The sequence below is a fragment of the Benincasa hispida genome, chromosome 7 (assembly GCF_027475165.1).
Source record: "Benincasa hispida cultivar pf3 chromosome 7, pf3_genome.v1.1, whole genome shotgun sequence".
NCBI lineage: Eukaryota > Viridiplantae > Streptophyta > Magnoliopsida > Cucurbitales > Cucurbitaceae > Benincasa > Benincasa hispida.
Window position 1 is genome coordinate 55263660 of NC_143484.1, and position 144179 is coordinate 55407838.

The 144179-nt window shown below is 36.2% G+C and overlaps 8 protein-coding genes, 1 long non-coding RNA gene, 2 other non-coding genes and 2 pseudogenes across 16 annotated transcripts; 8 read left to right on the top strand and 5 right to left on the bottom strand.

Moving 5' to 3' along the window:
* Nucleotides 1–18850: 18850 nt before the first annotated feature.
* Nucleotides 18851–25042, bottom strand: LOC120081244 (putative pentatricopeptide repeat-containing protein At5g40405; annotated as a pseudogene).
* Nucleotides 25043–31130: 6088 nt separating this feature from the next.
* ATHB54 (Homeobox-leucine zipper protein family) lies at nt 31131–33067 on the top strand. Its single transcript, XM_039036804.2, has 2 exons — nt 31131–31864; nt 32590–33067. Exons 1-2 carry the CDS (start codon nt 31487–31489, stop codon nt 32974–32976), a joined length of 765 nt encoding a protein of 254 aa, XP_038892732.1. The 5' UTR covers nt 31131–31486; the 3' UTR covers nt 32977–33067.
* A 3290-nt stretch (nt 33068–36357) lies between these two features.
* LOC120082205 (small multi-drug export protein) lies at nt 36358–38621 on the bottom strand. Its single transcript, XM_039037481.2, has 2 exons — nt 37606–38621; nt 36358–37020 (listed from the first exon to the last, which is right to left on the bottom strand). The coding sequence occupies exons 1-2, from the start codon at nt 38136–38138 to the stop codon at nt 36612–36614; spliced, it is 942 nt and encodes a 313-aa protein (XP_038893409.1). The 5' UTR covers nt 38139–38621; the 3' UTR covers nt 36358–36611.
* Nucleotides 38622–41696: 3075 nt separating this feature from the next.
* LOC120081767 (pathogenesis-related thaumatin-like protein 3.5) lies at nt 41697–45387 on the top strand. Its single transcript, XM_039036923.2, has 3 exons — nt 41697–42329; nt 43437–43710; nt 44888–45387. The coding sequence occupies exons 1-3, from the start codon at nt 41852–41854 to the stop codon at nt 45048–45050; spliced, it is 915 nt and encodes a 304-aa protein (XP_038892851.1). The 5' UTR covers nt 41697–41851; the 3' UTR covers nt 45051–45387.
* Nucleotides 45388–47470: 2083 nt separating this feature from the next.
* Nucleotides 47471–49636, top strand: LOC120080776 (uncharacterized). The gene is made up of 3 exons (XR_016530811.1): nt 47471–48060; nt 48175–48239; nt 49155–49636. It is a non-coding gene; the product is annotated as an uncharacterized LOC120080776 (long non-coding RNA).
* Nucleotides 49637–67399: 17763 nt separating this feature from the next.
* Nucleotides 67400–68138, bottom strand: LOC150035260 (uncharacterized; annotated as a pseudogene).
* A 3557-nt stretch (nt 68139–71695) lies between these two features.
* On the top strand, nt 71696–73132 carry LOC120081339 (homeobox leucine zipper protein). Its single transcript, XM_039036096.2, has 2 exons — nt 71696–72318; nt 72640–73132. Exons 1-2 carry the CDS (start codon nt 71974–71976, stop codon nt 72877–72879), a joined length of 585 nt encoding a protein of 194 aa, XP_038892024.1. The 5' UTR covers nt 71696–71973; the 3' UTR covers nt 72880–73132.
* Nucleotides 73133–90263: 17131 nt separating this feature from the next.
* On the top strand, nt 90264–90370 carry LOC120082324 (small nucleolar RNA R71). Its single transcript, XR_005483154.1, has one exon. It is a non-coding gene; the product is annotated as a small nucleolar RNA R71 (small nucleolar RNA).
* A 3638-nt stretch (nt 90371–94008) lies between these two features.
* On the top strand, nt 94009–96885 carry LOC120081337 (Regulator of chromosome condensation (RCC1) family protein). Of its 6 annotated transcripts, none has more exons than XM_039036093.2 (8): nt 94009–94438; nt 94767–94919; nt 95013–95171; nt 95508–95672; nt 95876–96007; nt 96137–96223; nt 96334–96432; nt 96512–96885. In XM_039036093.2, the coding sequence occupies exons 1-8, from the start codon at nt 94258–94260 to the stop codon at nt 96709–96711; spliced, it is 1176 nt and encodes a 391-aa protein (XP_038892021.1). In that variant the 5' UTR covers nt 94009–94257; the 3' UTR covers nt 96712–96885. The 6 variants fall into 6 exon arrangements, with proteins under 6 accessions (XP_038892021.1, XP_090171589.1, XP_090171588.1 ...); XM_090315463.1 differs by having other exon boundaries at nt 94023–94438; nt 96329–96432; XM_090315462.1 differs by having other exon boundaries at nt 94055–94466.
* LOC120081336 (5'-AMP-activated protein kinase-like protein) lies at nt 96824–101167 on the bottom strand. The gene is made up of 8 exons (XM_039036091.2): nt 100155–101167; nt 99524–99644; nt 99026–99221; nt 98735–98946; nt 98341–98486; nt 98121–98268; nt 97260–97328; nt 96824–97185 (listed from the first exon to the last, which is right to left on the bottom strand). Exons 1-8 carry the CDS (start codon nt 100727–100729, stop codon nt 97090–97092), a joined length of 1563 nt encoding a protein of 520 aa, XP_038892019.2. The 5' UTR covers nt 100730–101167; the 3' UTR covers nt 96824–97089.
* Nucleotides 101168–103867: 2700 nt separating this feature from the next.
* Nucleotides 103868–106543, bottom strand: LOC120081172 (Tetratricopeptide repeat (TPR)-like superfamily protein). Its single transcript, XM_039035857.2, has one exon. The coding sequence runs from the start codon at nt 105747–105749 to the stop codon at nt 103902–103904; it is 1848 nt and encodes a 615-aa protein (XP_038891785.1). The 5' UTR covers nt 105750–106543; the 3' UTR covers nt 103868–103901.
* Nucleotides 106544–119635: 13092 nt separating this feature from the next.
* On the top strand, nt 119636–121605 carry LOC150035261 (uncharacterized). Its single transcript, XM_090315290.1, has 4 exons — nt 119636–119825; nt 120194–120517; nt 120567–120859; nt 121249–121605. The coding sequence occupies exons 1-4, from the start codon at nt 119636–119638 to the stop codon at nt 121603–121605; spliced, it is 1164 nt and encodes a 387-aa protein (XP_090171416.1).
* Nucleotides 121606–127574: 5969 nt separating this feature from the next.
* Nucleotides 127575–127647, top strand: TRNAF-GAA (transfer RNA phenylalanine (anticodon GAA)). The gene has a single exon. It is a non-coding gene; the product is annotated as a tRNA-Phe (tRNA).
* Nucleotides 127648–144179: the final 16532 nt, after the last annotated feature.

Genomic DNA, 144179 nt, shown 5'->3' on the forward strand with positions numbered 1-144179 from the left:
ATTGTGATGCCTTGCCACAATGTAGGGCTACAATGCAGCAGATGGAGACCAGCATCCCAATGCTTTCGTTCAGCGCAGTGGCGTTGGTCACCATCTATTGCAGCGCAGCCTTACGTTGTGGCAAGGTGTCACAGCGATGATTTGGCGGTTTTCTAGATCGTATGGATCTCGCAGTTGGGTAATCGTGCCGCTGTTCCTTGAATTTTTTTTTTAACTAAACTTAATGTAATTTAATTTTTTAATCAAATTAATATAAGTTAATTATACTAATTTAAGTGTTTTATAGTATGCCATTTTTGGTCTGTTATTGCTATTATATAGTTTTAATGTGCATGAGATGTATGTTTATTAGTATGTCATTTTTGGTCTATTATTGCTATTATATAGTTTTAATGTGCATGAGATGTATGTTTAATTATATTATTTATATGTTGCATATTGTATGTCATATAGAAGTCCCACCATAGATCAAGCATTATCATGCGTGATATTTACATATAATTGTTATATTTAAAGTTCAAGTTATTTCATAAAGTATGTACATACATGATGTATATTATATAGTATACATGGTTATAATACAAATATTATGTTATATAGTTTAATGTATGATTAAAGTATGTATACTATATAATTTTATTTTCATTAATATTTATATAAGTGTTATATTATAGTTGTTAATGAAAATAAATGATGCATGAAGTATGACATTACATAGTTTAAATATTATTATTATATTAGTAATGTCATTATATGCATGTTATAGGCTATATTTCTTTGATATAAAAGTTATATAACATAGAAATTAAAATCTATGATAAAGAGTTGCATGCAAACATATGGTTTTAATTAATGTTTTCTTTCAAAGAGTTTAAAAATTTGAAATTAAAACTTTATGATAAAATACTTCTAATAAGATTAGAAATAGGTTAATTTTTTATTTGTTTTAATACAACAATTGTAACATGTACAAAGTGGGTCGTATTCGTAGTGTCATCAAGATAAAGTACCCAGCCTTATCCATCTACAATAGACCATTTGGGTTATCATTTAAACATGATCCACCTGTATGTCTCTACATACATGTTTAAGATACAGTTGATAACCTTGGATATTAGTTTATTGGTTTGTGAGTTTAATGCTACTAAATGTCTGATGGAACGAACACAAATGCAGTAAAAGGAAAAATGGATCAAAACTACTCTAATTAGGTTAATTTCAAAGAATAAGCATGCAATTAAATTAAGAATAAAGGGAAAGAAGATATACAACTTCTATAGTCTCAAGTCTTCTCTAAATCATCTCCAATCTCCTCATGAACGGTTCATATACCACCACAAGAGTCTTCCTGACTATTCTCCGACCTTAGAATAGGATGGTGGGATCTGATGAGTGACTAATTTGGAGATGAAAAGGTTAAGGATTTATGAGAGAAAAATAGATTGAGATTTTCAAAAAATCTCATAAAAGTCCAGTTGGCCAAGAGAGCTAAAATTCATAAAACTCTTCTTTTTATAGGTCATATCATGTAGCACATGCAACTTTGAGTTTAATGAGAATTTGACACTAAAAAATTCATTAACTCAACGTGGGATTAGTGGAGCAAGTGTCTTCAATTGAAAACAACATTTAGCAATGTAAATGTTGGAATTTCCCACTCAAAATTGTTGGATCTGTCCACTAACTTGGTCAAAAGTCAAAGTTTGACTCTCAAAGTCCAAAGTTAACAATTTTGACTTTTTGACTTTCAAAGTCAAAAGTCAACATTTTTACTTTCATTGCATGTCTGACCTAGTCAACAATTTTGACTTTTGTTGCAATTTTGACCTAGTAAACTATTTTGACTTTTATTGCAATTTTAATCAATTCCATTTAATTTCAAAAATTAATTCTAATAATTATTTTTAAAATAAATTAATATTAGATAATTAACTAAACAATTTCATTAATTAAATGTAATATTAAATCCAACACTAATCCCAATTAATATGAATCCCTATTCATAATCTTGATATTTAAATCTTATTTAAATATCGTCTATTTTCTCTCTTTTTTTATGTTTAATTCACAATTAGATATTAGGTTAAATATATCGTATATATTTAATGCTTTATTCCAAAAACCAAATTCGAACACTTCAAATTCGTTTGTCATACTATTCTAAGGTTTAGATCGATATGAGCTAGTAGGGGGACCTCATGGACCTACAGATCATGGGTTCCAACGATCCGAGATTAACCGGCTAAACTCTTTAACCCAATTAACCAACATTCGTTAACTACCAGGTCATTTCACTAAAGCCTAGTAGTTGTAGTCCCTTCACTGTAGATATATTTATATCAACTCGATATAGCCATAATTAGTAAGTCAACCTTTCACAGGTTTTTCGTAATAACGGTTGGGTCAAAAGTTGTTTTACCCTCGATATTACATCTTGCTCCTTAAGTCCTATTGATCCTTTAATGAACAATTGGTTTGTGATCCAATAACTAAACTGAATCCCTCTTGGGCCAATGAGAGGGTGGAGCACCTTGTTCAAGACCTGAAGTGAGCACTTATGGGAACAACCTCTCTACTATTGTAAGACCCTAACACTAAATCTAAAGTGGAGGTTAAATATAGAGAAGAAAAATCCTAAGTAGGGATAGTGGGGAAAAAGGAGAAAAACATCAAAAATTATCTAAAAGGTGACTAGAAATCCAAACACCTATGAAGGGCTTGAAACATGTTGGACGCAAGAAGGCATGAAGGATGGAAGCAAGAAGACTTGAAAAAAATGGCTAAGGGTTAAATACAACCAACACAAAGACATACATGAGCCATGCAGACACGGGCAACAAGCATGCATCGAGTGAGCATGCTAGATGCGCAGGCCATGCGTCGAGGACAAGCGTACAAGCCATGCGCCAAGCGCGCAGCCCATGCGTCGATGGTGTATGCCGAGCGCGCAGCCCATGCATTGATGGTGTATACCAAGCGTGCAGCTATGCGTCGATAGTGTATGCCAAGCGCCTGGCCTATGCATCGAACGGGCAAGCAGGCAAGCCATCCTATGCGTCGAAGCACTATCGAGTCTTTCGAGCAGCCATGCGTTGATGTGCTATGCCAAGCGCACGCCTATGCGGCGAGACATGCCTACGCGGCCGAGAGTGTCTATGCGGCCATGCGTCGATGGTCAGCACCATGCGTCCACGCTTAGTAGGCCGAGCAAGCACACCTAGCAAGCCATGCGTCGAGGGTGAACGACCACCCTATGCGTTGGTGATGACCAACTCATGCGTTGGCTAAGTGGGACTTTGATGAAGGAAGGGTGAATTGCTATGCATTAAGGATAAAAGGTATGGCTAATTAATAGAAAACTTCAAGGGAGAATGCCAAGAGTATACGAGTATAAGTCTTAAACAATTTAAGTAGAGAAATATGTGAAGTATTTAAGTAATTTAAGTGGCAAAAGGAGGATCACATAAAATTCTAGTAGGAGGTGACTAAAGGAGATTTCATACAATTGAAATCTTATCACCCCAAGTAGGAGGTGGGTGAAGAAGATTTCATGCAAAAAAGGAGATTTTGGCTGGCAAGCTGAAATGAGAACAACTCAAGGCTAGGCAAAGGCTAGGCTGGGTAGACTAAGTGTTGGTAACTCCAAAGTGAGACAAATGAAAGTTGTGTTGTCAACATGGGGTGAGTTTGAAATGGCTTTAAATAGAGGGGTTGGGAAAGGGGAATTCATTCATACCATCACTTAAATCGTGTGTTGAGAGCATATTTAGACAGTTACGTTTGAGTTATTAGGCTGCCAAGTTGATTGGAGATTAAAAGAAGCAAGGTTGCGTTGGTGAGGCATTGAGTCAGCCGGACGCACAGCCAGCCCACACCCTGCGCACACACAGCGCTGCGTTCTTCCGTCCGCGCGCACCTCGTTCGACGAATCCCGCGCGCCAGTCCAGCGCAGCAGCCTCCCCCGTGCGGTGCATCACGACTAATGCACGCCTAGACGCAACGGTCCCCTGTGTGACACAGCACGCCCACCCTGCCTATTGCTCAACGCCCATCTGCCTACCACGGTCCAAATAACCTCTAAAGAGGCTAATTTTGGTATTTTGGCTAAATTGGAGTAGGGTAAGCTGGTGTTTTCATTATATAATAGTATTTTGGCTAGTTTGACATTATTTATTGATATAACAAATATTAATAGAGGAATTTCCATTGATATGGAGGAATTCTCAAAGAGGTATTCTCAAAGTGATTTTTAGTGGAAAAACTTGCGTACGGTGAGTGTTTACTTAGTTTTATGTGTTAATATATGGATAAATGCATATGTAAGTGCCAAATGCATGCTTATGATGATTATGTTGTTTCCATGATATTGTTTATGAAATTGCTATGAAAACTGAGATTATACCCAGATTACATAAGTTAACATGCTTAATAAAAGGCGCTTGGCAGGAAAATATAGTCGGCCTCGGTCGTCGAAAAATAATAGCCAGTGACGACCGGCGGGAAATATAGTCAAGTACATAAGCATGACTAGCAGGAAAATAATTGTCGATGTGCACATTGGCGGGAGAAGTGGGTTATAGGAAAGTTTCCATAAAAAGTTGTATGTGATTGATAATGTGTCCATGATATGAGCGTGCCACGTATAGCATGGAACTGGAGGTTGATAATTGAATGAATGTACACATGATCATGTATAAATAATACTGGAATTGTGATTATGTGATTGATTTCCCAAAAATATGTTTTGTAAAGTGATTATTATTCTAAAAGAACCACTCATTGGGCTTAGTACCTCACACTCTTCCAAATGTTTTCGTATATCCACCCCCCCCCCCCAACAGGTAGCAAAGCGGAGCGTTCAGGAAGGAGTCTACTAATTACCAACACACCAGGACTTGGTAAATTCTCAGGGCATGGCTCGGAACATGTAATAAAGAATATAGGAAATTGAACTATGTGTATGAAAGTTAGATAGAGTAAACATGTTGAAATCTTTAATAGATAAGGGGGGAAACATTAAATTGAAATATTGTCTTAGAATACTACTGGTGTACCCTCACGCTCCCTTCCAGGTCTTGGGGGCTAAGGCTAGGGAGGAGGTGTGACAACTATCCTTAAAAGCAGGTAGGAGTGAATTACATCTTGCACCCTGTGTCCCCAGTTATCTACCTTATCTTACCCTTGAAATGAGAGGCTTATTGAGTTAACACTATCGAGACAACCCTCACCTATGCAAATCTAAGGATAATTCCGAAAAAATAGAAGTTTATAGTTAGCTTAGTTTAAGGTCAAGTTACCTAGATCATCACTTTGAAATAGTCAGCCTTAGACACTAAACAACGTTATAAAGTAAGACTGACTTATTTTTTTAGTTCAGTCTTATACAAACTCTTTGCACATGATGCCCGTACTCGCATGTCTCCACATGAACGATTCAGGATCACATTATTTTACTAAATACAAAGTGGGCCGCATCCTATAGTGTCTCCAGGATAAGGTGCCCAGCCTTATCCGTATTATATAGACCATTTTGGCTATCTACTCGAACTTGGTCCACTTTTATGTCACTACATAAATTCCAAGTATTCATAAAATAGCCATAGATCTTAGTTTATTGGATCTATGTTCTTTCTAAAACGAAATGAGCAATTCATACATTCAATAACAACTTTATTGAATAAGCCTTAATAACATTTTTATTGATAACAAAATAAGTTTATAGTTTATAAACCATGAGTTTTAGGATATAAAACCCAACAATGTCAAATAAAACATCTCATATTTTATTAAATAAATAATTTTTTTATATTATAGGACCCTATGAGATTTAGAACATCAACCCCAACAGTTTCGTAAACATTTTGGAGGAAATAACGTTAAAAAATGTAGTCCCCATTGCATATCCTCAGTGGAGCCAAGCATTGTTGGAACGGTACCAGCACGCAACGGAAGCGACGAGTATCGATAAGCACTCTAATTGAATAATTTTGGCAGAAATGAAAGCATGCTCAAGCAGAATTTAATGGGTTTCAAGACATACCTTTGAAGACCCATTGAAATCTTGATTTCCAGCTGCTAATTCCTCCAAATCTTTATGCAGAACACCACAAGATCTTCTCTACTATTCTGAGTTGTGTGACTCAAAATAAGTTGGAATCAAAGGGAACTTGGAGAATACTCACTGCAATAACCCAATGAAGAACACCTTCTTCTACCTGAATTTTCAGCTAAAATTCTATCGATTGCAATCCTTTAACTTCACCCCAATCTCTTCAATATATTGGAGACTATCATGCAAAGAGATTTGTTGCATGGGATGTAGCTCATGCTTGGAGTAAATGAAGCTTGAAGATGGTGGGTTCTTTGTGAGCTAGTTGAAGATGAAGTTGGAAAAATCCAATTTTTTCATTTGTGTATTTTTCTATTTCCAAAATCAAATTTTGAGTTTAAAATCATATTTCATTTCTAAAATCAAAATTTATTAATATTACAAATTAATTTCATAAATTAATTTTTTAATAAAATTAATAAAATTAATAAATAATTATTTAAACAATTTAAATAATTCTAATTAATTTAATATCTAAGATTAAATTAATTTTACACAAATCCATCTTCATATATTTAAATTATATTTAAATATATATTCTTCAATTCCGTTTTGACTTTAATTTAAATATTTCAAATTAACTTATCACACTACTCTAGAGCAATCCATTTCCGAGCTAGTAGGGAAACCTTGTGGACCTACAGATCATGGGCTCCAGATTATGACCTACAAAACTGAGTTGCTTCCGGGCCAGTGAGAGGGTTTGGTCCCTTGTTCACGACCCAGAATCAGCACTTAAGGGAATAACCTCTCTACTATCCCTAAAAGCGGGTAGAAGTGAATTCTATCTTGCACCCTATGTCCCCAACTATCTATCCAGTCTTACCCCTGAAATGAGAGGTTTATTGAGCCGGCGCTGTTGAGCCAACCCTCACCTATGCAAATATAAGGATAATTCCAAATAAACAGGAGTTCATAGTTAGCCTAGGATTAAGGTCAAGTTACCTAGGTCATCACTTTGAAATAGTCAGTCTTAAACAGTAAACAACGTTATAAAGTAAGAGTGACTAATTTCGTGGTCCGACCTTGTACAAACCCTTTTGCACAAGGACACCCCCACTTCTCATGTCCCAACATGAACGAATTAGGATCACTTCGTTTGTAGCACTTTACACTTCCTCGTAACAACTACAGAGCAGGCCGCATGCAATAGTGTTACTAGAATCAGGTACCTATCTTATTCATATACTATAGACCATTTTGACTATTTACTCGAACCTGGTCCATCTTTATGTCTCCATATAAAGTTCAAGTACTCATCCAATAGTCAAGGGACTTTCAGGTTTATTGGATTTCTATCAAGCAAAACATCTATTCAATAACACCTTATTGAACTTTCATAATAAATTCCATTGTTTATTTATCACGAGTTTTAGGACATAAAACCCAACAAGCATCAGTGTAATTTTAAATGATTAGGATTATGTTTAACAAAGTACTTAAAAATGTACCAAGTTGAACAAGGCCATATTTCTCCTGCTACTGCACAATTTCATCCAAATTGTACCTAATGCTCGAAGTTGAGATCTCATCTCATCTCTATTAATTAGGCTTAGTACAACGAATATCCTGTACTAATCATTATGATCAGATCATAATGTCACAATACGCTTGCCTAAATGACTCAAACTTTAGCCTAATTTCTTTTAAAAATTTCAACGAAAATAAGACTTAAGTTTCATTAGAATAAAATACATTTATTCATAAACACTCATCAATCATATTAATGACTTATTTACGAAGTCAGACTTATCCTTTCAACCACAAGACCACCTGGGTCATAATAAGAAAGTCTAACAATGGTTAAGTAACCTTATCTAATAAGGTGTTAATGACACACTTGCATGAGAAACAAGACTTTTAACAGGTAAAAATAATTTAACTCTAACTCTTAAAAAATTACCTATAAGTGTCATTTAAAAGCCAAAGACATGTATCCCTTTAGGAGAATAGAATCTTTATTTATTTCTGGATTCATTAATCCTTATACTCTCTCAGTTTAGCAAGCAGATGTGTTATCCTCTAACACAGAAAAATATATTTTTGTTCAAAGTTGAACATATTTTCAAAACAACTTTTGAAAACATGTCTTATTACTAAATTTATTCATACCCTATGAAATATTTAGTAAAAAAGTTTGTTGAAATTGAATTTCTCTTATGATGATAAAAGTGTCGTTTTCAGCATAAATAAACATTTTAATGTCTCCCACTACTTTAATTGAGATGAGCTTTCCGTTGTCAACTAGTAGAACTATTCCACTTAATGAAGTATGCGCCAAGATTTACAATCTAATTGTAATGAATAAAAATTCTAATAGTGAATCATTATTCAACTATTAAGGTGTGAATATGTATTCTCCATCAAGAACTTAGTAAACAAATTTACTTATTCTTATTTTTCTTTCATATGAGGTATTTCTAAAATTCCTCATCAAGTGGCATTCCAAACTAATTTGGAAATATTTCCCTCATTAGCTCTAATCATTATGATTTTCTTGGACTCCGAAAATACTTAACTTTAGAGGTCATATAGCTTCTCATTTCTCCAACATACAACATGTTTCATCATGATTTTATCTTGTAATCCAAACGCATCACCTATTATCTAGACAATAAAAGTAAGCTATTACTACAAAGAATTATTCATGAACACTTCATGAATCGGTGAAAAGCATCTAAAAAGTGCTTTTATTACTTTCAAATTTTGAATTACTATTGCTAGTTTTTGTTTGGTTTGATATGGTTTATTGAGTTATTTAGGAAGTCAAGCATCAGGAGCATTTGTGTGAAAATGAGCAAAAACCCGAGGCAAAACTCCAATTTTGAGCAATTACAGGTTGACTATGGAATTAGGAAGAAATCAAGGACCCAAGATCAAGAAAAGATGCAAGTTTGGAAAGCAATACGGAGGAGCTAGCGTTGGCTGAGCGTTGCAACACTGCTCCTTGACGTTGTAGACCTTAGAGAAATTTGGAACAAGGCAGCGTTGTAACGCTACGACTTTTACGCGCAGTTGGCATGACGCCAGCATTGCAACGCTACGAGCATATTATAAATAATAGTGTTGCGCCGCAAGAAAAAAGGGAAAAAGAGGCAGAGCCGATTTTAAGCGATTTTAGTCCATACAAGAGCCGAATTATAATAGTTCCGATCATTTTTTGTGGAAGACTCGAGATTTCGGTTAAGAGTTGATCCAAGATCATCTTTGGGTTGTTCGTGAGAGGAATATTGATTGTGATTGTGCTATTTTGTTGAAGAACAACGCGAGATTTGTGGCGAGAGTCAAGGAGATCGTGATTGGGATTCAGACCTATTGAAGAGAGATCATTCTTCTACGTTAAATTACTTTTTGTTTTAATGATTGAATATTTGTGGAATTTTGTTATCGGAATCATGTGTGGCTAAACTCTATTATTCTAGGGTGTTTGTGGATTTTAGGGAATGTTACTTTGAATACAGAATTTACAGTTGATTGATTTTGCATGGATTCCTAAATTATTTGTGTTTAATACTTTTAATTAACTGGACATTCATTGAATGAACCTAAGTTAATTAGATGTCGAGAGAGAGAGTTTAATTCGATGGACTCAATAGTTTAGATTGTTATTCGAAATTCCATGAGAATGAATTTAGAATAATAAGGGGTGCGGTTGAAGGATCTTAATGCTGTAACTATTCAAGCGATAGAAAAGATTCAGGTTGATGGGTAGTTATTAAGAGGGTTTGAGCTCGAGAGAGGATTTCCTGATTTTAGAACTTCTAGCCTCAATCTATTAATTTCAATCAATTTCATGTCATATTCACTATATTCCTTAAATGAAACAACACCTTGGAATCATTTTGCTCTGAATTTGTTCTTGCATGTGTGATTGAGTTTTCATTAGTCATAGTTATAGATAAAATTCATCTTTTGGGTTGCCTTTATAAAATTAGCAAAGAATTGTTATAGCTACATTTAGGAAAATTTCGCTCATGCGGTCCCTGAGGACGATACCCTATTTGAGATTTATTACTTCGATTGCGGACGCTTGTGCATCGCATCAATCAGCAACAAATCCTTTTTTAGAAAATTTTCCAAATAAAAGACAAAATTACACAGCCAAGATGGTTGATGACATTTCGAAGTAACATATTTATGAAATCCTTTGACTTATATCAGTAATCAAAAATAAAACTTTTGAGATGTAACGACATGTTAATTGACTATATGCAAACTATTATCTATTCTAATTCAGCATAGAAATTAAAATATGAACCCAAGAAATTTAATATGAATCTCATTTATTAATTCAAAATTTCTATTGCTATGATACTCTAGTAAGTTAGAATAAAAGCCACCGTAGGGTAGTCAGGTACTCCTTCACTGAATTGAGACATTCTCAACCAAATATTATATTAGAATAACTTTTATTCTAATAATATTTAGTTACCATAGTCTGGTAAAAAAATTATTAACTCGCTTAACAATTTCTCGTAAGTGTAATCCTTCATTTTAGACTTCAGGGTTCCGCCTCAATGAGCCAACCATAGAGAAAATCCGAATGCAGCAAAAACTAAAGCAATCCTATCCATTTCTGGAGTTTGAGTAAAATCTCATGCAAACACCATCCGTAGGGAGACACGAGTAATGGTGTCTCGAGGTCGAGTATGAAAGTTTACTGCAAACCAATGAAGAAGATCGTGGGATGTGTTGACACACTTCCATCTCCCACCTACTATAAACACTCTCTCCATTCACCTTGATATTGATCTATGCAAACACCATCTGTCAGGGGAGACAAGCAAAGGTATCTCGAAGCCGAGCATAGACCTTACGGTATGAACTATTTAGGGAGAAACAAGAAGAGGAAATTGAAGAATCATATACATCATTTTCCTCTCACTGAGTGTTTTACAAATGAGGGTTCATTACTTAGGTAAATTAGGCTAACAAATTTATCTAAGTGAATTGTTAACTTGACCCAATATAACTCTTATATTGGATAGTTTAACAATATATGATTCTTATTTATCAAACACTTTAATAAAACTAATAATTTATTGCATGCTTATAACATTATTTTCTAATTTATCTTTCAGGTTGGTTCCCAAGTAGGGATTTTCCATTTCTATCAGCTTAAATACCCCAGAACTTTCCTTAGACAAAAGTCCCTTATAGACAATTATATTATAAATTTAATCTTTTATTTAATCTAAATTTATCCTATTAAATGGAAATTAAAAGATTAAATCTATTTCTAATCGTATTAGAAATATTATTAACATGGGTCTAAATGAAATTAATTTTAAATCATTTAAAATTAATTTATCCTATGTTTGCATACAACTCTTTAGTATAGATTTTAATTCTAATTTCATTAAACTTATAACATTTATAAAGAATTAATGAAATTATTAAAACCTAAACATGCATCTAATGATATACTTTAAAAGAAAATTTTAACAATTATAATTTTACTAAAGTAGTGTTATGCTCCATGCATCTTCATTTTCATTACATTATACATAAGATTTATATAATAAAGTAATGAAAAAAGTTTAACAATCATCCATCATCCGAAACTATATATTATAACACTTATAATATAAAATAATGCATGGATATGTTATAAATGCATGCAATCATATAATAAAACAATTATATTAAATATGATGCATAGGCATATTTAATTAAAACATGCAAGTATATAATATAACATTTATATTAGAATGATGCATGAAATAATATTTATCCTATAGTGAGAATTTTATACTATATGGCATATACTATGCAATACAATAAATAATCATACATCACATGTATAATAAAAATATAAAAGCAACATTTGATCAAAATTGGCATCCTAAACATTAATTAGATTAATATAACACTTATATTAATTTAATTAATGTAAAAATAAATTATTAATTATTAATAATTAATAATTAAAAACGAAAAAATTGCTTTGAAACCGCTGGGGAGGCTTAAGAACCCATGACCTGAAGGATTCTTGACCATATGGAGCATCACAACGCTTTGTTACCAGAGTTGCGATGCTGGCTTTTATGTTGTCGTAGCATTGGGCCACACTATGACGTTATAAGGTAGAAAGTCTACTCTGTTTCGCCCGTTCATCCAATTTGCTCCGTTCTTGCTCCAAAAATCTCCAAATCGAAGCCAAAACCACATTATGAACAACATGGACAATTATAGACTCGATTACAAGAATTTAAATGCCCAAAACACTGGGAAAAATACCTTTAAAGCAGTAAATTCTAGACCAATTTCGAAAAATCTAATGTGCAAAACCGAAAACATACATTCACAATGCAGACCATACACCCACCAATAATCTTGAAATAAGGTTCAAAAATGAAATTTAAAGACTCAACCTAGCTCTGATACTATTGAAGGAAATTTGAATACCTTGCAGTGAAAGTAATTGGATGCCATTGTTTTTAATTTCGTTTTACAGAACAATAATAATCCAGAGACGACGGAAATGTAATAAACATATCAATTAAGCATGCTTACTACTTGAAATACCGAAAGGAGAAGGGATTAAGAAAAGCATACTTTTGAAGATCTATATCTTCATGTTTCCTCTCCAAAGTACGAACTTGTCCGATCTCCTCTTGATCTCCCACATTCAGCACCACAAACACACTATACGGGATGAACAGAACACACCACGAAGTCTTCCTTGTTATTCTCAGGGACGAGAATCATGTAAAGGTGTGAGCTTACACTCAATTTTGGCAAGGGGGAATGAGAAAAATTTAGAGAATTTTCTATCATACTTTTCTACAGAACCTAGAGAGAAGGAAAATCAAAGAGAGAGAGAACATTTTCTTTCCTCACCATCTTTTGTTATGTGAGAATGGGTCATTAAGTGAGGAGGGACTTATAGCTCCCTCCCCTTTATTTAATTAATTTTGAAAGAATTAAATTCAAATTCAAAATTTAAATTTAATATATATATATATATATATATATATATATATATTATATCTCATATAAAAACTATAGGTTATATGTCATATGAATCACATTCATATAAATAATAATTCAATCACATTTAAATAACGACCTTTCTCATCAAACTATATAGATTAAATATGAATCATTTTCACATTAGTTTTGATATATAGTTTTTATATGAATCATATTCATTAAATCATATTCAAATATTTATTTCTCTCATAAAACTAAATAAATTTAAACATATAGTTTTTATATGAATCATATTCATATAATTAATATTTGAATCATATTCAAATATTTATTTCTTTCATCAAATTATATATATAATGTATCAACATACACTATATTTTATATTGTATCTATATAAATTATTTAATTATATCTTATACAATTAATTCCCTTTAAATAATTTGAACAATTCAAATTAAATCAAAATTAATTTTATTCTCATTAGTCCTTGAGCTAACGAGGGGACCTTACAGACCTATAGATTGTAGCTCCAATGATACGAGACTAATTGATTGAACTCTTTAATCAAATTGATCAACATTCATTAATTGTCGGTCATTCCACTAAAGACCAACAGTTGCACTCTTCACACTACAGATATATTTCTATGTCCATTGGATATAACCAATCAACAGTGCGTTGAACCATCACTAATTGCTCGTAAATACAGCTGGGTCAAATTATCGTTTTATCCCTGTAGTTACATCTAACTTCTTAAGTACCATTGATCCCTCTAATGAACAATTAGTCATAGTCCAATTATGACTTAACCCCTTTCGAGCCATGAGAGGATGAGGTGTCTCATTGTTCAAGTTTCGAAACCAACCCTTAAGGGAGCTATTTTTCTTCATACTCTAACATTAGGAAATGATTGAATTCATTCCTGTGTAGTGGTGTTCCCAGCTCCCCAATTCGACAAATCCCCAAAATGATAGACATAATGAGTTGGCAAAACTGGCCACTCTCACCCATACAGATCAAAGGACTGCCCTCATAGGTAGAAGTTCACAACTCACTCAGGATTAAGGTCAAGTCACCCATGGTCATCCTAGTGAAAAGTGAGTCCCTTCTAGTAACAGTGTTATAAAGAGAGACTCAACATTTCGTAGTCCGATCTTATACAAACACTTTATATAAGACACCCCCGCTCACATGTCTCCATATGAATGATTAGGATCATATCATTTGTAACATTTTATAACAATTAAAACATTTACAAAATAGGTCGTATCAGTAGTGTTACTAGGATAAGGCACCCAACCTTATCCATATACTATATACCATTTAGGTTATCACTTAAACATGATTCATCTGTATGTTTCCACATATATGTTTAAGTTACATCAGATAACCTTGGATTTTAGTTTAATGGATTATTGCATAAGTTACATGAAACTAATCAACCATTGATTGAACTAATATATATTACAAGGCTTAGGGCATACATCCCAACACCATAGACTTTCAAGTCTTTGATGCAATTCAAGGGCCAGAAGGGAGAGGCAAATGTTGCCACTGAAGGAACTCTTATCAAATAGCACATCTGAGCGGAAGCAAGATCGTTCCAAACTCATTGTGACAGAATTACCACATTCACAATCAAACATATTAGTTATGCATTTAACAACAAATTACAACATGCTTTGAACTTTAAATAACAAAGAGAATAAGATACATACCAGTTGAAAGACTTTTCTTCGCATTAAAATCTCGCTCTTGTCAAAGGACTGCACCTCCCACTGTCGGTGTGCAAGCCAAACCAATCATCCACTAAATCTCGTTGTCGTCTACCCACGAACGAACTCCTCACGAACAAGGCAACAATGGAGGACACAACCACTCGGAAACCTCGGTATTCTTGGAGTGAGAATCTAGGAGGTGTGGGCTTTGTTGGATTTGGTACAGAGAAGGAGGAAGGTACGACCGTTTACCACAACCAAGCAAGTGAAAGATATCGGAAGTCTATCGTATAGACAGATGCTTGATCGTTTAGGTAAAGGTACACGATCGTGTAGTAAACTGGGACTGATCATATTGATGATGTATAGTAAAACGCTCGAGTGCACGATCACTTAGAAAAAGCTAGACGATCGTTTAGGTAATTCTATGCGACCGTTTAGGAAATGTGTGTGCGTGTCCATGATTGTTTAGTAAACTTTGAGCTGTCGTGTATGCTCTCAGTTTGCTAGGAGATAGGTAGTGTACTCAATCGGTGAGCGAGTTTATGATATCTTGCAAAATGAAAACTATTTTCATTTTATCCTTCAGTTACAAAAACTTAATGCAACCTTCTACTATCTCATTCGATTATGGAGAAAAAACCGCCAACAATTATCCCATAATTGTTAAATTAAAAAATAAATATAATCATATTATATTTATAACCTATGGTTTAATATCACATCATATGCAACATATGAACCATAGTTCTTTTTCTCCTTCACTAGATATAAATCATATTTATATCCGTTTCCTCCAATTAATGTATCTCATACATCATGTCAACCATATCATATATAATTGATCAGTTCAATCATATCATATATAATCGAACTCCCTCTTGTCATTTTGAACACTTCAAACTGACCCAAAAACTGATTCTCAACTTGAATCCATTGAGCTATCAAGGGGACCTTATGGACCTATGGCTCGAAGCTCCAATGGTACGTGAATAGCAGATTAAACTTTTTAGCCACGAAATCTGCCATCCGTTAACTACTAGGCATTCCACTAAAGACCAACAACTACACTCTTCTCACCACAGATATATTTCTAGTCCATCGAATATAACCAATCAACAGTACGTAACCCTTCACAGATGCTCGTAAGTATAGTTGGGTCAATTTATCATTTTGCCCCTATAGTTACATCTAACTCCTGAAGTACCATTAATCCCTCTAATGAACAATACAACATAGTCCTACTATGTGTAGATTTGAGTCGGCGATCTAGCTATTCGCACCTGTGCAAATCAAAGGACTGTCCTCAAAGGCAGAAGTTCCCAACTCACTCAGGATTAAGGTCATGTTACCTATGGTCATCCTAGTGAAGTGAAGTATCTATCATGAACGGCGTTATATAACGAGACTGTAACCTTTCGTGGTTCGGTCTTATACAAACTCCTTTGTATAGAACACCCCGCTCACATGTCTCCACATGAATTATCAGAATCAGACCATCTGTAGTAAGTCACAACACTTGTAACTATTCTAAAAATAGGTCGCATCCGTAGCATTACCAGGACAAGATATCCCTCCTATATCCATATACTACAGACTATTTTGGTTATCACTTAAGACATGATCCACCTGTATGTCTCTATATACATGCTTAAGTTACAACAACAACCAAGGATCTTAGTTTATTTGTTTGTGGTAACGTAATTAAAACATCCAATGTTCCATAGACAATAGTGAAGAAAAATATCATATATTATTACATCAGAAGCGTTTGTTCAATACTTTGTTTACAAACTACAAGACCCAACGAGAGTTTAGGGCCTCATCCTCAATAGTCACTTCTTCTAGGAAGTTCCACAGAGGTTCGACCTTTGGGACAAAGTTTGTACCTTCTTTCTCTGGCACCAAGAAGTAGTAGAAGAAGAAGGGAGGTCAGGACAATAAAGCTAATCCTACTGCAACTCATAAAGGCAAGAAGGCCAAGGTTGCCAAAGGAAATTGCTTCCACTTCAATCAAAAGGGACATTAGAAACGAAACTATTCCAAGTCTTCGATAGAGAAAAAGAAGGTCAAGCAAGGTAATATGATTTACTAGTTTTAGAAACTTGTTTAGTGGAAATGATGATTCGGCCTGGATAATTGATTCAGGGGCCACTAATCACATTTGTTCTACTTTTCAGGGAATTAGTTCCTAATAGCTGCTCGAAACTGACGAGATGACTATGCAGGTTGGAACATGGCATTTCGTCTTAGTAATGACAATAACATAAAATTACTCTTTAAAAAGTCTTTTCTTCTTTTAAAGAATGTTTATATGGTTTCTGGTTTGAAAAGAAACCTAGTTTCTGTACAAAGTCTATTATATCATCAATACACTGTTTCTTTTTATATAAATAAAGTGTTTATTTATAAAAATTGTGTTAGTATTTGTTTTGCAAGCTTAAAGAGTAATTATATGTGCTAAGGCCGTTAGCATCTAAAGCACTTCTAAATACTAAAATGTTCAAAACTACAAGAACTCAACATAAAAGACAAAAGATTTCTCTTAGAGAAAATGTTCATCTTTGGCATCTAAGATTAGGTCATATAAATCTTAATAGGATTGACAGGTTGGTTAAGAGTGCACTTCAAAGCGAGTTAAAAGAAAACTTTTTAGCTGTTTGTGAGTCATGCCTTGAAGGAAAAATGATAAACAGACCTTTTTACTGGAAAAGGATATAGAGTCAAAGAGTCCTTAGAACTTGTACATTTAGACTTATGTGGTTCTATAAATGTTAAGGAAAGAGGAGGGTTTGAATATTTCATAGATGATTATTCAAGATATAGGTATCTTTACCTAATGCAACACAAGTTTGAAACTCTTGAAAAATTCAAGGAGTATAAGGCTGAAGTTGAGAATTCATCAGGTAAAACTATTAAAACACTTTGATCAGATTGAGGTGGAGAGTTTATGGATTTAAAATTCTAGAATTATATGATAGAACATGGAATCACATCCCAACTCTCAGCGCCTGGTACACCTCAGCAAAACGGTGTATCATAAAGGAGAAATAGAACCTTGTTAGACATGGTTCAATCTATGATGAGTTATGCTTAGTTACCTGATTCGTCTTAGGGTTATGCAGTAATGACTGTAGTTCATATTTTGAACAATGTTCCATCCAAAAGCATTTTTGACACTCCTTTAGAATTATGGAGAGGTCATAAAGGTAATTTATAACATTTCAGAATTTTGGGTTGTCCAGCACACGTGCTTGAGGCAAATCCAAAGAAATTGGAACCTTGTTCAAAATTATGCCTATTTGTAGGCTATCCTAAGGAAACGAGAGGTGGTTTCTTCTATGATCCTAAAAAAATAAAGTATTTGTGTTGACAAAGAATATATTTTTTAAAGAGGACCACATCAAGGAGCATAAACCGCACAGTAAAATCGTGTTGAATGAGCTTTCCAGTAAAACTAAACTTCAACAAGAGTTGTTGAAGAGGTTAGTACATCAACAAAAGTTATTGATGTTGATTCATCTAGTTAAGCACATCCACTTCAACGATTGAGGATGCCTCAACATAGTGGGAAGGTTCTAAATCCACCTACTCGTTACAGAAGCTCTAACCATCATATCAAATGACGACATTGAGGATCCATTTACCTATAACCAGGCAATGAATGATGTGGACCGAGATGAATGGGTTAAGACCATGGATCTCGAAATAGAGTCTATGTACTTCTATTCGGTCTGAAATCTTATAAATCAACTTGATGAGGTAAAACCTATAGGTTGCAAACTATCTCACTTGTTTTCATGATTAATCCATCATTAAACAAGGTTAAGAGCAAATGATTTGCAAGCTTAATCGATCCATTTATGGATTGAAACAAGTATCTCGATCTTTGAAATATAAGATTTGATATTACGATCAAGTTTTATGGCTTTAACCAAAATGTTGATGAACATTGTGTCTACAAGAAGATCATCAATAGTTCACTAACTTTCTTCGTGTTATATCTGGATGATATCCTACTCATTGGGAATGATGTAGATCTACAAAGATGTGGACCTACATCATTGAGTCGAAATATGAACGATCTTCATTGATGAATCGAATAGGCATTGAGCAAAGCTCCCCAAGCACCCGCATGTGGCTTAAAAGGCTTGGTGGTGATGAAGTTTAGAGACTCATCTATTCACCCTTTTCGACCATAGTGCTTGAGGTGCGGTTCAATGCCATGGTCTCTTTTCATTGAGTTGAAATGTGAACGACTTTCGTCGATGAATCCAACCACACTACCACATCTAAGAACAGGAATGAATGTGATTTCATTAGGGTTAATTCCTTCTCATTTTATAAAGTAAAAACAATTTAAGACACCTCTAGCCATAACCATTTATGGCAAGTCCACCTTTGGCACTACTTCAGCTATAAACATTCTTTTCATTCATTTGCCAAAATACCACCATGGCCTTATCAACACTTTCACATTTGAAATACATATCAACAAGTATAGTACCCAGATTGACAGTCATCTGAATCTTGTTCCATTCTATATAAGCATGTGTCACAATCGTACTTTCAAAAGCTTCCCTTAACGATTGTGCGACACTTGTTTCTGCTCACAAACAAGCCAACCAATTCAAATACGAAACGTCGATGACACACCGGGTGCCTCTCGCAACCTCCATCCTCGTTTTAGGGAAAAAGATTTTAGAAAACAGGTTTGGAGAAAAAGGTTTTCGCAAGAATATTTGAATGTATGAATAGAGAAGAGAAAGATTATAGTAGGTTAGAAAGCAATGAGGAACAACAACGGCTTTATAATATACTACACTGGGTATGGGGAAGTGATGGTTAGTCTTATCCCCATATAGTGCATTCTGAACAAAAAGCCAACTGATACCCTTGCATATGCAAAAGGGCGAGCGGTCTCTTACAATAAAAGTACAAGGAAAGAAAACTAACTTAACTAATGAAATACATAACATGCGAGCGGCCTCTTACAATAAAAGTACAAGGAAAGAAAACTAACTTAACTAATGAAATACATAACATGAAAGCATGATAAAAAGGGGTTGGATTGGGCATGCGACCATGGGCAACAGGTGTTGGACAAGCATGACCATGACATTCTCCCCCACGTATTTGAAAAACAATTGGGCAGTCATCACAATTGTACACATCTTTGGCATTGGGATAAATGTGGCATATTTTGAGAATCGATCAATGATAACAAGGATCGATTCAAACTCTCCAACTTTGGGTAAGTGGGTGATGAAGTCGAGGGACACACTCTCTCACAGTCTAAAAGGCACAAGTAGGGGCTCCAGCAGACCCGCTAATTTCGCCCTTTTGACTTTATCTTATTGGCAGAGAAAGAAAGTCTTGGTAAATTGCATGACATCGTCTCGAAGGCTCGACCAATAGTAACCATGTTTTAATAGCGCATACGTTCTCTGCCAACCATTATGTCCTGCCCATGGTGTGTCGTGTTACTCTTTCATTAGCGATCTTCGTAGCTCCCGATCGGGGAATGTAGAGGTAGTTTCCCTTAGTGTATAGTAGGTCATCTTCAACCCAAAACTGGTGTGTCTTCTCTTCTTTGGCCAACTGCATAATGGCTTGAATCGATGTATCATTTTCCAAGTGTGCTTTGATAGTTTCACGCACTGTTCCACTCAACGTACTTGCTTTCAGATGCGCGAGCATACCCAGGGCCGCATGCTCACTCTTTCGGCTAAGGGCGTCAACCGCTTGATTGCTTTTCCCCAGTCTATGTTCAAACTGGAAATCAAATTCTGCCAAAGACACCTGCCATCGTGCCTGCTTTGACGATAATTTCGGCTGATTAAAAAAGTGGCAAATGGAGCTATTATCTATTTTGACCACGAATTTGGCCTCTAAGAGATACTGTCTTCAGGCCCTCAGGCAATGAACTACTGCCAACATCTCTTTCTCGGAGGCTGCATACCTTCGCTCCGCCTCATTTAGTTTTCTACTCTCATACGCGATGAGGTGTTCGTCTTGAAGAAGAACACCACCCAACGTAAAGTCAAAAGCATCTATCTCAACTTCAAAAGGTTTGGACATGTTGGAAATCCCGAGGACCGATCCTTCAATCATCACTTTCTTCAAGCCCTCGAAGGCGGCTTGACATTCAAGAGTCCAACTCCAATGATTATCTTTCTTTAACAACCCGGTCAATGGTCCTACTCTTTTGGAGAATCCTTCTACGAACCGCCTATAGTAATTGTCTTAACTCCAGGAGTCACGGACGTGGGCACCTTCCAATCTCTGATAGTAGAAACCTTACCCTCTTCCATGCCTATTCGACCACATTCAATCACGTGGCCAAGGAAATTTATGCGCTCGTGAGCAAAGAAGCACTTCTCTCTATTTACGTATAGCTGGTTCTTTCTCAATTTTTCGAAGACTAGTTGGAGATGGTATCGATGATCTTCCATTGAGGTACTGTAGACCACGATATCGTCCAGATATACTACGACAAATTTGTCGAGGTATTCATGAAACACCTGATTCATCAGTGTATAGAAAGTTACCGGAGCATTGGTGAGGCCAAACGGCATCACGAGAAATTCGAAGGCCCCATACCTCGTAACGCAGGTCGTCTTTGGTTCGTCTCCTTCAACAATTCGAACCTGATAGTACCCCAACCATAAGTCCATCGAGAAATATCTAACGCCGTGAAGCCGATCAAATAAGTTTGTGATGATGGAAAGGGGGTACTTGTTACAAACAATGAACTTGTTCAAAGCTCGATAGTCAATGCATAGCCGAAGGCTTCCATCTTTCTTCTTTTGAAACAACACTGGAGCCCCATAAGGGGCTTTTGCTGGTCTAATAAACCCTGTATCCAACAGCTCGTCTAACTGCTTTCGGAGTTCGGCTAACTCTAGTGGGACCATACGACATGCATTCTTGGCGAGCGGCTTCACCCCTAGTAGTAGCTCGATTTCATGGTCATTTCCCCTCTATAGAGGCAAAGATTTGTGCAAACTATCGGGCGTAACATCACAATCCTCTTCTAGGACACACAGGATGTCTCTGGGGACTTTCTCTTCTACAGTCTCGATTGATTCAATCGGAATGGCCTTGAACATGGGTTCATCGTGGGCAAGGCCTCTTTTCGGTTGGAGGGTTGAGATCATTCTTGCACCATTCGGCTGTTTAATACTGGTTTGAACTATGGTAGGCATAGATTCAGCAATTACTAGGCACTTGGCGAGGGGCATTGGTATAACTTTGTGTTCGAGTAAAAATTCCATCCCCAACACTATGCCAAAATCGTCCATCTTAACAATTACAAAGTCAACGAGGCCTTTCCAGTCCCATAACTTCACTGGCATTCTCTTCGCTATTATCGTAATAGGCAAGGCCGCAGAGTTCATGAATTTCATCTTCCCTGCGTCTCTTCCCAGGTTAAGTTCAGACGACGGGCCTCTGTTTCAGTCATGAAGTTGTGGGTTGCCCTAGAGTCGACCATGGTGCTCTTAGCCAATCTCTGGTTAACCTAAGCATCCACATACATGAGTTCTCTCTCCAACGGCTTCTTCATCTCTCTCATCTTCTTTTGGAGTGCATACAAGAATTTCAATGGCCCCATCCTGGGATTTTCACTCTCTATGGCCGACTTAATTTTAGCTTCGCCTTTCTCAGCCTAGTCTTTTGAGCTTATAGCCAACGTGGTTTGGAAGGCATTAAAAGAAGTTCGATTCGAACATTCGCCCGCTCTGTGTGGTCCTCTACATATGAAGCAGGAAAGTGGACAATTGTAGCTCTTATACTGTTGTGGCGGCCCTCACCAATTGTTCCCTGATCTCGGTTGGAAAGGCTTACAGTCCCCCCCTTCCCCGGTGTTCTTATCTCCTCTCCCAGGTCTGGGAGGGCTTGAACGACTATTTTTATTCACACCATTTGAAAAAGTTGGCTGCTTCCTCGCATCTTGAGAGTCTGTGCTAAGGTCATATGATCGTTCCGCTACCGCATAGGCAAAAGAGAGGTCTTGTACTCTCTGTTCATACAGCTTCGACTTTGCCCATGGTTTCAACCCTTCGACAAAACAGAAAACTTTGTCTTTCTCAGACATTTCATGTATGTCTAACATAAGTCCCGCAAATTGCTTCACATAATCTCGGATGTTGCCCGTATGTCTCAACTCTCAGAGTTTTCGTCGGGCTAAAATCTCAACATTCTCAGGAAAGAACTGCGAACGAAGTTCTTGTTTCAATTTATCCTAGGTATCTATCATACAACGCCCTTCTTGCATGCCCACAAATCGTGATCTCCACCACAGTTTTGCATCCTCATTTAGATGCATGTTCGCTAGCGAGACTTTTGACTCCTTTGTCACGGTGTTCATCGCCTTGAAATATTGCTCAAGGTCGAAGATAAAGTTCTCTATAGCCTTCGCCTCCCACACCCTACAGAAGGGTTTTGGTTCCAGAATCTTTATCCTGCTCACTTGAATTACTCCCTCAAATAGGGCCTGGTTTCCTACAGCTCAGATGGTGAGATTCACTCTCGCAGTCACATCCACAATCTCGGCTTTGAAGATGTTAAAGGCCGATAAAAAATCTTTTGATAGATCAGTTACCATCTAAATTATTGCTTTCTGGGAGTCGTCCAACTCTTCAACGTACTCCTCTATGTGGGCAACAGAGCCCGTTGAGCTATCCCCACACTCAAAACTGCCGGATCGTGTAGCTTTTGTCTGTAGGGTCTCCACCCTCATCATCTGTTCTCTGATGGGTAACCCGTCTAAGTGGCCAACTAGCGCATCAATTCTATCGACTTTCTCGGCAACTTCTTGCAATCGAGTTTCCAAGAAACGAATACTATCAGGGACTTCCCTCAAGTAGAGCATTTTTTCTTCCATCTCTACTAGCCTGTCCACATGGGACTTGTTCAAGTTCTTTGTTGCCGACATGTTTACTGAATTTTCCTCCTGTGAGCTGACTTGGCTATGATACTAACTGTCACAATCGCACTTTCGAAAGCTTCCCTTAGTGATTGTGCGGCACTTGTTTCCACTCACAAACAAGTCAGCCAATTCAAATACAGAACGCCAATGACACATCGGGTGCCTCTCGCAACCTCCATCTTTGTTTTAGGGAAAACATTTTTAGAAAATGGGTTTGGAGAAAAAGGTTTTCGCAAGCATTTTTGAATGTATGAATAGAGAAGAGAGAGATTGTAGTAGGCTAGAAAGTAATGAGCAACAACAACGGCTTTATAACATAGTAATCTAGGTATGGGGAAGTGATGGTTAGTCTTATCCTCATATAGTGCATTTTGAACAAAAAGCCAATTAGCACCCTTGCATATGCAAAAAGGCGAGCAGTCACTTACAACAAAAGTACAAGGAAAGCAAACTAACTTAACTAATGAAATACATAGCATGAAAGCATGATAAAAGGGGGTCAGATTGGGCATGCGGCCACGTGTAACAGGCCCTGGACAAGCATGACCGTGACACACGTGCCCATCTTCCTTGGTCTAGTGCACCCAAGTGAGTGCAGGATGTTAAAACCAAAACCATATACACCTCATTAACCTTGAAACCATCCATTTGCATAAGCTAACAGATTCAAAGTTTCCCTTGATTGCCCCCTTTGTGCATAACCAGCAATCATAAAATTCTATGACATAGAATCCCTCTGAGGCATTACGAACAGGTCTCGTGCAAAATTAGTATCACCGCGTTTGGCGCAAGCACTCACCATAGCCGTCAGACAGATTATATCTAGCTCCTAAACTAATTAAAACACACGATAACATGAACTCAAACAACCCATTTTAGCATACATAAAGATTAACCCACTTTGAGCATGTGGGTCAAATTCAAAACCATGGTGATAGGTGCACCATAAATAGTTGGACCCACTTCACAACCAGACAATTAGGCGCAAGTTCGAACTAGAAAATTGAAAGTGTAATTGTCTGGTAACATAACATCATTGGATTGGAGAAATTTGTTGTAAAACTGGGAGCTTTTGTGTGGGGTCAAGCTTTTGGAATAGGCTCTGATCATGGAGTTTAAGGCAAATAAGGTTGGGTCGGCACATTGGTCCAAAATTTGATTAGAATACAATAGATTGGTGGGGTATTTTAGGGCAATGGATGCAACAAATTGACTTAAAAGTTGCCCATCATTCGAAAGGTCATTAATGAGCAATTGGGTGTGGATTTGTTTGAGATCTTTGAGCATGATAAAGGAATCGATCAAAGCAATTGTTGGGTGCTTTACTACGTTCCGTAAGCTGCTCATAAGTACTAATCAAAGTAGGAATAGTCCAAATGCAGCAATCACAACCATCTGATATATCTTTTTTGACTGTGTGGAGCAAAGCGAGAACAAAACCGAAAAAACCAATGGTTTGGGAGAGAAATGCTTTGTTTTAATGGCAGGGAGCAAATCATAATTGTGCCCACCGACCAATAGGCCTTTCCTTGGCCAAATGAAAATTAGCCCTAAATTTAAAAATAATGGAATTTTATTCTTCAACATCATATAAAATTAACACTTTAAGATTTCTTACTATAAGAAAAGCGAATTAAGAAGATTAGAAGGAGCCAGAAGCGAGAAGCGAGAAGATTTAGGACCATTGAAAAGCAAATTGAGAAGGGGATAGAAAGAGCTAGAGCAAAAATCTTGACGTGTGCATTCTTGGGTAAAAACAGTAATTTCACATGATGTTGATGCAAACAAAAGACCACAATTCATTAATTTTTAAACCTTGGGCTAATTTTTATCTTTAAGGTCCATCTATATAAAAATCTCATATTTTTCCGTTTTACAAAAAGACACATTTTTTCAAACAATATATGGAGTGGGGAATCAAATATCTTACTCGAAGTTGATAATTCTAAGAAAATTTCTATCCTTATTTGTAGTACTATAAACTTTTTTCATTATACATTATGTCATTTTAGCTCAGGTTAGTTTAGGAAAAGACATGTTTGTCCCATAAAATATAGTATCTAATTATTTTTCTATCAATTTTGTGGATTTAGTTGTCAATTTCAACATTATTCAACTGATTTTTACAAATTGCTAAACTAAGAAAAATTAATGTAGTTTAAATTGTAACTGTATTGTTGTACAATGATGATGGCAATGAGATATCTAGTCTCTAGGAAGCCCTCGCCCTTTCCGGAGTTCATGTTTACTTTATACTCTAATATGAAAGTAGTCCGGCGGAACACAAACTCCGGAAAGGGCGCCGGAAAGAGCGAGGGCTTCCTAACCCTAGTTCACATCCCTTGTATGGAAGAGAAATTCAAGGGAAGAAATACATGTCAATTGTCGTTGAGCTAAATTAACTTTGGCTAAAATTATAATTGTTTAGGCCTCGTTTTTCAACTATTTTGTTTTTTGTTTTTGTTTTTGAAAATTAAACCTATGGACACTACTTCTATCTCTAAATTTTTTCATTTATTATCTACTTTTTATCAATGGTTTAAAAAACCAAGCCGAATTTTAAGAACTAAAAAAAAAAGCTTTCAAAGAGTTGTTTTTGTTTTTTGAATTTGGATAAGAATTCAACCATTGTACTTTAGAAAGATGCAAAATTATTGTAAAAATTGTGGAAGAAATAGACTTAATTTTCAAAAACAAAAACAAAAAACTAAAATCTCGTTTGATAACTATTTAGTTTTTTGTTCTTGTTTTTTTAAAATTAAGCTTATTTCATTTACATTTCTTACAACAATAGCTGAATTGTTAACCAAATTTAAAAAACAAAAAAAAAAATTGAAAGCTACTTTTTTTAGTTCTTAAAATTTGATTTGGTTTTTTAAACCATTGGTGAAAAGTAAATAATAATGGAAGAAATTTGAAGGTGGAAGTAGTGCCTATAAACTTAATTTTTAAAACAAAAATAAAAAACAAAATAGTTATAAAGCAAAATCTAAATGGTTACTAAACGAGAACTTATTTGTTAAGTTTTAATGCATTATATAATGATTTAATTTTTGTAGTTTAAAATTTCTTAGCTTCAAGAGTGAAAGGTTTGTAAGATTTAATGGGGTTTGGTTAAGCATTTTAGATTATTAAATTGCTGAGCACTAAACATGTTTTTTCTTTAAATAATAAGATAATAATATGTTCTCCATTTCAGATTATTATAATATTACTGTATAAATGGAGGAGAAGAATTCAATTTAGATTCAAACCTCCGTTATTTTAGTCAATAATCAATTATATTATATTTGGATTATCCTAATACAATTCATACTTTAGACCATAAATTTTAATTGATTTTGTCATTTTAGAAGGTTTTTTTTTCTCGAAATTAGAAAAATATACATATATTACAAAAAGTAGTTTAACAGTGAAAATTATTTGTAATATAAAAAAAATATAAAGAAATATTGATATATATTTTTAACTTGCTTCAAATTAATTTTGAAACTGAAATTTATTAGTATAACTCAATTAAACATCAGACATCTTAGAAATAGATTTCTAAACTAGAAAAATTAATCAGAATTAATTTTTTCTTTTAATACAATTTAGGTAGGAAAATTCGAACCACGAGTTTCTAGCACACTCGAATGTTTATTGAGTTATTCTCGATTTGACGATCCAAGTTGACTTAAACACTATTTTTATTCATTATTATGTATACATGATATTTTATCATACTAAAAGAGTACATATAAAGTAAAACAAAAATCAAAACAACAAATGTAAGAATAATCAACACTCCTAACAATATGAGATCTTCCTTTCCTTTATGGATTTATGGAATATTCTTTTGATTTTCTTTGTACTTTTCCTCTAATGCTATGAAAAGTTTGAAGTGGTAGCCCTATCTTACAATAACTCATTATAATGAAAGGTCTATAGTTAAGTTCTTTTTTATATTTTCTTGGTTTGTCTTTCATCAAATTAAAAATACAAATCAAATCAATTATTTATTTTTTTGAAAAAAACAAATCAAATCAAATTGAAGATAACATAACACGCTTGATAATTTATATGGCCTTCCTCTATTTAATTTCAAGTTGAAATTTTAAAATCAATAAAAATCAAGTTATTGATTTGACAAAAATCCTCTCCTACCACAATGCTTGCTTTCTTAATGCACCCTTCCTTCGTACGAACACCAAAATATTAAGGATGAAATTCATGTTTCTTTTCTCCTGAATTCTATATTATGATTTTCATATTATTTAAGGAAACACTTAATTTTTAATCAAATTTTTTTAAAAAAATTGAAAACTATGCCTCGTTTAATAATCATTTAGGCTCCGATTGGTAATTATTTTGTTTTTTATTTTTGTTTTTGAAAATTAAGCTTATGGACATTACTTCTACCTCCAAATTTTTTCATTTGTTAACTACTCTTCACCAATGTTTTAAAAACCCAAACCAAAATTTAAGAACTAAAAAAAATAACTTTCAAAATGTTTTTGTTTTTGGAATTTGACTAAGAATTCAACTACTATACTAAAGAAATATGCAAATCATTGTAAGAAACGTGAATGAAATATGCTTAATTTTCAAAAACAAAAATAAAAAACCAAATAGTTACCAAACGAGGCATTAGTTTTGACTTTTTGTTTTTGAAAATTATGTCTATAAACATTACTTCCACCTCTAAATATCTTCATTTGTTATTCCTTTTTCTCAAATGGTTTAAAAGATCAAGCCAAATTTTGAAAACTAAAACAATTGTTTTTGGAATTTGGCTATGAACTCAACTATTGTACTTAAGAAATATACAAATTATTATAAGAAATGAAGAGGAAATAAACTTCATTTTCAAAAACCAAAAATAAAAAACAAAATGGTTATCAAACGAAGCCTACGTTTTCTTAGTTTTCAAATTTTGGTCTGGTTTGTGAAAACATTAGTGGAAAGTGAATAATAAAACAAAGAAATTTATAGGTTAAAGTAGTAGTTTTAAGCTAGATTTTAAAAAACTAAACAATTTCTAAACGGGGTTTAAGAATTTGTTTGATAGGCAACTTGAAAACATAAATTTGAAATAAGAAATTGAATGAAAACAAAGTCTATTTCTTTAGACACGTGTTTGGTAGTAGATATAAAGGTTAGATTTCAATTTAAATAATTATTTTTTATACTATATTATAATCATGAGACTAGTTGCAATTACCACTAAGGTTAATACAAACTTGTTAATTAAATAATGAATATACTTTATATTAAGGTTTTTGTATAATTACTAATTACTTTGTAATATTATATAATTTATATGGTTGTTTTGAAATCTAGAAAAATGATTCAACTTATTTATAAATATAATAAAATGTTATTATCAATCTGTGCTAGGCAAATTTTTCATTGATAGAAATTGACGTTTTGGTATATTTGAAAATATTTCCGAGACTTATGTTCATTTAAAACAATTAGCCTAATTTATAATACATATTTTAATTTAACAAAAATCAGTTGAGTTTATTAAATAAAATACTATACTTAATCTTTTTAAATATAATTCTATGTTTTAAAATTTTAAATTCAAAATCGAGATATATTGAAAATATAAAAATGTTGTTTTTCATAATGTGCATTATTTAATTAGATCACAAAATTTTTTTTAAAAAATTTTCAAAAGAAAAATTCAGATGGATGAATACATAAAACATAATCTAGATTGTTTACCAAAACCGGTCCTAAATTTCTCCAACTTTTATACTACAATTTTACACTAAAAAAACTTATTATAATTTTGTATCTATTGTTGAATTAGGCTCTATAATTCTAATTTCTAACATAATTAACATACTAAACTCTATGAAGAAGAGAGAAAAAAAAAGTAGTCTTTAATAGAAGAAGCAAGTTTATACATTTTGGTGATAGTTGTTTCGCACTCAATCAAGATCGGTCAAGAAGAAAAAGCAAAAGTAATATGGAAAGTAGTTGTTTTGCTTTTCTTTTTCCTTTTCTTTTGATGTTAACATAAAGTTAGCCAATATTCCACAATCTTTAGTGATTTAAAATCAAAGGCAGTGGGATGGTATAACACAAAGTCACAGTCTTTTTTTCGCTTCCACAGTGTAAATCAAATTTTTTGCAACAAATTTCTAGACTCTTGTAAAAGAGATTGGCTCTGTTCTATAAAGCCATTGAAAAATACTTTTTTAAAAATTAGGTGGCCCTTGTGCTATATAATTTGGCTCCATCCATCAAGTTTTTAGACATCATGTAATGCAGTCCATTCTTGGGAGCAAGTAAAAGATAGCCTTTGGGCCCATTGTTTTGTGATTGCTGCTTTAACAGTTCATATATTATTAATGAACTGCCACTTAATGTCAATGGGAGGGACCAAGGCCAGCATTCATGATAAGATATCAAAATCATATGATTGAAGTGTAGGGATAGTATAAATAGCCAAAGCACTCTTAAAGAAAAAAAAATGGAGGTTAAATTACGAATTTAATCTCTAGATTTTGATAGTTAGATGGATTTCATCTTAAAATTTAAGATTTAAGATTTTCAAGTATGTTCTAGACTTTAAGTTACAATGATTTAATATTGTTGTGAGAATACAACTTATACTCTATGTCAACTTGATAAGGACAAGAATCTGGTATCTGAAAAATATAATACGATTGTAGAAATTGTAGAAATGTCTATTAAAAAAGTTTGGTCCTTGAATTTTTGAAGTTGTCTTTATTTAAATGTTAAAGAATCCATTACATGTATTTAAATTTTATTTAATAGGTTTTGAACTTTAAAGTGTTCAATATTTTAATTCCAAATTTTCGAAGTTGTCTATAATTTAAATTTTGTATCTAATGTAGTCTTAACTTATTCTACATTTTCTAAGTCTCACATATGTAATAGGTTTAAAAATGATTTTTTTTAAAAAAATACATATATAAATCTTTTAAAGTTTAGGTATCTATTATATTAGACATAATCTAAAAGTCTCATCAACGACATACTTAAAAAGAAATGGGATAAACTCGTAATTTGAAGGCTAAATTATAGAAAATTTCCCTAAACATTGACTCTTGTTTTTCAAAAATACCTTTATGCCTTAAAAGTTGCAATATTACCCAAAAATTTTTATAAATGTTTCAAAACTATACTTAAAATAGAAATTCTTTATAATTTTAGATATAAACCAAAACATGAAATGATGTGATAATGATCTAAAATAATATGGCGATCCAAATTTTCATCCTAGATCACTACCACACCGATCAGGTGTCAGTTTTTGTAAGAAGTATTTAAAAAATCCATACTACAATGATAATTTTGAATAGTTAATAGAAGTTGAAAAGATAATATTGAAACTTATATGTATATTTTTTTAGGTTACTTTTGTAATTTAACCTAATTTGAATCTTATATAATTTTTCTCGCATTCTTTTGGTGTAATTTTAACACGAGGGGCATTGTTTTCTTGTAGACAGCAAAAATTCAAATATCTCTCTCCTCTTCTCTCTGCCCGTCTATGTCTATAAGCAAGCCAACTCACCAAACTTCTGCAACTTAGCTTTTTCCTCCATCTTTGTCCTTATGTTTTTGCAACACTTGTTTATATAATTTGCATGAGTTGATGAGTGTGATCTCTCTCTCTCCATCCCTAAAACTTTCCACATTATCATACCAATCCACACACATTCCTTCATTTCAGACCTCCATTTTTCTCACTTGTTCAACCAAAAAAAAGCTAAAAGCTTGGACTTTTTAGCCTCATTTCAGAATCCCAAATGTACCCGTTTCCCAATTATGGATTCTGAAACAACCCATTTTCTACCAAAAGCTGAAGCTTCTTCTCTCCCCTGTTTTTTGGTGTCTGATTTTTGCTCTTCCATGAAAGGAGAAGGAAACCAAGGTGGAAAGAAAAGAAGGCTCACAGTGGATCAAGTTCGGTTGCTTGAGAAGAATTTTAATGATGAGATCAAGCTTGAACATGAGAGGAAAGTTCAAATTGCTGAGGAGATTGGTTTGCGGCCTCGTCAAGTTGCAGTTTGGTTTCAGAATCGAAGAGCTCGATCCAAAACCAAAAGAATTGAGAGTGATTATGAATCTTTGAGTGTTGAATATGATAAGCTTAAGAATGATTTTGACAGTCTTCTCAAGGTGAATCAAGAACTGAAAGCAGAGGTATGGACTCTGTTTATGCATTTAAAACTTCAGATCTGTTTAGATTTTATCTTCATTGTCGTTTAGTTTCAGTCCCATTCTCATTCATTATCCACTTTGTGTTTGCATTCCAAAACTTAGAGGTAGGTTTATTAGTGATTTTGAAATTTTCCAAATTTCACTTTAATGATTCAAAATCAACTTAATGTTTTATTTTACACTTTTCGCGTTTTTGATACCATCATCATTGATTTTAAACGATTAAAGGTATATTAAGAAGTGAATTTCAACATTGTCACTCCCGACAATATACGACTAAAAGTACATTAGGATGTATTTTACTCAAAGACAACTTTTATCAAAAGTCATCTCAAACTTACTTCAAAACGATTTCTACTGAGTGGATCAACTTAGAGAAAATGTGTTCCATTTTGAAAGCACTTTTATCAAAATCATCTCAAACTCACTTTAAGATGTTTTCTACTAGGTGGATCAACTTAGAGAAAATGTGTTCCATTTTAAAACCACTTTTATCAAAAGTCATCTCAAACTTACTTTAACGACGTTCTCTAAGATGTGGATCAACCCAGAGAAAATGTATCACATTATAAAACCACTTTTATCAAAAGTCATCTCAATCTCACTTTACAACGTTTTCTACTAGCGGGATCAACTCCGAAAAAATGTGTTCCACTTAAAACCATTTTTATTAAAAGTCATCTCAAACTCACATGGCTTTCTACTAGGTTGATCAACTAAGAGATAAATGGGCTGCTAGTGAGAAGAAGAAGAATTCTTTTGAACCAGTTGAAGTTGAAGCCATGGATTCATCAGTCACAGAACTTGGAAAAGCAAATACAAAGACAATGGCTGAAATTTTGTACAAGGTGCAATTAGGGTCATACAGACAGGAAGAAGGTAGCCTAAGTTCAAGCAAAAGTGATGGTTTTTATTCTGAGAGCCCCACCAGGGAAAACCAATCAAAGTCAGGCAATTTCTTGCAAGAAGAAGAAGATGAATTAGGCTACTTAGGGAAACTAGAAGATGAACTTTCTGCCAATGAGCTCATGGATTCCTTTAATATTCTTAGTAATGCAGTTGAAAATCAATCTCTCTGCTTCTGGTCTTATTGATATGAAGTATAATTCTCAGTAAAATGTTTTGGTGTACTGATGATTAGTAATAAATGAGTGCAAGTGATGAATATCACTTCATTTACTGTCATTTTGAGTGATTATTCTAAATTCTTTCCACTTCAAAACGAGCAAAAGAGATCCCTTTTGACAAAGAAATAACATAGAAAATCTTCTGCAAGTAAACAGAAGAAAAAAGTAAACATTTACACAAAGCATATCATACTGCAAAAAGCAGATGAAAAGGGAAAAAAAGTTAATACTTTGGCAAAACCCAAGATCGATAAACAGTTAAAGAACCCAACTTTCTGATTCGAATGAAATATATGAACAGGTTATATTTTCAATACAAAAATTACACATATAAGAAGTGACAAGTGACAGTATAACTAAAGAGTTTATATAGCGCACTTCACTTAATCTTCGGATTAAAATTGTAAATAATGCAAGTGTTAAAGTAAATTAGAATCTATTCCTAATTAGTATTATCCTTTATAGTATTTTTCATTGGTTTCTTTCCTTTTTGGGTTCATTGTTGATTTAAGAGTAACTTAAATACGAATACAACTTAGATTTCAAGGCATTTCAACAGATTTTTCAATGTTATTTCATGTGAAGGTATGTTAAGAATCGACAATAAAAAATAAACAGAAAATGTAAACATTAAAAATCATCGTAAAGATTTACGTGGTTTACTAACGGCGTGTTAGCTAGTCCATAGTTCAGAAGCAAATAATTTTATTAGAGAGAAATATTCATAATACAAAATAGCAATCATACACAGAATTTCAAATGCAATCATACATCCAAGACCTTACGAAATGTTTTCACTAATTAATGAGCTTAATGTATCACGTTGCAAGTGAAAATGTCAAAATTTGCAGGTAAAAAGTCTAATTTGTGAATGGCCCCAGATGTCAAAAGCTTTTGAACAAGCCAAAATGACTTTTGGGGCATCTCCCATTGCTTGTTCATGGACACTGACAGCTCCCACCTTCCATTATTGATATGTTTGAGTTTGATATTAACCTTTTTGTCTCAGCAATGAACTTCCAAAGCAGTTCCTTAATCTGATTGAAGGAGCCATCACCGTCCATGAAAGAAAAGGTTAAGGGAAAAAAAATCTCTTTTTGTGGACAATGGCAGCTCAGACTCTTATGGTCTATATTCGGTCACGTCCTTCTCTTACCGAAATTTGTTCTTAAAATTCGTGTAGAGATCATTTCAGTGACGTAACAATTGCTTGAGCCATTCATTTGGGGGGTTTTAAAAGATTGGTGTTTTTTCTGCTAAAGAAACAGGAACATATTGACTGAAAGCTTTTATTTTATTTTATTTTGTTTTGTTTAAAGAAATTGAGTTATTATTTGATTAAGAAATTGTGCACGTGCGAGTAATTGGAGACACCTGGCAAGGATGGGATTTGAAGATCTTTACTGTTGGAATGGAGGCGGTAGAATTTGGCACATGTTATTTAGTAGTTTTGTCCATCGCAATCAGTTGGTAATGATGTTGTCGAACTTTTTTATGATTTGGTTTTTAATTTGTGAATAAATGCATATAAAGATTAATTAAAATGTTTTTTTTTTAAAATAATACAAATTTGTCACGTAGCAAATTATGATTAAATAATTTGGTGAGTTGTATAAAGATAAATGCAACCTGTATTTTTCTTGCAATAGGATGGGGTTTGTGTATCAAACTGAATGTCCTGTAATTTTCTGAGAGTAATTTCAAAGAAAATACAAAAAGTTAATCTACCTAGCTGACTTTGTTTAAGAAGGTTGGTTGATGTTTAGAACATTGAAATTAGTTAGGAGGTTTTTTTAATCAAATGAAATGTTCAAGTTTGTGTGGTCTTCTCTTTTATTTTAAAAGCCTTAATTTTGTCATATTCATTTAAATTATCAGTATCAATGGTCGATTATCATTGAAGGAGTGTTATTAAATGTATTAAAGAATTCATGTGTCGATGAGAGTCCAAATAATTTATAGCAACTTGAAGGAAGAAAATAACGTATAACAACTTCAACTATATGATTAAACTATTCTACCACTGTTTTCATGATTATAGTGACTCACATTAATTCTTGAGAAAGTTTTTGCCTGTCCTAAAGACAAAAGCTAACTTCAAGAGACGGGAATTGATGCATTTGAACCTAAGGTTTTGGAGAATTTCACTAAAAATATCTAGTCCTTATCATAAAAACTTCGAGGCTTGGTGTCGAATATCTCCTAAGAAAAGGGAAATTATGAAAATACCTACCGAAAGTACCCGGTAACAAAAAATGTATGCAACATTAGAAGAGAGCAACAAGATATTTAAGAGGATTTGTGAAGAAAGCAATACCCAACTTAGAAGATTGACACTGATCAGAAAGGGCAGTGAAACCAAAAAGGAAATTCTATGGGGTCGTTTGAAGCATTGAATTGATTATTATAATCAGTAGTTATTATAATTTGAGTTATAATAGTCGGTGGGTTATAATAGTTAGTGTTTAAGATATAGACTATTTTAATTTAGGTTATGATAGTTTGTATTTTGAGTGTAGATTATTTTTACTTGGGTAGAAAATAGTAAACACTGTAACATAGAAAAAAAAATAGAGGATGAGTGACAAATAATAAATACTGTAGCAAAGAGAGTTTTAAAATAGTATTTACTATACTTAATTGTCGATTATAAATAGTTATACACACCACTATTATATTTGTTGCCCTAAACATAGAGTGGGCTATATAATAACTCACTCCACCAACTTTTAGTTGGTGTCACAAACAGCTCTATGAAATTTTAGTTTGGAGAACAAAGCACCATATCTGTACAGGCCAAAAAAAAAAAAAACCCAACCTTTATTATCTCTAAGTACAAAAACAAAAACTGGGAACAACTCAAAATAGTGGAAGATATCCTAAGGCAATGAGAATACAAACCAAATTGACACAGTATCTTTCATTTTGGAGCAGTACAAGCAATCCCATGATATGCAGCAGCAAAAAACACATGCAACAAAATGGAAGACAAGCCCAAGAATAAGATCAGAGCCACATAGTACAGACGCCAAAGAGCCAACTCGTGAGCCCATATCAACCATTGAAATATGCTTGGATTGGTGAACCCACATCAATCATTACAGAAGTAGTCAACAATCATATATTATTGCAGTTTAAGGCAAATCCATGGTGTTGGGTGGTTCAGTTTCTTGCCACTTTTGTTCCCCAACTAAAGAAATGTCTGTGCTTGTTGGCAAATCAAACCAGACCACAATATTCTAGTATGATTTTGCAATCTTTGAAGCTCAACTATATTTTGCTCCTACTGACATCTTAAGAACAAGATTCACAATTCTACACATGCAAATAACAATTATAACACCAGCATTTACACAACATTTCTCAGCTCAGTATGAAAAATGAAAGTTGTTTGCGGATGGTTTCTCTTCTGAACATGTTCACAAGACAAACTTATCTACAGTTAATCATCTCCACACGTTTAAACAGTGAGTAATCAATTGATCAGAGTTGCAACTTAAACTAACAAGTAACAAGTCTTAAGTCAAGATATTCAGACTAAGATCAGACACGACCTGGTTCATTGTCACTAGACGTAGAAATACGTAACCTTTTCTATTAATTCATTTTCTGAAAGCTTTTCTTATCAGTCGAAGAATGCTCCACATGAAAGTTGATATAATGAAAAGAATAACTCCAGTGACAATGGCCTCCTTCAGACCAAGATTCACCAACAAATTGACCAGAAGCCCTGCCACTACAACACCAAAGAAATTTGCAGAGACACCTGACCAGAATGGCATATCTAAGATGGAAGCTATTATGGCACCAGTCCAAGCTCCTGTTCCAGGGAAAGGTACGGCCACAAATAGCATTAGACCAAGCCACTGAAACTCTTCAACAGGTGCAGCTTTCTCTTTGGCCCTCTTGAATAACATATCGAGGAATTGAGAGGCAGAAGCATTCCTTCCCGCTAGGAAAGTTGCAAATTTCCTCAAATAGAGTATGATAAATGGTACAGGAACCATGTTCCTGCAGTTTGAATCCCACAATTTATTTATTTCATCTAATCAGACTTTAAGAACCACTCATGCAGAAGAGTTCGTGGTTACTAAAATTAAGATAGGAGACCAAAGAAATTCATCATTCACTAGTCCAAAAACCTTATGAACCATTTCAAAGTTCACTTCAAACATCCATCAATGTCTAAAGGACTTGGCTTATACTTCTAGATTTAGGCCTTCATTGAATCATAGGAGGATTGTGGATTGTGTCTACATGGGAACACACTGAGGTTTGAAATCTCCACATCAATGGAACTTACCATCTATTCCTCGAAAAGCATAAAGGCCCACATACAGTTTTAATACCAATAAAGCATGAGCTTGTAGTAATCTATTCTATTACTACTTGTTTATTTGAACTGAAACTTTCACCTTGTATTAAATTTAAAACATTGATGTCCATGTAAATGAAAATTACAGAAACACAAGAGGGAGTGGCAGTTGAGAAATATTGTGTTTAGTAAACCAAATGCAGATTCGTTAATCTTAAAAGATAGTATCAGATTGGGAGAACGTGTAGAATCTAAAATGAAGTTAATTTTTGAAAACTCACCCAAGTACGGATAGAACGGTTAGAGCTACAGGCTTCAGATGCAACCAGTAACCAACAGGAATGGCCCCACGGAGCTCAATTACAGGAAGCGTAGCAAGGGCAAATACTACAGCCTCAGGAGACCAGCCTGAGCTCTGCAATGCGCTGGCGATCTTTAAGCCAAAATTCGAAGCTCTGATAGAATCAGCAGCAGCTTTGGCATCCCCAGAAGCAGCAAACCAAGCAAGGGATAGAGATGCCCAAAACAGAACCAACAGCACAACTTTAACCGGCTTCTCCTCAAAAGAGGGGAGAATCTCGTCATCTTCGAGAAACCCATTTGACGAACTTCGAGTGACAGTACGAAAGATCCGAGAAGTAGAGAAAACATGTTTAAAATAATTGAAATGGCGAACATTTACACATGAACTCGACAAGTGAAGAGACTGTTTACTCTGAGTAATGGAAGGCCGATTAAGCTTGAGCGAGAAAAGGGTCTTTCTGGGCGAAAATACGGAGATTAATGGTGAAGTGAATGGTAAAGAAGTAGTCATCGGTTACCGGAAGGTGAAGAACACGAGTGGGGGTTGAATGGTTCAAGAAAATTCCTCTTCAGCTCCAGCGGGATTTAGCCGAGTCACTTCGACGGAGTGGGATTGTGGCATTGGAAATTGATTCAGAGGATGATAGTAGAATAGGGTTTAGAGGAGATTTCTCCAATGTCAATCATAGGGGTTCGAGCGGAGTTCTCGAGTCCTTACAAATTGGTATGAATCTGAAAGGGCATTGCTGATTTTAGGCAATGAAGAGTATGAATTTGGTAGAGTGAGGAGTGGGAAGAAGCGACATAAGCAACAAGAGTGGGGATTTATCGAGGTTTTGTTTGGCTTGGATAAGAAAGTTCGGAAGAGAAACAAGAACTTGATGTGATTCTTTAACAATAATCAAACTACTGACATCTTAGGTTACGGACGGTTAGTTCGGCTCACCATTACGAATTAGGTTGACTCGGTAAAAATTAAACTGAATATTTGATCCAAACTTTAAAGGTTGATGAATGACATGGTTATTTTAGCCAACTCATCCTAATGCACTTTAGTGATCACCTTCTCAAGTCAAACTTGACAACCATTTTCAATAACAACTATAACAAATACCATCTTCGATGACACACACAGTTATACTTATATAAATTGGTTTTGAAGATACTTTTGTTTTACTTTGGAGCTAAAACAGAAAACAATATCTCAAAGTGTTGTGACCTCTCGGGAAAATCGATGACTGCATCAAAGATGCACTTGCTAGTACTAGTACATCTGAGAATTCTTAATTGGCTAGTTATAAATAGACCCAGACTGTGGAACAAAGGAGCAGAACAGAATTTGATACGATGAGATAGAATGCAATAGAAACAAAGACACATGGAACGGGTTACCTACTCTTAACGGTCAAAGCGAACCCTTTCATTCTGAATTCTATCGTTTTCCAAATAGTCATATTCCTTCAAAGATACAGTTACTCTTAACTTTTCGTAAATGTTTCAGAGTAGTAGGTCATTGTCACACTCATTTTAAGTTCTATTGTTTTGTCTAAACTATAGTTACATTCTAGGTTAGAGAAATTACGAGATCAAACTATATCATTAATTCCAAATTAGTCTCTACATTTTGTGACTGTGAGATATACGAACCATATACTTGATCAGAGTTATAATCGCTTTAGTAAATTGATTTGGAAGATCCTACTTCTACTTTAGTTTAAGGCGCTATATTAAGTAATATTTGAGTGGAGTTGATATGAGCCGTCTAGCGCATCAAATTATTATTTATGTTTTATTTAATAATTTTGATGAAATTTTAGTATTTTTACTAGGAGGCTATATAAAGTATTGCCATTAGATTGTGTTGGACAGTTTTAGAATGGATGAATTTTGGTCACGTTATTTCTTTCAAGTTAGCTAAGAGAGCTCTTGAATTTTGCAATTCAATTGATCATTATATCTTGTGGAGTATTTAAATCCTGGGTCAAACATTTTTGTCTTAAGAGCTTTGATCTTGAGGTAATCCGTGTCTAACCAAATATTTAGGTTTGAAATTGATTTGATTTGGGAATTTTATTGATTGAGAATTAAGGCTCTAATCCTGAAAATGTTTCTAATACCAAGTCAATAGAGTTTTCGTATCATAAGCACAACTCTTCCATCACATAGAAAAATAGCAAATTATGATTAGCTATCCAAAACTAAATTAAAAAAAAAAAATGTATCGTTCTAAAAATACTCATATCCATTCAAAAGTTATAATATTATCCTTTTCACCAAATTTCAAAATAGAGGTTGGTTGACGAAAAAAATTAGGATCCAAAACTACAATTCCCATCTTGTTGCAGGTCACTGTCACTCCCTTTTTTCAGGTCCTATTTTTCGTCCAACCCCAACTATATTCTATATTAAAAATTAAAGAGACCAAAATATAATGCTACTGAATGATGAATAAAAACATGAAAAGGATTAAAGAGAGAATGAAAAGTTAAAGGTATAAGCTTCTTCAACCCAACCTACATCATTAAGATTTCAAAAAATCAAAATTGAAGGGACAGATTTTTGTGAATATATATAATATTATATATTGGAATCAAGCAAATCCTTACCTTAAATTAGCGGCTCTCAAAAACCAAAGAAGATTGGAGGAATAATGTTGAAACTCATTGAGAATAGAAGAAGCCTTCAATGGACCAAATATTAAAAAACAATAAACTTATGCCAAGCTTCCATTAAAACTGGTCATGGGTAGAAAGAAAGAATTAGAGGGAATATGAGTTTGACCTTGAAGACAGAAGAGAAAGAGTGAGAGGAAAGAAAAGGATATAAACAGGGAAGTCATGGAAGAGAAGAGAAGATGGATTTTCGTTGAAATAAGTTGAAAAAGGTTTTAAAAGATTCAAAAGAAAGTAATAAACTAATATACGAGAAACTATATTTTTTTACATCTGATGACACTCATTCTTTTTACTGTTCATCCAATTGTTCGACCATTGTTTAATTATAGTTTGTCTCGTCACAATTCTTCCTTTTTTAAAAAAATATTTTTAAATTTTTTTTTGTTTTGTACTTAAAATGTGGTTAAGAATGCATCCAAAGTAAATATTGCTTATATTTTCTTTCTACCTAAAGCACTTTTAGCATTGGAGCTGTGTGAATCTTTAAAATTTTATAGAAAGAAAATGAATCTTGTGACCTTTAAACTTGTCAAGCTATATAACTTTTAACTCAAGATTTGAAATTTTATTAACATTGCATCTCAAACTTAAAGATAAATATTACATTTTTAAGTTTGAACTTTAAAAAGTAGGGTAATTATTTTAAATGACAAAATTATTGAAAAATTTTCAAATACAACAAAATATTACTCTCTATCTCTAATAGATAATGACATTTTACTATATTTATAAATAAGTTGGTTCATTTTCCTATTGAAAACAAACCCTAAAAGTATTGCAAATAGTGTAAGCTTTTAATAAGTTCTTGCTCCAAATATAGTTGAACACGTTTGCTCCTATGTATTCAATAAATTATAAAACACATGCAAATATGAAATCGATCAAATTGAAAAATAAAATAATGACATTATAGTTTTTTGTTGTTATAATGAATGAATTTCGATAATTCAAAGATTGTGAAAATTGATTAATTTAACCATCATCTTTGTAATGGTAATCGATATCCTTAATCTAGATCGTTTATTGAGTTACGCCTGAATTTTCAATATTGGAAGAATTATTCGATGTTTAGTTTATGTATTGATTAGACTCTTTATCTTGATGCGAAATTTTAACTTTAGGCAAATTAATGAGTTTTTGAAGATTTTTTACACTTTTGGTCAAAATTGCAATCAAATTTTTTTTTCCAAACTTATCCAATAGCTTTTTGCTTCAAATAAAAGCTATAAAAGTCATATTATTTCTGCTATTTTTATTTTATTTTATTTTCTATTGAGTACATATATATAATTTCTTGTAGTTGGTGTCTTGTGTAATTGGCAAAAGGAAGGAATTACTTATGCGAAAGGACTTTAATACAAAACAAAATACTAAACCTCAACAACTCATCTTACGGCTGAGAATAATAATAATAAAACCTCATCCTCATAAATCATAATAATATATTTATATCCAACAACACAATTCAAATAATACTTCCATATATAACTTCCATTTTCCCTTCCCCCCCAAAAAACCAAAATATCAACACAAATCAACTAATTCCAAGATGGGGTTTTTCCACTCCTTTCTTCTAATTACCCTCCTTTTTTCTTCCTTCTATTCTTCTTACGGTTCCATCTTCACAATCACAAACAATTGCCCTCATCCCATATGGCCCGGCACGCTTTCTGGCTCGGGCACGCCCCCGCTTCCCACGACCGGGTTCAGGTTGGAGTCGGGGCAAAGCGTTAGAATTCCATCGACTCCGGGATGGTCAGGACGGATTTGGGGAAGGACAGGATGTAATTTTGATGAATCTGGGATTGGGAAATGTCAAACTGGAGATTGTGGAGGAAGGCTGGAATGTGATGGGAATGGTGCTACTCCTCCTGCTTCTTTGTTTGAGATCACTGTGGGAATTGGCGATGATAAAGATTTTTATGATGTTAGTATTGTAGATGGGTATAATTTGCCGCTTATTGTTGTGCCACGAGGTGTCTATGGGCCTTGTAATGCCACTGGCTGTGCTTCCGATCTCAATTTAGGTGTGTTGATTCAGTCTTCTTCGATAAAGATTTGGTTTTTTAAAGATTAATTTTATAAACATTACTTTATTTTGTTATATGCTTTTATTGTTAATCTTATTTAAAAAAAACAAAAAAACAAAGGCAAAATTTGAAAATTGAAAGAAAAAATTATAGGTTATTGTTTTTAGGGTTGGATTAAGAATTCAAGTTTTCTTTTAAAATAGGTGGAAATTTTTATACAGAAATTGAGAGCAAACAGATGTGAATTTCAAAAACTGTAATCATTAGGTTTGTAGTTTTGTGTGTTTTTTAAAATTAAGCCTATAAACATCAATTCCATCTATTGATTTCTATGTGTTGTTTTATATTATAGATGTATTTTTATAAAATCAAGGCCATATTTTATAAAAGACAGTTTTTAAATATTGAAAAATGAACTAAAATATCTATAAATATAACAAAATTTTATTGTTTATCTGTGATATCGCTATAAATTATTATCTGTGTCTATCGGTTATATTATAGGTTATGGTAGACACATATAGTAGTCTATCGCAGATAAACTGTTATATTTTGTTATCACTTGTTAATATTTTTAGTATTTTGTCATTTAAAATAATTTTTCTTTTAAAAACTAAAAATAAAAAAATAAAAGTAGTTTTTAAAAACCTTATTTTCTTTTTCCTCACCATTTCTTTTCATTGGTCTTCATTTTTCCTAAGATATAACAATTGAATTTTAAATACTACATATTTTAATTTTACTAGTATTTTGAAAACACTCCTAAAAGGTAGACAACAAAAGAAATGCATACACATATATAATTTTTATAAGCTTAATTTAAAAACAAAAAAAACAAAATGATTATCCAACAAATTTAGTCTATAAATTAAACTTTAACATAATTTGGGACTAATTTGATTTCTAAACCTTTTTTAAAAAAAAATGTCCAAAATTTTCTAAGCTTCCAATTAATTTATCTTAATATAATATAATGTCCTTGAATTGTAAAAATATATCTAATATAGTTCCATGAACAAGTTTCAATGACATACTAAACGTAGTATGATGAGATGATTAAAAGTTTAAAAGACAGAAACCTTGAAATTTACATATTTATAACAGGTTGTCCAAAAGAGTTGCAAGTAGTGGGGGGAGAGAGCGGCGGAGTACAAGGGGGAGTGATCGCATGCAAGAGCGCTTGCGAGGCGTTTGGGCTTGACCAATACTGCTGCAGTGGACAATTTGCAAACCCTAATACATGCCATCCATCCATTTACTCATCCATTTTCAAACATGCTTGTCCAAAGGCTTATAGTTATGCCTACGACGATGGCACTAGCACTTTCACTTGCAAAGCTTACGATTATACTATTGTTTTTTGCCCCGACGCCGATGGGTATGTGCTCTCTCTATCACCTCATTCTATTTTCAACCATATAGGGATGGGTATCCAATCTCAAATCTCAAGATTCAGACCCGTTTGGATGGAGGAAAAAAATGTTTTCAAGAAAGCCATTCTTGTAGAGACTTTTTTGATAACAACTGTTTAAAATATATTTTGGAATGTTTCAAAAGCTATTTTAAGTGCTTGTCAAATACATCAACTTTTTAAGATGACTTATTTTCAAAATTAAACACACCCTTAAAAGTAGACGATCATGTTAGTTGAGTTATTCTTATATTGGTTATCAACTTATAATTTAAAACAATTTAAACCACTTAAACTTTAATTAAAACTATTAAATTATTTTTTTAAATATCAATTTACATGGATTAAGTGTAAAACTAGGTTACTTTGAAAAGAACATTAGCAAAATGAGATAGTTTTGAAACAATTCGTAAAAGTAGAGCAAATTTCTTTGTTTTTATTGAGTTGAGTCACCACAAACGATTGAACTTTGCTTAAGAAACAAAAAATATTGATCTGCCTCAACAAACTTCAAATCTCATCCCATCAACCATCATGGATTATTTTAGTGGTAAAAAGAGATCCAGTCTCGATTCAATCTATGGTGGTCATTTATCTAAAAATTAATTTTCTAGAGTTTCCTAGATACTCAAATATTGTAGGGTTAGACAGATTGATGTACGTCTAAATTAGTTCAGACACTCATGATAAATTTTTTTTTTTTTAAATAATCTCACCCATCCGTGCCCCTCTTTCTAAAATAAAGTTTCATCTTCAAATTTCTATCCTTCTCTCTTTCATGCTTTTTTTTTTTTTTTTCTTTTTGGTGATTATTATTATTTTTTTCTTTCTAATCTGATCTAAATTTTCCTTTATATTTTTTTTTCCAACTTTTCAATTTTAATTTTCTTTTATATATTTCACTAATGGCCTAATTTTTTCTCCCATTTTGTCTCTCAAATTAGAATAATACATAGTGTAACTAAATACAATTATCAAAATTTAGGGTTTAAACTTATACAACCCTAAAATTTTAGGGGTCTAAATGAGTATTTCTCGTATCTCTTTTAAGATCCTACATTAAAAAAAAATGAAGGAAGTCCACAATCTATATAAGATACTATATAGTGTGTTTTATACTTACAAGTGATGGAATTGGATGCAGATCAAAGAAAGCAACAAACGAAACAATAAGCAGTCCTCCAGGTGTGGAAGAGCCAACAAATGGGGAATTCATACATTTGGTTTCATCATCAACCATTCTCCAACAAGCCCTACCCTTTTCATTAGCAATTGTATTATTAATCATCATCAACTTACTCTTCTGATAATTTCCAATGCCTAATCTCTCCATGCAAAGCCCTTGATTAGGGAATCATATGATATTTCAGAAAATTAAGCCCTACCAGCTTGGCCTTTGAATGGGAACACTACCGATGTCTTTCAAATCTGTATCGAACTTTAGACAGAAATTGGGGGAACAAGTTTTTAGTGAAATTGATTATGTAAAAGCTGATTAGGCTTGGGAGTCACTTTATTTGTTCTTGGAAAATGTGGAAAAGGAAAACTATGTTCGCTTCCATTCCTGTTGAATTGAATGGAATTTTTAAAGATGGAAATTATTTAACATTATTTTATTTTAATTTTTTTGGGTTTAGAATTCAATCAACTTTTTGTGGATTTTAAATTCATAATCTTTTTTTTTTTGGAATCACACTTTTGTCTACATTTACTTTCGTGTCGACAAATAATATTATATTATCTAGTGCTACAAGGACTTTGACCTTTAATGACGAAATGTTAGTAACTATTTTTATATCATTGCAAGTTTAGCGACGATTTGCCATTTTCGTCTCTAATATTGTGACAAAAGAATGATGAATCGCAATATTGTGACGATTCATCGAAATCATCGCAGATATCTTGCGTCTAAATATTAAATCATTGTAAACCACTTACGACAATCAAAGAATACGTCGCATTTTGCGAAGAAAATGGATTTCGACGCATTTCTTTGCGACGATTTGGGCCTTAGTCGCAGGCCCAATTTATTGGGTGGGAGGTTTCTGAATGTATGCTACGATTTCGTGTTTAATCACACGTTTAATTGCACTTTTTCACTCTATTTTCTCGCTTTTCGTAAATAGTGCTTCACTTTTCACTCATTCTATTTTTCATTCTGCCGTTCTTAAGAATGGGAGAAAAGTTTACCATCCATCGATACGGCTCTCAGTCGCCACTGCGCCAACTGTTCTCCTCCATTCGCCGTCATCATCGTGGACAAGTAGTGCACCAGTTGTGATCTCTCCGTCCATCTTTTTCTTTCTTTTCTCTCTCCTTAACTATTGTGTCTCTCAACCTCCCTCTCATAGGTCTTCGCAAGCGACTGGAATCCCCCACCAAGCACATTTTTCGTCAGTCGTAGGATTTTTACTGGAAGCCACCGAATTTCTGTGTCAACTTTTAGAGTAAGCATTGTTTTGCAGGCATAGAATGGCTGTGGAGGCTCATACTTACCACTACCAGAGTATGCACTCATCTCTCTTTTCCCTTTTCTATCTTTCTTATCTCTGTTTTCTGGTTTTATTAGGTTCTTATAAAAACTTTCACTGTAATCTCCTTGTGAGGAATGCTTTTGTTGCCTATTTCATGATGATGGCTATAGTTCTTTTTTATACTCTTTTGCTTTGAAGAATGGGAATTTTGGGCCCGCGTCATTGTTTAATTCTGATGAGCCTTGTAGAATTTTCTTGGATGGACAATTTTTGGAGTAAAATTCAAATAGGTTTCGTTTGTTTTTTTGGCATTTATCTACTGATATGAAACATACCATCTAGTATGTTGTTTTGTTTCCTTTTTATGTAGAGAATTTAAATTATTTTTTAGTTAAGTATTTGGAGGTATGTAAAATTGTGAATTATGTTCTTTTAGTTTAAACTTTGTTATTGAGAAATATTTGTGTTATTTAGAGTCTATTTATGCAATTGAAATTTGATTTAGAGCTTATTGTTGGATGAAAGTGTGATTTTTAGTTTATTTGTGTATCCAAAAGTATGATTATGGAGGTTATTTATGTGGTTAAAGTTTGATTTGCAGCTTATTATAGAACTGAAACTTTGTTATTGAGCCTCTTGAAATTTAATATTTGATTTTCAGTGTATTATATTCTTAAAGTGGAATTTGGAGAGTATTTGTGTGATTAATCTGTTGAAGTATGATTTAGAACTTATTGTGTGATTAGAACTTTGTTAATGATCATTTTGATTTACCTAGTTGAAGATTACATATATATATATATATATAATGTTTTACTTATGTTTAAGTAATTTAAAAATATTATTATTTTGATATTAGATAATTCAATATTGATAAATGTGACTCTACTCATGTTTGAAAGGGGAGAGTTGTTTAGTTTTTAAGTTGTGATAGTAACGAATTAATTGTTATGTTTATAGTATTGATTTGTTCGAATAGTAAAATACAATGACTCTACTCATTGTATTTCTCTAATTTATAGTTGAGAGTTGTTTAGTTCTTCTACTCTTTTTTGGAATATTAGGAAGCACTCGAGGACTCGAGATAAAGTTTGATGTGGATCTATTGTTAAGATTTATAATTAAAAATAAAAAAATTTGGACGGACGTTTGTTTCACTTAGGAAGAGGAAATAAGGATTCAAGGAATAATTTGAGGGTAACAAACCTAGTTAAGCATGTAAAGTAAATTCGATAATGAATTAGGCGTGTTCGAATAAGTCAAAGTCAAAGTCAACAAAAAGTCAACATTTTTTATATATGGTCAAGTTTAGAAATTTCAAGGTTTTAATGGTGAATTGGAGGTGTTGTGGGCTTGTAGGACTTTATTTGGGCTGGAAATAGAAGGAAAAGTGGATGGAAATTGGGTGGACTGAGAGAAAGGAAGAAAAAAAATGAAAGGAATGAAATTTGGATAAATTGGATTGTCTTCCTCAAATTTTTTGATTGGGTGCCCAAAAGGTAAAAGGAAAATCATCCAAATACGTTAAAAAACTAAAGCTGGAGGTGGCAATCAGGCAATAAGCAAGGATTTTGAGAGTTGGAGTGTTCAGCCAGTTTAAAAAGAGGAAGAAGAAGTTTTCGAATTAGGGCCTTTCTTGAGAAGGAAAATTGGGCAAAATGCAACAAATTAAAGAGGAAGTAAAGAAGAAGCTTGTAGGAGGCTTGATTTGAAGAAATTTGGCCAGAGAAGTAAGGAAAACGAAGAAAAACAATGGCGCTAGAGTAATCGCAAAAACAGAAGATGCTCGGGTTTTTAGCAAATTCGTGGAGTTAGAAGCTCATTCGAAGCTCCAAATTTAACAGTAAGTTACTTCTAAGGTTCTTCTAGAGTTCTATGGTCTTTGATTTGATTGTTATTGACTGGAATTGTTGATCTGAATCTCTAAAAGTTTTATAACTTCTCGCCGGAAAAACAGAGACGTCGTGGAAAGATTGGTCGATTCCAGGAGTTCTAGGGCAATTCGGACGTCCAAATTTTGAGGTAAGTTAATTAAGAGTATGGGTAAGAGGTTTTCATAGGCAAATCTGGAAATTTCTGAGCTGGAAGTTGAAGAAAGAGTTGACTTTCCTGGTTTGACTTCTGTCTGTCATCTATTGTCGTCATTAAAAGCTGGAAAATTAATTTTAGGTTAATTAAGGTGTTCTCAAGCATAATTAGAGATTCAATTGGTATTGTTATGATACTTTAAACATGAAATTGAAAGAATTTTAGATCCTAAGTCAATTTTAAAGTTGATTAAGGGGTTAATTTAAAGTAAACCCTAATTAGAGTTAATGAGAAAAATTAAGGAAAATTGGAATAGAATTAGTTTCTATTGAAGATTAATTTTAAGGTCTTGAGTTAATTTTAGAGAAATTGAAGGATCAAATTATAAAGTAAACTCTACCTTGGATCGAATTAAGGATTTGAGAAAAGGTTAAGTGAAATTGGTTATACTTGAAGATTAATTTTCAAATAATTGGATTATGATCATGTGGAGGATAATTAGAGGATTATCAATATAATTTCAGGATAAATGTGAGATGGAGAAACCAAAATTATGAGGAGGAGCCGGTTAACAATGAGTGGTTTACTTTCGAATGTTTTGATATAGAAACTAATTAATATTATAGTATGCTATGATTTATGAAATGTGATGACATGATCTGTTTTACTTGTCTGATATTTCAAAAATGTTTAAATCATGATTTCTAAACTCTTGATGGTTTTATATGATCTTGATTTATCAAAATTTAGTTTGGAATCGGAGTTTACATACTTGTAATTTGTATGGTTTTTATGAAAACCTCCTGATGGTGGAATCAAGGTTGTTGAATGGTTGTGGAAATGGTTTCAAACTATTGATTCTTGTACCCGAGAGATGGTTAATTTTCGTGCTACTTGAATGTGTTTCAGTAGCATTACTCAGGTGATCAGGGGACTACCGGGGTCAGATGTGGCCAGAGTATACTGGGAAGTCCAGAGGAACCTGCGTCTGTAGCGCCACCCAAACTATCAGGGGGCTACTACCGAGGTCAGATGTGGTCAGAGTTACCGAGGAGTCCAAAGTAACCTGGGTCTGTGGTGTGTATCTATGCTTAGCCTTGAGGTAGCTCTGCGTGCACGTATGACCTTGTGATTTGGTTTACACCACGGAGGACATTCTTTGTCCAGAGTAATCCACCGTCGTAAACAAGTATTTTGGTACAGAGTTGATGTGGTTTTCTGATAACGATTGAATGCTTTATAATGTGCTTATGAGAGTTGATCATGCCACTGTTTTACTAGCACGTATTTGAGATGTTGTTGAATCTTTTATACTTTATTCAATGATTTACTGAATGATTTGATAAACTTTATTGATGATTTAGAAAGTGATAGCTTATGTTTATATTAAACTACGACTTATTGGGCTTTAGCTCATGCTTTCAATGTTTTATGTTTTTCCCCACCCCCAGGTAGCGACAAAGTTCCTGATGCTTGTTGAGCCTTCAAACGCCACTAGTGTTGTTAAACATCTATTGTATTGTTTATGTATGTATTTTAGAGTATTCCAGAATAGCTAAAACTTGTGAGTTACATGTCATGGGAGGTTTTGTTCAAAATAATCCTTACCGTTGGTCTATAAATCTTTTTAAACAGTATTGTGATTAAACTAAATCAAATTCCTAAACTTTTTCAATGAACATAGATTATTTTTTAAAATGGGTTTGGAAGTCTGGGTTTGATCTTGAGTATAGGATATGTTAAGAGGTGGGACGTTAGATGTCATAGAGAGAAGTGATGTTTAACGTATTTATGCTTCGTTCTAGGTTAGAAGGGAAATCTGGAACAGGGTGTGACACTAATGAACAATAAGTCGTAGTCCAACTATGACCAAATCTCTCTCGGGTCAAGAGAGGGTGTGGCACCATTGTTCAAGTCCTGAAATCAACCCTTAAGGGAACAATTTATTTACTTATCCCAACATTAGAGAAAGAGTGAATTTCGTCTTTTGTTGCTGTGTTTCCAGTTCCCCAGTCAGAAAAATCCCCAAAATGGTAAGGTTATTGAGTCGGCGATCTGGCCACTCTCACCTATACAAATCAAAGAACCACCTTCATAAGCAGGAGTTCACAACTCACTCAGGATTTAGATCATGTCACTTATGGTCATCCTGGTGAAATGTAAGTCACTATTATTAATAGTGTTATATAATGAGACTAATCATTTCGTGGTCCAGTCTTATGCAAACTTCTTTGTATAGAATAACTCCGCTCACATGTTTCTACATGAATGATCGGAATCAGATTATTTGTAGCACTTTACAACAATTGTAACATCTAAAAAGCGGGTCATATTCGTAATGTCACCAAGATAAGGTATTCAACCTTATCCATCTACTACAGACTATTTAGGTTATTACTTAAACATGATCCACCAGTATGTCTCTACATATATGTTTAAGTTACAGAAGATAACCTTGGATATTAGTTTATTGGTTTGTGGGTTAATGTTATTAAATGTCGGATAAAATATCTCATATTTTATTAAATAAATGAAATTGTTTGTATGTTACAATTACAAACTATAGGACCCATGAGATTAAGGGCATCAACCCCATAGAGACATTTCATCAAAATTTAGATAATGCAAGTGAAATGCTCGAACTGTTGAATAACTTGAAAAGGGGGGAAATATTGAAGTTGAACATTATGGTGATGAAAACTCCATTGAATTTGAAACAAGCGAGAATATGGGAGATATAAGTAATAAGTTTCAATCAATGTTGGATGAGGTTAATGAAAAATTATCCCCTGGATGTAGTAAAATTTCTACTTAGTTTTTCGGGTGAAATTAATGCATATCAAAGTATTTAATCATTGGAGCAATAAGTCATTTGATATGTTATTAAAATTACTCCAAGAAGCTTTACCCAAGGGTATCAAAATGCCAAGATCTTATTATGAAGCAAAAAAGACATTGCGTGATTTGGGTTTAGGTTATACATGCGTACATGCTTGTAAGAATGATTGTATGCTATTTTGAAAGCAAAATGAGAAAGCAGAAATTTGTCCTTGTTGAGTTTTATATCCTAAAAACTCGAAGTTTGTAAAATGATAAACATTTTCTATAATCAATATACTTACTATTGATTTCATAAATTGTATGAAAGTCTAAATCCAATAAGCTAAGACCCATGACTATTGGATGAGTATTTGAACTTTATGTTAAGACATAAGAGTGGATCAAGTTCGAGTAAATAGTCAAAATGATCTATGGTACATGAATAAGGTTGGGTACCTTATTCTGGTAACACCATTGGATGCGGCCTACTCTGTAGTTGTTACAAAGAGTTTAAAGTGCTACATACGATGTGATCCTAATTCGTACATATTATGACATGAGGAGTGGGGGCATCCTATGCAATGAGTTTGCATAAGATCGGACCAAGAAATAAGTCACTCTTTTATAACGTTGTTCACTGTATAAGACTAACAATTTTACCTAGATGATCTAGGTAACTCGATCTTAATCCTGAGCTAACTATGAACTCCTGTTTATTCGGGATTGCCCTTAGATTTGCATAGGTGAGAGTTGGCTCAACAGTGCCGGCTCAATAAGACTTCATTTCAGGGGTAAGACTGAATAGATAGCTGGAGACATAGGGTGTAAGATGGAGTTCACGCCTACACGATTTAGGGATAGGAGTAAGGTTGTTCTCTCAAGTACTAAATCCAGGTCTTGAATAAAGGCCCCACCCTCTCATTGAGCTGAGAGAGTTTGGTTTTGTGATTAGATCACAAACCAATTGTTCATTAGAGGATCAGTAGGAACTTGAGGAATAAGACGTAATCTCAGAGGTAAAACAAATATTTGACCCAGCTGTTATTACGAACAACCTGTGAAGAGTCGACTTGCTGATTCTGGTTAAATATGTGGACATAATATATCTACAGTGAAGGGAGTGCAACTATGGGCTTTAGTGGAGTGACCCATTAGTTAACAAATGAGGATTAATCTGGTCTAATGAGTTTAGTCCATTAATCTCGGATTGTTGGAACCTATGATCTGTAGGTCCGCGAGGTCCCTACTAGCTCTTAATGGACTAGCTCTAGAATAGCGTGATAAGTTAATTTGAAACGTTCAAATTAGAATTAAGGGAATTAGTAATTATATGAGATATAATTACGTGTTTATTTTGAGAATTAAACGGAATAAGAGAATTTATATTTAAATGATTTAAATATATAAAGATGGATGCGTGTAAAAATTAAATTAGTTAAATTTTATTTAAAAATTAATTTATGAAATTAATTGTATTTTTTAGTTTTTAAAATCAAAATGGATTTTAAAAATCAAGTTTTGATTTTTGACAAAATTGAAAAATTGAAAAATTGAAAAACAAAACTCTAAAATAGAAAAATCATGTTTTCCATTATCCATATTTTTACTTGCTCACACAAAAGCCATCATCTTTGCCTTGTCTTACTCCAAGTATGAGTTGCAACTCATGTAACTCTCTCCCTTGCATATTGATTTGCAATATAATGAAGAGTTTGGAGTCAATTTCGGGCATGCAATCAAGAGAGAATTTTAGAGAAAATTCATGGTGAAGAAAGAGTTCTTCAACCAGATTGCTGCTGTGAGCTATTCTCCTTCATCCCTTGATTCAAGCTTGTTTTGAGTCCCACAACTCAATCTAGAGCACCAAGAGAATAGTGGGAAAGATCTTGAGGTGGTTTGCGACAAGATTTGGAGAAGATTGTAGCTGGAGAACAAGTTTTGAAGAAGTTCTACAAGAGGTATGTCATGAAACTCACTTGTTTTCTGCAAGAGCATGCTTTATATTTTGCCAAAATTAATGAATCAGAGTGCTTAAATGATCCTTGTTGCTTTCGCTGTTGCCGATACATTCCTACGGTCCTCAATGTAACGAACCTTGCTACAAAATAAGTAATAAGAAAGGGAAAAAGGTTCTACATAAAATTTTAAGACATTTTCTTTTGAAACCCATATTACAAAGATTATTTCATTGCAAGCATATTGCTAGTGATATGAGGTGGCATAAGGAAAAAAGATTGAACATAGATGGAGTTTTAAGACACCAGCTGACGGTGAGGCATGGAAAGATTTTGATAGACAATTCAATTGGTTTGTAGAAGATCCAAGGAATGTAAGATTAGCATTTACTACTGATGGATTCAATCCATTTGACAACATGAATACATCTTATAGTACTTGGCTAGAAATTTTAATTTAATATAACATGCCACCATGGAAATGCATGAAAGAAGAATTTTTCTTTGTGTCGTTGCTTATACCAGGCCTAAAATATCCAGAAAAAGAGATAGATGTTTATTTACCGCCACTAGTAGATGAATTGAGAGATTTATGGAGAAATGACATTGAGACCTACAATGCTTATAGTGGTCAAACATTTTGTCTTTGTGCGACTTTGATGTGCACAATAAATGATTTTCCAGCATATGACAATTTGTCAGAATGGAGTACTAAAGGGAATAAAGCATGTCCGATATGTAATCAAGACATCTCATCTGGTTCGTTGCATAATAAAATATGTTACATGGGACATCGTCGCTACTTGCCAATGAATCATTCTTGTGTAAAAACAAGCAATTTAATGGAGATTGTGTATAGTTATGTTAGGATTTGATGAGTTTATGTAGATTAGGTCCTTTCATTATGTGAGATTGAGTATTTGTGTTACTTATGTTGTTACTTGATCATTTATTGTTAGGTTTATTATCTTGTTGTGGTAGCAACTCAAAGAGTTTTGTAGTTATGTTATGATTGTAAAATATATTGTTGATTGCAAAACAGGACTGAAAGAGTTTTTGTATATGGTTCTTCCTATATTTGTTCTCTTTGCACTTTCGTTTGTTCTCTTATTTGTCTTCTTGGCTACATCTTTCCATGGTCATTCGTGATAATCATTTAACCTAATTATATTTGAAAATAGTTTGATATGTGTATATTTATATGTGCAGAACTAAACTGGAATTTGGTGGTAAATATTCACAATTTCTAGAAGAATGCATTTGGTTTTGTGTATTCTGAACTAAATCATGAACTTGTTGGTATATATTATGATTCAAACTTTGTTGAAAATTATTTATTTTATTGTGGTAGATATTAAAGATTTTATAAACATGTAGTAGTTTGATATAATGGAAGATGTTGCACATTTTTAATCCCAATTGGTATGATATCAGGGACAATTTCGTGATTTAACTAATATTGTTTCTGATGTTTGCAACCGGGATGATGTTTGAAATGAATAAAATTTTTGGAAAGATTATTAAAATTTTCAATGAAAATTATAACATCGCAAGATTAATGCGTCGAAACATAAATGTCTCATAATGCGACTAAAAGAAATATCACATGATGCGACGAAACATAAATATCGCATAATGCGACAATGACAGAAAATCGCACAATGCGGCGAATACAATAAGTCACATGATGCGACCAATGAAGGAAGTCGCATGTTACGACTATTTAACTACGTCGCATTATGCGGCGATAACGTGCGACGTTTCTCTAATCGTCGCTTATTGTGTCATTTTGCAAATAAACGACGTAAAAACCTTTCATCGACTAACATTTAGCGACAATTGGTTGCAACTAATATTTTTAGTCGCAAGTAGGTTTTTGCAACAAATTTTTTTCTTTAGAGACAAATATTTTCGTCTCTTGCTAGTTTTTTTTTTTTTTGTAATGTACCAACATTTCATGTGGGTAAAAATGCATTTTTTGCCAACAAAAGGTGGTTGTATCGGTAGAAAGGTGTTTCTGTTGCGTAGGTTGTGTGACAAGAATCCCTTTCTGCCCACCTTTTTTTCGTCGACAGAAGTTATATCGATGGACTTCTATCTATGTTTTTTGCCACACACTGCCGATGTTTTTTTGTTAAAATCTACCAATACCTTTTACGTCAGCGGAGACAAAATACGTGTAATGTAATATATACAATTATTCCTTATTTAGATGGTAAAAGAACTATAAGGAAATTGGTGTTCTACAATTATATATTAATCTGTACGCATGTGATTAAAAAAAGAAGAGATGCATAACATTTTTGGCTCTTATATAGGATAAATGCTCACATAATAAGGGAAAGGAAAATAAGAATAAGGTCGAACAATTTAAGATTACGGACCCGTTTGGATTGACTCGAGAAAAAAATGTTTTTAAAAAAAATTCATTTTTATTTAAATACTACTTTTGATAAAAAGGGATTAAAATACACTTAAAATGCTATTTTAAATAGTTGCCAAATACTTTACTTTCTTCTAAAATGATTTCTTTTTTAAATTAAATATTTAAAAATGCATTCCAAACACACCTTACAACTTATATAAGTCAAAGTTAAAATTATTTAAATAAGTGTATAAAAAAATATTTAAAAAAATAAAAAAAGATGCATAACTCTCCCATTGAAAAAAAAAATATCGCAATTTAGGGAAAATGCTCAAAGCAATAAAGGAAAGGAAAAATAAGAATAAGAATAAAAATGAACCATTATGGACTACATCTCATAAAAACCAAAAACTCATCAATGGCTAGCTTGTCAATTCTTATATCTGATTATATTTTTGGTAGTTCATCAGTTAACACATTGATAACTTTCGCTCATTTCTTTAGACATGAGAAATCCATATCACGCAAATATTGATTTGCTACTTTGTGAAGTGTCTTTGTCCTATTTTGTTGAATTGGGATTATGTTAGAGATAATGGTCGTCGTTGTTTTAATAAAACATTATTGGTGTTTTCAAGTAGCCTTTTTATACTCACATACTCTTAGAAACGTAGTAAATCCTCATAATACAAATCAAGAGACAAAAGAAGAAGATTATTTTCTTACTCACACAATTTGAAAGAAATAAGAGCTTGAATATTTCTTAACTAATATATCTACACGGCCCAATCAATAGTTCAAGTCACACAACAAAAATTGAGAAAATATTCCCTTTTAATTCTTGACTTTTTTTTATTTATAATTTTTTGCATGTTGCTTCTGACTTTTCGCGGAGGATTAGATCCAGTAACCGGGGGTCAAATTTGGTTTATTTTATGTTGCTTCCTAGCTGTTAATACGAATAACAGAAACTCTGTTATAGCCATTTCTGACCCAAAGAAATTTGATTATAATTCAATTCGTGACGTTAACCATTTGTCTAATATATTCAAATCTCTTGCTTTTCGTTTTTTCTTACTCACAAATGAGAAATCTTACTCATATTTATACTTATACAAAAGTACATCAAAAGACATTAACATTAAATACCAATACATGTGACTCTTCATCAATACATGAACATTCATCAATGTGTTTAGTAATTCATGTATTTAACTATTCCTTGAATCTCAATTATTCATGTATGTAATAATGTAATTCATATATTTTAATAAAATTCTAGATTAATTTTAACGTCCTCCCTTAATCTAGACTTGAGAAACTCCAAGTTTTCATTTAAACTTAACAAATAAGTCAAACTTCAGCACCTTTGTAAAAATATATGCCACTTGATCTTGAGTCTTGCAATGTTTCACTATCATTTCTCCATCTTTAACCAAGTCTGTGATAAAATGATACTTGATTCTAATATGCTTGCTTCTTCCATGAAAAACTGGATTCTTTGATAATGCTATGGCAGAACCATTATCGCAAAATAAAACAGTCTCACTTCTTTGAGTACACTTCAATTCCTTCAACATCCACCTAAGCCATAAAGCTTGACATCTAAATGTAGATAAAGAGATATATTCTGCTTCAGTGGTAGAGAGAGCAACAACAGGCCTGCTTTTTTGAGATCCATGAAAAAACACTTGAACTGATGCTAAAAATATAACCAGTTGTACTTTTATAATCATCCACATTACCACCCCAATCACTATCACAAAAACTATACAACATTGAATTTTTTAACAAATCACGAGCATACTTTTATTGTGAGATGCAATTTTTGCATCTTTTTTATTAACGTCAATTCCGAGAAAATAATGGATGAGACCCATATCAATCATCTCGAATTTCCTTTTCATGGAGTTCTTAAAATCATCACACAACAATTTATCATTTTCAGTAAAAAGTAAATCATCAACGTACAGTGAAACAATAAGAAATTTTTCATGTTTATCTTCTTTGACATAGAGTGTATGCTCATATGGACACCTTCAATATTCCGTCTTTAGAAAGAAACTATTGATGCGACTGTACCAAGCTCGTGGAGCTTGCTTCAATCCATACAAGGTCTTTTTCAACTTGTACACCTTTTCTTCTTCTCCTCTTTTTACATAATCCAAAGGTTGTTCAACGAATATCTCTTCCTTAAAGTATCCATTCAAAAAAGCGGATTTTGCATCAATTTGATAAACTTTCCACCCATTTTGAGTAGTCAAAGACAAAATCAATCGAATAGTCTCAATTCTTGTTACAGGAGCAAATATTTCACCATATTCCTACTTGTAGTCTTTTACAACAAGTCTTGCCTTGTATTTTTCAAATTTACCATCTAACTTCAACTTTGTTCTGTACACCAATTTCTCCAAGAGCTTGTTTGTTAGTCAGAAGCTCCATTGACTCCCATGTTTCATTTCCTTTTATTGCATCAATTTCTTGATCCATTTCCATCGTCCATTTCTCAACTTGGATCGCCTTATCAAAATTTATAGGATCAATACCATCAAATAATGCAAAATTAGCAAAATGGACATCGTCAATTTTGCTTGTAGCATTATAAACTTTTTTAATATTCCTCATCCTCCTTGGTGAGATTTCACCATCACTTGTAGAAGATGACAATAAAGATGATGCCACCACTTGAATTTCTACTTGCTTCGAGTCTTGAGCACCTCCATTATCATCCATGCTAACATGAAATGGACTTTCAACTTCACCAACGACATCCCAGTTCTAGGATTCATCTACATTGAAAATCATAACTTGACAGAGGATTATACAATCGATAAACTTTAGAATTTTCACTATAGCCTACCATAAAAAAAATTTAGATTTATTTTCCAACTGCCTCTTAGCTTAGTTGGTATATGAGAATAAGCTATACTCCCAAACACTCTTAAGTAACTAACACATGGTTTCTCACCGCACCATGCTTCGTAAGGAGTTATACCTGGAACACTCTTTGTTGGAGCTCGACCAAAATGTAACCAGTGCATCATCTCCCTAAAACTCATTTTGCATTTTTTTTTTGCTTTTAACATACTTCTCATCATCTCCATGATCGTTCTATTCTTTCTCTCTGCAACTCCATTCTATTATGGAATCATTTGAACGGTCATTTGATGACGAATTCCTGCTCCTTGAAAAAATTATAAAAAACCATATACACTCCACTATGGTCAAATCTCAAAGTTTTTATCTTATGGCCACTTTGATTCTCAGCTAAAGCTTTAAAATATTTAAAACATTCAAATCCTTCACCTTTTTCTTTCAAAAAATAAATCCACAACTTTCTACTGAAATCATCAGTAAAGGTTATGAGATATTGATTGCCTCCGTTTGATATTGTATGCATTGTCTTATGGTTGCCCCTCACCATATGGATTTTGCATAGATATGATAGTGATCCAAAATTCAAGTGACCATAACGAAAGTGCCAAAGTTTTTTTTTTAGAAAGGTATTGTAATTAAAGTGTGGGATGGGAGAATCAAACCTTTGACCTCGAGGTCAATAGTACAAGTACTATGCCAGTTGAGCTATGCTCATGTTGGCTATTATCATCAGTTTTCACTTCACTTTGGAGAGATTCATCCAAAGTAACAAATATACTTCTATTTTCTGTAATGTGGTTACTACAACCATTATCAAGATATCATGTAGGCTCTACAACATCATCTTGAGCACTACATGCAAGATAGAACACCTTCATCATTGTTTTTAAAGTAAAATAAGCTCAAGCATTCTGCCACACCCCCTCCCTAACCTTAGCCCCCCAAGACCTGGAAGGGAGCGTAAGGGTACACCAGTAGTATTCAAAGACAACATTTCAATTTAATGTTTCCCCCCTTATCTATTAAAGATTTCAACATGTTTACAATACTCTATCTAACTTTCATACACATAGTTCAATTTCCTATATTCTTTATTACATGATCCGAGCCGTGCCATGAGAATTTACCAAGTCCTGGTGTGTTGATGGTTAGTAGATTCCTTCCTGAACGCTCCGCTTTGCTACCTAGGGGGGTGGGGAGAGGAGGGAGATATAAGAAAACATTTGGAAGAGTGTGAGCTACTAAGCCCAGTGAGTGGTTCTATTAGAATAATAATCACTTTGCAAAACATATTTTTGGGAAAGCAATCACATAATCATAATTCTAGTATAATCTATGCATGATTATGTGTACATTCATTCAATTATCATCCTTCAGTTCCATGCTATACTTGGCATGTTCATATCATGGATATATTATCAACCACAACAACTTTTTATGGAAACTTTCCTATAACCCACTTCTCCCGCCAATGTGCACATCGATAATTCTTTTCCCGCTAGTCATGCTTAGGTACTTGACTATATTTCCCGCCGGTCGTCACCGACTATTATTTCCCGTCGACCGAGGTCGACTATATTTTCCCGCCAAGACCTTTTGTTAAGCATGCTAACTTATGTAATCTGGGTATAATCTCAATTTCCATAGCAATTTCACAAACAATATCATGGTAACCACATAACATTATAAGCATGCATTTGGCACTTACATATGCATTTATCCACATATCAATGCATAAAACTAAGTAAACACTCACCGTTAACAAGTTTTTCCACTAAAATCACTTTGAGAATACCTTCCTAAGAATTCCTCCATATCAATGGAAATTCCTCAATTAATATTTGTTATATCAATAAATAATGTCAAACTAGCCAAAATACTATTATATAATGAAAACATCAGCTTACCCTACTCCAATTTAGCCAAAATACCAAAATTAGCCTTTTTAGAGGTTATTTGGACCGTGGTAGGCAGCTGGCCGTTAAGAGTAGGCAGGGTGGGCGTGTTGTGCCGCACAGAAGACTGGCGCGTTTGGGCGTGCGTTGCATTAGGCGTGCGTTGGGCGTGCGTTGTGCTGAGCGTGATGCGTCGTACGAGAGAGGCAGCTACACTGGGTTGGCACGCGGGATGCATCGAGCGAGGTGCGTGTGGACGGACGGACAGACGCAGCGCTGCGTGCGCGCAGAGTGTGGGCTGGCTGTGCGTCCGACTGACTCAATGCTTCACCAACGCAACCTTTGTTTCTTTTGATCTCCAATCAACTTGGCAGCCTAATAACTCAAACGTAACTCCCTAAATATGCTCTCAACACACAATTTAAGTGATGGTATGAAAAATTCCTTCTACCTAACCCCTCTATTTATAGCCATTTCAAACTCATCCCATTGTGGCAACTCAACTCCCATTTGTCTCACTTTGGAGCATCCAATACTCAGTCTACCCGACCTAGCCTTGAGTTGTTCTCATTTTAGCTTGCCAGCCAAAATCTCCTTCTTTGCATGAAATCTCCTTCACCCACCTCCTGCTTGAGGTGATAAGACTTCAATTGCATGAAATCTCCTTTGTCTACCTCATACTAGAATTTTGTGTGATCCTCCTTTTTCCACCTAAATTACTTAAATACTTCACATATTTCTCTACTTAAATTGTTTAAGACTTATGCTCGTATACCATTAGCATCCTCTCTTGAAGTTTTCCATTAATTAGCCTTCCCTTTTATCCTTAACGCATAGCAATTCACCTTTCCTTCATCAAACTCTTACTTAGCCAATGCATGAGTTGGCCATCCCCAACGTATAGCGTGGCCGCTCACCCTCAACGCATGGTTTGCTAGGTGTGCTTGCTCGACCTACTAAGCATGGACGCATGGTGTGCTGCCTAGGTGCTTGTGCGCTTGGTCGTATAGGCATGCTCGGCCGCATAGGCACTCTCGGCCGCGTGGGCGTGTCTCACTGCATGGGCGTGCGCTTGGTATAGCGCATCGACGCATGATTGCTCGACAGACTCGGCAGCGCTTCAACGCATAGGATGGCTTGCCCACTTGCCCGTTCGACGCATAGGCAGGATGCTCGACATACACCATCGACACATGGCTGCGTGCTTGGCATACATCATCGACGCATGGCTGTGCGCTTGGCATACACCATCGACGCATGGCTACGCGCTTGACATAACCATCGACGCATGGGCTACACGCTTTAATGCACGACCTGTGCGCTTGTCCTCGACGCATGGCTACGTGCTTGGCGCATGGCCTGTGCGCTTGGCTTTAACGCATGGCCTGCACACATAGCATGTTCACTCGACGCATGCTTCCTACCCGTGTCCCCATGGCTCATGTATGCCTTTGTGTTGGTTGTATGCAACCCTTAGCCATTTTTCAAGTTTTCTTGTTTCCATCCTCCATGCCTTCTTGCATCCAACATGTTTTAAGCCCTTCATAGGTGTTTGGAATTTTGGCTACCTTTTTGGGTAATTTTAATGTTTTCCCCCCTTTGCTCCAATATTCTTTCTTAGGATTTTTCTTCTTCATTTAACTTCTCACTTTAGATTTAATGTTAGGGTCTTACATATTCAACCGAATATTCAACAGCCTTTTACATTTCTTTTTCTTTCAGTTTGTTTTTGTAATTACTTGTATCAGACAAACGTATAAATATGAAATTTTTAGAAACAACTTACAGAAGCTTACAAGAAAGCTAAAATCTGTAAAGAAAAAGTGTGACTTAGCTCTTGAATAAAAACACTTATCCTTCCCATGGATGTAGGCATCGTTTGTCGAACCACGTATATCATCGTGTAGATCTCTTCCTCTTCTTTCTCTTTATAAGATTGCATGTTCTTCTTCTTCTTCATACTCACGGCAATCACTCAAAACAATCAGAAAGAAAGAAAGGGTTAGCAAAAGATTTCTGCAAAACGATAGAGATAACGAGAGAGAGAAAGAAATTAATTGTTCTGAAAAATTCCCATCAGAAATCAAAGCTTTTCCTTCCATCAGGCAGAAGATAGTGGATCATTCCACGTGTTGCACATCAGCTGGAAGATCATGGAGAAAGGAGGACCAAGTTTCTACCAACCAATTTAATTTGGGGCAAAATAACTTGGTGGATCACGATTTAGATCAGAAAAGAGGGCCAACATTTCATCATTTGGGCTTTCATAATTCAGTATATCAAGTGTGCAGGCCCAACAAAGTGGTATCAGAGCAAAAGACTTACAAGATTGTAGTACTTGAAGATTCAAGATTTAAGTTTTTCACTCCAAGATATCAGTAGCAAGATTCAAAGTAGAGAAGTTTGATGGCAAAGGAGATTTTGGCCTATGGAAGGCCAAAATCAAAGCAATTCTCGGCCAACAGAAGGTTCACAAAGTTCTCCTTGACCCATCAACTCTCCCAACCATAGTGATAACTCAAGAAAAAAGAAGATTGGGAGCTGACAGCTTATGGTACGTTGGTCCTAAACCTTAGTGATAGTGTTTTAAGACAAGTTTTAGATCAAGAAACAGCCTATAGGATATGGACTAAACTGAAAGAATTATATGCTACCAAAGATCTTCCTAGTAAAATGTACCTTAGGGAGAAATTCTTTACATTTAAAATGGATTCATCAAAATCTTTAACTAATAATTTAGATGAGTTCAAGAAAATTGTTGTTGAATTCAAAATCATAAGAGAAAAACTTAGTGATGAGAATGAGGTCTATGTACTTCTTAATTCTTTGCCTGAACTCTATAAGGAGATAAAAAATGCTCTAAAATATGGAAGGGATAGTATAAGTACTAATACTATAATATCAGCCCTAAGAACTAGAGAGCTAAAGTTAGAAACTGAAAGGATCATCCTAGTGGTGAAGGGTTATTTGCTAAAGGAAACTTTAAACCAAATCACTCAAAGGACAGAAAACCACATAATTCAGAAGATAACAAGTCTAAACATAAATTAAAATGTAAGTATTGCAAAAAGAAATGACATTTAATCAAAGACTGTTTTATTCTAAAGAGGAAGAACCAAGAGAAAGAAAAGGACTCTAAAGGCAAACAACCCGAAGCTTCTGTTGAAAAAGGTTCTTTTATCTACTCAAATGCTTTAGCCTCAACCTTAGACAAATCCAACCATATAAATCCTCTAGGAAAACATGATTGAGTCATAGATTCTGGATGCACCTATTACATGACCTCAATGAGACCATGTTCAACACCTTTAAAGAAATTGAAGGAGAAATGGTTTATATGGGAAACAACCAAGGCTGTAGGATAGAAGGCATTGGCTCTTTTCTATGAAACTTAACGATGAAACTATTAAACTTCTTAGGAATGTGAGATATGTTCCACTTCTTAAGAGAAACCTAATCTCCATAGGTATGCTTGATGCAATTGGGTGTGAGTACAAGGGTAAAGGAGGAATCCTTGAGGTGTTAAAAGATTCTAAGGTAATACTAGTTGTGGAAAAGATAAATGACTTATTTGTGGTCAAAGGAGTTGAAATGATGATAGGGGCATATGTTGCCACCAAAAATGAGATCACAGAGGCTGATGTTTGGCATAAGAGATTGTCTCACATTAGTGTTAAAGGCTTAAAAGTCCTATCTAAATAAGGGATTCTACCTAAAGGTCTCTCAGAAAATCTAACTTTTTGTGAACACTATGTTTTTAGAAAGGTCACAAGGCAAAGTTTCACTAAAGCACAACACACCACAAAAGCTATCCTAGATTATATTCACTCTGACCTATGGGGTCCAGCTTCTACACCTAACCTAAGTGGCTCAAAGTATTTACTTTCTTTTACTGATGACTTCTCTAGAAAAAGTTGGGTTTACTTCTTTAAAACTAAAGACCAAGTGTTTGATAAGTTTAAGGAGTGGAAATTCATGATAGAGAAGGAAACTTCTAAAGAAATTAAATACTTAAGAACTGATAATGGACTAGAATTTTGTAGTGAAGAGTTTAATAAGTTTTGTAAAGAAACAAGAATAACTAGACATAGGATTGTTAGATTTACTCTTCAACAGAATGGAGTTGCTGAAAGACTTAATAGAACTATCATGGAAAGGATTAGATGTCTTCTTTCAGATGTAATCCTTAGTGAAAAGTATTGGGCTGAAGCAGCAAGCTACACTGTATTCACCTTAAATAGGTGTCCTCATTCCTCCCTAAACTTCTTAACTCCTGAAGAAAAATGGACAAAACATCCACCTAACCTAGAAAATCTAAGGGTATTTGGGTGTGTTGGCTATATTCACCAAAGTCAGAGGAAACTAAAGCCTAGGGCTGTAAAGTGTATGTTTGTTGGGTTCTCAGAAGGTGTTAACAGCTTTAAGATATGGAATCCTATTGAGAAAAGATTTGTTATAAGCAGGGATGTCACTTTTAGAGAAAAAGAGATGTTTATGCAAAAAGAAAAAACAACTTATAAAGTTTCTAAAAGTCCTAATACTGCTAGGATTGAGGTGGAGACACCTAAAGATTCTTCCACTAGTCATAACCCTCCTAATGAAACTGAAGAAAAAGAAGAGGAAAACTCAGATGAGTATACTAAGAATACTGAAGTTCTACCTGATTTAAGTCAGTATTCATTGGCTAGGGATAGACAAAGAAGAGTGATAATTCTTCTGACTAGGTATACTGAAACTAATTACATGAACCTAGTTCTAAATGCCACAATAGCACTTAATGACCAAGAACCAGCTACTTTTGAAGAGGCAGTAAACTGTCCTAAAGCTAGGTCTTGGATTCAAGCTATGTGTGAAGAAATGGAATCACTCACTGTCAATAATACTTGGACCCTAGCCCCTCTTCCTAAAGGATGCAAACCTATAGCTTCTAAGTGGATATATAAACTAAATGAAGGTTCTACCAAAGAAGAAAAGCCTTAGTACAAGGCTAGGTTAGTGGCTAAGGGGTTTACTCAAAGGGAAGGTATAGACTACTCTGAAATTTTTTCACCAGTAGTAAAACAAACCTCTATTAAACTTCTTTTATCTCTAGTTGCTTAGTACAACCTTGAACTAGATCAACTAGATGTTAAAACAGCTTTCCTTCATGGAAATCTAGAAGAGGTTATCTATATGGTTCAACCTAAAGGGTTTGAAGAAAGAGGAAAGGAAGACCTTTACTGTCTCCTAAACAAACCTATATATGGTCTTAAACAATCCTCTAGATGCTGGTACAAAAGATTTAATGATTACATAGAGAGTATTGAATTTCAAAGAAATTCATGACATTTGTTCTTATGTTAATTCAATAACCTATAAGGACAAAGTCTATCTACTACTCTATGTTGATGATATATTACTAGCTGGGAAATCTAAGGAGGATTTAAGACATGTCAAAGATCTCCTAAAGAGAGAGTTTGACATGAAGGATTCGGGTAAGTCTAAAAAGATTCTTGAGATTGAAATAAGTAGAGACAGGGCTTCCTCTATTCTAACCATTAGTCAATTAAACTACTGTGGAAAGGTTATTAACAGATTTAATATGTCTAATGCAAAACCTGTCACTATACCTATTGCTAATCATTTTAAACTTTCTTCAGAAAACTCACCAAAGGAAATAGACATAGAACATTTGACTCAAATGCAATTAATTCCATACAATCAAGCAGTAGGTAGTCTAATGTATCTAATGATATCTACTAGACCAGACCTATCCTACAACACTAGTCTTGTTAGTAGATACATGTCTAACCCTAGAAAAAGGCACGGGGAAGCAACAAAATGGATATTAAAATACTTAATTTGGTCTAAACAGTCAAAATTAACATATCAAAGTACAAAAGAAACAAATCTAGAGCTATATGGATATGTTGATTCAGATTTTGCAGGTGACCAGGACAAAAGAAGATCATTAATAGGTTATTTATTTTTATATGGTCCAAATTTATTATGTTGGAAAGCAAATTTGCAGTCAATCACAGCATTATCAACCACAGAAGCAAAATACATGGCTTTATCAGAAGCAATAAAAGAAGCATTGTGATTAAAGGAGTTGATGAAGGACTTTGGTATTAATCAAACAGTAGTAAAGATCTATTCTGATAACCAAAGTGTCATTCATCTTTCCAAAAACCATCAATACCATTCAAAGACCAAACACATAGATATTAAATATCATTTTGTAAGAGACTGAATAGAAAAAGGTGAAGTCGAAGTGTTAAAGTTTCATACCAGCAAGAATGCCACTGATATGCTTACCAAACCAGTTTCGAAGCTCAAGCTAGTGAACTATCTTGGTCAGATCGGCTTCCAGCTTCCTGAAAGAGGGTGAAGACATGTTAAATCTGGAAGGAGAAGAGCTTGCATGTTGAGCTTAAGGTAGAGATTTGAAGTAAAATAAGCTCAAGAATTCAACTGAATATTCAACAGGCTTTTACATTTCTTCTTCTTTACAGCTTGTTTTTGTAACTACTTGTATCAGACAAATGTATAAATATGCAATTTGTAGAAACAACTTACAGAAGCTTACAAGAAAGCTAAAATCTGTAAAGAAAAAGTGTGACTTAGCTCTTAAATAAAAACTCTTCTCCTTCCCGTGGATGTAGGCTTCGTTTGCCAAACCACGTATATTATCGTGTAGATCTCTTCCTCTTCTTTCTCTTTACAAGATTGCATGTTCTTCTTCTTCTTCATACTCACGACAATCACTTGAAACAATCAGAAAGAAAGAAAGGGTTAGCAAAAAATTTCTGCAAAATGATAGAGAGAACGGGAGAGAGAAAGAAATTAATTGTTCTGAAAAATTCCCATCAGAAATCAAAGCTTTTCCTTCCATCAGGCAAAAGATAGTGGATCATTCCACGTGTTGCACATCAACTGGAAGATCATAGAGAAAGGAGGACCAAGTTTCTACCAACCAATTTAATTTGGGGAAAAATAACTTGGTTGATCACGATTTGGATCATAAAAGAGGGCCAACATTTCATCATTTGGGCTTTCACAATTCAGTATATCAAGTGTGCAGGCCCAACAGTTCTCCTCTTTATGCATCATGGTGGAATTTTCATCTCCATTTTTCGGTGCCCAAAAATTTACTTGAAAAGGACCGTACTTTTTACAATTAAAATATTAAAAGTGAGAAAAATTACCTCGATCACTTCCTTGGTTTCTACCAAAACCTCTTCCTCTTTCGCTTTCTCTTCCTCAAGATGAAGAAAAGCTTTCTTGTGGATTTTCAAAGTTCACACCATTTCTTATCGTAGTTTCTTCCACCTCCTCGTCTGCCATGACAACCACATCTTCCACGAGAATCGCCTCTGAATGAAGTTTTCATCTGAAAAGCTTCCTCAAGATTGACATCAAATTGTTTTAGTTTAAGCTCAAGGGCTTAAAAAGAACCCATCAAGCTATTTACAGACAGTGTAGATAAGTCTTTTGATTCTTCAATTGCAACAACAATATGCCCAAACTTTCTTGGCATACTTCTAAGAATCTTTTCTACAACTATTTGATCATGTACTTCTTCACCATTTGTTCTCAAATTGTTAACAATTACAAGAATACAATTAAAAAATTCTTCAATAGTTTCAGTCTCTTTCATTTTAATGCAATCAAATTCAGATCTGAGAACTTGTAGTCTTACCATTTTTACCTTATAGGTGAATTGTAAAATATCTAAAGTTGTCTTCGCAGAAGTAGCAGTTGAAATTCTCTCGAAAATAAATTCAACAACAACTTGATAAATGAAGAATAAAGTCTTCTTGTCTTTCTTATGATTTTCTCTCAACCCAACAAGTTATTGATTGTGAGTGTATCCTCTTTCAACAATATCCCACAATTCTTGTGAGCCATATAACGCTTTCATTTAGATACTCCACTAACTAAAATTCTTCCAACTGAATCTAGGAAGTTGGGGTTACAACATGTTACCATTTGAATCCATTTATGATCTTAGCTTTAATACCACTTCTTGGAAATGTAGTAGACCCTCAGAATATAAATCAAGAGACAAGAGAAGAAGATTGTTCTCTTACTCACACAAATTAGAAGAAATCAGAACTTGAATATTTCTTAACTTGTTTTCTTTCTATTCTTGCTTACAGATGAGAAATCTCACATATTTATACTAGTATAAAAGTGTTGCGTTGTATGCCCTAAAACTCCCAATTTGTAAACATTAAACATATTCTATTTGTAATAAGGATGTTATTAAGGTTTATTCAGTAAAGTTATTATTGAATACGTAAATTGCACATGTTAAAGCCTAAATCCAATAAACTAGCGAACCTTTGGCTATAGCATGAATACTTGAACTTTATGTGGAGACATAAAAATTTTTCAAGTTTGAGTATATAGTCAAAATAGTTACGTATAAGGATAAGGTTGGATACCTTATCCTGAGGGCACTATGGATGTGGCCTGCCTTGTATTTGATACAAATGATGCAATCCTGAAATCGTTCATATAAAGATATGTGAGTGGGGACATCCTATGCAAAAAATATTTGCATAAGACCGGACCAAGAAATAGTCACTTTTCTTTATAACGTTGTTTACTGTTAAAACTAACTATTTTAATTTGATGACCTAGGTAACTCAATCTTAATCCTAAGCTAATCATGAACTCCTATTTATTCGGGATTATCCTTTAATCTGCATGGGTGAGAGTGACTCAACATCGCCGACTTAGTATGTCTTCCATTTTAAGGGTAAGACCGGATAGATAACTGTGGACATAATCCTGCAAAATGGAATTCGCTCCTACTTAATTCTAGAGATAATAGATAGGTTATTCTCTTAAGAGCTAACTCCGGGTCTTGAACAAGGGACCCCACCATCTCATTGTCTTGAAAGGGACTCGGTTTAGTGGCTGGACCATAAACCAATTGTTCATTAGAGGATCAATGAAACTTAAGGAACAAGATGTAATTACATGGGTAAGACGGTAATTTTAATCCAACTGTAATTACGAATAATCTTTGAAGAATTGACTTATTAATCATGGTTAGATCATATGAACAGAAATATATTGAGGAGAAGTGCATCTACTAGGCTTCAATGGAGTGCCCCAACAATTAACGAATATTGGTTAATTAGGTTAAAAAATTTATCCAGTTAATCTCAAATCATTGGAACTTATGATTTGTAGGTCCAATAGGTCCCTGCTATCTCATATCGAACTAAACCTTAGGATAGTGTGATGAGAGAATTTGAAACATTCAATTTCGGTTTAGGAGATAATCGTTAATTATATATGATATAATAAATGTCATTATATAGTTTAATTGTTGAATTAAATGAAATTGGAGAGATGAGATTATTTAAATTTGATTTAAAAATTATACACGTGAATGGGTATTCACATTTGGGATTGGTATTTTATTAATTTAATATTTGAAATTAAATTAATTTGATTAATTAAATTGTTTAATTAATTATTTAAAATTAACTATTAAAATTAATTTTAAAGAAATGAATTTTATTTAAAATTAATTTTATTTAACATTAAAATTTATTTAAATTGAGTTTTTTGAAATTCAAAAGATTAAATGAATTTTTTAAGTGAGTGGAATTATCCTACTTTTTTCACTTACTAAAACACCTCAAATTCCACTTAATGCATATAAAATTAAGTGTCAACTTGAGATTAAGTCTCTTTGCATGTAATTACACTATAAATAGAAAAAAATTGATGGAGGAAAAAGTTCATGCAAATGTGTTTTTTTGAAAGAATTTTATTCTTTCAAATTCTCATACCAAAATCTCTTCAATCCCAAAATTCCCTTCAATTTCTTCACAATTTGGATTCCATAATCTGTTCCAAGGCTAGATATATAATAGCGAGGAAGATTCTTGTGGTTGTTTACGAACCATTCGTGATTAGATAACAAAGAGAGATAACATCATTTTTGGAGTTCTACAAAGGTTGTACATTCTAACCCTAATTTGCTATGTATGACTTTGCATGCTTATTTATAAAATTAATATAATTAGAGTGCTTAAGATCTAAATCTTTTCTGCACGTTGAATGTCAACTCTAACAAAAAGTACATCAAAAGACATTAACATTAAATACTAATACATGTCACTCTTCATCAAGACATGAACATTCATCAATGTATTTAGTAATTCATGTGTCTAAGTATTCCTTGAATCTCAACTATTCATGTGTGTAATAATGTAATTCATATATTTTAATAGAAATCTAGATAAATTTTAACACATACTTTTACGATAATACCAAGGGAATATTTGGGGTGAGAAGATGAGATGAGATGAGTTGAGATATGAACTCAAAGTTGAGATATAAACGCAACTCATTATTTGGGAGACAAACTTTGTATGTCAATGGCATTTTATACCATGTCTACCAACAATGCACTCAACTCTCATAACCATCGATGTCTCGTTGCTCAACTTCGTCGACCACCTTCGACGACCAACTTCAATGACCACCTCCAACAGCCAAATCTGACAGCCAATTTCGGCAACCAATGCCTATGCCCAATTCCGACAACGTCCAACTATCATTATCGATGCCCATCTCCGGTGACCTTCGATGGCAACTACTCTACCAACTCCGATGACCATTATTTTAAATTATGACTACTACAAATTGGGCTTCGTTGACACACGAGTTTTGACATAAAATCATCAATAAAACCTTAATTTAAAGCTTAAAAATAACTATTAGTTAAAAATACATATTAAACATCAATAAATGTTTATATTTAAGCTGATGCATAAAATTGTCAATAATAACACTTTTCTTGATATAAAATTATAATTTCCGTCAAAACTTTGAATTCATAATTTTTTATTAATTCATAATATTTTATAATCATTCTTTATAGTAATTTAACATTAATAAAATCATTTTTATCATGTAATAAACCAAACAAACTTATATGTAAAAACATTTTTTAAAAAAATTGTCAGACACGTGTGTGTTTTTATTTTAAAAAGTTTTTATAACAGTGTTAAAATAAAATGACTCAACTAGAAATGTCACTTGCACAAATTGTAAATTGATTGCTTAATTTTTTTTTTAAAAAAATTTAAATGTATGATCCAAAGATAAACCTTAAACCTCATAGCCAAAAACTCCCAACAATACATGTGTGTTTAAAAAATAATAAAATAAAATGCAATATATATTTTATTAAAAAATATATGTGTAGAATTATTGAATAAAAAAATTTCCCAAAAAAAGTGTATAATCTCAACATTTAAACACCCAAAACATAGAAATACGAACTCCATAGACATATGAACTCAATTCACCATGTCAGACAACCTCCAAGAGTTGAGATCCTAATCCTAAATTTTATAAGTGTAATAATTTAGTTTCTAAACTTCAATTTATAATAATTTAATCAGCAAAACTTTTAAATCTGTAACAATTCAATATTTACTATGAAAAATCCAAATTTGATCTCTAATCCACAATTTATAGTAGACTATATATATATATTTTGGTTCAATGTAGACTAATAATTATGTATTACAATTCATGATTACAAGTTAAAGATTTAAGAATTAAATTATTACTTTGATGGAATTCCACGGACTAAATGTGTTTTTTTTGTTTTTTTGTTTTGTTTTTTTTTTCATGTAATATGTGGAAATTTTCCAATACAAAGTATAAATTATAAAATGCAAATTATTGATTGGAACGTGTAAGGGGCTAAATTGGCAGAGGCCGGAGGTGGAATTGGAGCGTAAAGCATAATCTTTTTGGCGCCGCCCATTCTCCACCGTCGCTCCACCGGGAAACCAATGGGTCGCAAGAGAGATAAACCCTACCCTTCCTCCCACCTACCTACCTCTGTCGCTAAGAGACGGCGCCCTCCGCCACCGGCACCGTCGCCTACGGAGGACGAGGATATGGACAAACCCTTGTCAAAGCCTGCGCCACCGCTTGCCCTAGTCGTCGTTGACCTACCTTCACACTGTTCGGTGCTTGACTTGAAGTCCCGATTTGAGATCTACGGATCCATCTCCCGCATCCGAATCGACCGTGATTGTGTTGGCTACATCACTTATCGCACTAAAGACTCCGCTGATGCCGCCATGGCCGCGGCCCTTGATCCCTCCTTCGCCTTCACCATTGATTCCAAAAAGGTACCTTCTTCTCTCTGCCCTTCTAACTCTTTGCGAAAAGTGAGAGTATGTGTTGAAGCTTTTACTCTGATAATTTTTGTTGAGTAGAGATATATGTACCAGATTTAGTTTAATTTCTACTGTTTGCTACCTGAATTGACAATATGGAACCATTATTTATTCTGTTTTTTGCTTCTAAACAAAGAAAATGTCAACACCCTTCTGAATTTAGGTCCTGATTTTGCGTGCAAATCTCTATAATTGTCTGGGATTGAGACTGAATTGGATTTGCTGCTGTGATATCTGTCATTCTGAATGATGAAATTGAGGATATTCCCACAGGTTCAGGTACTATGGGCGAATGATCCTCAAGTCCAATGGCGGCAAGGGATTAACGTTGGTGTTAACAAGAATAAAGAATTGTCTTCAAAGCTCTTGCGGGCAGAAGTGCCGCTGAGCAGACATGGAAGAGGCAATAAGCTCGCTTCAACCATTGTCAACCCCAGAAGAAGCAATAGTTCTTCAAGGTCGGATGTGCCTTTCAGGGGAAGGGAAGTTGTTGCTTACGATGATATTCTCTAAGTTTACAGATCAGATTGCTTCATTTGATAATTGCCTGCCCTTTTGTTTTCTCCTTTGCTTTTGGTGTGGTATAGTGTAGAGTATAGATTGAGTTTTTTAGGTGTATAACTGTTTTATGCTAGTTGCCCCTCCCCCTTAATTCTTATTGATTCAAGCTTCTTTATGATCCTAAATCCAAGTTTGTGTTAATGTATATCTATACCATTAATTAAAGGAAACTCAAGCTTCTCACCAAAGCTTAGTTGCTTACTTAGTTACTGTCTTCTTTTACTTGTGCTTTGACTTTCTCTTTCTATATGAGCTTCTTCAAGAGCATATAACGTCCTGTAAGAAGACGATGTCTATGATCAGATTGGGAGAAGTTGTAGGTATGTAGTTGACTAGCATTAAATAACAATTTTAATGGAGTGATCAAGTGCATGGTTCATATGTAGACTGTATAATTTTTATTGAACCATGTTCTTGAACATTCTTGGACTAAGCAGGAACTGTTTCTGGCTTCTTCTTGAAGATTTTGTTATAACCTTTAATGGGGAGCAGCTTTTAGTGCGCTCTCTTGCTTGTTCTTGTTCTTGCTTCGTCCTGTATGTTTTGGTGAGTTCTATTTGTTATAAAATATGTACAAAAAGTATATATACTTCAAACAACTTGTGTTGCAGCCGTTTTATGTTTGGTTTATGGATTTTTTGGATCTGAATTTGGAGTTGAGGAACTTAAACTTGTGTCCTAAATGTTGGTTATGCTAAGAAAGCATGCAATTTCACCAACCGAATATCCCCCGATGATTTCGTTTTGACTAGTGCAATTTTCACCGTTTGGTATCCTTTTGTTAGATGAATCTCTTTAGAAAATAATAAACTTGTATGCATTCAATGAGTTATAAAAGGTCAAAATTGAATTATTTAGGCCTCATTTGATAACACTTTTTTATTTTAAATTTTAGTTTTTGAAAATAAAGCCTATTTTTTCATATTTTCTTTTAGTGATTTGCATCTTTCTTAGGTACAATAGTCAAATTTTTAACCAAACTTAAAATTTTCTTTTTTTAATTCTCAAATTTTGGCTTGGTTTTTTAAAATATGGGTAAAATGTGTCATATTCCTCTTCGGATTATCCTCTTAATTCGAGAATAGATGTGAAGATAGCAATTGTCAATCCTTTTATGACAATCACTGTCCAACAATCTCTTGGAAACCTATAATTTTTGTACCTGTTGAACTTGATTAGCAGTTTATAATGCTCTAAAACACATAATTTTAGCAACTTCAAACATATAATTTAGTGCTAATCAGAAATATCAACATCAGCAAACGCAATAGATTCAAGAACCAAATTTAAATACAACACAAACTAAACTTTATTTTCCTATCTCTTGATATGGACATAAGAATCAATAACAAAACATTATGAGCCACCTAAATTGTTGAGGGTCTAAGAGCCTTGGGATGACGACTGCTACCTGGGGAGGAAAACATTTTAAAAGAGTGAGCTGGAAAGTCTAGTGAGTGACTATCTTAAATAAAACATACTTTAAATCATGTTTATTAAGAAGAATTTATTAAAACATATTAAGGGTTTTTAAATGGAACTAAAATCATAAGAGTACATCATGTAAAAGAAGAGAAACCCCTAGAATAATTTATTAGCATTTTTCTAAAACTCTCCTATTCCACTACCTGAACATGTGGGAGAGCCCTTTTACTCAATCTCTACTAACCTTAGTTGAGAGAGAGCCATTTTGCTCGATCTCATCAACATCAATAACATAGTCATACATGTACGTAGAGCTGGATTGGGTACAGACCACCTTACCAAACCTTCGGTATCAAGGATCCCTAACATCATTGTAATTTGGGTTATTTACCATATCTTCGGTACCAACATTAGAGTAGGATTTGTACAAGGTACAAACATTTGAACATTTAAGAACATATACAGAATATGCATATTTGAAATAATCATACCTCATAGTTTCATGTTAATGCATGGTGCCGTGTAAAATATAGAATATACTTAATCAATTTCATCATGCAATAAAAAATGGCATAGGCCTAACGGAAAACACATTAAACTCTTAAATAACTTTATCATTTAAAAACATGGATCATGCGATCAACATTCATTTTAAGGCATGCGTTAAAGTAAATCATGAGATAGTAACTTCATATGAAATACCTATGTGTTAGGAATCATTCATAAAACCTGTGTTGTGTTTTAAGCTACTTATCCAAGGGGGTTATATGCCTTAGCAATTTGCTTTTGCCCTGAAAAGGAAAGGTCCCTTGGTCAGTATATTTAGCTCTCTTTTGAGCTTAACGCATAGTTTATCTTTACCCATACCAATAATCATTGCATCATAGCTAAGTTCGACACATTAAAACTATCCTTAATGCATCGACTATCCTTGGCGATCTTACCTAGTAACTTGGCAGATAATTGGGAATCCTTTCTCAATATGCTAGGTTAAATATTGAAACACTTCTCAGTCGATACGACGTACATCCACTATGCGATGTACTCAGATCATTTTAGTTGTGGATTGGCTATGCTGTATGCATTAACGCATAACATCACTGAGTTAGTTGCTTGCTTGTTCTTCGTATGCGGCTGTCTGTTTATTCATCCACAATATCATTCCAAATTCAAACTTCCATACTTCATAACTTTAATTCCTACATTCATTTAACTAAACTCATTTAAAAGAAAATGCTCCTAAACATCTTAACTTTTGCTTACCTTAGAATTTGAGCATTATTTCCTCCAGAATCAAATAGAAATCCCCCAGATTCTCCTTCAGTTGGTCGAGAGTTCTTCAACTTCTTCAAATAGCACGACACTCCCTCACTTAGTTGTTAAATTTTGTTTTGGCAAAACAATCTCCTTCTTGGTTAAATCCTTTTATACTTGGGTTTGTATGAAAAGTTTGCTTAATTACTTGCCCCCTAGCAAGCTTATCACTTTATTGATGTATGCAAGGCTGCCACCTAACTTATTTGCTCGTTAATTAAGTTGATTTCCTCAGCTTAAACTTGATTGCATGGCTTTGTGGTTGCCCATGTCTTCTTCCTTCAACGCAAGACCTTCTATCGCACCACTTGCTGGCTTAGCCCTCATCAATGGCATACAAAGTTAGTCGCATGGTGCCTTATAGTTCCAACGCATGGAATCTTCCACCTTTCCTAAGTGTTAACTTGTTTCTACTTCACCCGAGAATGCAACATTCCATATTTAACATATTTTCTTGTCTTCTCCGGCTTACCATTGTTACGCTCCCCTCTCTACACGTTGACCAAGCTACAACCTGAACGCATATGGTCATAACACTTTGAAAATTTTCCTTCTCATACATTTCAGACGCATCATTCACCACGTTTACTTAATTTACTTATTCCATTAATGTTGATTCACAACTTAACTTGTAATTAAAAGGTCTTAAACTTAATTAACTAATAAAACAAGTTCAAGGGTTTACAAAAGGTAGATAACAAAGCAAGAAATTTAAAGGTGATAGAGGTGTTTGAAAGCTTAATTTTTAAAAACTAAAATTAAAAAATCAAATGATTACCAAACGAATCCTCACTGGTTGATTTCCAACTTAACTTTGTGAAAGATTGGGCTTTGCAGAAGAAAAAGCTCCTTAAAATTGGTGGATAAATTAGTGAAAATGAAATAAATGATTTCAACGGATACAATCATATAAGTTTAGTTGTTTGTCCCGATTTTTTGTAAAATTAAAGTTATCTGTATAAAGAAAACCTAAAACAAAACAATCAAATTGAATGGAACTCAAAAAAACAAAACAAAATAAAATAAAATGATTTAAATCAAAATAGTCCGTGAATTTTGAATCTTATTCTATTTTAGTCAACTTTTTTAAAAAATGTTCAGTCTAGTCTCTGAGCTTTTAATAAGTACTTACTTTGATCATTGCTCTTAAGATTATGTTTAACTCTTAAACAAAATTGTGAGATAACTTGTATTTTTTTATGACTAAACTACTAAATAAGTTAGCCAACGATAAAAAAATTTAGATTTCAATTTTGAATTAGGTGGTAAAGCTATAGTTTACAAGAGACTAGAAATGTCCACGGGGTAGGGGGACAGGAAAACCCTCATCGTCCCCACCCCCTATTCTATTCCTCGTTCCCGCGAATTTCTCTGCAGGGATTTTGTAGTGATCAGGTTCTCTGCAGGAAATATTTCTCTATCATCATTTTTTTCTAATAATTTTTTATTTCAATTAAATAAATATATATATATATATATATTTTAAAATTCCTTAAACATATCTAATACAACTTTCATTTAAATAAAATATTATCAAATTTGGTAATAAAAACAATAATACACATTCCATTTAAAAGGATATAATTAAAATATTAAATTCTCATAATTTTTATAAATTAAAATTCAATAATTAGAAATCGTATCTCAAATATTACAATGTCTAAGGAATTAAAGTAATAAAGTCTTAAATTTAAATAATTAAAACCTCCATAATTATCCTAACAAAGTCTATAATATATATATATATATATATATATATATATATATATTCATTTATTTATAATTTATATACAAAAGTCGGGACGCAGCGGGGACATGGGACGGGGTTGGGGAATATATTCGTCCTCGAACCAAATTGCAAGGGCAAAAAAATTCCCCACTCCCTAACCCATTCCCCATGTATTCGCGATTCTCTGCCCCGTTCGGGGTGGGTCCCCACGGACCCCAACCCCATAGATTTTTTGGACATCTTTATAAAAGATCTCAAAATTTATTGTGCATTCAAGATTTTGGTTGTTCACTGTTTTGACGCGTTGGTTGTTAACATTTTACTTCATTTTCATCTTACTCAACTCATTCATTCTTAAAGAGTAAACAAAATCTTAACAATAAGGACCAAAATAAATACTTTTAAAAATTCAAAGACTAAAACAAACATTTTTAAAGTTTAGTGAGGAATATAGAATCAGATTCAAAGTCAAATATCAAATATCAAATGGGAAATTTGTATAGATGACCCATTTTTTGGGTCCAAAATGTCAAATGATCCATTTTTAAAAAATAATGTCAATTGACCCTCTAGTGACATCATCGTCATACCAAATTACATAAATTACCCTTACCTCTTCGTTTTCTTACCCTTTTACTGAAAACCAACCAAAACTAAAAACTCTTCATTCAAATTTCCCAAGCATAACGGCTTCGTGTCGCTCATAAACTAAAAACTCTTTAGAATCCATCATTTGGGCTTGCAAACGATTCCATTGTCACCGATAAATCGAATTTGATCAGTAAATCTTTCAATTTATGCCTGAAAATATCTTAAATTGATCGGTTATGGGTTTTATGGGTTGTTCTGGGTTTAGAAATACTGTGAACCTATGGTTTTTTTTTTGTATTTTTTGTTTTTGATGTGTTCTGTGGTTGAAAACGAGTAAAAAGAGTTTGTGAGCGAGATATGTGAGTGAAATCGGCAAGAGCAATACTAGAGAGAGCGACAATAGAAAGGGTGGGTCGTTCTAAGATTTAAAAATACTATGAACCTATGGTTTTTTTATTTGTTTTTTATGTGTCCTGTGGTTGAAGACAAGTAAAAAGAGAGAATGTGAGCGAGATAAGTGAGAGTTACTAGAGAGAGCAACACCAGATAGAGCGATACCAGCAAGGGTGATACTAGAGAGAAAGCGATACCAGCGAGAGTGATGCCAGATAGAGCGATACCAGAGAGAGCAACACTAACAAGAGCGATACCAGAGAGAGCTATAGAGCAATACCAGCAAGAGCAATGCCAGCGAGAGCGAAGCCAACGAGATTTAAACAGAATGTTTTTTACAATTTTTTTCTGAAGGAGTTTACTAATTGGATCTTTATTTCATGCAGGAGTGATTTAAGATATCAACACGTTTCAGAATACCTGTAGTCGATCGATTTTTCGATCAAGTAACGAGCTTGGCCCACATTGCTAATGCGAACAAGATTGTAAAGGAGAAGCTTACCCTAAGGTAGTTAGAGATGTTCAAGAGAATAGTTTTTGGGTGATTTGTAGTCGTTGAAATGGTGTTTAACAACCCAATTATCCATCATATGTTGTTGAGAGAAGTGAAGAGGATGAGATCTGACTCAATCTCATTCTTTGTTTGTGGAAAGGTCGTCACTTTTTTTAAGGATGATTTTTTGTTGATGATTGGTTTGTTGCGATCCCCTACGCGAGTTGATCAGAATGAGCAGTCCTTGTATGAACTTGCAATCAAGTATTTTGGTGATTGAGTGACGAAGGACACCTTACATGTCCGTCTACTAGAAGAAAAATACAAGGAGTTGGAGTTTGAAAATGACGAGGATGCTGTGAAGATCACATTAGTCTACTATACGGAGGTTGCAATGATGGGAAAGAACAAAAAGAAAAATGCAGTGGACCTTAAACGTTTTAAGGACGTTCAAAACATAGAGTACTACAACAGTCTAGATTAGGGTACCATTATTTAGGAGAGGACACTCGATGCCCTAAAGACTGCATTGAATGATAAGAGTAGTCTATACAAGAAGAAAATGAAAGGAAATAAAAATTACATTATGAAGTACTCTTTGCGTGGATTTCCACAAGTGTTCCAGGTAAATTTGCTTAACATAATAATCATGTTGTTTGATTTAACATTACTATTGTTCTTAATATATGTTAAATTTTATTTAGACATGGACGTATGAGATCCTAGTTGCATCGATAACTGGGAACATTGCGGAGCGAAGGAGCAAGATGGCTTTGCCTTGCATATTACAATGGTCATGCTCTCACTTAGTGTCCTTCAAAGTACTCGAGAGAGACATATTCGAGTCTAACAATGTACGTTTACTCTATGCATAATATGTTTATTTTGTTGTTAAATTGACACTAACCAGTTTACTGGGTTGTTAATGTAGATAAAGGTTAAAGAGGGTATTATCATGACAGACGCTGAGAGGGAGTTTTGGGATACCCCAGTGGACAGACGACCTATATTTGATCTAGGTGCCAATGATGATAGTACTGAAAGTGGAAATAGGTTGAGTAGTGGGGGTAGTTCTGAAAGCGATGGTGATGATCATCATGAAGGTAACAATGATGAATGTGGAAGGGTGGAGGGAGGGGATGAACACAAGCATTCTGAGCACGATGATGCTGAATGTGGAAGGGTGGAAGGAGGGACATACAAACCTAGTGAGATATGTTCCATGATGTGGTGGAGGATGTACGCAATGAGGACGAGTTGAACTCACCTGATACCCATCTTGCGAACTTCCATAGAAAACGATCTATGAATGAAGAGTGTCCTGAGTGTGCTGCCCGCAGGGAGGGAGCCAATCACAACGATTCTATTTATTCGTACATGTAGACCATTGACAGCTCACTATCGAGGTTGGATGGTCGTATATCGAGTTTAGATAGTCGTGTATCCAATATGGAGTGAAACATGACAGACATGAAAGGACAATTGTAGGCTATTTTGTCACTGTTGCAGTCTATGTGCAAGGTTTGCACTTACTATCATTTTATGTCTTTACGTGTTTAGTTTTTTCGTGTTCTTGAACTCATCATTTTACTTTACTAATTGAAGGGTTCCACGGTGAATGAAGAGATGACAAGGTCATCCATCCCATCTCGGGATCCCGATATCACTGATGCGATTGCTTCTGATACTCTCATTCCCCCTATAGATCCTCAAAATACCACCACTTCACCTACTCTCATCCCCCCTCTAAAGTCCGATACCACAACATCAGCCCACTGACATCGAACCTATAGAGGCCGACATCCCACAAACAGAGGCCGACATGTCTGACTTACTCACCATGCCACATATAGAGGCCGACATGTCTGACATCCCAGAGGCCAACACGTTTGGTATTGTTACAACCACAGAAGGAGTTATACTGGTGAGTAATTTATTGATCAGTAATCTTTGTTTGTATTTTTATATTTCTTGATGAGTAATTTTTTATTATCTGTTTATGTAGGAATCTCAAAGAACTACTCGTAAAAGAAAAGTTGTTGATAAATATACACCTCCAACTCAAGTAAATGAGAAAAGTGTGGTTAAGTATCCTCTCCCAAGTGTGCCTACGTCACTATCCAGAGTGATTGTCGCATACAACGTAGCACATGCCGTTCCATTTAATATCTTTACAGAAATAATGGGTTGGATCTTAGATGAGAATACCGATAACGAGGTTCGAGAGAATTCCTGTAAACCACTTTCCAAGCAATTTTTCAAGGAATTGATTGAACTGAGTTCGTGGGTCGAGTGCGATGTAAGTTTCCTAGTCTTGACTTCTTTACAGTTGGATATCTTGTACTTTTACTGACATAGTAATTTTTTATGTAGTTCATAAATACTTTATTTCATTTTATGAAAGAAAAATTTTATACTCGACCTAACATGTGCATGCACAAGTTCACCATCTTGCCAATTGGTGTAATAGTAAATTTTGATATATTTTGTTGTGCAGAGTCATTTTACTATGGAATATTTCGTTATTTATCTTCTCATTTTATTTGAAAATCACCTTAATGATCCTGGCAGGGTATTTAAACGAATAAAGAATAAGACGAGACTGGAGGCTGCCCTAGCATGGAAGGATGAAGACACGTACAAGGACTACGTCACCGGTAAATTCGATGTCAAACGGGTAGATGTGGATTTCATGTATATGGTAATGAATACCAGTGAGCACTGGATGGTCCTTGCAACACATTAACAAAGGCTATATATTCGTGTTCGATTCACTTCCGTCATACACACTAATGACAAAGCTGGTGAATTGGTTGGAGCCATTGACTGTCATAGTACCATCCCTACTTCATTACTTTGACGTGGATCGTTTAAAGTCAGACCTATCCACATCCCATTGGAAAATCTCGCGACCTATGAACGCTGATATACAAAACGGGTCGCTCATCTTTGCAATAAAATTACTAGAACATCTGGTGGTTGGTGTTAATTCGTCTATAATCACTCAGGAGAAAATGAGTGAATATAGGATGCAGTTAACGTGTCAATTGTGGGCGAACACTCTGTATTTTTTATGTGTATAAAACATGTATTTTTTATTGTATTTTTTTTGTATGTAAAAACATGTATTTTTTATGTATGTAAAACATGTATAAAATAATTTTATCAAAGTTCAAAGTTCAAAGTTCAATATTATACATTTTATCAAAACATGTATAATTGAGCTACTACTCTTTTCATTATATCAATGGTATATAAAACATTATATCAAAGTTCAAGGTTCAAAGTTCAAACATTGAGAGAGCGAGATTTTGAGAGAGCAAGATTTTGAGAGAGAGCGAGATTTTGAGAGAGAGGAGATTTAGAGAGCGAGACTTTGAAAAAATAGAAAGTATGTTACAACATGAAGATTGCTATTATAGAAATACTCCAGTTTGTTATTGTTTTTTGTTTACAGAAAAATGAAGATTGCTTACAACTTGTTTTTGTTTACAGAAAAAATAGAAAGTATGAAAAACTCTTCTTTGGGACCTGATCAATGGTATTTATAACACATACCAACAGATCGTTACACGATAAAGTTAGTTATAAACTAAACTAGATGAGAGGTATTTGTGTCATGGTTTTTGACATTTTCAATACATCGCACGATTGTGAGCAGTTCGCTACAGTTTTGGTGGTTATGCCCATAATTTCCACACCGACCACATTTCATTTGTCTGCAAAATTCTCCTCTGGATGGTATTCTTCTCACTCTCCGCGCGCGGCTTGTGCCACAAACTTTAGAGGAAGGTTAGTCTTTTCTACATATCCATGAGCTCTCTTCCATTCAAATATGTGCCCAAGTGGATTTATAGGCTCTGCATACGCAGTCAGTAGAGAGTCCACTGTATAAAATCGACTGCAAAGACTCTAAATGGGTATTTTTTGTTCCTTGACAGTAATAATTGCATACGAACACGGGATACCAAGTGAGTTGAATTCCTTACACGTGCATTCCTTCGTGTGAAGATTCATAATACCGTCCAATTGATTATCTCGCACGTGGACCCGATAACAATCAATAGACTCAACCCGATATCGTCTACCCTTATCGGCCCCACTTGCCAATCGGGTTCCACAATAGTCAGAGTGCAATGTCGTTCGAGATGCCCAGTAATTCCTCCATTCATAGAACCACGATTGGAGTATTCCTCTAACATGTTCAATTAAGCATACTATGGGCAATAGTCGATACTCTTTAACTAACGAATTGAAACACTCTACACTATTGGATATCATATTGTCATATCTTCGTTCTATTTGGTAAACCCATGCCCACCTTTGAAGACTGATGTCTACCAAATATTTCGTGACAACACCGTCTCGAAAACTACAGAGTTCATCCCATTTTGTTTGGAACTCTGTCATATGAAATTCCCTTGCTGTATCTCTAAATATCCCAACAACCGTACTATCCTTAAAGTTTGTAATAAGATTTTGTTTTTTGTGCCACATGCACAATCCATGAAATGAAGTGGGAAAAAAAATGCACGAATAGCATTGTTGATAGATACCATCTAATCAGAAAAAACACCAGATTATTGGGTTCTTCGATACTGCATTTCAAGTTCAACATAAACCATTTTCATGATCGATCGGTTTCATTGTCCACTATTGCATATGCTAGTAGGTATAATTGATTGTTCCTGTCCATAGAAACCACAACCAACATAGTGCCTTTGTATTTTCCTTTCAAGTGCAACCCATCAACAATTATCACAGGCCGATAGCTTGTGAAACATATACTTGAAATGCACCTCATCTTTAAGTTCGATCTCAAACACTGTACCCGGATTCTCTATTTTTAATGCTTCTCTATAAGTATGTAGTATGGAGTTTGAGTATTCTGCAGTACCTCTAGTGAGATCATATGTGGCTTCTCTTAGACGCTACGCTTTATCATAACTTATGTTCACGCCATAATCTCTCCTCATATCCTCAACGATATGACAAGGTTTATAAATGCGTCCTATTCCTGTGAACTTATCTTTAATCATGCGACATAGGAATATGAAGCATGTAGCAAACCACCGGGAGGTGTGCGTTGCGTGAGTATTGTGAGAAAACCTTATTTACTTAGTATGAAGCTGTAGCAACGCCTGTCTATAGGAGGACGCAACTTGTCTATGAGTAAAGTCAGCAATAACTAACTGCCCGGGAGGGTAAGTGGTTGGTCGCATTAAGCAGTGTAAGCAAGTATTCACTAGAAACAGGAATAATCTTACGTCAGCCAGGTTTATTCGATTACCTTGTCTTATGAGTGCATCATTAATCATTTAGGCATACTTGGAAGAGTAATCTAAGAAACCAAATCTAAGACTCGAGAGAGCGGATTGGAATGCATAAGCAAGAATGGGGAACTTAGGAATAAGCTTTGTTTGCTATTACACAGCGTATGCACTTTACGGAGAGGATATTGCATGCGTCCAAGAAGTAGGATACGTGGTATGCGGTCATCCCGACACTTCGCATATACATTGCATGTGTCCTAGAATTAGGCTCAAGTGTGTGTACCATGATCGCATAGCTTGCGTTGGCTGAGGTTGCCCTTGCGGTCAAGCTTAGGGTTGCGATGAAGACATCTTCACATTTTATCTATTATTCCATACATTTACTACGTATCAACACTACGTATCAACAGTTGTCGTGTCTCTACCCCCCCCCCCCCCTCAATCATTCTTTTATTGATCCGCCACATACACATCACCGCATAGCATTTAGTTACAAGTCCCTGAGTTTGACCTCGGATCACCCGAGAAGTTAGCGTTATACTTGGCGTGAGCGCAAGAAAACTTGTGACAGGAACGCATGGTCATCGCATATAAGAGTAACACATATTTTCATTCCAATACATGACCACCGACGCATGAAAATTAACTCATAGCCTAAGACATGCATCACATATTGGTTCACTAATTTTATCACCAACCCCCAAATTTAAAATGCAGTAATGTCCTCATTGCTAAAAGATTGAAAGAAGTCATGCGATGTTCTTAGGAAATTTTGTAAAAGGTCAGTTTGAAAGAAAGCTAGCAGACCACTAACTTCTAGAAATATTTCATGAGGTGACTGCCCTAAAATTAAGTTGACTCTAGTGTGTACGAAAAGATAGAATGATGCGTTTCACCATATAATTGGCAAAAAGAAATCGCGGTGACTTACTAAATTGATCAATGTTAAATGATTTCGGCAACCAAAAAGGATGCAGTGATAAAATTTTCAAAATTAAAATGCGATGCATTAGTGCAAAATTTGGAATAAGGTCAAGGAAAGATACAACCCCCAAATTTGCACTGTCGCCCACATTATTTGTTGATGCATTCTGCTTTGTGGCAATCTACTTTCTTTGGATTGCAGTGACGAAATAAAGTAGTTGCGTCTTTGTGTAGCGCCTCCACAATCGTTTACCTCGATCGTTTGCAAAGAAAAACATCGAGAGGGTCAAATGATAAATAAAAAAACGAAGTTAACAAAATTTTCTCTTTTTTTTTTTTAACTGAAGACAGATAAACGATAATTGAAATAACCTCAGAGTAGTGAGAGTTCATGAATCATAAGTAAGAAAAAGGATATTCGAAAAGACTTGCGCCCCAGATGATTTTCTGTCGCATGCCAGCACAAGGGCCACTCGATTTTCCTTCATTCCGGATTTCTCAGGTCTACAGAGGTCTTTTCTCGATAAAAATCACCCCCGCAATATTCCTTAACTCTTAACCTTGAAGGTACGGGTCCCTTCCTCATTAATCAGCTCAACTGCACCATGCAGGAATATTTCTTTAATTATAAAGGGTCTGGACCAGCGCAACTTTAATTTGCTGAGAAAGAGCCGTAATCGTGATTTGAAAAGTAAGACTTTTTGTCCGACGTGGAGATTTTTGCCACATAGCTGGTTGTCATGCCAATGTTTTGCTCGTTCTTTGTAAATTTTGGCATTTTCATAAGCTTGCGTTCTCCACTCATCAAGCTCGACCAATTAGAGTTTTCTTGCTTCCCCTGCTGCTTTTAAGTTGAAGTTAAGCTTCTTCACCACCCACAACGCTTTGTGCTCCAGCTCCAATGGTAAATGACATGCTTTACCAAACACCAACACATACAGAGACATGCCTATTGGTGTTTTGTAGGCAGTCCTGTATGCCCACAGCACATCGTCCAACTTTGTTGCCCAATCTTTTTGCGAAGACTTTACCACCTTCTCTAGTATTAGCTTGATTTCTCGGTTGGACACTTCAGCTTGACCATTCGTCTATGGATGGCATGCGGTGGCCACTTTGTGGAGGATATTATATTTATGCAGCATATGTTTGATGATGTAATTGACAAAGTGGGAGCCTTCGTCACTTATTATGGCACGTGGAGTGCCAAAACAAGTGAAAATATTTTTCTTCAGGAATTTGGAGACTACTACTGCATCGCTTGTGGTGCATGCAACTGCTTCTACCCACTTGGAAATGTAGTCGACGACTAATAGAATATACTTGCGACCATTTAAAGGTAGGAATAGTCCCATGAAATCAATGCCCCAGACGTCAAATAACTCCAGTTCTAAAATGATGTTCATGGGCATCGCATGTTTCCATGAAATATTACTTGTGCGTTGGCACCGGTCACACTTCATTGCATAGTCTCTTACATCCTTAAATATTGTTGGCCAATAGTCCCACTTTATAATACTTTCGTTGCTGTGTGCTGGCCTCCAAAGTGCCCGCCATATGGTGAATCATGACATTGCGATAATATGCGTTGGTGAACAACATCTGGTACACACAGTCGCAGAATCTAGTCTGACCCCCTTTTATACAGATTTGGCTCATCCCAATAATATGATTTGCATTCATGCCCGAGCCGCTTCTTTTGGTTGTTGGTATAATCTTTGGGAAATTGCTCGCAAACTAGATAATTCACCACGTCTGCGTACCATGGAAATTCTGTAATCTGAAATAACTGTTCGTCTGTGAACCTTGCGCTCACCTCTGATTGATTGCGGTCAACTTCTGGATTCTCTAATATGGATAAATGATCCGCAACTTGATTCTCCGTCCTCTTGCGATCGATTATTTCCATATCGAATTTTTGGAGGAAGAGAACCCCTTCTAATCAACCTTGGCTTCACATCCTTCTTTGTCATCAAATATTTTATCGCCGAGTGGTCAGTGTGGATGAGTAATTTTGTTCCCAGTAAATATGCCCTGAATTTCTCCAACGTAAATATTACCGCAAGTTATTCTTTTTCTGTGGTGGTGTAGTTAGTTTGAGCAGGATTCAAAGTCTTACTTGCATATGTGATGGGATGTAGCATTGTTTTTCTCTTCTGTGACAGCACTACTCCCATCACATACCCGCTCGCGTTGCACATTAATTCAAAGGGAACTGTCTAATCTGGTACGATCAACACGGGCGCGGTCGTTAATGCGTTCTTCAAAATCATGAATGTGTTGAGGCAATTGTCATCAAAGTCAAATTTTCTATCGGCCTCCATCAACGCACTCAGCGGTCGTGCTATCTTTGAAAATTCCTTGACAAAACGTCTATAAAATCCGGCATGTCCCAAGAAGCTCTTGACAGCCTTTACACTTGTTGGAGGTGGGAGCTTTTCAATCGCTTCAATTTTTGCCTTGTCCACCTCGAACCCGTCCCTCGAGACCTTGTGCCCCAGCACAATGCCCTCTTTCACCATGAAATGGTATTTCTCCCAATTAAGCACGAGGTTCATCTCCTTACATCTTTTCAATATCTTCTCCAAGTTGTCAAGACAGACTTCGTATGTGTGCCCATATACAGAGAAGTCGTCCATGAATATTTCTACAGAGTCTTCGAGCTATTCCAAAAAGATGGCCATCATACACCTTTGAAAAGTGCTCGCCATATTGTAGAGGCCGAACAACATGCGGCAAAAAGCAAATGTTCCATACGGGCAGGTGAATGTGGTCTTTTCTTGATCTTTAAAAGCGATCATGATCTGGTTATAACCGGCATACCCATCCAAGAAGCAGTAGAAGTCATTTCCAGTTAGACGATCTAGCATTTGGTCAATAAAAGGTAACGGGAAATGATCCTTCTTTGTTGCCACATTCAGTTTGCGGTAGTTCATGCAAATTCGCCATCCGGTGACGGTCTTTTGCGGTATCAGCTCGTTATTTGCATTAGAAACTACCGTCATCCCTCCTTTTTTTGGCATGCACTGCACAGGGCTGACCCACGTGTTGTCTGCTATTAGATAGATGATGCCCACGTCTAACCACTTGATTATCTCCTTCTTTACGAACTCCTTCATCGCAAGGTTGATTCTACGCTGATGTTCGATCGATCCTTTGTGATTTTCTTCGAGACGAATTCTATGCATATAGTATGCGAGGCTAATTCCTTGAATTTCTGCGCGCGTCTAACCAATTGCTTTTACATATTTTCTCAGAATGCTCAGCAGCACATCTTCTTGGTTTTCATTAAATGTAGAGGAAATGATTACCGGTTGCTTTTCATTTTGCCCTAGAAACGCATACTTCAGGTGGTTAGGAAGGGTCTTCAGCTTTATTGTTGGTGGTTGTTCTAAGGACGGTTTTGTTGTTTTTCTTTCTTCATTCATTGTCAGATTAACTTCTTGGGATGCGATCACCTCATCTTCCTTGTTTGTTTTTTCTGTGATTGCATTGCATGCAACAATGGATGCGATCGCATCCTCATCTTCGTTTTCATCTTCATGCTTCTCTTCTTCATTCAAACTCTGTTCGTCATCGGATTCATTAAGGTATTCTTCATCAGGATATTTCATGGCACGGATAATGTCAAACCTGAGCTTCTGTTCATTTACGCTCAAGCTGTTCTCTTCTTTGTGCACATCAATCTGGGCATGACCGATTGATAAAAATGGCCGCCCCAAAATGATGGGCACATCTTTGTCTGCTTCGTAGTCCAAGATGATGAAGTCTATTGGCAATATAAATTTTCCAATTGTAACCAGCACGTCCTTTACCTTCCCCTCTATATGCACCAGAGATCTATCCGTTAATTAGAGAGTCACTGTCGTGGGTGCAAGTTGCCTCACATTCAGCTGCTTAAAAATTGACAGAGGCATCAGATTAATGCTAGCTCCAAGATCGCATAGTGCTTGCCCGATGTACAATCCTCCAATGGAGCAAGGTATAGTGAAACTCTTAGGATCGCACATTTTCAGTGGAATTATAGCTTTTGAGCTCTGCGTCAAAACCACTGTGGCGAACTTACCAGCGCCTCTCTTCTTTGTCACCATATCCTTTAGAAACTTCGCATATGCGGGCATCTCCTCAATTGCTTCAGTGAACGGAATATTAATATGCAATTGTTTTAACATATTCATGAAGCGTTAGTACTGTACCTCATCATTTTTCTTCTTTCTGAGTCTCTATGGAAAAGGTGGTAGTTGTATCCTTATGGTCCCCTGTTCTTTTGGCTCCGAGGTGGACGCAATCTCAGGTTCTATCGCTTCTCTTTCTTATATTTCTTCTTGAGTCACTGCAATCTCTGGTTCCAGCGCAATTGAAGCAGTCCGACTAGGCTTCTTCTTCTTCCTCGCCACAGTCTTTCCACTACGCAACGTCACGACTTGACATTGCTCTTTACCCATACCCTCTGGGTTGCGTGGTAGTTCTGTTGAACTCGACTGGGCCCCTTGCGGTCGATTCTTGAGTTCGCCCATAATCTGGCCTATCTGTATTTCCAGGTTGTGGATGGACGTCGCTTGGTTTTGAAGCACAATTTCGTTCTTTTCAATATATTGCTTCAACAAAATTTCCAAAGAGGAAGATTGCAGCGCCTGCGAACTGCTGGCTTGATTACTCGTCTGACGGTTGGTTCGCGAGAAAAATCTAGGTGGCCCTTCTTTTTTCGCCACTGATTGGAAATTTTGCTGCTGATTTTTCCATGTAAAGTTGGGGTGGTTTCTCCACCCGGAGTTGTACGTGTTGGAAAACGGGTTGTTTTTCACAAAATAAATTGACTGTAGGTTTTGCGGGCATTCCTCCATTGCGTGTCCTTTACTGCAAGTAGCACATCTTGCGGTAGTCTAGTTGATTGCGTTCACTTGCCCACTATGCGTTGTTGGGCTATTGATTGCGATTTCCTGTATCAAGTTTATCATCGCAGTCATTTGACTCTGAAGGGATGCGATAGCACCATTGTTTGCATCACTATCCTTTATTCTCAATCTTTGATCGCTTTCTCTCCAGTCCTTGTGATTTTTAGAAATGCGAACAAGGTTGTTCTTGCCTTTATCATAAGTTTTATCTAGCAGACCTCCAGCAGCTACCTTATTGGCAGCGGTCTGCGAAGCAGGGTTTAATCCGTGATAAAAAAATCTCCATCTGTAAGCAGTCTAGTAATCAGTTATGCGGGCAGTCTTTTACCAACCTCTTAAACCTCGCCCAAGCATCGCTGAGCGATTCATCCATGTCCTGTTCAAAATTTGTTATCAATTTTCTTCTGGCATTTTCCTTTGGTGGGAAATATTTCTTCATAAACTTCTCTACTACTTACTCCCATGAAGTAATCTCTCCTGGTTCGAGAGAGTACGTCCATTTTCGTGCCTAATCACATAATGAAAATGGAAACAAAGTTAGTTGAACTTCTTCAGTGGAGATATTAGGGAACATAAAAGTATTGTAGATCTATATGAAGCTCCGGAGGTGGGCATGCAGGTCCACCACACCTCCCACCAAACTGTCTAGCAGTCTGGATCATCTGTAGCATCACCGGTTTCATTTCAAATCTCGATCCATCAAGAGCGAGCCTCATGATTCCTAGGGAGAAATCATAGAGTTTGGGCAACGCATAATCTCGAATGGGCCTATTGCGGTTATTCGCCAATAGGATGGGATTCACCATGACATTATTTTCATTGGTGCTCCATTTCCAGGTTGTTCCGCCATGTTATCTTTCTCTTATTGTTGTTATTGGCGACTATCTCTCAATCTTTATCACAACATTCTTTCAATCTTTGGGTCGTAATGCGTCAGAGCTTGAAAGTTGCAAAGAAAATCAGAAAATTACTGTTAGCATACTATATTGCCGAAGTCCCCAGCAACGACGTCAAAAATTTGATGCGTTATTTTATGCGGTGAAATAATGAAAGAAGTTGCGGTGATGGAAAATATGTTGTGCAACAAGTTTTCTCAGCAAAACCCAAGTATAAATCCTACTGAGTTTTCTGGTAAGTCCAGGGTCGAACTCAGGGACTAAGGAAAACAATATGCGACAATAATTTTTAGATTACTTTGCGGTAACAAATAAATTAATGATTTGGTTGGTTTGTTGCTTGAAGTATAAAAAGTATGCGGCGGATTTGAGATAAGAATGATTATGCGACAGATACACTGAGTATGCGGCGGAACGAGTTGAGAAGGTCTTTAGCTAGCGTTTCCAGAGAATGCGTCAAACTATGCGATCATGCTGCACTTATGCGACAACAAATCATTTTCCAATGCAAATGCGGTAGCTTCTAATTATAGGACGCATGCGATGAATGTGATTATAACTATAGAGCTTATTCCTAAGTCTCTACTTCTTGCCTCTACGATGATGCAAGATGCATACAAGGACAAGGTGACCGCATTCAATCATAACCTATCTCTAGGATGCATGCGATTTGTTAATAGCAAACAGCGCTTATTTCTAAGCTTCTATCTCTTGATTATGCATTTCTAATCTGACTTTCCTGAGCCCAGATTCTAACCTGAATTTTCCAAGCCTAGATTCTATCCTTAGAATACCCTCTCGAGTATCTCTAATGGACGAATGATGCATACATAATACAAGATAATCGCATAGAATGAAGATCCCTAGTTATGTTAGCTAAGTGTTTTTCAACCCATTCGACATATTTAGCTACTCATACATAATATACAGAGAGTGAACAGATATAAAGATGTAAATTCCATTTCTATAGATAAGTTTAGAGTACAAAATGACAATGGAAGATAAGGGTAGAGAGCCTGATAGCAATTCCTTGCTTCCCAAGGCTTTTACACTATTAACTCTATTCTGCTCAAAAGATGTTCCTGCTTCTGCAGGAGCTGACCCTTTCTCTGATCTCGACGATTTTGGTACTCTTCCAAGTTCACCGAAACGATTTTTCGGTACAATCTCACTTCCCTCGCTTCCATCTTCTAAGTAAAAGAAAACTATGAACAAGACTACTTCTATCTAAGGGGAAAATTCTCTAACAGAGCGAACTCCTTCACTGAAGGTGGCCTCTGGTATTTATAGAGCTTCGGGGTGAAAGGCTTCTTCTCTCTTATGATTGCATTTATGGTATGAAATTAATTCTCTGTCTGATGCGCCAAATATTTTCACCGAAAAGTTGAGTGTACTTGTTAAAGTAGGTCGTTAACGGCTTGTCAACTTAATTCAGAATCGACCGTCATCAGCTTTCTGTCCCATCGTGATTTATTATGCTTTTCACCCAAATGCACCTACCAAGATGCGTCGGCTCTATGCGGCAACCTTCTTGAGTAGATACTCGTGAGCGCAAATGATCGCATAGCCATGCATTAACGCAATCTCTTAATGCGCTCGGCCGTTGATTTCTTTGGATCACATTTTCCGCCTTGTGTCAATGCATATTCTGCACAAAATTACATAAGTTAACTGTTTTGATGCGATGGACGCATGTAACTGCAATATTGTGAACTTAATGCTTTTGGACGCAATCTTGTGTATTTTTATCATCGCAATCCTGCATTGTTTAATAACTTAGCACTGTAATAACGTGCATTTCTGTCCATTATCAAAGAGGTACCAAGCATAATCAACTCTGCCAATATGACTTGAAGACATAGATGGTTGAACCACTGAAGCTGTTGTATAACAACACACATCCATGATCATGATCCATTTCATTCAATCTTGTTGGTTGCTCATTAACATCCACTGAAGGACCACAACTTTGCTCTAGATGACCACAATCCATATATTCAAGTCTAGATGATCTCTCATTAGTAACAACTGAAGTACCGCCCAATTCTGAATTCAATTTTGTTGGATTAGTGCGGTCGTTGTCTAGTGATGATGTTCATGGTACAGTGTTGGTAGACAATGGAATATCATCCTCTTCCCGACGAAATTGATATGATTCCTGTATTGTCCGTCCACAGTTGTATCATCATAACTCACATTTCCAAACCCCATTCTAATATTTTCGTCCTGATTCAATTTTAGTGTTACAGATAACTGAAGTTTACTAAGCTCTTCTCGGAAAAGAAGGAAGCGAACATCATCATCATTCCTTATGTATTGTGAAGGGGCTTCATATTCAAGTTTATATTTAACTCTCAGTATAAGATCAAACTCTGAACAACTGACATTTGTAACCCTGTAAATGTGAGATTTAAGTTCTTCATACTTCAATGTAACAGGCACAATGATTCCTATCAACTCTCCCCCAATATACGAACTTTCATTCTCATCTCAATCACCTCCATATCGAATAAGTAGACACTTTTCTATCATCCTACAAAGCAAAAGAACATTTGCCATTAAATTGTACAAGAAATTGAAGTGTACTCTCGCTCTCTTTCTCGTAATCTCGCTCTCTCTCTCCCTCCCTCGTAATCTCGCTCTCTTTCTTAATCTCGCTCTCTCTTAGTCTTGCTTTCTCTCTTAATCTCGCTCTCTCTCACTCTCGTTCTCTCTCCCAATACAAAATTTTGTAATGCTACATTTCCAGAAATAACATATAAAAATAATTAAACAGACTCAAAATAATGAAACAGCTTTCTGAAAAATTTGTCCCGTTCTGAAAAAGCCTCGTCTTGGAAATCCCCGTTCGAAAAATCTTCGTTCAACAAAACACCATCGAAAACCAGAGAAGTAATCACCATTGAAATGGAGTTTAGAATTTAAAGAAATCACCATTGTATTGTGTAAGTATTATTATTGATTTGAGGCTTCTGTCATGAAAATTGTCAAATCATTCGTACATTGACGAGCAATCACATCAAACCAGAGAATTTAAAACAAGAGCGAGACTTACCTCGTGAGGCACTTGTGAAGACAATTTATATAATTTGGTATGACGATAATGTCAACAAATGATCAATAAACATTATTTTTTTTAAATGGATCATTTGAAAAAAATAGGTCATCTCTACAAATTTTTCGAACCGTGGTAGTTCAACTCATTCGCAACGCAAACAAAACTTGGTTCGAAACTCGGGTGCCTCATCGAAGAAAAGTTCCGTCTTTCATCTCGGCGCCGTCCACAGTCTTCCGCCGGAAAACTCAAGCGGAGCAAATTACTTTAAGAAAAACGACGGTCCTAAATTAAGATTGACCCTTCGTTAGTTGCAGAATTGATCCATGATTTGATCTCCAATTAATGGAAGACGACGTCGAGCAAGAGATATGGAGTTGGGGGGCAGGAACAGACGGCCAGCTGGGCACCGGACGACTCGAGGACGACAATCTCCCTCAACTCCTCCGAAATCCGACACTTTCCTCCGCCACCCCCATCTCATCCCTTTCCTGCGGTGGCGCTCATGTTATCGCTTTGACTGCCGGTATCCGATCCTCCTCCACCATAAAAGGGTTCATCCAGTGCCTCTTTCTTCTTCTTTCCCATTCTTTTTTGTTAATAATACAGGAATAAACGATTGAATATGTTGTAGAATTTCTGTTTAAGCTTTATGAATGCGATAGTGATTTAAGACCCGGATTCAAATTCCTATACTTGTCATTTACTCTCTAATTAATATCAATAAGTAGGTCTTGCTACTGATTTCAAAGTTAAGGGAGTGTAAAAGAATAAACAATTTAATAAGTATTTCGTAACTTATGAACTTTAGAGTTTAAGCTTCTTTTGATTTAGTGGTATTAATGTTTTTGAAGGTGGTGGGGTACTTGCATGGGGAAGAGGCAATTCAGGGCAGTTAGGGCTAGGAGACATGGCAAGCAGCTTACACCCTAAGCCAATGATGGGGTTGGGTAGCTACTTCATAACCCAAGTTTCTGCTGGATGGAGCCATTCTGGTTTTGTTTCAAGTCAGCATATTAATTATTGGTTCTTCTTTATGAAGTCTTGCATTACATCTTTCAGTAGAACCCTGTTTCCATTTTTCTGGTTTTTTGTTGTAGACGAGGGAAAGCTTTATACTTGTGGAGATGGCTCATTTGGGCAGTTAGGGCATGGTGATTACCAGTCACGTTGCTTCCCTGATGAGGTCTTGTTTTTCTCTGATAAACATGTTGATCAGATTGCATGTGGAATGCGCCACTCGCTTGCATTGGTGAAAGGTATAGAAAAGTATGTATGCGCATAAATTTTTGTAATGTAATGTTTCAGTGTTAAGATCAATTTACTTGAATCTATATCCATGTTTTCTCTGGTTTATTCTTTGCTTAAGGAACTTCCATCGTTCTACCTTCTCTATATCTATATCTGGGGTTGTCAAGAATTTTTGTATGTTCTGCCTTCTCTCCTTTTAATGATTCAACTGAAATTAGTTATCCAAGTTGTTGAGGGCAAATCTTTTGGTGAATTTCTCCACCCTTCCTTGATAGCTATCTAAGTCTATGTTGATGTCAATGCAGCAGTCTATCTCAAAGTTTGATGGTGATGATATGATGCAGGTTGTTCTGGTGATCAAGTTTATGGATTTGGAGCTGGGAAACGCGGTCAATTGGGTATCTCCAAGAAGATTCAGACTATTAATCTTCCCATACTTTCTTCCGATTTGGAAGCTGCTGAAATAGTTGGCATAGCTGCTGGTGGTGATCACAGTGCTGCTCTATCCTGTGAGTTGCATCGAATTTTCTTTGTATCCATATTGATTCCTCCAGTAAATTTGTAATTTTGGCATCAGTACAGTGAGCCATAAATGAATTGCATGGGCAACATCTATTTAACATGACTTTCCAAGTGCTTAAAAATGTGTTTTTAGGATCTATTAATAGCGTTCATCCTAACCGTTGTTATATGTTGGCTGCAATTGCTTCAGCTGATGGGCATCTCTACATTTGGGGAAGGGGATTCAAAAGCAATTCAGATGCATATTCTCCTCAACATCTACCTTCACCTTTGTCGTTCAGTAAAGTTGCTCTTGGATGGAATCATGCACTAGTTTTAACTTGTATTAACATTCATTCCATTTCTTACTTGATTGAATAGTAATCCCACCAGTACGCTTTCAGTTTTACCAGGATTGTATACATGTGATGATCTTCTTCTTGTTAAACGGCAACCATCCTTCATTGAACAGATGAAGGGGAACTTTATATGCTTGGCGGCAAACATCATGGAGCGCTGAGTGGTTCTGAAATGCTAAATGCAATGAAGTCTCTGCCTGGTAAAGGAATTAACTTTACCATTTGCCATCGTAACAAGCAAACCGTTCGAGTCCTTAGATGAGTTGCTTGCTGCTTACGACTTGATATGTGGATTTTCTTTGTAGTGCAGGTGATTCCGAGGAAGATAATTTCCAACCAATCCCGCCTCTTAGTGGAATAAAAGTTTTGGATATTGCGGCCGGGGCTGAGCATTCTGCAATCGTTACAGGCATGGTTTTGCAAAGTTGTCTGTTAATACCATTTTCGGTCGCCGTCCTTACATTGTTCAAGTTTTATTGATTGTGCAGAGGATGGTGCTGTAAAGACTTGGGGTTGGGGGGAGCATGGTCAGCTGGGTTTGGGAGATACATGTGACCACACCAATCCACAAACGGTGAATTTAAACCTCAAACAGAAGAGTACTGCTTTAGACATCAAAGTCTATTGTGGCAGTGGCTTTACAGTTGCTGTTGCAACATCCCATGCTGCTTCAAATCTCCCCAATTGAAACTGCATTGCTTTTTGGAGACAACTCCAGTGAGCTGCCTGGCAGCTGATCTGCCACTAGATGATTTTTAGCTTTTGATATGTAAAGTATGAGGAAAAAAGGGACGAGGATCAAAAGCAATACTACAAAATTTTATTGAGCTAATTGAGTCTTCAACAATTTTTATTGAGCTAATTGAGTCTCGTGGAAAAATTATTCTATCTAACTATATTTTTACATCAAAACTACTCGTGGATGGAGGCTGGAGGAAAACTAAACTAGAAGTTGAGCGAAATGCATGTATAACTCGAAGGACTATGCTACAAGAGGGGAAAGTTGACGAGGCACCCGGCTCTTTGCTAGGCAAGAAAAAGAATATAAACGGCCTGGTGTAAACTGCTACATGATGATCAGTAGATTATTTTCATATCCACTGGTGTTAACAATTGGGCGTAAAGGATCGATCTTCCATTGACCATCAACAATGAATTTAATCTGCATATCACAAAAAACCGTGAGATGTGTGTTCGCATAAACTATGTTAATAGAAATTCCAAAGAATAACAAACCTCGTATTTTCCAGGATACAGCTTTAGGAACAGGGAGAATACCCCCGTACTGGACCTTTCCATCTTCCTCTGCAAGTTGGGAGCAAGCGAATAAAGACTATATGAGATAATGAATTAAACCACAAAACTGTGCAGTTCTTCCGTTTATGAGATTTGCAACTAGACATCCGTAACATCACTTCCACTACAATTGGAAGCATTCGGTGTAATTATGGAAAGATCACCCACTAGAAGCCTACATGATCATTTTCTTTTAAGATGTACACCATGAAATTCAATCTCACTCATAACCATTAAACATCATCTGCCTGAGCAGTAGTTATCTGACAACAATTATCTTTCCAACTATATGTCACATTTGAATTGAAGGAACCTAAGATCATAAAATGTAAATCCATTGCAAGCAAGTCATTCAGCATCCTAGCATAAGTAGTGGAAGTTATCAAAATAGAAAGTCCTAGTTATTTGTCAGCGGGGAAAATGTACGTTCCCAGAAAAAGCTCACTCAGCTAGCAGAAAATATACTAGAGACAGGAATGGAGGGTAGAGTAACCCACAGCCCACAGTGTTCATTTTCATCAGTGCGGTGTCGTGGATTTCTTATTGAGAAGCCTAACTTCTGAGCTACAACGAAGAGCCAATCACATTTCGATCTTCTCTTTTTCCTTTTTTTTCTTTTTCTGATGAAAGTGCTGATAACATTTATACAGTAGGCAAGCAGTACATTCTAGAGGCATAATAGAGGAACCAGTCCCACGTTACACGTTCGATATTCCGATGTTAGTTTTAATTTTTAAATGTCCCTAGGTTATTTCAACTGTCAAAATCAAGCAAAATAATCAAATAGGAAGATTTTTTTACCTGGGTTGACCAACCATCGAATGACCCTACTAAGAGAACCTCTGATGCAGAATTAGGCCACACCACGCAAGCAGTACGTAGAAGTTGCAAAGCTCTGCGGGCACAATTGATCCTCTTTTGTTTCCCCTCTATCACCTTTTGTGCATCACTGAAAAGACTTAATGTCATTGATACGTCCATGGTTAAAACAAATCACTAAGCAAAGCAGGAATTTCCATACATAATTGTCAGTGCCATCTTTCCTTCTATCACGGCTATCTTTGCTCGTATAGACCGTAGCTTATCCTTGGCATTCAGGATCTCATTTTCTTGAAACTCAAAAGCATCCGAAAGCTCCAGCAAATCATCAGAAGATTTACTTTGACCCTAATGATCATGATAGCAATAAACAGGCACGTCAATATTTTATTGTGTTTAACATTATTGCTCAACGATCAAGAGGTATTAATCCTTTTTTAATCAAAACTGTAAGACTAATTGACATCTTTTACTTTATTCAGATCTTCTTCCAGTTCCAGAAGAGGAAATGAAAGAATCATGCACCATCCATTAAAATCCAGGACATGTAGAACGTCTCAGTTCATTTGATAACAAAATCAGGTTGCAGAATAAACCTTCTCAGACACAAATGCATTAGATCTCAATGAGCCAATTACGGACGAGAGCTCCAACTCCATGTTCTGAAGGTGACGTCGTAGTTGATTGTGATTCATTTCTTTCTCGCTAGAGTTTGAATTGGTAGAATCCCCTCTATATCCTAGTGATTCATATCTCAGAACATCTAATACTTCCCCGCTCCTTCCCGTGCTCAAAGCAATTTCAGAAGCTGTACATATTAAAAATCAGTTGATGCAAACTCTAATATCACAGAAACCAACCTATGAATACATGAATAAATGAAGAACCTTCAAAGTCTTTATCTTGAAGATCTGTCTTGAATGTGCTCCAAGATCTCTGCACCTCAGGGGTAACAGAGCCTCCAAGACCGTTCAGTTGTACAGGAGAAGAACCCTGACTAAGACAAACCCCCAAATCGCTCCATTTCTCTTGTTTGCCACTCAGCGGTGTGCTGATAGTGCTTCCTTGTAGGTCAGCAACTGTCTTTTACCAGGCAAGAAGCATCACAAGTTAAGTTTCAGCCTTTTCCAATTCTTACGAGGGAATTATCCATATCATGATTTCAAAGTTGAAAAAAGGAAAAAGAAGTAGCACAAGCACGGCCAATTGTGACAAGCCAATGGGGAAGATATCCTGCATCAAATTCTAGATATATCTTTCAGCCTTGTTACTCTAACGACTACTTAATATGATAGCAGGATGATCCCTAATTACATCGTTAGTTACAGAAACAACGTTGCTCACATTGGGAAAATCAGTCTATTGTTTCACTGCAGCAAGCTTACCTCCTTTGCTGTTGTTTCAGGAAGCAAATCATTTTTACCAGCTCCGAAGGTCGCATTTCTTTCTTTTTCCAATCGACTCAGCATACCCTCAATCCCAGACTCATCCTGAGCAACAGTGTCTCTGTGAAAAGGAAAGCATGTAAGACTAATCGCCCTTACAAATATTGTTGATAGTAGACAAAACTAGACACAACAAGGAAAACTCAATACTCTGTCGTTAAAATGATTATTAAGTTACTCAGATTTATGTTATTTTGTTTCAGTTTCTCAAACATGAAAAAAAAAATATTAAAGAACAAAAAAACATCTTAAAATTTCCCAATGAGAAAACGATTTTAAGGTTGATAACTCATTAGCAACCACGTTAAATGAAATTGTTCATAAAATCAGGGGCAGGTAGGGTACGGGGAGCCGGAAGAGAAACCATCTTTCACAACCTGAAACAATTATTTGTCGTAGTAATCATTTAGAATTCTTTCAATGGAATACTATAACACACCCTGAAGATAGCTGAGAATAAATGTCAAGATAATAGCATTTTTCACGCATGTTATTCGCAAATAGTTACTTTTATATGTATTTATTTCGAATGAAGAAGAAAGAAACTAAGATGTCATAATGGAATCCTCACAGTGATCTACCGGTGAATGAAGATGATGTAGATGAAGAAGCAATGGGAGAAAGAGGCGTCGCAAATCTCTGACTTTCATCACACTTTAAACTATTGGATAATCCAAAATTATCCCAATCAGTAGCCAATATAGACTCCCGTTCATCGAGACAGAATTGTCCAATACCCCCATCTTCTTCCTCGTCCAAATTCCATCCAAGACAAAGCCAACCACCTTTCTTGACAATAGCATCCACCAAATCCTCCCTGCCGGCCTCAATCAGGTCTTTCTTACTCGGAAACGCTTCTGGGTTTCTTGAGCTTCTCATAAACTCCAATATCTCCGCCTCCAATGCGAAATCCCCTTCTCTATCCAAATCTTTACACCTTGTCACAAACCCAGAACAACCATAGAGCATACCCTTGGAAAACGAAAGCGCACACTTCCTCTCTGTCGCAGCCATATGATGCGAATTCCATCCCCATTTTGAGTTGGGAACAAAAACAATGGAGGGTAATACGGAAGGGCTCAAATATCCAAAGTCGGTTGGGAAGAAGAAATAAGAAGTGGGTAATGCGTTGGTGAAGACGAGCATTGTTCAGGCATTTCGTCGAACACCTGGTGCTCAGAGAAAAGAAGTAGTGCGCGAAAGAGGGAAGAACACAGTCATCGATGCAACGGAACAAAACCACTGGGAAATGCAAGGCGCATTAATTAAGTGCAGAAATAAGATAACCTGACGTTGAAGGGACAATCTTGGGTTGGGCGGGGGAGCCAATTGGAGGCTTCATTTGCTTCTGAATTGATGGTTGGCAGTTGGGAAGTGATGGAGAAGAATCAAGAACGGTGGTGCTTCAATACACAAATTGTGGCTGTGGCCTTTACCGGTGAACCAAGATACGATACCAAATTGGAAAGAAAACCGAGCAAAATGTGACGACTAAATGACGAACAGAAAATTTATATACCACGCTGCTTTTTTTGTTTTCATCTACACAAATGTTAGTTGTCAATTTTACGAAAATGTCCCTCAAAATATGGATAAAATGTAGGCATTGTTGGAAATAAATAAATAAATATTTCACATTTTATTAATCAATTGAAATATTTATTGCATTTTTGTAATGGAAATGTAAATGTTAATATATAGATACGTGGGGAAAAAAAAAAAGAATTGCTGAAAAGTATTCTTTTTACGGTACTAAATGTCGCATCATTTTTTTTTAAGAAGAGATGCTTATATGTTAAGCAATAAACATAGGGAATATTATATAGGACCTAAAATTTTCCAATACGATACTAGAGATAGCCTACAAAAATTACTTTGTTTTATTCTATTTTTTATCATTGTATTTTTAAAACTATATACTTTTCAATAAAACTCAAAATTAGTATTAGCTGCTATTTATTAAAATTAAAAAAAATAACAAAACAAAAATCACTCTAAAATGTTTGAAGAAATATTTACATTATGCAATTTCTTTGATGAAGTTATTATTGTTATTTAACTGATTTCGATAAAAGTTGACTTCAAGATATTGATTTTAAGTAAATGAGCTAGATTTGAACATTTAAAATTATATGACCAAAATCCAATAAACTCAAGAGAGAGAAATGACATTTATTAAATGATAAATTTAAGCTAATTACAAGTTGTTAAGGTCATTTATTGAATTTATGACTAATTAAAAATTATTGTCTAAATTAAAATTCAGAGACGTCTGATTGCGCTTAAAATTATAAATTGGATTAAGCCAAGTAATTAGAGTTGTTTGGGTTCGAAGTTCGACTTAATTCAAGTCCATGATGAAAATTTAAGCTAAAAAAATTTATGAGTCTATGCCCAACATTAGCCCAAATCCACTATTTGGACAGAGTCCATGAAAAATCTCTAGAGGTCTTATCCATTTATTGGGGAAGTTCACAAAATTAAAGGCGAAACTCAGAAAGCTATCAAGGTTGAAGTCCTGAGACTCTTAAAATTCAAAGGTTGAAGCTCTAAAGATCTGAAAAACACAACTCCTCTGAAACAATGTACATTATTTATCAAAGAAACATTGAAATCTCTTCCTTTTTCTTAAACTATTCACAAACTTGAAACTAATTTGAATGGAGTGTGTGGCTTGACACCACATATATATAGTTATTTCTCTTTTGCAAATTGAGTTTCAATTTCTATTATACAAATATAGATTTTCACATACCTTTAAACTTAGAAGTAGTTGGGAATAAGATTTGTAATTATCACATGATTGTTAAAATTGTTTTGTTTTGTTTTCGTTTTTTTAGACAAGAACATAAAGTAGTTTTCACTTGTGTTTTATATTTTGTGATTTTATTCTTGTTGTTATTATGTCTTTAGTCATTTATCTCCTTTTTTTTTTTTTTTATTTGAAAATGAAAGAAAGCAGAAGGATTGGGTCCCCACAAAAAAGTTAAATAGTGAGCTTTAATCAGACTTAAGAATCTAGGCCCTATTTAATTATCATCTCTCTCTTTTCTTTTGGCATATAATCAAGATTAAAAATATTAATGTCAAACTATCGAAATCTCATTTTTATGAAAACAATAATGAATTTTTATTAAAAAAATTAAAATATTTAAATTAATAAATAATTATTTTATGCATTTTAAACAAGTTAATATGCTTGTTATTTAGGTATGTATATATACAATAGTGCATTGTAGGGCTTATTTTCATGTTTCGTCGATTTTTTTATGGTATAATGAAAATATTGATTTACTCTCCATATTGATGTCGAACCTATGAAAATGCAAAAATATCAATGAAAATGTCAACATGTTGGTAAAATTTTAATAACATAAATATAATTATCATAATATAGGTTGACTATTGTATGTAGAAATGGTTGTTGCAACAAGATCTAATTTGTGGTATTCGATTCTATCTAACGTTATTAAACTTTTCATCAAATGTTAGTTAATAAATTAGGAGGACTAATTTTAGAATCTAGCCACGAGCTTGTTTAAATGAATAGTCAAGGTGTCGAAACAAGACGTCGGGATAACCTACTGGACGCTTAGACAATGTAGTGAAGCTTTCGTCAGTGGCAACATGCATCTCTACATGGTTAAGATTGAGTTTGGCAAGCATAACTCGGGGAAAATTTTCCTAACTTGGGAAAATTTCCAATAACATGAGAGTATGGAAAACTCCCTTCATTTATTGTGTTAGTACCTAAAATAACTAGGTCTGGAAGTAAAATTAGTCATTGTTCATACATGGGCTTCTCCACTACGAAATGAGCCCCTTCAAATGAAAAAATTTGCCACATTAAAATTACCTTATGGAAAGATTTGTTTGATATTTCAAAAATTGCTCATAAACAGTCGAACAAGTAGGTTTGTTGAGGAAAAAAAAAAGTTTGGGTAGAATCAAACCTGAAAGTGTCAGAATTTTTTTTTTCTCATAAAGAATTACTATTATTCAAGATGTACTAAATTGTTTTATTTCTCACTTTTCATTAAAATGGATCATAATTATGAGTTGAAAACGATCTTCAATTTCAATCACATAAGCTACCTCTCTAATATGGCCGCATTTTGATTAGATTGTTGAATGAACCTTCAAGATTTCCACATATTTATTCAACCCAAGCCCTAAACTAGTTGAACCTTTTGCTTGGGGCCCAACCTAATAGCACATATAATACTTATAGGAAACCCAATTTAATAGAAAAGATGAAAAAGAAATCTAATAAATTATTCGATATGGGGAAAATAAAGTTCTGGTGTGACTAATAATTTCACCAAAAATCCTTACAAGAACAGTCACCATCTTTAAAATGATGAAACCTGTTCCTATCTCTCACAATAATCTCCCTGTCAAAAATTTTAGATATCATCTTCGTTACATCATGGCAATCCCAGCAAACTCTGAGGTTCTTCACTATTCTAATGGGCAACCCCTCCTTCAGACTAATCAATCCAAATGCAATGGCCATCTTCTCACTATGTTTACACAATGCATCTTCTTTTTCTTCTTCTTCTATATCAAATAGAACAGGGTTAGTATTTGCTACATATCCTGCTAACTTCAGCTGTTGAGAGATTTCTCCCCACATCGTTTCGATGGCATGGTAACTCGGGTGGGACTTGTCACCTACAAAGAATTCATGAACTTCTCCATTGACCTCCATAACACTGCAACCAGGGAGTTTGTTTACGCCTTCAACTTTCATGGATTGACGCACATTACTTACTTTTTCCCAATTCTTCATGTCGGCGTATATGTTCGATAACAGCACATAAGCACCCTGATTCTTGGCTTCAAGCTCTACCAATTTTCTTGAGGCAAACTCGCCCAACTCCATATTCTTGTACATTCTACAGGCATTGAGCAAAGCTCCCCAAGCACCCGCGTGTGGCTTAAGGGGCATGGTGTTGATGAAGTTTAGAGCCTCATCCAACCGCCCCGCTCGCCCATATAAATCCACCATACAACCATAGTGCTCAAGCTGTGGTTCAATGCCATGGTCTCTCTTCATTGAATCGAAATGTGAACGACCTTCATCGACAAATCCAACCACGCTACAACCTCTTAGAACAGAAATGAATGTGATTTCATTAGGGGCAATTCCTTCACGTTTCATAAGTGAAAACAGTTCAAGGCACTTCTGGCCATAACCATTCATGGCAAGCCCACCTATGGCACTACTCCAGGTATAAACATTCTTTTCATTCATTTCCCAGAAAACCTTCATGGCCTTATCAACATTTCCACATTTGAAATACATATCAACAAGTGCAGTGCCCAAATTGACAGTCATTCGAATCTTGTTCCTCTCTATATAAGCATGTGCCCATTTCCCTTGGTATAGTGCACCCAAGTGAGTGCAGGCTGTTAAAACTGAAACCATAGACACCTCATTAACCTTGACACCATCCATTTGCATAAGTTTAAACAGATTCAAAGCTTCCCTTGATTGCCCCCTTTGAGCATAACCAGCAATCATAGCATTCCACGACACAGAATCCCTCTGAGGCATTGCGTCGAACAGGTTTCGTGCAAAATCAGTATCACCACATTTTGCACAAGCACTCACCATGGCCGTCTGACAGACTATATCTGGCTCGTGAACTGATTGAAACACATGATAACATGAACTCAAACAACCCATTTCAGCATACATAAAGATTAACCCACTTTGAACATGTGGGTCAAATTCAAAACCATGTTTGATAAGTGCACCATGAACAGTTGGACCTGCTTCACAAGCAGACAATTGGGCGCAAGTCCGAACCAGAAAATTGAAAGTGTAATTGTCTGGTGACATAACATCATTGGATTGGAGAATTTTCTTGTAAAACTGGAAGCTTTTGTGTGGGGTCAAGCTTTTGGAATAGGCTCTGATCATGGAATTTAAGGCAAATAAGGTTGGATCGGCACATTGGTCCAAAATTTGATTAGAATACAATAGATTGTTGGGGTTTTTGAGGGCAATGGATGCAACAAATTGGCCTAAAAGTTGGCGATCATTGAAAAGGCCATTGATGAGCAATTGGGTATGGATTTGTTTGAGCTCTTTGAGCGTGATGAAGGAATCGATCAAAGCAATCGTTGGGTGCTTTGCGATATTTTTTAAGGTGCTCATAGATACTAATCAAAGTAGGAACAGAAGTCCAAATGCAGCAATCAAAACTATCTGATATGTCTTTTTTTGACTGTGTGAACTCTTATATCAATTAGACCAACCTATGAACATATGAAAAAAATGAAAAACTTTCAAAATCTTCTTCTCGAGTTAGGTACGAAAGCAATGGAGGGTAATACGGAAGGGCCCAAACATCCAAACTCGGCTGGGAAGAAGTAATAAGAAGTGGGAAATGCGTTGGTGAAGACGAGCATGGTTCAGGCATTTCGTCGAACACCTGGTGCTCAGATAAAAAGAAATGCCCGAAAAAGGGAGAGGAGAGGGGAAGACACAGTTACCTATGCAACGGAACAAAACTAGTGGGAAATGCAAGGCGTATAAATTAAGTACAGAAATGAGATAACCATAAATTGATGGTTGATGTTTGGGCAGAGGATGTAATTCGAGACTTCATTTGCTTCTGAATCGATGGTTGGCTTGCCTGGCAGTCGGGAAGTAATGAAGAAGAATGAAGATCATTGATGGTTCAATACACAAATTGCGGCTGTGGCCTTCACCGGTGAACCGAGACACGATACCAAGATGGAAAAGAAAAACGAGCGAAATGTGACGACTGAATGACAAACAGAGAATTTATACGAGGTGGCTTACTTTGTTTACATCTACACAAATGCTTGTTTTTTTTTTACCCCACAATTTTAAAAACTAAGTATAATTACCTTCACATTTCAAAAGTCCTCTAAACCCTTCAAATCTCACTCTCACGATTTCCCTTCCATTTTCCCCTCCATTTTCCCTTACCATTTCCTCAATCTCACTCCATTTATCTTGATTTCCCTTGCTATTTTCCTTTTCATTGTAGATTATTTGAGATTTTTCATCTATGAATTTTCATTTTTTCGCTCAATGTTAGTTTATCTTAGATGCTATAAAATGATTGTTTTAAATCTATGTTAGATCTATGTTGAATATTATTTTTTTTCCTAAAAACATCATGTTCGATGTTTTTTGAATAATTTTGGGCCTAAAAATAAGTTTCTGAAAATCTGTCTTACCCGATCGGGCTTCATATAAGGGTGACCGGGTATGTGACTAGACGGGGAGGATTGGGGAAGATTTGGGAAAGATTGGCACCCGATGCTAGACCGGTCGGGCCCATGTATATTTCGACTGAGTATGGGCGAGAAAGAGAGGAAAGGATGAGGGGGAAGGGGGCAAAACCGAGTAGGGGTAGGGGCGCCCGGCCGGGCTTCAAACTACTTGGTCAGGTATGCAATCGGGCGGGGAAGATTGAGGAAGATTTGGGGAAGATTGACGCCTGGTGCTAGACCGATTGAGCCTATGTATATTTCGACCTGGTATGGACGGGAAAGAGAGGAAATGACGAGGGGGAAGGGGCAAAATCGAGTAGAGGTAGGGGCGTCCGACCAGGCTTCAAACTACTTGGTCGGGTACGTGACTGGGCGGGGAAGATTGGTATTTGGCTCGGTCTTGAGCCTAGCTGGGTATGGGGTCGGGTCAAAAACCAGAAAAGGGGACTGTGAAGGGTCATGACCGGGAAGGGGGGGACCAGGCGAAAAGGGGAGGGGAACGGGTAGACTTGATTGGGATCGGGTAGGGGTAGGGGGCGCCCAGCCGGGTCAGGGAAGAGGGACTGGGCGCCCGACCGGGACTGGGAAGGGTATGGCTAGGGGCGAGGAGTTTCACTCATCCCTATAGGATTTTGGCCCGATCCCATACCCGGTCGGGCCCGGGACTGGACCAGGAAGGGGGCGGGCGGGATCAGGTAGGGGTAGGCCATCGTGAAGAAACTCTTAACGAAGAGTATCCATGAGCGCGTTCGGAACTTTCCGATTTCATTGTGACCGAAATACAACACATACATTCTAACAGACAGTTATGCAAATTCACACTAATTAAAGGCATGCTTTGAACACTAAAATACAAGGAAAAGAGTTTTCATACCAGTTGAAGACCCTTTTCAAGCTTTGAACTTAGACGCAGTGGAAGAACCTCCACCCGCACTCTATCGCCCAGCAAACAAGTAGGCTACAGCAGCACGATCGTCTACACGAACGACAGCAATACGAACAGTCACGAATGAGTGAATAGCAGCGGGGACGATACCACCAAATGGAGCCCTTGGTATTCTCAAGGTAAGAATCCAAAGTGTGGTCTTTGGTGAATTTGGTAGAGGTTGGAGAAAGAATAAATCGTGTAGATGATAAGCAAGTGGGAGAGAAAGAGTTATCGTATAATTGTGTGCTTATTGTTTAGAAGAAGCTACATGATCGTGTAGGCTTTACTAAGTGATCATTTAATAAATGGTAAATGATCGTTTAGAAAACGCGACACACTATGCGATCGTTTAGGAAAGCTAATTGATCGTTTAGGGATAAGTGTGCGATCGTTTAAGTGCTGGTGTGCGATCGTTTAGGCAATGAGCAACTATCATATAGGCTCTCAAACTATGTGATCGTTACGTTTTCACATCGATTGCGATCTTTTTTTTTTTTTTGAACTTTTTGCAAAATGAAACAAATTTTCATTTTATTCTTTGGTTACAATAAGTGACTTCGGATTCTCCCATTAACACATGTCTGATAATTATTCATTTTCATTTTATTCTTTGGTTACAATAAGATGAGAAGTTTTAGGCCAATTATCATATAATTAACCAATTTAATAATTAATGAATATAGTTATATTATATTCTTACTCTATAGTTTGATATCACATATCTACTATAGTAATTTCTTCTCCACTTGATATAAATCATATTTATATCTAAATTTCTCTAAAATAATGTATCTCATACTTTAGTCAATTATATCATATATAATCGAACTCCCTCTTGTCAATTTGAACATTTCAAACTGACCCAAACACTGATTCTCAACTTTATCCAAGCTACCCAGGGGACCTAATGGACCTGTGGCTCGAAGCTCCAACGGTCCGTGAATAGCTGATTAAAATCTTTAGCCACGACATCCACCATCCGTTAACTGGAAAACATTCCACTAAAGACCAACAGCTGAACTCTTCTTACCACAGATATATTTCTGTGCCCATCAGATATAACCAATCATGAGTACAATGACCCTTCACAGATACTCGTAAGTACAGCTGGCTAATTTACAGTTTTGCCCCTATAGTTACATCTTACTCCTTAAGTACCACTGATTTCTCTAATAAACAATACATCATAGTCCAACTATGTGTGAACACCTCTCAGGCCAAGAGAAGGTATGTGGCGCCACATCGTTCAAGCCCTGAAGTCAGCTCTTAATGGAGCTATCTATCTACTTATCCCTGTTTCGGGGAATGAGTGAATTCCATCTTGTATAGCTGAGTTCCCAACTCCTAAATCAGACGAATCCCCAAAATGGTAGGTTTGAATCGGTAACCTGGCCACTCGCACCTATACAAATCAAAGGACCGCCCTCAATGGTAGAAGTTCCCAACTCACTCACGATTGAGGTCATGTTACTTTGGTCATCCTAGTGAAGTGAAGTCTCTGTCATGAACGATGTTATATAACGAGACGTTAACACTTCGTGGTTAGGTCTTATACAAACTTTTTGTATAGAACGCCCCCACTCGCATGTCCCCTACACGAATGATTAGGATCAAACCATTTGTGACAAGTCACAACAGTTGTGACCATTCCACAAAGTGGGTCGCATCTGTAGCGTTACCAGGTAAGGTTTCCCTCCTATATACTGAAGACCATTTTGGTTATCACTCAAGACATGATCCACTTGTATGTCACCACATACATGCTTAAGTTACATACAGATAACCAGGAATTTTATGTTTATTGGTTTGTGGTAAAGCAAATAAGACATACAACTGAGCAAAAACAAGATGTGAAGTAAATATCATATATTATACAACATAAGTGTTCGTACAAACTGTTTACAAACTACAGGACACGAGACTTTAGGGCATAAACCCCAACACATCACTACTGGTTTTTGGCCCGGTCTCATATCTGGTCGGGTATGGGGCTGAGCCAATTTTTTTCTTTATATTTATATATAATTTTTTTAAGTACTCTGACGAATTAATGTGTTCTTCTAATTTATCTATTTCATGAAAAATGTAGGTTATAATGGAACTAGATATGAAGGTTCATCCTAATGACCATTTTCTTGCCGCTCATTCATGTTATGCCCATATAGGAAAGGTTATCCCTAAAATTAAGAAAAAAAACTAACTTCAACACAATTAGCCATGTTTAGACAAACATGTTTTGGTCTTCTCCTTGACACAAACATCATCTTCACTGAATCACTAATTCATAATACTTTTCTTCGAGAGGTAGAAGAATCTAGAAGAGATGTTATTAACTTTAATCTTATGGGAAATAAGGTATTCTTTAGCCAAGTAGAGTTTAACCTTATTACAGGACTAAAACATCAAACTAGAACTGTGAGGGGAGAAAATTCTTTTGTTAAACTTAGAGCTAAGTATCTAAACGATAATGAGGGCATGAAGGCATACGAGTTGGACTCTATTTTTTGAAGACTTGAGTTTGAAAACGATTTTGATGCAGTGAAAATTGCATCGTTTTATTTTATTGAGTTTGCTATGATTGGTAGAGAGAGGAAAAAACAAATGGATTTTGAAAATTTAGCGATCATAGACGATTGGAATAGATTTTGTAATGAGGATTGGAGCAAGAAAATTTTTGAGAATACAATAAATGATTTAAACAAGGATTGAAAGATAAAGCACAGGCGTATAAGGGCAATGCAGATAGAAAACAACAGATGTACAATCTTTACGGGTTTTCCCATACTTTTCAGGTAACTTAATTAATTTAATTTAGTGAAAATTCATAAAAGTACACCACTGATACACACTTACATTTCATATAGGTATGGGCATATGAAACGATTTCATCATTATCTGGACGCATTGCAAACAGATTGAATGACAATGCGATACCACACATTTTGAGATGTCGTGCTCACATTCTCCTTCATATGGAGGGATTAGAGATGAAATCTTCTGGTCAAATGCAGTATGTTTCTTTTTAAGTTTCTTGGGTTAGAATTTTTTTTTTATGATTATAGCTTCTTAATTTATTTATTCATGATTACAATTTTTTGTAGGTAAGGATTACATTGCAACTCGTTCCTTCTGAGGAAAAGATTCCGTTTATGAATCATGTTACGGAGTCACCCATCCCTCCACTTACACCACATGCACTACCTACACAAATATATATATCAATTCCCAACTGGGCGCATGCAAATTGGCGCCAATTCCCGGTCGAGCATATGCAAAAAAGCCACAAATATATACCAATTTCCGATCGGGTGCATGCAAATAAGAGCCAATTTTCGGTCAGACGCATAAAAAAAACATTAATATATACCAATTCCTAGCCGGGTGCATGCAAAAAAGATCAAATATATACCAATGATTGCAAAATATCATTCAAATTCACAAAAAAATCATGCAAAATAAAAAAAAAATCCATACATCACTCGGCAGTATTAAAAGGTTGATTGCATGTTGTTTTGTTATGACCCCATTGCTCATATCTAGAACACCTGTGGACTTGACGAAATTCACCTGCAAAAGAAAATCTTGTTGTTCATGGGCGATCTACTCTTGGAACTCTTTTTGGAGGCAATGTTTCAATATCGACGAAGATCGATGATTGTTTCCACTCAGAAAAGTGTCTAAGTGGTCGTATAGGTTCAACATATGCAGCCAACACTGCATCAATAGAGTATACCTATGAACAAAGAGAGATAGGATCAATATTTTGAACCCTGCATGCAGCAATGGCGTGTGAACAAGGGATTTCATAATAATCAAACTTGCGACAAGTGCATGTTCTTGCGTGAATATTTACATGGCCTCCCAAACCTCCATTTATCATCTCGAACTCATGTTGGTCAATTGGCCTAACTTCATGTCTACTTGCTTTGTCTGCCGTGACACTAATTATTGCCATCACATAGTCCAACAGTCTTGACGTACTGTTTAATGCATCCGTTCAACGTCTGTAATACAAGTCCTGTAACCAACCTCTAATATGGTCTAGAAATGATCAGATTGGTAACTGTCACTGCATCTTTTAACACTCCGTTTATGCACTTGGCGAGATTTGTTGTCATTTGATTGTACCTTCTATTACATGGGTACACCCTAGCCCATCGCTCAAGACCAACATCTTCTAGGTATTTGCGTGCACCTAGATACCCTGCAAATTGACTCCAATGGTAGTTGAACATAGACTCACGACTTGCCTTGGCTGCTTTATTGAAAATATCTAAAATATCTTTATTCTTAATATTAACTAATAAACTAGCTTTTAAGTGATGGATGCGATACCATGAAATGCTTCTGGAAAGATCGTGATAATTTCCTTTTTTATGCTAGGGTGTCTATCTGATACGATAACCAAATCACGAACTTGCCCAATTACACATCTTAATTGCTAAAGGAACCACAACCAAGATTCATCAGTTTCTCCACCAGATATACCGAACATGACTAGGTATATTTGATTATTTCCATCGACTCCAGTCGCAAGCAGGAGTTTTATCACTGTACTTACATCTTAAATGTGTTCCATCTACAATTAAAACAGGGCGAATGCAGTTCAGAAACCCCCTAATGGAAGCATGAAGAGCCATAAAGACATGCTTGAAATATTTATCTTTCTGCAGATCATATTTAAATGTTGAACCAGAATTTTCAATTTGTAAGGCTTCACCAAATTTAGGTAACTTCTTGTACGATTCTTCTGGTGACCCCCAAACAAGCACTAATTGTAACACCTCGCATTTTCTTTATTAATGTAATTTCAGTAATTTTTATTATTTGAGGACATTTTTGGAATTTTGGACTTCAAGTGTAGTTGCGAGAATTTAATTATTAACATTGAACTATTCAATTTGGAAATTAATGGCAAGAATTAATTTCATTTTTGGGAAAGAAAGGAAGTTAATAAAATAAAGTAGAATAAGGAAAAGAATAAAATAAAGTTTATTTTATTTCCTTTTTTGTTTTTTTTTATTATTATTATAAAAACAAAATTTCCCCTTTTCCCCTTCGCACGCATGCCAAACCCTTCACCCCTTAGTTTTTCTTCTTCCTGCTTGCCGTTCATGGGTTTTAGGCTAACTAGATCCCGCTGACAGCCAAGTTGCGTTCGCCCTTGATTGTGACTTAGTGTCGCCATCCCTCCTTGCGTCTCAGCCGACCGCCCAACGTTCCCTCATCGTCCGCCTCCCTCTCCCTCGCGAAACCAGTCGAAGCTTGTCTGTCACCACAGATCTCCTCCGCCGCATGCACCTCTCCACGCGGACCTCACCAGATCCATCGCCATCATCTATGCCCTCTGTTTGTCATCCGCCGACACCGCTGTCGTTGGGTTCCGCCAGATCTGGTAGTTTTGGGTAAGATCAGTTGAGTTTTAAAGGTTCTTGTTTGCCCATTAAATTTTGGATTCCTTTTTGGTTAATGTCAGTTATATTTGGAATTTAGATCTAAGATTGGAGTACTTCGGAGTGCACAACGTGCTACCCAAAGGATTCGAGTTCGTTCGACAAGTAGTTTGATAAGCGTTGTGATCCTTGTTGTTGGTTGTTGGGCACCTATTGATTATTGGACTAAATGATGGTTTGAATTTAAGTATTTTGAAGGTTCCAAGTCATCGCCCATTGAGCTTTAAAATCTGCTAAGAGGAGATTTTGGAGTCGAAATCTTGCGAGTGTTTGTTGATCAAGTTTCGTTTGGGTAAGTTAATTGGTGATCGTTGGATTAAATTTGTATGTTTGGGTCATGGTTCCACATACTGAAATTTAGTATTATGTCTGTATTAGGGGACTTAATTCAGGATTTATTTCATTGGAGATCATTAGCTTGGATTAATATTTGAATTTGACTTCGAGGTAAGTAATCTTATTACTGGAACTGTCAACGGGCCAGAAACTAGATATATGCTAGCATAATAGATGAATATTAGAACAAAACGATAGCATGATAAACAGATAGTATAGTATGACCGATATATGTTCTTGTATGAGAAATTGAAATACTTATTTGTGCACGTAGATACTGGCATGCTAGCAAGAGATGATACTTGATTCACTGAGGTTGTACTTGATATGAGGATATTGAGGCATATATGCATGTTGTATAGCCAAGATGTTGAGGTGTATATGTATGTTATAAAACCATATTGTGATAATTGTGATGTTGAGTCTGTGATAGTGTATTTACTGATTAGTTAAATGGCCACTAGATATTGTGTTTCCTTTGGGATTCACCAGATTGTGTTTCTTTCGAGATTCACCAGATTGTGATTCCTTCGAGATTCACCAGATATTATGTTTCCTTCGGGATTCAGCAAATATTGTGTTTCCTTCGAGATTCACCAGATTGTGTTTCCTTCGGGATTCACCAGATATTGTGTTTCTTTCGGGATTCACTAGGGGTTGTGTTTCCTTCGGGATTCACCAAAGATAGTGGGCATACTTAACTACAGTAGGATAGAAACCAATTTTTCATGTATGTATGTGTCCCATGAGGACTAGAGCAGTTTTTATGTTCCGCCAGAGGTAGGAATCTAGAAGACATAGATGCCTAGCTCGACCCCAGTAGTGGGGTTACTTACTGAGTATTTTATATTCATTCTTTCTCATGTTGTTATTTTAGGTAAAGGTAGAGATGCATCAACGATTGACAAGCGAAATCTGTGTTCGAGCCACTGGGACCAGTTTTATGCTTCCGCTCATGATATTTAGATTTCTTTCCATGTTTTTTCACAACTTTCAGTTTTGCTGTTTAAAACTTACTATTAATAGTTGTTTTTAGACTTGTTATTATCATTTATGATTTATGGGTACCCTATTATTTGTTTTAATATTTGAATTTAATGAAGGACTTTTGAACTTACCTTATTTATTTAGCATTTATTTCACCATAAAATGTTGTCGTTTTAAGTCCATGCATTGATATATTTAGTAACGACCTAACTTAAGTTTTAGGGGGTCGGGTCGTTACAGTTGGTATCAGAGCCCATGTTTTGGATTCTGTAGTCTGACTTACTATGTAAGTCTAGGTAGTCCCTGTGGCCCAGTAACGGATTCCTCATCATCGTCAGGTATGTCGTACTAATGAAAGTTTTCAATATGCAATTGTGATGTAATGTTTTAATAGCATGATTTTTTAGAAAGACCCAGAGGTAGATAGCTAATTTATGAGTTCATGATAGGACATGGCACCTAAACCTAGAACAAGAAAGACCGTTAGAGGAGGGGTGTAGGAAGAGGGAGCTGAGAGTAGCCAGACTGTCCCGACAGCTTCAAATCCACCTATGTCCCAAGTTGATAAAAAGGCAATGGAAGCCAGAATTAGTGAAGCTGTTGCATCCGCTCTAATGGAAAAACTGCAGGAGCTGATCTGTAACACGATGGTAGGACAGACTGTCGAGAACCAAGCTTAGGAGGAACCAGTGCCACCTGAGTAATTACAGCAGACCCGACCGCAGGATGGTGACATGTAGGGCCTGTCTCTTAAGGCTAAACATCTGAGGGATTTTAGGAAGTTTGACCCTTGCTTCTTTGATGGATCGTTGGGGGACCCACCAAAACAGAGATGTGGTTGTCATCTATCGAGACGATTTTTTGTTTTATGAGGTGCTCGGAAGAGCATAAGCTCCAATGTACAGTTTTCATTTTGACTAGCAATGCAAAAATCTGGTAGCGTTTAGCAGAGAAAATGATTGATACTAGTGGGAAACTTGTAACCTGGAAGCAGTTCAAGGAGCGTTTCTATGAGAAATATTTTTCGGCCAACACCAGGTATAATAAGCAGGCAGAATTCTTGAACTTGAAACAGGGAGTTATATCGATGGAGGAGTATGAGCGGGAATTTGATAAGTTGTCCCACTTTGCTCCTGAACTAGTAGCCACTGAGATTCATTCAAGGTTTGAGGAGCGGACTGCAAGGTTTGGTGCATGCCTTAGATCTCAAGACGTATGTTGCGGCACTGCGGGCCGTCGTGAGGATTGATGCCGACTCCCAGGCTGGAAAAGAGTACAGGAGATCGTTCGGGGTTGGGACTTCTATAGGTCAGAAAAGGAAGGCTGAACCCAGGGCTCTTGAGAATCAGCAGAGGAACCAGGACGCAGTGAATGCTCCACGTCTGTGGGGACAGAAGGGCTCCCAGGTGGTGACTATTAAGAGGATAGGCTGATATGTACTACTTGTGGTAGGCGACACTGGGGACATTGCCTAGCCGGCTCTAGGGTCTGTTTTTTATGTGGCCAGAAGAGGCATATGTTAGAGAAATGCTCAAGGAGGAACGTGCCTAAACTTAGGGGCCAGCCTGTAAGCTCGTTTCAAGGAGGCCTAAGTCGTCAGTAGCAATAGGGTAGGGTGTTTTCTACCATTCGGCGTGGGGCCGAGAAGTCAGGCACAGTGGTGATAGGTACGCTTCCCATTTTGGGGCACTATGCTTTAGTTTTGTTTGACTCTGGCTCTTCACACTCGTTTATATCTTCCGTGTTTGTAAGGCATGCCATATTAGAGTAAGAACCTTTGCCCTTTGCACTATCTATTTCCACTCCATCAGAAGAGATCATGTTAGTTATCAAAAAGATAAAAGCATGTCAGGTAGAGATAGCAAATCACGCATTAGATGTGACCTTGATAATTTTAGATATGCGGGATTTTGATGTGATATTGAGCATGGATTGGTTAGCTGTTGGGATTGGTGTCATAATTCTCTCGAAGTCTCGTTGTTTTGTAAAGATACACATTGTTCAATGAATAAAATAAGTGTTATTTAATTCTGGCATTTACTCATATCCAATAAACAAAGCTCATTGGTTATCTTATGTGAACTTAATCATGTATATATGATATACAAGTGGATCATGCTTTAAGTGATAACCTAAATCGGTTTATAGTATAAGGATTAAGGTGGGATACCTTATCCTGGTGGCACTACAGATACGACCCGCTTTGTAGAGGTTTGCAAGTGTTGTAAACTACTACAGATGGTAGATCCTGACCATTCATGTGGAGATGTGAAGCGGGGGTGTCCTATACAAAGAGTTTGTATAAGACCTAGACCACGAGATGACTAGACTCTGTATATAACACCTTTGATACTAGAGACTTACATCCCACTTAAACGACCATAGGTGGCACGACCTCAATCCTGAGTGTTTTGTGAACTCCTGCCTTTAAAGGCTGTCCTTTGATTAGTATGGGTGAGAGTGGCCAGATTGCCAACTCAACATGCCTACCTTTTTGGGGACTTGTCTGATCTGGGAGCTGGGAACTCAATCCACAAGATGGAATTCACTCCTTTCCCGAAGCAGAGATAAGTAGAGAGATTGCTCCCTTAAGGGCTAATTCCGAGGCTTGAACATAGTGGCCACAGCTTCTCTTTTGAAGAGAATGTTCATTAGAGGGATCAGTGGTACTTAAAAAGACAGATATAACTACAGGGGCATAACGGTTATTGGCTCAGCTATACTTACGAGCGATCTGTGAAGGGTTGTCGTAGTGCTGATTGGTTAAGATGAACCCATAATATATTTGTAGTGAGGAGAGTTCAGCTGTCAGTCTTTAGTAGAGTGCCTGGCAGTTAACAGATGGTGGATCCCGTGACTAAAGAATTTAGTCAATTATTCACGTACCATTAGAGCTTCGGATCTACAGGTCCATGAGGTCCCCTTGGTACTTGGATTATGTTGAGGATCAGTTCTTGGTTTTGATTTGAAATGTTCAAATTGACAAGAGGTATTTTGATTATATATGATATAATCGGTATGATGTATAAGATACATCTAGTGGAGGATTGATGTAAATGATATTTACATTAAGTATCATGGAATAGAAAAAGAACTATGGTTTATATGTTTCATGAGATGAAATATTAAAACTATAGGTTATAAATATAGTATGATAAGTTGGTTATCATTTATGTTTATAATAATATTAATTATTAGATAATTAATACTTTTTCTTTTAAATATCCAAAGTAGTGGGTGGTTATTGGATCATGGTAACCGTGATTTTAAAAGGAAATTGGTTTCCTATTTTGAAAAAGGTTTTTTACAAAAGATTGAAAAGAATTTTGAGTTTTCTCTCGGCGTATAGAAACTCACGGTGGTCGTCAAGTAAATACAGATTTACTAAACGATGATTGGGTGAGCTAAATGATCGTGCAGGTGTGAGCTAAACGATCGTGCAGTGTTTACTAAACGATCGCATGGCTTTGCTAGACGATCGCTGGCCCAAGGTAAACGATTGTGTAGAGTCTGTAAGCGACAGACGGAACTAAACGATAGAGCTAAATGATCGCATAGCTTTTGCTAGACGATCGCATAAATTTATCTAAACGATTGGGCATCGACCTATATGATAGGTCTCAGCCATCTCACACTTACCCAGTTGTGTACGCGATCTTTGTTTCCTCCCTTTGTCTGCCTCATGCCAAGTTCGAACAAAGCCCACCCTCTGGATTCTCACACCAAGAATACCAATGTAGCCTTATTGGTGGTGTCAGACTTAACTCGACACGGTCGAGTTTTTCTGGAGACCGTTCGTGGTGCTTTGAAGGAGTCCGTTCGTGTTGCAGAGGAGTTCATGACCTAGGAGATCGTTAAGAATGAGCGCGAAGTGTTCGTGCTATGTTCGTACGGTGTTGCGATCGTGTAGATCGAGTGTTCGTGGTCGCTATTGTTCAAGCGGTCGCGCTTTGGTGCATGGAGACGCTTCTGCCATTATTAGTATAGTTTTCCTGTTGTACATTTGTTGTTCATGCTGTAATTTCTCTGTAAATTGTATAACCGCTTGTATTGAAGTCGATTGTAAATGATTTGTTGATTCATGATTGTAATTTGAATAGTCTTGTTTCGCTGCTCATGGAAATCTCGTTTTCGATTTCCTTCATTAGTCGCTAATCATGCCAGCATAGATTGCTCCCATAAGAAGGTCATCTTTAACCCCCCATAGGAGCCAATTTTAAGTTTAAAGGGGTTGAGACCATGGTCTTACCCAAAGTGATTTCAGCATTAAAGGCCAGTAGACTGTTTGACCAAGGAGCCAGGGGCTTTATGGCCAGTGTGGTTGACACTAGAGGGGCTAAAGTCACCATGAGTTCAGACCCAGTAGTGAGAGATTTTCCAGACGTTTTTCCAGAGGATCTTCCCGGACTGCCCCCGTAATGGGAGATAGATTTCGCTATTGAGTTGGAGCCAGGCACAACCCCTATTTCGAAGGCTCCATACAGGATGGCACTAGCATAGTTGGGGGAACTGAAGGTCCAATTGCAGGAGTTGTTGGACACGGGTTTCATACACCCTAGTGTGTCACCATTAGGTGCACTTGTTTTATTTGTGAAAAAGAAGGAAGGATCGTTACGACTGTGCATTGATTACAGAGAGCTGAACAAGGTGACTGTCAAGAAGAATTATCCCCTTCCCAGGATTGATTACTTGTTCGACCAGTTTCAGGGAGCTATGGTATTCTCAAAGATTGATCTCTGGTTAGGATACCATCAGCTGAGAATAAAGGACAGTGACATACCCAAGACAGCTTTTCGTTCGAGGTATGGGCATTATGAGTTCATAATGATGTCATTTAGTCTAATGAATGCCTTAGCAATGTTCATGGATTTGATGAATAGGGTGTTTGAGGAATTCCTCGACACCTTTGTGATTGTTTTTATTAACGTCATCTTGGTTTATTCAAAGACAGAGACCAAACATGAGGAGCATTTGCGGAAAGTTTTGGAGACGTTAAGGGCCAATAAGTTGTATGCTAAGTTTTCTAAATGTGAGTTTTGGTTGAGGTAAGTGTCCTTTCTAGGACATGTAGTATCGAAGGAAGATGTCCCTATGGATCTTGCAAAGATTGAGGTAGTTACGAGTTGGGCTCGTTCAACCACAGTCAGTGAGGTGCGCAGTTTCCTGGGATTAGCAGGCTACTATAGACAATTTATAAAGGACTTCTCTCGCATAGCCGCTCCATTGACTCAGTTGACCTGGACGGGAGCAGCTTTTGTTTGGAATGAGGCTTGTGAGAACAGTTTCCAAGATTTCAAGTAGAGGTTGGTTTCAGCCCCAGTTCTTATAGTACCAGATGGATCAAATGGTTTTGTCATTTACAACGACGCGTCCAAGAAGGGGTTGGAATGCGTAATGATGCAGCAAGGCAGAGTAGTTGCTTACGCTTCACGCTAATTAAAGAAGCATGAACAAAATTATCCCACACACGACTTGGAATTGGCAGCAGTAGTTTTCGCTCTCAAAATCTAGAGGCACTACTTATATAAAGAGAAGATACAGATCTCCATCGACCATAAGACTTTTTCACTCAGAAGGAGTTGAGCATAAGGCAAAGAAAGTGGTTAGAGCTAGTGAAGAACTATGATTGTGAAATTTTGTACCACCCAGGAAAGGCAAATTTTTTGGCAGATGCCCTAAGTAGGAAGGTGGCTCATTCAGTAGCCCTCATTACTAGACAGACTCATTTGTACAAGGAGCTAGAGCGGGCAAAAATTGCAGTGGCAGTAGGGAAGGTCATGACACAGTTAGCACAATTGTCAGTGCGATCGAGTCTAAGGCAGAGAATTATTGATGCACAGCGTTGTGACCCATATTTGGAAGAGAGAGTTTATAAGGTAGAGTCATGCCAGGATGGAAAATTCTCAGTTTCAGCGGAAGGTGGTCTCCTCTATCAGGGACGTTTGTGCGTGCCAGCAGATAATGATATTAAGAGTGAGTTGTTGTTAGAGGCTCATAGTTCCTTATTTTTTATTCATCCCAGCAGAAGCCAGCAAGCTTGTTACAACCATTGAGTGTGTCAGAATGGAAATGGGAGCATGTGTCTCTGGACTTCATCGTGGGTTGCTATGGACAGTCAAAGATTTCATGGTAATTTGGGTTGTGGTAGACAGACTTACAAAATTAGCAAATTTCATACCTGGAAAGTCCACTTTTTCAGTAAATCAGTGGGCAGAGTTATACATGAAGGAGGTGGTAAGATTACACGGAGTGCCTGTGTCCATCATGTTGGACAGAGACCCTCGTTTCACGTCTAACTTCTGGAAAAGTCTTCAGGTAGCCTTGAGGACCTAGTTGGATTTCAGTACAGTTTTTCACCGACAGAGTGACGGGCAGACAGAGCGATTGAACCAGATATTGGAAGACATGTTGCATGCCTGTGCCATAGAGTTTTTAGGAAGCTAGGATGCTCACTTGCATTTGATGGAGTTTTCTTATAATAACAGTTACCAGTCCACTGTTGGGATGTCACCATTTGAGGCCCTATATGGGAAGTGTTGTAGGTCTCCTGTGTATAGGGATGAAATAGGAGGAGAAAATTACTAGGACCTGAACTAGTGCAGACCACGAATGAGGAAATACAGAAGATCAGGGCTCGTATGCAAACAGCTCAGAGCAGATAGAAGAGCTATGCCGATGTGAGATGTAAGGACCTGGAATTATAGACTGGTGTTAAAGTGTTTTTAAAAGTGGCACCCATGAAAGGTATTATGAGGTTTGGCAGGAAAGGGAAGTTGAGTCCAAGATTCATTGGACCTTTTGAGGTCTTGGAACGAGTTGGCCCTGTAGCTTACCATTTGGCATTGCCCCCAGCACTGTCTTCAGTTCATATTATCTTCCATGTTTCGATGCTGAGAAAGTATGTGACAAACCCGTCCTATGTAGTTGACTTCGAGCCCTTGCAGTTGAATGACAACTTGAGCTATGAGGAGAAACCTATAGAGATCTTCGTCAGAGAAGTAAAGACCTGTGGCAGAATCACCGGTTCAAGAAGGCTACATGGGAGCGAAAGGATGAGATGAAGACCCAGTACCCAGAGCTTTTTCAGGAATGAACTTTCGAGGACGAAAGTTCTTTGAGGAAGGAAAAATGTAACACCCCGCATTTTCTTTATAGATGTAATTTCAGTAATTTTTATTATTTGAGGGAATTTTTGAAATTTTGGACTTCAAGTGTAATTACGGGAATTTAATTATTGACGTTGAAACTATTCAACTTGGAAATTAATGGCAGGAATTAATTTCATTTTTGGAAAAGAAAGGAAGTTAATAAAATAAAGTGGAATAAGGAAAAGAATAAAATAAAATTTATTTTATTTCCTTTTTAGTTTTATTATTATTTTTTTAATAAAAAAGTTTCCTCTTTTCCCCTTCGCATGCATGCCAAACCCTTCCCCCCTGAGTTTTTCTTCTTCCCGTTCGCCGTTCGTGGGTTTTAGGCTGACCAAATCCTACCACCAGCCAAGCCGCGTTCGCCCTTGACCCAGCCAAGTCGCGTTCACTCGTGACTGAGTGTCGCCGTCCCTCCTCGCGTCTTAGCCACGCCGCCCAACGTTCCCTTACCGTCCACCTCCCTCTCCCTTGCGAAACCACTCGAAACTTGTCCGCCGCCACAGATCTCTTCAGTCGTGCGGACCTCATCAGATCCGTCGCCATCATCCACGCCCTCTGTTCACCGTCCGCTGCCACCATCATCATTGGGTTTCGCCGGATCTGGTAGTTTTGGGTATGATCGATTGAGTTTTGAAGGTTCTTGTTTGCCCATTAAATTTTGGATTCCTTTTTTGTTGATGTTGGTTATATTTGGAATTTAGATCCAAGATTGGAGTACTTTGAAGTGCGCAACGTGCTGCCCAGTGGATTGGTAAGCATTGTGATCCTTGTTGTTGGTTGTTGGGCACCTATTGATTATTGGACTAATTGATGGTTTAAATTTAAGTATTTTGAAGGTTTCAAGTCGTTGTCCATTGAGTTTTAAAATCTGCTAAGAGGAGATTTTGGAGTCGAAATCTCACAAGTGTTTGTTGATCAAGTTTCATTTGGGTAAGTTAATTGGTGATCATTGGATTAAATTTGTATGTTTGGGTCCTAGTTCCAAAAACTGAAATTTAGTATTATGTCTGTATTAGGGGACTTAATTCAGGATTTATTTCGTTGGAGATCATTAGCTTGGATTAATATCTGAATTTGACTTCGAGGTAAGTAATCTTACTACTAGAACTGCCCACGGGCTAGACACTAGATATATGCTAGCATAATAGATGAATATCAGGACAAAACAATAGCATGATAAACGGATAGTATAGTATGACCGATATATGTTCTTGTATGAGAATCTGAAAGATTTATTTGTGCATGTAGATACTTGCATGCTAGTAAGAGAGATGATACTTGATTCACTGAGGTTGTACTTCGTATGAGGATATTGAAGCGTATATGCATGTTGTATAGCCATGATATTGAGGTGTATATGTATGTTAAAAAACCATATTGTGATAATTTTGATGTTGAGACTGTGATAATGTATTTACTGATTAGTTAAATGCCCACTAGATATTGTGTTTTCTTCGGGATTTACCAGATTGTGTTTCCTTCGGGATTCACCAGATATTGTGTTTCCTTCGGGATTCACCAGATTGTGTTTCCTTTGGGATTCACCAGGGGTTATGTTTCCCTCGAGATTCACTAAATATTGTGTTTCCTTCAGGATTCACCAGAGGTTGTGTTTCCTTCGGGATTCACCAGGGGTTGTGTTTCCTTCGAGATTCACCAGAGGTAGTGGGCATATTTAACTACAGTAGGATAAAAACCATTTTTTCATGTATGTACATGTCCCATGAGGATTAGAGCAGTTTTTATGTTCCGCCAGAGGTAAGTAATAATGGGCAGAACTGCATATTATTACAATGCAAAGATATGAAACAATGTAGGATTGTGATGGTAAAAATATGTAAAATCGTGTACAAAAGCATTAAGTTGAGAACATTGCGATCGCATGCGGCCATCGCATTAAAGCAGCTAATTTACGTATTTGTATAGGAAATGCATTGGCGCAAGGCAAAATTGTGATCCGAGGAATTCAGCGTCCGAGCGCATTAGAAGATTGCAACCACAAAGCTATGCGATCGCATGCGTTCACGAAGATCTGCTCAAGAAGGTGGCTGCATAGAGACAGCGCATCAAGGTGAAAGCTTAATAAATCATGATGGGATAGAAAGTTGATGCGATGTTCCGGAATAAATCATGCGATGTTCCGAAATTGAGTAAAGTCCTTTTGAAAGTTAAGCTTTCAGTCCCTAAGTCTTAGAAATACTTTAGGAAGAGATTTGAATAAGACTTAAGGAAATTCTGGTATATAGGATTTGAACAAAGTATTCTTGAGAAATCTAAGAAAAGAACTTTGTGGTTGACTTGTTAAAGGAATCTTTAGCTTATGCTTGAGGACAAGCATTGTTTAAATTTCGGGGTGTGATAACAGGCAGAAATGCACGTTATCATAGTACTTAGTTCTTAAACAATGTTAGATTGCGTTTATGAAATATGTTAAATTGCGTCCATTAAGCATAAATTTTATAATATTGCGGTCGCATGCGTCCAACGCATTAGAACAGTTGATCTTTATATTTTTGGGCAGAATATGCGTTAACGCAATGCAAAGATTGCGATCATAGGAATTCATTGGTCGAGCGCAACTTCACCACAAGGCTTTGCGTTGATCGTGCTCGCACACATTCGCCCGAGAAGGATCGCCGTAACTTGGTCAGCACAACATGTTGGGCGCATCCGGGTGAAAGACCAATATGTTTACACAACGCAATACATCAATCAGGTCTTGGTTGGAATGTTTGCTCTGCCTTCACTACCTGTTCATCTTAGAAATCCCTTATGCTTCATGGATGAAAACCCTGAGGAAGAACGCCGAGACGACGTGCCAGCACAATAGAGTTTTGGGGTGTTGGGTTTTTTTTTTTTTGTGTATTTTGATTTAATTGTTCTTTTGCATCTACTTGACTTGTTTGTTTAATTCATGTGAAATTATGAAAATGAATGAGAAATTTCTTATCAGTTTGCTCCTTGCGTTTGACCTTGGCATGCTTGATTTTTGTTCTTTGGATATTTTCTAAGTCTTGTGCTTGGCCTAACCTCAATGACATCAACTATATGAAATTTATAAGCATCGAGTAGGCGTTAGGAAAATCAACAAGGCTTGAACTTCTCTAAAAAGATTAAGTTTACCTTCTAACGCGTGCAAGCTTTAAGTCTTAAACTCCTTTCAGATTCTCAACGCCTTTTGAAATTTTGTCTCTCTTTTAGCAATGAGAATTTAGCTCGTATCCAAATTTGGGATGGGTATAGCTTGGGGATGAGGGAAATCCGAGTTAAGACGCATCAAACGAATACATCATAAAGAAAAGGGAACAAAATAAGAAGAATGTTAAACACAACTCCTCTGTCATTACTTTTAAAAAAAAAAAAAAACCTTAAATGGCATGAGTTTAGTTGGAACAGGCACTTAGCCGTAGTTGGATGCTCGCATGACACCCGTGGGGGCAAGCCAAAATGAAGCTAAGTCTCCTAGACCAACGCGTCCCATATAACTCCTCTATCTAGTCTGAAAAAGATTATATCTTGAAACGCACGGATATTAGATATGAGTTTAGTTGTGAAGGGTTCTCACTCGTAGTTGGATGCTCGCATGACACCCATGGGGGCAAGCCAAAATGAAAGTGAGATACCTGGAACAACGCATGGGTAAGTAAGTTCATAATCTTTTTCTTTTTATCCAACATTTATTTTACGAAGAGCATCTAACGCATTGCTGGTTTAGAAAAAAAATGGGAATGTTTTGAGAAATGAAAGGAGTTGTGATAAAAGGCCTGCTGCACCTGAAATTAAACATTAGTCCTTTTAAGAAAAGAGTCAATCTGAGTTATATTTTCCAAACTCTTATCTCAAGTTTATGACTGAATATGATGAGAGGCGAACTTTGCACACTTAAGACAAAGGAGATAACAAAGAATTTTTTTGGAATGCTTGAGGACAAGTATTGTTCAAATTTGGGGGTGGTGATAACTTGTAGAAATACAAGTTATTTTTGCTCTTAAGTTAGAACAATTAAGGTTTTTAATGATAAACTCTCCTCATTTTTAGTAGAAACGTATGGTTTATTCGAACATCAGCAAACTCATGCAAAAGAAGGTTTATTACTAAATATCGCAGCACTAACGCACTGTATTGCAGGATTTCAACGCAAGAATTAATACTAACGCATTAGACAAGTGCCGCAGGAAAAACTCTAACGCATGAGCCATGCGTTGGTGGAAGTTCAACGCAAAGAAGATTCATTGCTCCAGGCTGATTATGTCACATCACCACTTGCAAGTATGGGCATCTGCAGCAGGTGGCGTCTGAAAAGCTTCCAAGAGTCAAGCGGCCAACCAGGGCATGGATTTTTAATGCTGACCAGGGCATGGACTTTAATGCTGCCCATTCACCAAGTGGACTTGACCAACGCCTATAAATAGATGAAGTCCCTCTGGAGTTAAGAGTTCGAAAATCATAAAGATCCTTACTCTTTGTAAATTGTAGTTATAGTCTTAATTCTGTAGAAGCTGTGCCGTGGTGTTGAGACAATCAAAAGGGTTGAGAACCACCACCACCGCCGGTTAAGGAGCAGAGGACGCCACTTTTGAGAAAGACACTTCGTCCACTTTCTATACAAGTGATTGTACACAACGAGATTGAGCCAAAGAACTACAAGAGATTGTATTCTTTGGCTTGACTCAATTTCCTTCTTATTTATTGCTTTGATTCCATTCGATTGAATATTGCTTTTGTAAAGACTCCTTGTTTTTTATAAAATTCATATATTTGATCCCTCATACTTGCTATTGTTTATTTCTTGTTTATGTTTAATGCATTAATACTTTATGCACAACTTCATTCTAACGCTCAAGCCAACTTGACAACTTGGTAAAAACATCCTTAACTTAGATTGTTCGAAAGAATAACGAAGCCGCATAAAGTAGAACGCCTAGTATAGCTAGAGATAGGCTTTGTATGCTATTCGCATTAAGAAGTGTTGAATAAGGTCTAATGCATAAACAAACAGATAAGCAAATCATCCCATCTCATCCACATCACATCTTAGTTGTGTACATTCATCTTAGACCGACGCGTCCTCCTACCTCAAATTCCATTTTCGCATGACCCATCATTCACCACTCAACTCTTTTGTATCTTCTTGCACAGATATAGCAAGTTAGTGTAAATAATACATCTCTCATATTCATTTAGGAAAACCCCTACAATAAATACAACGCAAGGTTTGCATTTGGTTAACTGAATCCCTGAGATCGACCCTGGACTTACCAGGAACCAAAATTAGATTTATACTTGGGTCTAGTTTAGGAAAACTTGAACGTCATTATTAGGAGTTGTGTGCATTCTGTGCATATAACTAATACCCCAACACGTTACAATTACTTAAACGCATCAAAGCATAAACGCATCACTTATAATTAGAACTTATTTCTCCAATTTATTTTATACAATACACTCCTAGAGCATCCCATGATAGCAACGAACAAGTTTTTGGCGCAGTTGCCAGGGATTCAGAAACAAGAACTAACTAGAAATTTCGTTTGTATTTGTTGTAGGAACACTTCAGTCAAGGGAGTATTACAAGCTACACCTAAGCTTGTGAACGTTTATGAACAGGGAGAACACTCCTGAATTCAGATACAACCCCGAGATTGAAAGGACCTTCCGACATAGGAACCAATCCAACCGTCGTCGAAGGTTAAGGCAGCAATTTCTCAAACAACAGAACAGGCAGCGAGCAATGGTGGAAGAACAACCAATTCAACAACTAGCTCATGCTGCACAGAATTTGATCCTGATGACGAATAGCAGCATGCGTCCCATGAGGGAATACGCGTCCCCTGTATTATATGATTTCTCTCTAGGAATCATATACCCAACGGGAAATGGCCGGGATAGCTCAGTTGGTAGAGCAGAGGACTGAAAATCCTCGTGTCACCAGTTCAAATCTGGTTCTTGGCACATCATGATGTGAATAAGACGACCTTTTCATTTTTCATTTTTTTTTTCCATATTGATATTGAAAAGTAATAAGAATTGGATGGAACCAGGTTCGAAATGAAATCTGTTATGCTTCAAATGCTCCAGACTGCTAGACAATTTGGGGGTGGTCATGGAAAAGATCCTCACGCCCATATGAAGTGTTTCCTAGAAACGTGTAATTCCTTTGTGATTTATGGAATCACCTCATAAGCAATTAGGCTGTTCTTGTTTCCCTATTCTTTGCATGATGACGCAAAACAATGGGTGAGTTCACTTGAGCCTGGTGAAATCACCACCTAGGAGAAATTGGTGGAAAAATTTATGCAAAAATATTTCCCACCTACCACCAACGCGAGGAGGCGTCGAGAGATTATGAACTTTGAACAAGAAGATACTGAGACATTAAGCACCGTATGGGAGCGTTTTAAGGGCTTAGTCAAAAATTGCCCAAACCATGGACTACCACTGATTATCCAAATGGAGACATTTTATAGAGGACTGAATAGAGCATCACAGATGGCAGTAGACACAGCAGCAGCTGGTGGACTTATGGACAAATCCTACATTGAGGCTAAAGAGATACTAGACCGCATTGCTAAACACAATATGGAATGGGTGGATGATACATATGATGGAAGAAATGACAGGAGAAGGAAATCTCAGAGTTTTAATTTTGTTGATGCGAACGCAATAGCCACACTTTCTGCTCAAGTGGCTACGATGACCAGTCTTCTGCAGAACATAACGCTAGGACACGCATCCAATCAGCAGAAGGTGAATCAGGTAGAGGCGTTTGGGTAGCCCACGGGCAACTGTGTGGGCTATGAAGATCCTCACTCTTATGCTGAATGTCCACAAAACCCTCAGTCAGTATGCTTCATAAAAAACACCCCATTCTTTAATACATATAACACTGGATGGAGAAACCATCCAAATAAACAACAAAATTTCCAACCTGTGGCGCAAAAAGAAGGGCCACTAGGATTCTTCGAATGCAACAACAGCCAACCGAGCAATCAAGAAAGTAGCTCACAACAATCAATGCAATCCTCTTCTTTAGAGAGCCTATTGAAGCAATATCTAGAGAAAAACGAGACAGTGCTTCAAAGTCAGGCTACGTCCATCCGTAACCTCGAATTGCAAATGGGCTAGATTGCGAGTGAGCTGAAAAGTAGATCGCAAGAGGCGTTGCCAAGTTTAACCAAGCTTCCACACAACCCAGAGGGATCAGTTAAGAAGCAATGTCAGGTTGTGACATTGCATAGTAGGAAGATTGTGGAGGGAGAAAAGAAGGAGCACAGTAGAACAACTTCCATCGCAATTGATCCTGAGATTGCGGTAATGCAAGAAGAAGAAAGAGAACATGAAGCAGTAGAACCTGAGGTTGCATCAACCTCGAAGTCAAATGAAACGGGAACCATGAAAGTTCAGTTACCACCTTTTCCTCAGAGGCTAAGAAAGAAGAAAAACGAAGAGGTACAGTACCAATGCTTCTTATCTATGTTAAAGCAATTACATGTTAACATTCCTTTCAGTGAAGCGATTGAGGAAATGCCTACCTATGCCAAGTTTCTGAAGGATATGGTAACTAAGAAGAGGGGCACTAAATGCCACAGTGGCATTAACGTAAAATTCCAAATCAATTATCCCACCGAAAATGAGCGATTCGGGGAGCTTTACTATTCCTTGCTCCATAGAAGGACTCTATATTGGGTAAGTCCTGTGTGATTTGGGGGCCAGCATAAATCTGATGCCGGTATCAATTTTTAGACAATTAAATGTGGGGCAGCTTGTGCCCACATCAGTGACTCTCCAATTGGCCGACAGATCTCTGGCTCATCCAGAAGGTAAGGTGAAGGATGTGCTGATAACGATTGATAAATTTATTTTGCCAATTGACTACATCATTTTAGACTATGAGGCCGCCAAAAATGTGCCCATCATTTTGGAATGACCTTTTCTCTCAACGGGTCGTGCTCAAATTGATGTGCACAAGGGAGAAATCACTTTGAGTATAAATGGACATAAGCTCAAATTTATTATAATTTGTGCCATGAAATTTTCGGATGACGAAGACCTGCAAGATTCTGATGATGACCTAAATTTGATTGAAGAAGAAAAGTCTGATGAAGAGTGTAAAGAAGAGGATGCCAATGCATCCATAGTTGCCTGCAATGTGATCGTAGCAAAAACAAACAAAGAAGAAGAAATGATCGCAACACAAGAAGTAGAGCCAAAAGAAGAACGAAAAACAATGCAACCTTCCCTAGTGGAACCACCAACACTTAAATTGAAGACCTTACTAACCCATCTGAAGTATGCATTTTTAGGGCAGAATGAGAAGTTGTCGGCTATAAGTTCCTCTGCATTTAACAAAGAACAGAAGAATGCGTTGATAAGCATTCTAAAGAAACATGTGCGAGCAATTGGCTGGACGCTCGCCAACATCAGAGGAATTAGCCCCGCGTACTACATGCACCACATTCGTCTTGAGGACGACCACAAAGCAACAATTGAAAATATACGCAGACTAAACCCTGCGATGAAGGAGGTTGTCAAAAAGGAGATTATCAAGTGGCTGGATGCGGGCATTATCTATCCCATAGCTGATAGCACGTGAGTCAGCCCTGTGCAATGTGTGCCAAAGAAGGGCGGAATGACGGTGGTCTCAAATGAGAACAAGGAATTAATACAACAAAGGACCATCACTGGATGGCGCATATGCATGGACTACCACAAATTGAATGCGACCATAAAGAAGGATCATTTTCTTCTACCATTCATTGATCAAATGCTGGACAAACTAGCAGGGAATGATTTTTACTGCTTCTTGGATGGGTATGCCAGATACAATCAAATCATGATAGCTTCTGAAGATCAAGACAAGGCCATATTCATCTACCCATATGGGACATTCTCTTTTCTCTGCGTGCCGTTTGGCCTCTGCAATGCACCAAGCACGTTCTAAAGGTGCATAATGGCGATCTTTTCAGATTATTTGGAGGATTCAATGGAAATATTTATGGACAACTTCTCGGTTTATGGGAACACTTATGAAGTTTGCGTAGCCAACTTAGAGAAGATTCTAAAGAGATGTGAGGAGACGAATTTGGTGCTCGATTGGGAAAGTGTCATTTCATGGTGAAAGAGGGTATAGTGTCGGGACATAAAGTCTCCTGAGAAGGGTTGGAGGTGGACAAAGAAAAGATCGATGCAATTGAAGCTTCTTGGGGCATGTTGGATTTTATAGACGATTTATCAAAGACTTTTCTAAGATTACACGACCACTGAGTGCGTTGCTAGAGGTTGACAGAAAATTTGAGTTCGACAACAATTTCCTCAACGCATTTAGAGTTTTAAAAGATGCGCTGATTACCACACCCGTCTTGATTGCGCCGGATTGGACATTGCCATTTGAAATCATATGCGAGCAAGCGGGTATGCGATAGGGGTTGCATTAGCATAAAAGAAGAAAACTATTTTGCACCCCATCGCTTATGCGAGTAAAACTCTAAACCCTGCTCAAATAAATTATACCACCATAGAGAAGAAACTTCTGGTTGTGATTTTTGTATTGGAAAAATTCAAGACATATCTGTTGGGAACCAAGGTACTCATTCATACTGATCACTCAACAATCAAATATTTAATGACCAAGAAGGAGTCAAAGCCGAGATTGATCAGATGAGTTCTCCTCCTCCAAGAATTTGATATAGAAATAATTGACCGGAAAGGGACAGAGAATCAAGTTGCGGATCACTTGTCGAGACTGGAAAATTTTGAAGTTGGCCGCAATGAGACTGAGGTGAGTGTTGTATTCTCGGATGAGCAGCTGTTCCACATAGAAGAACTACCCTGGTATGCGGACATCATTAATTATCTGGTTTGTGAACAATTCCCTTTAGATTACACCTATCATCAACAGAAGAAGCTCAAGCTTGAATGCAAACATTATTATTGGGATGAGCCAAATCTATACAAGGGAGGTACAGACTAGGTTATTCGATTATGCGTGCCAAATGCTGCTTAACAACACATATTGTCACAATGCTACGACTCACCATATGGTGGGCACTTTGAAGGGCAACGCACTGCAGCCAAATTTTTGCAAAGTGGATTCTTTTGGCCTTCATTATTTAAGGATGCTGCTGACTACACAATGAAATGTGATCGGTGTCAACACACTGATAACATTTCATGGAAGAACGTAATGCCAATGAACACCATCTTGGAGCTGGAATTATTCGACGTATGGGGGATTGATTTCATGGGACCATTCCCTCATTTGCATGGCAAACACTACATTTTATTGGCCATCAATTATGTCTCCAAGTGGGTAGAGGCAATAGCATACACCGCAAGTGATGTGGCAACAATCTCCCAGTTCCTCAAGAAAAATATTTTCACTCGTTTTGGCACTCGCCGTGCCATCATAGGTGATGAAGGATCACACTTTGTCAATCACAATATCAAGGAGTTGCTGCGCAAGTACAATATCCTCCACAAAGTGGCCACCGCATACCATCTGCAAATGAATGGTTAGGCTGAAGTGTCCAATCGAGAAATTAAGTTGATACTTGAGAAGGTAGTAAAGCCTTCGCGAAAAGATTGGGCAATGAAGCTTGATGATGCATTGTGGGTGTACCGAACCGCATTAAAAACACCAATAGGTATGTCCCCCTATGCGTTGGTATTTGGCAAGGCATGTCATTTGCCTTTGGAGCTGGAGTATAGGGCATTGTGGGCGGTCAAGAAGTTGAATTTCAATTTAAAGAAAGTAGGGGAAGCGCGAAAAATGCAGCTAGTCGAGCTGGAAGAATGGAGGATCAACGCATATGAGAATGCGAAGATTTATAAGGAGCGCACCAAGTACTGGCATGACAAATGCATATGTGCTAGAAACCTTCAAGTCAGGCAAAAGGTCTTACTCTTCAATTCAAGATTGCGACTCTTACTGGGAAAATTAAAATCACGCTGGTCCGGTCCCTTCATCATCAAAGAAATATTTCCACATGGTGCGGTAGAACTGATTACCGAGGATGGCAGTCGAACATTTAAAGTTAATGGACAACGGATCAAGGCATATTGTGGAGGAGATTTCCAGCCAGAAACAGCCTCCGCAAAGTTGAAAAACCCGGACTACCTTCTTAAATGACTCATGAACTCTTATCCCTTCGTCACTTTACTTTTATCTAAGCTATATGTATCTTACTCATTTTTCTTTCTCTAAAAAAAAAAAACTTGTTGTTTTGTTTTAAAACCATTTGACCCTCTCTTTGTCTGTTTACAAGAATTAAGGCACAGGATTGCGAAGAAGAAAATGATCTCACTCCATCACCGCAATCCACAGAAGCAAAGATTGCCACAAGGATGGATGCGTCAATACATAATACGAGCGTCAGCGCAAAAATTTGGGGATGTACTTTTCCTTATCTTTATTTCAAATTTTATGCTATCACATTGCATTTTACTTTTTAAAGTTTTATCACCGCATCCTCTTTGATCACCGAAATCATTTGACAAGTTGATAAATTTAGTAGTTTACCGCATTCTGTTTCTTTGCCAAGTATGATTTCAATGATGAAAAATATGCTTCTATCTCTTTCGTATATACTAGAGTCAACTTAGTGTTAAGATAGTCACCTCATGAAATATTTCTAGAAGTTAGGGGTTTGCTAGCTTTCTTTCAAACCCTCTTTACAACGAATTCTATGACCATCGTATAATTTATTTTAATCTTTTGGCAATGAGGACATTGCCGCATTTTAAATTTGGGGGTGAGGTATTTATTTTCGACCTTGCTATTAAAAAAAAAACTTTTGAGAATAACAACTCCACTGTCAACGCAATGGGAAACCCATGTTGATAAGAGTTAAGTTATGAAAGGCAGTTACCCGTGATTGGATGTCTGCATAACACACGTGGGAGCAAGCCAAAACGAAAGTAAGTCACCAGGATCAACGCATAAATCAATGACCGCAACTCCACTGCCAAATTGGTATGAGTTTAGTCTGAGAAAGAGTGCATTGCTCGTATTTAGATGTCTGCATGACACACGTGGAAGCCAGCCAAAATGAAGGCAAGGCAGTCGGATCAGTGCAAGGTAAAAAAAAAAATAGCAATGAAGAAAATTTTTGTGTAAGGATAAAATCATTTGACACCCCGGAAGAAAATTTTCTTTTTGAAATAAATCATGCAATGTTCCAAAATTGAGTAAAGTTCTTTTGAAAGTTAAGCTTGCAGTCCCTAAGTCTTAGAAATACTTTAGGAAGAGATTTGAATAAGACTTAAGGAAATTCTAGTATATAGGATTTGAACGAAGTATTCTTGAGAAATCTAGGAAAAGTACTTTGCGGTTGACTTGCTAAAGGAATCTTTAGCTTATGCTTGAGGACAAGCATTGTTTAAATTTCGGGGTGTGATAACAGGCAGAAATGCACGTTATCATAGTACTAAGTTCTTAAACAATGTTGGATTGCGTTTATGAAATATGTTAAATTGCGTCCATTAAACATAAATTCTATAATATTGCGGTCGCATGCGTCCAACGCATTAGAACAGTTGATCTTTATATTTTTGGGTAGAATATGCGTTAACGCAATGCAAAGATTGCGATAATAGGAATTCATTGGTCGAGCGCAACTTCACCACAAGGCTTTGTGTTGATCGTGCTCGCACACATTCGCCCAAGAAGGATCGCCGTAACTTTGTCAACGCAACATGGTGGGCGCATCCAGGTGAAAGGATAGTTAAGTGCGATGGGATAGAAAGCTGATGAATAGAGATTCAGTGTAAAAAGCCTCGATCAGTAAGGAATTTCTACTAGGCTCTCTACCTTTACTTTCCATTGTCTTTTTGTACTCAACTCATTTATAAGAATGAAATTTCTTTCTCTATATCTATTCACTCTCTGTTATTCACACATGATTAGCTAAATTAGTTGAATGGGTTGAGAAGCAATTAGCTAGCATAATGAGGGAATCTTCATTCTTTGCGATTATCTTGTTTATGAATGCTTCATTCGTCTATTAGAAATACTCGGGAAGGTAGTCTAAGAATAGGATCTAGACTTGGGAAGATCAGGTCAGAATCTAGGTTTGGAAGAACCAGATTAGAACGCATAAAAGAGAGATAGGCACTTAGGAATGAGCACTATTTGTTATTAACGCATCGCATGCATCTTAGCGATAAGATATGATTGTATGCGGTCACCTTGCTTTCATGCATTTTGCATCAACACATAGGACAAGAGTAGAGACTTAGGGATAAGCTCTATAGACACTTTGCATTCAACACATGCGTTTTAGACTTAGAAGCATCGCATTTATGTTGTGCATGATTGTAACATGATCACATGGTCTGACGCATTCCCGAGTAACGCTAGTTAAAAATCTTCTCAACCCGTTCATCACATACTCATTTCATCTATCAACGCAACTGTCTTTCTCAAATCTGCCGCCTTTATTTATTTCTTTTTTCATCAACGCAACAACACACCCAATACTTTATTTATTTACTTGGTTACCACAAAGTTTTCATAAAAATTACCAACACAATCTATTTTCACAAGTTCCTGTGTTCGACCCTGAACTTACCAGGAAACTCAGAGGAATTTACACTTGGATTCCCTAGGGAAACTTGAGTGCACAACACAATTCCATCAACGTATAGCATCCATATTTCTACCACATAATAATAAGCATCAACCTGCAATGATATCGCCGACAGCACGTGGGTCAGCCCCGTGCAATGTGTGCCAAAGAAAGAAGGGATGACGATAGTCTCAAATTCAAATAATGAACTAATACCGATGAGGACCGTCACTGACTGGCGGATATGCATGGACTACCGCAAACTGGATGCGGCGACAAAGAAGGATCATTTCCCCTTGCCTTTCATTGATCAGATACTAGACCGTTTAGCAGGAAATGATTACTTTTGCTTTTTGGATGGATATGCAGGCTACAACCAAATCATGATTGCTCCTGAAGATCAAGAGAAAACCACATTCACCTGCCCCTATGGAACATTTGTGTTTCAACGCATGCCGTTCGGCTTATGCAAGGTGCCGAGCACATTCCAGAGGTGTATGATGGCCATCTTTTCTAAGTATCTTGAAGATTCAGTAGAAATTTTCATGGACGACTTCTCGGTGTACAAGAAAACATGCGAAGTCTGTCTCAATAATCTAGAGAAGACACTGAGAAGATCTGAAGAGACGAACCTTGTGTTGAACTGGGAGAAGTGCCACTTCATGGTGAAGGAAGGTATTATGCTCGAGCACAAAGTCTCCAAGGACGGGCTGAAGGTGGATAAGGCGAAGATTAAGGCCATTGAAAAGTTCCCACCTCCAACAAATGTGAAGGTTGTCAGAAGCTTCCTGGGGCATGCAGGATTTTATCGACGTTTTATTAAGGACTTTTCGAAGATTGCGCGGCCATTGAGTGCATTGCTGGAGGCAGAAAGAACATTTGACTTTGATGAACAATGTCTCAACGCATTCAAGATACTGAAGAACACATTAATAACCGCACCTGTGTTGATCGCACCGAACTGGACACAGCCCTTTGAACTAATGTACGACGTAAGCGGTTATGCGATGGGGGCAGTACTAGCACAAAAGAAGAAAACAATGCTACACCCCATCGCATATGCGAGTAGAATGTTGAACACTACCCAAACAAATTACACTACCACAGAAAAAGAACTGCTTGCGGTGATCTTTGTGTTGGAGAAATTCAGAGCTTACTTACTGGGATCCAAAGTGATCGTTCATACTGACCACTCGGCAATCAAGTATTTAATGACAAAAAAAGATGCAAAGTCGAGGTTGATTCAATGGGTTCTCCTCCTTTAAGAATTCAACATTGAAATCATTGATCGCAAGGGGATGGAGAACCAGGTTGCGAACCATTTATCAAGATTAGAAAATCTGGAAGTTGACCGCAACCAGTCGAAGGTGAACGCAACTTTCCCAGATGAGCAGCTGTTTAAAATCTAAGAGTTACCATGGTATGCAGACGTGGTCAATTTCCTGGTTTATGAACAATTTCCTAAGAACTACACAACCCACCAAAAGAGGCGGCTCAGACATGAATGTAAATCATATTATTGGGACAAGCCAAATCTTTACAAGAGGGGATCAGATCAGATTTTGCGCCTATGTGTACCAGACGTTGCTCACCAGCGCATACTATGGCAATGCCAGTGGACACTTTAGAGGCCAACGCATAGCAGCAAAGGTGTTACAAAGTGGATATTTTTGGCCAACTTTATTCAAGGACGCAAGAGACTATGCAATGAAATGCGATCGGTGCCAAAACACGGGAAACAATTCATGGGTAGAAGCGGTATCGTGCATCGCAAGCGATGCGGCGGAAGTCTCCAAGTTCTCGAGGAAAAATATTTTCACTTGTTTTGGCACTCCACGTGCCATAATAAGTGATGAAGACTCTCACTTTATTAATAACATCATCAATAAATTGCTGCTCAAGTATAATATCCACCATAAGGTAGCCACTGCATACCATCCACATACAAATGGTCAAGCTGAAGTGTCCAATAGGGAAATCAAGCTGATATTAGAGAAGGTGGTAAAGCCTTCATGCAAAGATTGGGCAATGAAGCTGGACGATGCCTTGTGGGCATATAGGACCGCCTATAAGACACCTATCGGCATGTCTCCGTATGCGTTGGTGTTTGGAAAGTCATGCCACTTACCGCTTGAGTTAGAGCATAAAGTAATGTGGGCAGTGAAAAAGTTCAATTTTGACTTAAAGGTCGTAGGGGAGGCAAGGAAACTTCAGTTGGTTGAGCTTGATGAATGGAGAACTCAAGCATATGAGAATGCCAAAATCTACAAGAAGCGCGCAAAACTTTGGCATGACAAACAACAATGCGAGAAGAATCTCCAAGTCGGACAGAAGGTTTTATTGTACAATTCTCGGCTACGACTTTTTCCCGGCAAGTTAAAATCACAATGGTCTGGTCCTTTTATAATCAAAGAGGTACTCCCGCATGGAGTGGTTGAGTTATCCAATGAGGACGAGACCAACGCATTCAAAGTCAACGGGCAAAGAGTCAAAATATATCACGGAGAATACTTGCATCGAGAGAAAACCTCTGTGGACTTGAGGAATTCCGACTAAAGAAGAAGTCGGCAGTCCCGATGCAATCATACGATTCAAACTCATCAGGGACGTAATCTTTTTGAAGTATCCTTTGAAATCTTCAGTTCATGAACTCAATCTACCTTTTTATATCCTTTGTCATTTTTATATCCTTTTTACAACTTCAATTTCAAAAAAGAAAAAGGGAGAAAAATTTTGTCAACTCTGTCTTTTATATTTTTGACCCACTCGATGCTTTTAGCAACGATTATGGTAAACGATTGCGGTGGAGCTACACGATAATTGAAAAACGCGACTAGTTTGTTCTGCCATCGCAATCGAGGAAATCTGCTTGCCGCAAAGAAGGATGCGATAACAAATGATGCGGGCAACAGAGCAAATTTGGGGGTTGTATTTTTCTTTGATTTTGCTTATTCCAAATTCTGTATTCTCGCATCTCATTTTTAACTTTGATACTTTTATCATCGCATCCTCTTTAGTGGTGCAATCATTAAATATTGATTACTTTAGTTAGTCACCGTAGTTTGTAAATAGTATATACGAACACCTGTGATTATTAATATATGATATTTACTTCACATCTTGTTGTTTTGCTCGATTTTTTGTTTTATTTGCTTTACCACAAACCAATAAACATAAAATCCCTAGTTATTTGTATGTGACTCAAGCATATATGTGGTGACATACAAGTGGATCATGTCTTAAGTGATAACCAAAATGGTCTGTAGTATATGGATATAGGAGGGAAACCTTATCCTGGTAATGCTACGGACGCAACCCGCTTTGTGGAATGGTTACAAGTATTGTGACTTACCACAGATGGTCTGATCCTGATCATTCATGTTGGGAACATGCGAGCATGGGCATCCTATACAAAGAGTTTGTATAAGACCTGACTACGAAGTATTAATGTCTCGTTATATAACATCGTTCATGACAGAGACTTCACTTCACTAGGATAACTATAGGTAACATGACCTCAATCCTGAGAGAGTTGGGAACTCTTGTCATTAAGGGCAGTTCTTTGATTTGTATGGGTGCGAGTGGCCAAGTCGCCGATTCAAACCTACCATTTTGGGGATTCATCTGATTTGGGAGCTGGGAATTCAACTACACAATATGGAATTCATTCCTTCCCCGAGGCAGAGGTAAGTAGATAGATGGCTCCCTTAAGGGCTGATTCCAGGGCTTGAACGATGTGGCGCCACACACCTTCTATTGGCCTGAGAGGTGTTCACACATAGTTGGACTATGTTGTATTGTTCATTAGAGAAATCAGTGGTACTTAAAGAGTGAGATGTAACTATATGGGCAAAAACGGTAAATTGGCCCAGCTGTACTTATGAGCATCTGTGAAGGGTCATCGTACTCATGATTGGTTATATCCAATGGACACAGAAATATATCTATGGTAAGAAAATTTCAGCTGTTGGTCTTTAGTGGAATCACTGATAGTTAATAGATGGTGAATCTCGTGGCTAAAGAGTTTAGTCAGCTATTCACGTACCGTTGGAGCTTCGAGCCACAGGTTCATTAGGTCGCCTGGGTAGCTTGGATAAAGTCGAGAACCAGTGTTTGGGTTAATTTGAAATGTTCAAATTGATAAGAGAAAATTCAATTATATATGATATAATTGGATTGGTTAATTATATATGATATAATTGGCTAAATGTATGAGATACAATATTTTAGAGGAAATTAGATATAAATATGATTTATATCAAGTAGAGGAAAAATACTATAGTAGATATATGATATCAAACTATAGGATATAAATATAATATGATTATATTTATTAATTAAATTAATTGATTAATTATTTAATAATTCACCAATTAATCCATGTTCGGACGTGGGAAGATGGGGCTGCGAAGGTTATGGTAACCGGCGGGCTAAAGCTTTGGAAATAGTTTTCATTTCATGAAATAATTTAGTCATGCATTCTTATTGCCCACGCCCAAAAAGAATTCGTGAACGAGCGATCGCGAGAGCCTATACGATAGAAGCTCATTCGTCTAAATGATCGTCTAGTTCACGCGTTCTCTAACCGATCGTATATCTCTTTCCTAAACGATCGTTCAGTTTTTCCTAAACGATCGTGTAGTTCTACTATACAATAAGCATCTCCACTATACGATAACAGAGTTCATTTCCCACTTGCTTATCGTCTACACGACGTCTTCTCCTCTGTCCTCTACCAAACTCACTAGAGCCCACTCTTTGGGTTTTTGACGTCGAGGATACTCGAGTTTCTCTTGTGGTGGTGTCGTCCCTGCGACATTGTTCATGTACACTAGGATCGTGCTATTATAGTCGACAGACTCGCCGGGTGCTGGTAGATCGGTGGGAAGTTTTCTGCTGCTGTGGGTTCACACATACGAAGACAGTCTTCCTTTAGTTTGAACCTCTTTTCCTTATGTTTTATTGTATTCTGAGTATGCCGATGATGAGTTTAATATGCATAACTGTTAGTATGGAATGTATATCGTTTATGTTTCGGTCATTGTGAAATCGGAGCAATCTAAGCCCGCTCATAGAACTCTCGGTATGGATCCTTCAATCGCAATGTTTTCTGTACCAATTATGATTTCAATGATGAAACGCATGCCTCTATTTCTCATCGCATGTACTATAATCAACTTAATTTTCAGACTGTCAATTCATGAAATATTTCTAGAACTTAGTGGTCCCCCAGCTTTATTTCAAACTGACTTTTACGAAACCTCCTAAGAGTATCGCATGAATTCTTTCAGTCTTTCAGCAATGAGGACATTGTTGCGTTTAAATTTGGGGGTGCGGTATTTATTTTCAACCTTGCTACTTTTAGACATTTAAAAAAAAAATCATAATGTTGTGATCGAATCCTACTCGTAGTTAGATGTCCGCATGACACCCGTGGGGGCAAGCCAAAACGAAGGTAGGAATCGTGATCAACGCATAAATAAAATGATCGCAACTCCACTACCAAATGGGTATGAGTTTAGACTAAGAAAGAGCGCATTGCTCGTAGTTGGATGCTCGCATGACACACGTGGGGGCAAGTCAAAATGAAGGCTAGGCACTCGGATCAGCGCAAGGTCATAGAAAGAATATCTAAACTACACAAGGATAAAAATCATTTGAAAACACCCCAGTTGAAAAAAAGTTTTTTGAAATAAATCATGCGATGCCCTGGAAACAAGTAAAGTCTTTTTGAAGGCTAAACTTGCGGTCCCTAAATTTTAGAAATATTTTAAGAAAAGACCAAGATAGGAATTAAGGAGATTTTGGTTCATAGGATTTGAATAAGGCACCTTGAGAAATCTAGGAAAGGAAAAGGCGGCTGACTCTCTAGAGAAAAACTTTAGTTTATGCTTGAGGACAAGCATTGTTTTAAATTTGGGGGTGTGATAACGGGCATAAATGCATGTTATTACAACGCAAAGATATAAAACAATGTAGGATTACGATGGTAAAAATATGTAAAATCGTGTCCAAAAGAATTAAGTTGAGAACATTGCAATCATATGTGGCTATCGCATTAAAGCAGCTAATTGACGTATTTTGTGCAGGAAATGCGTTGGTGCAAGGAAGAATCATGATTCGAGGAATTCAGCATCCGAGCGCATTAGAAAATTGCGACCGCAAAGCTATGCGATCGTATGCATTCGCGAAGATCTACTCAAGAAGATGGCCACATAGAGACGGTGCATCAAGGTGAAAGCTTAATAAATCATGATGGGACAGAAAGCTGATGACGGTCGAATCAAAATTTAGTTGACAAGCCGTTAACGACACACTGTAGCAAGTACACTCAACTTTTTGGTGTCCATTAATTGGCGCATCAGAAAGAGATTTAATGACATCCCATCATTACAATCATTTTAGAGAAAATCTTTGGTGTCCATTAATTGGCGCATCAGAAAGAGATTTAATGACATCCCATCATTACAATCATTTTAGAGAAAAGCTCTTCACCCTGAAGCTCTATAAATACCGAAGGCCACCTTCGTTAAAAAGGGTTCAGAATTTCAGTTTTGCTAGCTCGATATATACATAGTTCGCCATATGCATAGAGATAGATCATAGATAGCCATGGTCTATAATTCTTATACTTAGAAGGTGGAAGTGAGCAAAGAGAGAAGAGGCTGAAAGATCGTTCTTGGTCAGCTCGAGAGACTGCCGGGAAGCGTTGAGAACAAAGAGAGGGCCAAACCTTATGAAAGCAAGAACATTCTTTTGGGCAGAGTGGAGTAAAACACAGTGTAAAAGCCTTGGGAAGCAAGACATTGCTACCAGGCTCACTATCCCTACTTTCCATTGTCATTCTATAATGTAATCTGTTCACTCTCTTTACATTACACATGAGTAACTAAACTTCCGAATGGGTTGAGAAGCACTTAGCTAGCATTCCCTAAGATCTTCATTTTATACGATCATCTTGTTTTATATATGCGTCCATCACTCTTTAGAGATACTTGAGAGAGTAGTCTAAAGAAAGAACCTAGACTTGAGAGAGTTGGGTTAGAATCTAGGCTGGAGAAAGTCATATTAGAACCGCATAAACATGAGATAGAAACTTAGAGATAAGTTCTGTTTGCTATCATGCATCGCATGCACCATAGAAAGAGGCTTAGACATAAGTTCTATAGACATTATCGTATACATCGAATGCGTCCTAAAATTAGGAACTATAGCAATTGCATTGAGAGATGACTTGCTATTGTATGTGTATAGCATGATCACATAACCTGAATGCAATCTTAGGAAGTGTTAGCTAAATCCCTTCTCAACCCGTTCCTTGCATACTCATTGTAACTTTTGTTGTTATTAACTCTTTTCTCAATTCCGCCGCATAGGATTTATACTTTAAACAAACATACCAACCAACTTATTGTTTTGATTGTTACCGTAAAGGAATCAGAATTTACTGTCGCATATTGTCTCAATAGTCCCTGTGTTCGACCCTGGGCTTACTAGACAACCTAGTAGGATTTATACTTAGATTTTACTAGGAAAACTTGCATGTGCAACACATATACCACCATCACAATATACATCATTATTTCATCATATTCACAATACATCAGTAGTCATCTAGAGGACATAGATGCCTATCCCAACCCTAGTAGTGGGGTTACTTACTAAGTATTTTATACTCATTCTTTCTCATGTTGTTGTTTTAGGTAAAGGTAGAGATGCACCGGCGATTGACAAGCAGAATCTGTGATCGAGCCACTAGAACCAGTTTTATGCTTCCGCTCATGATATTTAGATTTCTTTTCATTTTTTTTTTCAACTTTCAGTTTTGTTGTTTGAAACTTACTGTTAAAAGTTGTTTTCAAACTTGTTATTACCATTTATGATTTATGGGTACCTATTATTTGTTTTAATATTTGAATTTAATGAAGAGCTTTTGAACTTACCTTATTTATTTAGCATTTATTTCACCATAAAAGGGTATCATTTTAAGTTCCATGCATTAATGTATTTAGTAACGGCCTAACTTAAGTCCTAAGAGGTCGGGTCATTACACTAATACTTCTTCCCTTGCTCTCCAGTCCTTGTCGTAACTTAAACTCACACCATTCTCTTGTTTTATATCTTTCACAATGTACTTTGGTCTATATGAAGGACTAACATCTTCAAACTTCGATAAAATTAAATGTCCGAGAACCCAACTAGAAGCTTGTTTTTTTATCGTTAGTTAGTATTTCATTTCTACATATGTGGACATTGTCATACTTAGAGATCTTAAATATTTTACAATTTTTCAATTTAACGGCTCAAAGTCTCCATTTGCATTCTTCAATTGAGCTTATAACTTTGTATAATATTATGGTCGACTTCTTCACCCTAAATTGTAAGTTACCTTTAATTGCTAACATAGATAAACACATATTTAAATCCTTCTTAGATATAAATATGTCACCAACTTCTACATCTTTAGAAGAATAAGACTGACCTGGCATGGTGATTGTGCTACTAGATGGATGTGACAAGTCACGACCCATTTCATGTGACGAGCTTCCATTCGATTGTTTGTTCTTCTGCATGAGATGTATGGTGGGTATTAATCTTGGGTTCCTCTCCATCATCATTCTCCCTCCAAGACCAATCATTGAAATATTGACCTTGGTCTACATCATCCGCTAAGTTATGAGTCACAAAATTACTAGGCCACGAAGTAAGTGATGGGTTCAAATATGTGGGGAGAAATGGACTATCCGACTCCATCTTCCAATGTACTGGCCTAGATGTTGAAGGGATTTCTTCAGTTCGTCAGATATATTAATTTTTTGGATGAAATCCTTGATTTGTTAAACACTTTGGAAGTGTGGATACGTAAAGAGGTATTACTGAGACCTCTTCCTATAAACTTCTGGATCTCAATTGAAGTAT

Excerpts from the sequence above, each read along its gene's own strand:
- ATHB54 (XM_039036804.2), top strand. The coding sequence starts at position 31,487 with ATGGATTCTGAAACAACCCATTTTCTACCAAAAGCTGAAGCTTCTTCT. Across the intron at positions 31,865-32,589 it reads ATCAAGAACTGAAAGCAGAG|GTTGATCAACTAAGAGATAA; the intron begins GTATGGACTCTG and ends GCTTTCTACTAG.
- LOC120082205 (XM_039037481.2), bottom strand. The coding sequence starts at position 38,138 with ATGACTACTTCTTTACCATTCACTTCACCATTAATCTCCGTATTTTCG. Across the intron at positions 37,021-37,605 it reads ACCGTTCTATCCGTACTTGG|GAACATGGTTCCTGTACCAT; the intron begins GTGAGTTTTCAA and ends TTCAAACTGCAG.
- LOC120081767 (XM_039036923.2), top strand. The coding sequence starts at position 41,852 with ATGGGGTTTTTCCACTCCTTTCTTCTAATTACCCTCCTTTTTTCTTCC. Across the intron at positions 42,330-43,436 it reads TGCTTCCGATCTCAATTTAG|GTTGTCCAAAAGAGTTGCAA; the intron begins GTGTGTTGATTC and ends TATTTATAACAG. Across the intron at positions 43,711-44,887 it reads TTTTGCCCCGACGCCGATGG|ATCAAAGAAAGCAACAAACG; the intron begins GTATGTGCTCTC and ends AATTGGATGCAG.
- LOC120081339 (XM_039036096.2), top strand. The coding sequence starts at position 71,974 with ATGGGTCGCAAGAGAGATAAACCCTACCCTTCCTCCCACCTACCTACC. Across the intron at positions 72,319-72,639 it reads TCACCATTGATTCCAAAAAG|GTTCAGGTACTATGGGCGAA; the intron begins GTACCTTCTTCT and ends ATATTCCCACAG.
- LOC120081337 (XM_039036092.2), top strand. The coding sequence starts at position 94,258 with ATGGAAGACGACGTCGAGCAAGAGATATGGAGTTGGGGGGCAGGAACA. Across the intron at positions 94,439-94,766 it reads TGTTATCGCTTTGACTGCCG|GTGGTGGGGTACTTGCATGG; the intron begins GTATCCGATCCT and ends ATGTTTTTGAAG. Across the intron at positions 96,224-96,333 it reads TGCAATGAAGTCTCTGCCTG|GTGATTCCGAGGAAGATAAT; the intron begins GTAAAGGAATTA and ends TTTGTAGTGCAG.
- LOC120081336 (XM_039036091.2), bottom strand. The coding sequence starts at position 100,729 with ATGCTCGTCTTCACCAACGCATTACCCACTTCTTATTTCTTCTTCCCA. Across the intron at positions 98,269-98,340 it reads AAGATGGCACTGACAATTAT|TGATGCACAAAAGGTGATAG; the intron begins GTATGGAAATTC and ends AAGTCTTTTCAG. Across the intron at positions 97,186-97,259 it reads TGTATCCTGGAAAATACGAG|ATTAAATTCATTGTTGATGG; the intron begins GTTTGTTATTCT and ends TGTGATATGCAG.
- LOC120081172 (XM_039035857.2), bottom strand. The coding sequence starts at position 105,749 with ATGAGCACCTTAAAAAATATCGCAAAGCACCCAACGATTGCTTTGATC.
- LOC150035261 (XM_090315290.1), top strand. The coding sequence starts at position 119,636 with ATGGATCTTGCAAAGATTGAGGTAGTTACGAGTTGGGCTCGTTCAACC. Across the intron at positions 120,518-120,566 it reads AGCAGATAATGATATTAAGA|CAGAAGCCAGCAAGCTTGTT; the intron begins GTGAGTTGTTGT and ends TATTCATCCCAG. Across the intron at positions 120,860-121,248 it reads ACTTCTGGAAAAGTCTTCAG|ACTGGTGTTAAAGTGTTTTT; the intron begins GTAGCCTTGAGG and ends CTGGAATTATAG.